This window comes from Cebidichthys violaceus, unplaced genomic scaffold (genome assembly GCF_023349555.1).
Source record: "Cebidichthys violaceus isolate CVI_PGR_0920_01 unplaced genomic scaffold, fCebVio1.0.p SCAF_1, whole genome shotgun sequence".
NCBI lineage: Eukaryota > Metazoa > Chordata > Actinopteri > Perciformes > Stichaeidae > Cebidichthys > Cebidichthys violaceus.
Genome location: NW_027176262.1, coordinates 14936663 through 15080841, shown reverse-complemented (window position 1 = coordinate 15080841; position 144179 = coordinate 14936663). Strand labels below are relative to the sequence as shown.

General features: G+C 40.9%; 3 protein-coding genes across 5 annotated transcripts in view; 2 read left to right on the top strand and 1 right to left on the bottom strand.

The window, feature by feature from the left end:
• tbx2b (T-box transcription factor 2b) overlaps positions 1–1057 on the top strand; it is a 9337-nt gene extending 8280 nt beyond the window's left edge. Inside the window, exon 7 of the mRNA XM_068712364.1 lies at positions 1–1057. This exon is cut by the window's left edge and continues 664 nt beyond it. The gene's annotated coding sequence lies outside the window, so the exon portion shown is untranslated.
• A 22297-nt stretch (positions 1058–23354) lies between these two features.
• tbx4 (T-box transcription factor 4) lies at positions 23355–45386 on the top strand. Its single transcript, XM_068723745.1, has 9 exons — positions 23355–23500; positions 27869–28014; positions 28364–28458; positions 36274–36393; positions 37304–37451; positions 42251–42403; positions 42749–42837; positions 43014–43249; positions 43356–45386. The coding sequence occupies exons 2-9, from the start codon at positions 27871–27873 to the stop codon at positions 44006–44008; spliced, it is 1638 nt and encodes a 545-aa protein (XP_068579846.1). The 5' UTR covers positions 23355–23500; positions 27869–27870; the 3' UTR covers positions 44009–45386.
• Positions 45387–48503: 3117 nt separating this feature from the next.
• Positions 48504–133210, bottom strand: brip1 (BRCA1 interacting helicase 1). Of its 3 annotated transcripts, none has more exons than XM_068712335.1 (26): positions 133023–133210; positions 132684–132823; positions 132085–132196; positions 131478–131693; positions 130505–130656; positions 127898–128029; positions 121919–122209; positions 119235–119453; positions 118879–119078; positions 118658–118790; positions 117451–117611; positions 117156–117333; positions 116770–116910; positions 115640–115801; positions 105576–105741; positions 105172–105293; positions 93540–93652; positions 93375–93457; positions 92916–93233; positions 89832–90593; positions 86946–87374; positions 86189–86247; positions 85383–85461; positions 85043–85255; positions 84441–84583; positions 48504–48586 (listed from the first exon to the last, which is right to left on the bottom strand). In XM_068712335.1, exons 2-26 carry the CDS (start codon positions 132774–132776, stop codon positions 48530–48532), a joined length of 4734 nt encoding a protein of 1577 aa, XP_068568436.1. In that variant the 5' UTR covers positions 132777–132823; positions 133023–133210; the 3' UTR covers positions 48504–48529. The 3 variants fall into 3 exon arrangements, with proteins under 3 accessions (XP_068568436.1, XP_068568453.1, XP_068568444.1); XM_068712352.1 differs by having other exon boundaries at positions 127898–128026; XM_068712343.1 differs by having other exon boundaries at positions 132684–132791.
• Positions 133211–144179: the final 10969 nt, after the last annotated feature.

Genomic DNA, 144179 nt, shown 5'->3' with positions numbered 1-144179 from the left:
AGAGAGGGTGAAAAGCCTGTCAGACAACATTTTGACTATCATCAGACACACACTTTCCCCTGAATCCCAGTATTTTTGGGTTAGCGGCTCTTGAAGGCAGGCTCACCCATATAGAAACTCTGGGGCACATTCCTGCATTAAAAATACTATTATACAAAACAATGAAATATATAAACAACACATTTTAGACAATTAAATACTAAAATAATGATAAAACTAAAATGAGCGTCAAGGACGTAACAATTCCACTACAAAAATGTAGGCAATGAGACGTTATCATATCCATTATATCAGAGGGTCAGGATCGGCCCCATCTATCGGTCTAACCTGCCTGAGAGCCTGCAGCTCCGCAGACTGAGCGGCGCACAGCGGAGAGCGACGTGTTGAGTTTGGTTAACTTGAAGCAATTGAGCGTCCGGACCTGGTTTCGACAGGCAGGTCTCAAGCTGCATCCAAAAACTTTTTTTCCAGGCCTGATTATTTCATGGAAGGCGAACGCTCTGCGAGAGGAAGAAAGAACCGCTTATCATTTCATGCCAGAAAAAAAATTCTGAACTATTTATGTAATTAAAGATAAAACAAATTCTGTAAATAAAGCTAAGATCCAAGAATATGCAATTGGTATTAATTTATTCAAGGCTGTATATTAGCGTGTATATATTTCGAATTTAACTTGTTACTTTTTTCTTCTCCTCCTCCTCCTCTCCCCCATTTTACATGAACGTATACTGTACATGAAAGCTATTTAGCGCTTGTTGGTTTGAAAAACTGTTTATGAAGCATCGCTGATTTTAGGTGACGTGTGTGCCATGTTTTAGTCTGCATCCACCGACAAAGACAGAGGAAAGAGCTCCACATGGATTCAAAAACACCTCAGGTTATTTCACTCCAGCCAGGAGACATTCAAAGCAATTCCTCCTACGGGCGCATCATTCATATCTATTCAAAAATATATTTAAAGAGGAAAGTATCTTGTTTATGCTGGTTGTCCGGGTTTTTTTTTTTTTTTTTTGATTGTCTCACAATTTCAATAAAAAATCGTTGTGCTGAAAGCTTGGAGGCGTATCCTTATTATTATTATTATTATTATTATTATTATTATTATTATTATTATTATTATTGTTTATTGTTAATTATATTAATATAATAACTTTTTATTATTGGTATCCTCTAATTAGAGCAGAACAGCTGTACATTTTAAAAAGCGTTTTTTAAAATAAGTCCATTGACACACACACAGTGCACACACATAAGCGCACGTGGGACAGGAGCGCCCCCTGTCGATCATATGTTTTACATAAAAAAGTGCATGTGTGTATTTTAATTTCATAAGAACATGTTATTGGGTTTAATCCATGTCATTAAAATACATTTGAATCAGATGATGAAATTAATTGATTACTTTTTGGGTGATATTTGTTGCTATATCCATTTTGCATAAAATCTACAGCTGTGAGTGTTAAATTAAATCTTACTGTACCGGCTTTAATTGACCAATAGAGTTAAAGAGACAACTTTTCTTCTTGATACTATTTGTTACTGGTATTTTATTAGTTGCTTAGCAGTATACAGTAGGGCAATAGGCCTATGTCTGTCATTTTGTATTTATTATATGTCTGTCTCCTGCATGCACTGCCGTTCAAGTATATTTAGAGCAGGTCTTCAGTCACCGTCAATCAGCATTTCCTTTAGTATTGTGTGGCCGTCTGTATTTTTAGAAAGAGTCGAGTAATGTAAGTATTTATAGGAAGAGCTTTCTCTGCTGCGTTCACACACATCCTCTGAAGCCTGAGAGCAACTTTAACCTTTCCCTCACTGAGCTGGAAGCTTATCAGGAAATATGGAGTTTTGGCCTGTACATTTTGGAAATACGTGTAATATTGTGGGGTTTTAATGGGCTACATATGCAATGGTTTCACGTGTTTTTTTTAATCTATTATCACTACTACTACTAAGACCGTGTGGTTTTTGTCATTTTTGTGTGTGTTGTTCCTTTTCAATCGTGGCGTTCAAAGCATTGGTCGTCAGTGTTTGGTACCAAAGTCAAATTGTGTGTGTGTGTGTGTGTGTGTGTGTGTGTGTGTGTGTGTGTGTGTGTGTGTGTGTGTGTGTGTGTGTGTGTGTAGCGAGAGAGAGAGAAAGCTGTGTGATGCAGCAGTACTGTGCGTGTGACTGCGTATATGTGTGTCTCGGTTTAAAGGGTTAAGCAGGGGGAGTTTAGGGCAGCAGACAGCCTTTTGTCCGGGACCCGGCGCCTGTCGCCTGCCTGCCGGCCACAGCTTCCACACCGCCCCGCTTCCTAATTAGAGCGCCCCCTCCTCCTCCTCGCCTCGTCGTCCTCCTCCCCTGCTTCTGCATTTTCTTTTCTTTCTGCAGCGATAATCACGAAACTCTCATTCTATTACGGGGTCCATTGTTGCCTCTCTGTTATCTTCAATTAACAGAGAGAGCGACTCGACCTCGCACTCTGAGAGAAAAAAAGTATTTGTCTAAATCAATCAGTCAATGAGTGATCAATAGGCTCCTGTGGAGACCCCGTGGGTCATAACTAATGACTGGTGACGGAGTGGGGTAAAAAGGCCAAGATTATTCACAACTTTTTTTAAATAATCAGTGTAGGCCTGCTGTTATTTAAGCCAACAGGAGCTTAAATAACAACTGTTTGTCTGTGTTCATTTCAACACAGACGACAGCACCTTTCCTGACTTTACTGTGTGAAAGCTAAACATCATCCCAAACGGCTGATCTTCAAATGATCTTGCTGGGATCTAATTAGTGCTGTGATATCTGCCTTCCATCTCAAAGTATCAAAATATATATTTATTATAAAACCAGATCCTATAGAGGCTTTAAAATTTCACAGTTTTCATAGGCAGAAATTTCACACAGACACCTTTTTTTAATAAGGTGTGTTTTAAGGTAATGTTGTCACTGTTCAGGTCATCAAAGAAAAGGGGGTGCAGGAAAGCACGTGTGCAAAGTCAGGTATTTATTCATATGAATTTGTAACAAAGTATGCAAAAATAAATTTGAATAGATTTCAAAAAGTTACAATACACTACACACTCCAAGCTACACTGTAGTATATGCTGTTACCACTTTTAAAGGCTTTGAACAGATTTTTTAAAATTAGTTTTAGTTTTAGAAACATATACTATAAGACACCAGAGAAATAGATATCTTATATATTTTTCCTATTTTTGGTCCTGCTCCTTTTGTAATAATGGCTGTCTAACCTCAACACTGTTATTTGCATCTCTTTTTTAGGACAAACTGGGCTATGAGACTATGTCACAATGTCACATGAATATCTAAATAATAATATCACCATGAATACAAATGAAAAACAAAAATGGAAATCTCAGATATGTGTGAAAGTAAAGTGAAAGTAAATTCACAAATATGTGTGCAATGTAATATAGTTTAAATTATTGAGAACGCAATTATGCACTGTGTCAAATTATTGAAGAGAGGGTAAGTTTCCAAGGATGAGGGAGGGCTGACATGAATGGGATTTGGAAGTGATACTAGGAACAAATAGAGATATGGTGGAGGAAACACAAAGAGAGGTAATAGACTTTTTTAATTAACAAAAAACAAGATTAATTAATAGAGTTTCTCCTTTTTCTTTTCTTTTTATTTATCATATAAAATTTTTACAGAATAAGGTACATTAGATCCTGTTCTATATACTACGGTATGATAGGTGGCAGTATGTCCCTAAATTGCAATCCGCCAAAAAAAGCAAAAGAGAAGATTTGACCCAAAGTATCCTGGGATACATCTTGCCCTCGGTAGGCTTCAGCTAAGGACTGCTGACAACAATAACCAATCATCGAAGAAGGGCCGTCATCGTCCAAAGAAATTGTTAGTTGACTATACAAATTTGTCAATGAATTGATGAGTTGATTTTCCAGGCAGATCTGTAAAAGTGACATTCTACATGAAAAAGCACAAAAAAGCATCATTTTAAATCTTGCTTTTTTACCAGAGATGTGTTTATAATTCTCTTGGAAAGAAGTCATTTAGCATGAAAAAAAGCATGAAAACAATGAACTGAAGAAATTTTGATAGACTAAGACCAAAACAACTGATTAGTCGACTTATCAACTAAAAGAAGGCAACCACACACAGAAGACATTGTTCTCATTGTTGGATAAAAAACACTTTTATTCTACTTATTATTACAAAGCTTCTGAAACAAACATGTAGCCCTCATTGGAAAGCTACAACGGTGATGGAGTAGAGGCAATGTGAGTTTCAGAGCAACATATCCTCATACAATTGATATCTTACAAGAAAGTCACTCCTCGTGTTTTGTGAGTTTTCCAGCAACACGTGTCGATTTCCGCTCTTTACATGCATACAATCTTTAATTAGGTGACAAATACAATACTTTGGTTGTACTATATTATCAATGTTGATTTCTCGTTTCACACGTTTCATGGTAACAGATCGTTTTTTTGTTAGACCCATCCACCGCATCTCCCAACTGCCCTGTGTGGGTGTAATAGGATTACATCCAATTACAATTCGTGGAATATGTGCAAATTACAGCATGTTAGTCTTCGTAGGTACGAATGCTGGATCCGATCCAAGATACGATCCACTACTCCAATCCATGATATGATCCACTACTCTGATCCGAGATATGATCCACTACTCCGATCCGAGATACGATCCACTACTCCGATCCAAGATACGATCCACTACTCCGATCCGAGATACGATCCTCTACTCCGATCCGAGATACGATCCACTACTCCGATCCGAGATACGATCCTCTACTCCGATCAACTACTCCGATCCGAGATACAATCCACTACTTCGATCCGAGATACGATCCACTACTCCGATCCACTACTCCAATCCGTGATACGATCCACTACTCCGATCCACTACTCCGATCCGAGATACAATCCACTACACCGATCCGAGATACGATCCACTACTCCGATCCGAGATACGATCCTCTACTCCGATTTACTACTCCGATCCGAGATACAATCCACTACTTCGATCTGAGATACGATCCACTACTCCGATCCACTACTCCAATCCGTGATACGATCCACTACTCCGATCCGAGATACGATCCACCACTCCGATCTACTACTCCGATCTACTACTCCGATCTACTACTCCGATCCGAGATACGATCCACCACTCCGATCTACTACTCCGATCCGAGATACGATCCACTACTCCGATCCACAACTCCAATCCGAGATACGATTCACTACTACGATCCGAGATTTGATCCACTACTCCAATCCACTACTCCGATCCGAGATACGATTCGAACCATGAGTTGTATTAGTATTAGTATGACATGAAAAAGTAATTATAAAAATGTAAAAGTATAGTATGTCAGAAAAAGATCATAGGATGCCTTAAAAACGTGGTATGTCTAAAAAAAATGTTAATGCAGAGCACGCCATAAAAAGTCATAGTAGAGTATGCCATAAAACAAGTGTAATACAAATGTCATTGTAGTATGCTATAAAAATGTCATAAGTCATTTTGGCTACCTTGGATACCATGTTATGACATTTTTATGGCATACTTAAAGGCATTTAATCACAAACTCATTACTGTTGTAACGGCGGTAGTTTTACTTGGACCCAAGGTACAGACACAAATGATGAGACAGAACATAGTTGAAGTTATTGTTCATGATTCCTTGATAAGGCAAGTGTTGCTGGGGTGAACCAGAATTCTTGGTTGCAGAGGGACTGAGGCAAACAGGGCTTTCCAATGAGTTGAGTGGATGGGTCAAACGGAGGATAAACAGGAGGCCGGATTCCAAAAAACTGGACTCGAGTCAAGAAACAGAGCAATAGGAAAAACATGATTCTCAAGAAAGGTATAGTAAAGTTGGCCCGAGAACAACACGAGAGGTGAACGGTGTGGCGATGAGTAGAAGACTGATCCAGGCTTTTATGCAGCAGAGTGGAGGTGCCTTGATTGCAGATGAGCAGCAGATGTGCAGACTTGAGTGGCAGCATCCGATCAGGAAACCACGCCCTGCTCCAGACAACACAAACAGGAACATACAAACACAAAGGGAGAGCATAATGGGGAACTACAGGGACGGGCATGGAAATTCAACTATTCAACAATCAAAAATAATATGTATTTATCTTTTTTTGTTCATGCAAAACTATGAATGAATCAGTAGCCTATAGCTATTTACATATACTATAGCTTTGAGCGGGCGCCGTCTCCGTGTGGTCCTAACGCGTGCATGTTCTCCTATTTTAGTTTTTGGACTGCAAAAAGAAGAAGTGAACTGCCTTCTGAAAAAGTAAATAACGTACTTATTGAAGTATACACCATAGTTGTTACTATATGACTGCTATAGTTAGTCTACACATTCATATTTTACTCAAAGCTAATTTTTTTTTAACAAGAGTAATTTGAGCTGACTGCATACTCTAAATTTGTGAATGAAAGGCCAGTGCTGGTGCAGTACTTTAGTGTGACGGTGCTGGGAAACAGCCCAGAAACCTCTATGGTGTCCACACAGTTTATTGTTATGCAGGCTTCTCTCCGCAGACGGCCCATTGGCTGCTGGCTCAGGTGCAGCCATCACACTGGCCCATAGTGGGGCAGGCAAGGTCCAATCACAGGCCACTATTCTCCTTAAGGACAAGTGGGAGGAGGAGGGAGAAAAAAATATCACACAGCAACACTTCCACAAGCCAGTACTGTACCTCACACACAAACACACAGACACACACCCACACGCATACATAAAGGTGTAAATACAAATGTTTGACTTCATGAAGTATTCAAAGTGAGATGTGCCAAAGGGAAACACACAGATTGCTTTGAGTTAACTCCAGTTGTCGGTGCAAAAGATCCATTAAAACACCTAGTAAACACACCTATAAAATGCACTTATAACAGAGTACAGGTCGATCACATGGGCCAAAAGAGCTGTTAATTAACAACGTGTGTATGAATGTACAGAATGAAAATGAGGAACAAGGTACTAATCATGCAGTTTACCACAAAATACTACATGCACAGAGTTTGTCTTGTTTTGTCTGGTATTGTGTGAATTATCTGGAAATTGTCATGGTAGTGTTTTCAAAGCAGGCGAAACGAGGCATACAAGTTGTGTGTGTGTGTGTGTGTGTGTGTGTGTGTGTGTGTGTGTGTGTGTGTGTGTGTGTGTGTGTGTGCGTGCATGTGTGTGTGTGCGTGTGTGTGTGTGTGTGTGTGTGTGTGTGTGTGTGTGTGTGCGTGTGTGTGTGTGCATGTGTGTGTGTGCGTGTGTGTGTGTGTGTGTGTGTGTGTGTGTGTGTGTGTGTGTGTGTGTGTGTGCGTGTGTGTCAGTGAGTCCTACTCTTTGGATAGTTCTGAACTACAGTACCACAGCATACAGGCCTATCGCCCCCTTCTGGACACTGAAGACGGAGAGAAGTGCCTTAAAGAGCGGAGTGTTCAGAGCTTTCTCTTTTATGAGACTTCATTCATAGTTCAGTCAGTTTGCCTGCTAATGTTGTGCTATTGCTGTGTTTTCCCCTCTTGCTGACCTGATAATGTCAACACTATCATGGTACTGACACCTATAGATTGATGCTGGGACAGAGACACAGCCAGTGGACTTCATATTTTTTATATTTGTGGTGCTGGCAGTCCTTAGTATTGCTAAATGTTTTTAGATATGATATTATAGCTGTCACTTTAGCAAGTATTTCTCCATGTATAGGTATTGTTTGGATTATCCACTTCACAGGACCTTATACTCATATCAGAGATATCACGTCTGTTTTTTCAAAGTATTGTGTTCCATTCCTCTCTTAACTGACATTACTTACTATCCAGTTTGTCCAGCACTCTCCACAGCAGTGGGTCACCTCCCAGCCAGTGCTGCTTCCAAAAGAAACAACCACTAGGTGGCACACTTACTTACTTACTTTACATCATTGCATCATCGAATACTGTATGTTGAATTGTATAGTTATAACATGTATAACGTAGAAAAAACTACAGCAAACACAATTTATGATCATAAAAGCAATCATCAGTGCAATGCAGGTAATATGAATTCATTAATCATTGTATTAGCACTGAATCATGTATACTCATGACAAGCTCAATGGTTGAGGAAACAAACAAACAGACAATTATCCACACTTCAAATTGTAAATACACAATATCTGTATCAGATTAAAAAAATCAGGGATGGACATTTATCATTTTTTTTCATTATTACATGTAAATAATTTAGACGAAAAATATATAATAATCAGACAAAATGGTGAAAGATTATTTATTAATATATTAATATTAATAACTATTGTTAGAAGAGCTTTAGTCTATTCAGTTTGTGGCTGTTTTGTCATGTGATAGGAAATACACAGAGAGAAGCATGGAAGACAAACAGCTGATCACACACCTTCAGTTAGTAACCAGGCAAGCTGCATCTTAATACACGAGGAGTCCGTTTCCAAAAAATAGATTGCACAAAGTTCTGTTTGCATCTGTATACAGTCTGCAACAGTGCTGAATTGTTATGAGAGCCACATAACAGGTTAATGCAACATTGCATGAAACAGATTGATGCAATTGTGCATGAAACCTGCAGTCAGACATGGTGGTGGAAACGTTCAGGAGTGGGGATGCTTTGCCTATTGTGGGTTGGTCATTTTCACAGCATTAACGCCACACTGACCAAAGCAAAGCACCAGGAGTGTCATCTCATGTAGCTCAGAGTTATGTGGAAGATGATGCATTTGATCCTAAACACACTCAGTGGTAAAAGAGGTATTCAGAACTTTTACTTCAGTAAAAGTACAATCACTGTGAAAACAACCCAAGTAAAAATCTTGCATTCAAAACATTTACATACTAAAAGTCTTAGTGTTATCAGCTAAATGAAATTCAGCTTCAAAAGTCAAAGTGTTAATGTGCAATAAAATGTTACCATTGTATATGATCATTAATTGATAAATACTACTTTACATGTTTCTAGCTCCTTTAGCTCCTGTTGGCTAGTTTAATCTACAGCAATGCATCTTATTCTATAAGATCATCATGTGTTTGTAGCGTCGCTGTCCTCTCAGAACCACGTATCTCTAAAAAGTCATGATCTCAACAAAAAACCCAGCTGATCTTAAAGAGTTTATTTAGCTTCAGTAGCAGGAGAATCTTCTCAACACATCAAAAAACATTTCATCTGTCACAAAAATTCCAATTCAACAAACACAAAATTTGGAGGTACATGGTTTTCACTGGTCAGGAAGGGGATGGAACAACTGTAATCTGAAACGTAAGTAGTAACTAGAGCTGTCCGACAAATGTAGAAGTAGAAAAGTACAATATTTAGTATGAAGTTGCATAAAATAGAAATACTCAAGTAAAATACCTCAAATTTGTACTAAATATACTTAGTTATATTTCAACACTGTTCATTAGAGCTCTGCCAGATCGGTTCAATTCCAAGAGCAGCATGGCTTTGCATTTCAGATCTCAACCCCAATTCATTCTTTATGAAGGGTTGAAAAGGTGAAACATACATTTTTCTAAAAGTGCTCTGGAGTTAAAAAAAAAAACAACAAAAAAAAAATAACTTAGTTATCCAAAAGATTATGAAATCCCGTTTGGGTAAAAAACATTTTTCCGGAAATATTTTTGCCTTTTCTTAAGTTGACATGCTAGATGGGTTCGGTTTTGAACCCTGCAGTAGAAGTGCCTATTTGCACGCACTCTTGGTTGTTCCCCAGCATACATTACAGCTTGATTTGGAATAAATATAACATGTAGGAGCTCTATGTCAAGTCTGTGTGCCATGGTACATCCTACTATGACCTGCTGTTCTGGAGACAAATTACAAACTGAAAGATGTCGAGCGGAAAAGTTGTAAATCAGAGTAAAGCCAAACACTGCGAGGCAGCTAATGAAGTGGCTAGAGAGGGCCATGCTGGGCGACCTCCATCTTGTCACTCATTACTGCTAAAGGGAACATCGAAGGCCTGCGTGGAAACGCACGCCTTTCACTGTCCTAGATCAAACAGCAGCAAGCCTGCACCGCAGCTCTTCCAGCCCAAATCACAAACACAGTACGAGCCTGCTGCACATCCAGGCCTTTGCAGAAGTGGGCTTTTGATCATGGCCAAGTCCTCGAGGACGTGTTTAAAAAAGACAGCAAGAGGAACTATGTGGGATCTGTGCGTCTGACCCCGGAGAAATCATTTGCTCTGATGGCACTGAGAGGCCTGGCCTTCACACACTGGGAAGATGAACACAGGAGATTAGCAAAGACTAACAGTCTCTGTCATGATGAACAGACGCCTGGGCCGAGTCAAGATGCTGAGACTAAACCAGCCAGCTCTTCTAAAAACATACAATCCCCCCAACACTTGTCCAAGCTTAGACGCATGTAAAATACACCCACGCCTGCTTAGATAAACTCTGAGCCGCTCCACAGACGTGCAGTATACTCAGACTGGAGTTTGACTGATGCGGCTTCTTCTTCAGAAACAAAGACGGTATACAGTATTTAGAAGTGTTGTTTATTACTGAATGACATGTTAGCCAGTTGTAAACATGCCGATTTAGGAATTACCTTGAGAGAGTTTAGTGTGTGATGTTAAGGAAAGTAAGGCAGAAGCCATGTTCTTACTCTGCGTTACCAGTCTGGTGGTATTCAGACCAGTCAGGTTTCTGAAAGCCAGTACAAATAATGTTGAACTGATGCTGCTGCATAGCCTGTATTTAGGGTTGAAAATGTCACAGAGGCTTTGATGTGTATTTTAAAAGCAGCCAAAGCAACATATACTGGAGACCATGAGACAGAGGGAATCTTCACTGAAACACAACACACTGATCTTCTGTAAGCGTTTATTATCTTAGCAGCTGCTTAAAGGAGTATGGTGCTGCACCACTTCAGCAGCACAGAGGAAAACATAGGTACAGAGAGATAGAAAAGGATGTTGGTCCAAACATTGCTCAATTCATGCAGCTCTAAGAATCAAATTTGACATTTATGTTTCGGAGGCTCTTTGAAACAAAATATATTTGACAATATTTACTATTTTCAACTTCAAAAGGATAATTCAGGCTTTTCTGTCTGAGCAGTGTGCCATATGTCAAACCATATGAAGGAAATCACCTGTGGAAATATAACATCCGAGCATTCCAAATAAATATAACAAAAACAAAATGAAAGCGCTGTACAGAGGAATCGATGGGGTCAACTTTGTCCCAGCCAAAGGTACAACAGTAAATGTGTTTCTGACAGAACAGCAGGACGGTTCAAACAATTCATCCACTAGAGACTCACCTTCCACTGTGACTCATCATCACTTACTGCACACAACTGACAATATCTGGTTTCATTGAAAATATGTTGTTCATCTATGGCTTAAACCCTGCAGCCCTATGTGTTATAAGCAGGTATGGCGTTTATGTAGAATGCTCTAATCCAGTGGTGTCCCAACCCCCAGGTTGAGAACCACAACTTTAACTAAATTAACAAAAATACATTAAAAGAGAAATGCTAAAAATGCCTGTAATATATCATGTAGAGGCTGGACTTTGAAAGCAGGATGCTTGAGACAGAGGTTAGGTGCAGACCAACCAGGTGTTTATTTCACCCGCAATGAACACATTCAATCAGCATGTGGTCCTGACTGCAGTAGCAGTACTTGATGGAAACTGGTGTCTGCCACCGACAACCCCCACCACATAGGGAACTCTGCCAATAAAATACACAAACCCTAACAAACACAATCAAATATGTTTCTACTACACTAATGTTAAAATATCTACATGGCCTCAATTTATGTAACACATTACTATAAAAGCCTGAAGAGGAGATTAAAGCTGCACTAATTACCACATGGTATCTCCCGGATCCTTAAATAGGTGCTCAGATACCCTGAGGACTCTTTAAGCCCCAACGCTTTGGAGAGGAGACACAACAGAGGTGAGTGACCTGAACACAAACGTTACACATTATATAACTGCACAGTCGAGCAACAGTAAACACCTTCAATCATCATCTGGGCAAAGGTTAACCTACTATGAGCCCGTTATGTTGAGATACCCAAACTAGCCAAACTAGTGTCCCAACGTGTCAAGTGAGGCAGCTTGGTCGCTGACACTGATGCACATTTAGCATGTGTATGCGCGACCCCACTCGCAGCATTACAGGCAGAGAAACTGATGTAGTTTGAAGAGCGAGATAGTCCACACAGGGCCGGATGGAGGGGAGCTGATGGAGGGAAACAAAAACAGGACTTTCTTCAAAGTCGTTCCAGATCGCTGCTAGTTTCCTGTGCGAAACTCAAAGTAAATGTTGACATTTTGTTACGCGTGTTGTTGCGTACGTAATCGAGTTAACGTCAACCACGCTTTTTTCCTAAACCTAAGTTGTTTTGTTGCCTAAACCTAACTTCCTGTGAAGACAGAAGTTTTTAAGAACATGCCGTCAATGGCACGTGCAAAACTAACGCTAGAGTGGTAGTTTGAAGTTTAGTGCCACTGACCGAGCTGCATTATTGACTCATGCAGTGATGAGCTGCAGAAGAAGCAAAAGAAGTGTCTGTGACATACCTGACAAAACTCTATTTCACTGACAAAAATGAACTACACTACTACCGGGCCTGGATCTAGGAGCCGTAAACAAGGTTGGAAAGGTAAAGTGTGTTGATTTGTGAAGTGAGCCTGAATAATTAGATTACTTCATGCTGGGGCAAGAAAGACTGTTAGAAAGTTGCTCACAGGAAAAGTGTGTGACTCTGAAAGCACTGATCATAATCACACAAAGCAAAGACCACTTCCTGTCTCTTAATAGAAATGACTCATTTGTGTGTCACAGCCAAACACTCACTATTAAAATGATGAGTTGACGCAATGACTGACGTTAGAGGGATATTCGTATAGACCAAAACCTCTGGTGGTGTGCCAGTTTACATAAAGACTGTAGAATCTAAAGAATATTCATGTAAATATGTGGGTTTCCCTTCTTGCTGTATTTTAACAGAGTGCTGTATTGGATATAAACAGACTAATAGGCCTACTTGCTTGCATCAATGATGACAGTGCTCTGAGGAGAAAAGCTTGAAAACCAAATAGAAAATTGTGTTTAAAAAAACACCTGTTGCATAGATGTAGGTTTACAATGGGTCTATAACATAACATCTTTGCAATTTAATTACGATGCTTCTTCCACTCATGCTTCATCCATAACTGAGTTTAATTAAAAATAGATTCATGAATTACTATTTACTAAATATTCTGCAATTCAATGAGTAAATAAATGCAGGCAAGGTTCATGAAACAGCAGTTTAGGCGAGAAGTTTTAGGTTAGAAACCAAAATACAGACAGGAAGTGATGCAATGCAAAATCCCTGCAACAATAACAGTGATTGTTATTTCTATGATGTTTTGAATGTTTAATTTAGTTTTGAAAATGTGTAAATTCAACTCTACAGTTATTCTTAGGTCCATATCAACGACCAACATAACCCCTATTTATTGGTACACCAGTGTGGGGTTTATATCTTATAACACAAATTGAAAATTCCGTAAATGCAAACAGATAATACATTTCTGTAGATATGACTGCACTTTAAGAATCTCATATTGACATCATCATCGTTTCTCTCCCCATCCAATTTTCACAGGGTTTCTTTCTCTTCTCCATGAGAACAAAGGCTGAGCTCAAGGAGAAAAAAGTGTTTTAAAACGCATTGTAGACGACTGCTGACAAGTCACTCACACCCAATAAAACCAGAGGTATAGTGAAGTGCAGCGAGACGAATGGCTGCCTGGCTTTTACCACCAGCAGCACAGCAAATTCTGGTAAAGTACAGCCGAGAGGACGGGACAAAAACTAGTCCCTAAATCCCTGAGTCCCACTTAACTTTAATGACCCGAACCAAACGATGAATTCAGATGAGCTTGTCCTTCTCACAAGTATCTGTATTTTATGAGTTTGTCACAGGCAAAGATACACTGCTGTTTTACATTTAGCTCAGAGACGTTACAGTGACAAAGGTCCATCGACAGGGGGAGTTTTAGGAACACCAAAACCTCTCAGAAAAGAAACCAGAAAGACAAAGCTGTGAAAGTTGCATTAAAGGACGTTAGATGTATTAGCAGTATTGGTTCAGGACTCACATGGCATGCTTACCAACACCTGGTAATCAAAAGTGATGAACACTTTAGAGTCTCAGCTTTATAAATTGAATTCACTTCCAACTGGTTCAGTTTCCTCCTGACTGATGTACTCTCAATAGGTGAGAGTCAAATAGGAGCCAGCCATCTCCTACATCTGCTATTAGAAAACCACATAAAAGGCAGCAGGAAAAGTCCAAATGTATTACTTCCACATTCTGTGCACATGGCTAAGCCATTTCTTCGTAGAGGCACAACTATAATAGAGTCTGTATTGATGATACGGGAAGGAGGAGGAAAAAGGCGACACAGGATTTTGAAGGTTCCTTCATGGGAGGTCTGAGCAACAACGTTCACTGTGCTGAGCTCAGGCCTGTGAAGTCAGCAGGATAACCAGGTCCCATGTCTGCCGTGTCACATGTTTGGGGATCAGAGGAACTGGAGGAGCTGGAGTGTGTATGTGGGTGTAAGTAAGACTATGGGTTTGACCAGATCTTGAACCGAGCAGCACATGATGCCTTACCGCCAGCTCGGCAGCTCCGAAAGTCCGACTGAAATCAGCAATTGACCCTGACACTAATATCATCAAGCTGCGCTCCGAATTAAATGGTCACAGTGCAAACATGGCGCCCACTTCAAAGAGTCCAGGGGCTTACCTCTGAAAAACAAAGGGCATGACACTGTTTAAATACAAGCACTGAGGAACTAGTGAGACGCCAGAGCTTATGAGGTGAAGCAGAGACAGAGGGGCCAGATAAACAGGAGCAGTTTTATAGAAGCTGTAACCCTGCTAGCCTGATTTTAGACAAGTTCAATGTAGTTTCACGCTATAGAATAATAGACATATAGATATTTTTATAATTTTAAGTTTTCACCCATTTCTATGAATTTTTAGCTATTAAATGGCACCACAAAATGCTTTGTAACAGGGTGCTGCATGCGATGATTGACCACTGCAGTAGTTTTAACTTAATACAAACTACTAGAGACACGACTACAACTGTTCACATTGCATCATCTATCAACATAATGTGTGGGATTATCAATGCTGGGAAGGTTTCTTTACAAATGTAATAAATAATGTAACTATTTAACTTCATGAAAGTAGTGTAACTCATTACATTTGATTAGTTTTTGATCGATTTTACTAACAATTGTTTTATATTGTGTAACAAAGCTTAATAGTCATAAACATAAACTTAACCGAGGTAATGTAAATATCTAAACAGTACTCTACACTGATTACTGTCAAACTTTCTTTATATTCCAGTGCAACCCCTTTGTAATCACCAACATTGTGATTAGTAATTTAACTATCCGCCAGGAGGATCATGTGATCACATGGTCATGTGTGAGCTTGCCTCCATGAGTGTGTCTCTGTGTCTGTCCAAAACTAATCTTGCATTCTACTGCTGAAAATATTGTTGTGATATTGTTATGGCTGCATGCTCAAGGACCTCTCATAATTGTATCGACTCCCACTTTCTCAACACACTTTTTATTGCATGTTTCATTCTGTCATCGTCACCCCCAGCTGCTGCTCTGCACACTGACAGTGTGGGAAAACAGTTCACTTTTAGTGTTTTAACGGTGTTTCTTGTTTTGGTCAGCTAACAGCTAACAATAAACAGAACTACCAGAACACACACTGCTGTACCTCACTCAACTGCTTCTATGCGGGCAGACAGCTTGGTGAGTTTAATTATGTTTTTGGCAAGATTTTATGAAATGTCTTACACAATGACGAGGCCGATAGCCTGCACACATCGTTTGAATAAAGTGTGTTTTACAACACATTGCAGCCCATTAGTATCTAGATGGGGTTTAGCCAATATTGGGTTGTATTCATTCAATCACAAAACAGCAGTGGTCGCCTGCCGGAGATCTGCGCTCTACTGACAGCACTTTTCTAGTTACAGATTTTACAATTTGTGTGTTATTTCATTACTTAACTCCGTTACATGTAACTAGTTGCTCCTAAACATTGGTGATTAATACACAGCCTATGCCTCCTATTTCAACATGACACTGAATTTTGGCAGTAAAACCAAGCAAGATAAGGGTAAGATAAGGTACGACTTACTTCTAATCGGTTACAAAATACATTACATTATGCAGTAGAACAATAACATTTTGAAGATGACATTTCACACTTTTAATAATCCAAGCCCCCCACAAACAGACGACACATCTTTGCCAAACATGTTGTGATTAGTCATAATTAGAAAACTCTATTTGATGTAATTACTGACCGACAGATCTGTAGATATCTGTACAGTAAGAATAACTTGCTAGGTATAATTGCAAGTAATATTTTGGTAATCAAAATTGCAGATATTGTATGTAGTAAAATAATTTGTACTATCTAGAAGTAGAAGTGTGTAGTGAGCTCTGCAGCAGTTCCATCAGTTCTCACATGCTAACAGAGTTTGTTGAAAGAAAGTTATGAGTTAGTTGTGTTTTCTCTGAGCTGTTGGTTAACTGCTCTGCGGTCGGTGCTCACATTCATTAATGTTGTGTATGAAAGCAGAGCTGAAGTGTGCCAACACTGACGATGAATAGCTATGGCTATTCTCCAAGATGGTTTCTGTAGAGTTACTGAAAGACATATCTTTGTGTTTCAGTAAAGTATGAAAATGTACAAACCATTTTAGAGAAAGCAACAGTGAATAGTTAATCATCTAAAAAATATGATTCTCACATAGCTGCCACATCAGGCATAGATGCTTATATTTAGAGAATTCCCCAAACTGTGAGAGAAAACACTCTTTCAACTGTGTCAAACCAATGTTTGTGACTAAATTTAAACGCTTTTCCATTAATTGGCCGCAGGGGATTTGGGGCTTCGTCTAATGTGACCGCACAGCTTAATTGCTATGCATAATGAGGATGTAGTCTGTAACATTCAAAACAACACTACAACACATCACATAAAGCTATGGTCGAAATAAATAATTCATAGCAGCCATCACTTTAAGGGGGATAATTATTTCCTAGAAGTAAAGTCCTGTGTCTTCAGAATATCCAGGGCTTTTGAGTTAGAACCCATGACCACATTTGACAAAACAATTCCAATCCAAGGTCCAGAGGCATAGATTTTTCTGGAGCTTCCAACTGGATCTTATTGTTAAAGCAAACATGGATGGGAAGTCCTACAAATGATAAACACAGGGACAGGCTGGCCATCGGGAGTTTGGGAAGACGGCCAATCCATTCCAGGCCAAACAGGCCGGTGGTCATAAAGTCATAAAGGACCAGGACCATACAGTTATTTCTGATTTCAGAAAAAACTGTATGGTCCTGGTCCATGGCGTGGGCCAGTCTGGCTTTCAGACTAAGCCAAATGGTAAAGGGGGATATAAGCGGCCCCTAGCAATTTGGACTGATCCTTGTTTTGGTTGAGATCTGACTGGCTCAGTCATTTTCATTGTGAGAATAAGGATTGGTGACTAGTGTTCCAGCTCACCAAGGCGTGGCTGGTCGGCCTTGTTTGGATTCAGTGCTGTTGTGACATGCTGATAAAAAAGAGACATCTTAAATTTCTGGAAGATCTTCAGCATCATCACATTCTCTATATACCACAAAAACTGTATTAGTGTTAGAATCATGCCATTTAATTCAGCCCATGTACATCTCTGGATATGGATGATATCATAACAGCCACTGTCCATGACAACTGGACAAATTTCATCTGATTATGAAGACTGTATGATACATATATTATATTCACCTCTGCTATAATTATTTTATTAGTCTGTTTTCTATTGTTCATCAGCTTTATGTGATGTGTTGTAGTGTTGTTTTGAATACGTTGCAGGCTATTCCGTAGCATGTTGTGCTATTATTGTCTCTCTCTCTCTCTCTCTCTCTCGCTCTCTCTCTCATTCTTTTTCTACCCGTTAAAGTTTTTTTTTTTATTGCCACTGGAGCGAGTGGTTGCTCACGAGGGAACGTTGGGTTTCGGTAAATATTAAGAGTACAGTCTAGACCTGCTCTATATGATAATGTCTTGAGATAATCTCTGTTATGATTTGAAACTAAAAAGAAAACACCTATTCAGTGGATCTTGAGTTGGAATTGTTTTTCAGATGTGCTCCGGGGTTGTAACTAATGGGAATAGTTCAAACAACTGCAAAATGTCAATAGATTTGTTTTGCCACTTGAGGCAGAATGACCAGCAAACACAACACTGACATATTATCACCTGATAAATTGTTATGACGAATGTAAGTTATATAATAATATTTTTTTTATAGGAAAGTAGTTTTCAAGGTATTCCAAAAGTAGGTACTTCCATCATAAATCGAACAAATATTCAATTAAATTGAATTTGAATAGAAGAATATCATAAATTTGCCTAAGAGGGCTTTACAGTCTGTACAGCATATAACAGCCTCTGTCCTTAGACTCTGTCCTTAGACCCTGGTATTGGATAAAGAAAAACTCCCCCAAACAAACCTTCAACAGGGGAATGAAGAGACCTCAGGGAGAGAAACTCTTCCAAGATGGGCTGAAGTGCAATAGATGTCATGTGTACAGAATGAACAACATCAAAAGAAATTACAACATAGTCAATATTGAATCAAAATACTCAATAAGACGTGATGTTCAGAGCAGCTCCATCCTAACATGTACTAAGGCGTGCTTGTTCTCTTAACACTGGAGGTCTGAGGAGCAGACACAGAAATCTCCACCTTGTCTGTGACGCACTGAGGCCAGTTAAGGCTCAACATTGGCCAGGAGGGAAAATGGCCAATCAGTGATTAGAAAAGAAAAGAAGCAGTGTGGAGAATGAGGAGGGGGAAGGGGGCTGACACTGTATCCAGCTAATAAGAAAAGGAGCCTCCGCCATTTTGACTAGAAGAAACAAGGAGTAAGAAATGTGGTGGCCTGCATTAGCCAGACCCCACCTCCTGCCAATTACTCAAGGAAATGTTTGCCAGGGAGAGAAAAGGTCAGACTCCTAGCACTGTAAATCTGACACCCCCTCACTCTCTCCACCACAATACCAACAGCAGCCATGAGTGACATTGAAACAGTTTACCCACCGCGCCACTTTGAAGAGGGGCCGAATTTTCAGCTCGACAATTTTGGATGTCCAGCCTAAAGGACTGATAATACACAACAGGAGGTGGAAGTGGAAGGAATATTCAGCAACCGACATTTCTAACCAGACAAAATCACTGAATTGGCAGTAGAACAAGAGAGCAGCAAAACCGTTCATGTATGAATGCATGAGTGTCTGAATTATTCGTCCACTTCAATGCAAAATGCAGATTCACTATTTGAAAAGAGTCAGATCCCAATGCCCTAAAGCAGGGAAATAACCTGGCTTTCAACTCTTGATGATATAATAACAACAGCACTTGAATATGATATTATACAATGGCAAAAGTTCATAAGCAGTTTATGCTGAGAATTGTCAGATGTATTCAAATTTAATACTTTGATATATTTTGCACTTGCATTAACGACCATAAAAAATACCTGATTTTACCAATGTAGGCCTAAATGTTTCAGCAACATCTAGTTGAAATTAAATGTGTGTTTTCTCCTAAATGTCGCCTAAAAATGCCACTTAATTAGAGAAGTGGACGACGTCACACTTTGAGAAACAGACAGGAAGTTGCTGATATTCTTACATGTCATTGTTGCTAAAACAATAGCCCTGGTTTGAGTTAAGTGACAATGCATTTTTGAGAAAAGCAAGTGAGTTTTTAATTGTTAATTTCACAAAAGTATTGAAGTATTGCAGTGGATTTTCTTCATAAAGGATGTAAGGGCAATTTATTTGAAAAAAAGATCTGAATCAACTAATTTGGAGATATTTGATTTTCAGCAACAATTTGCACTTTTTGGGTATATTTAAAATATTTCTATGAAAAGAGCAGACTGTTAGCCTGAAAATACAACAACACACTATAGTGTAATACTTGTAACACAATGGAACACAAGCAAGCCGTTGAACAATTTACAAACAGTGTAAATTGTATTTGATATGTAATGTATTGCAGTTAGATATTTGGTGGAGGATAATCATACAGAGTTCACTTTGACTGTGGTTCCATGAACAGTTTTTTTGGTCTTAAATCCCATCTGCTGGAAGCTTCCATGAAAAGTTATTTCATAATAATTCTGAGACAGGGTTGAGTCCTGTACCCACACCAATGGAAGTCATATTTCGCAGTCCAACACTGGTGTCAGAGTGACTGCAGCTGCAACCTCCTCCTGCTCCGACCACGTGACGGTGGGTGTGTGTCTAGGTTCAATTCCCCTCCAGAACTGCAGCTCAATTCTGCTGCTATAAAAAAAAAATGAAATGTTCTGATTGCAGCAGATACCCAGAGAGGTGCTGCATGGGTCTGGACTGACGTTCCCCCAGTGGAGACTAGGACACTGAAGGAGCACAGAGGTAAGAACAGACTTAATCTTTAACACTGATCCAAAACTAATCAGGACTTTTCTTTTTTTTTTTTACCCATAATTTTTCTATGTCTAAGTATAGTACATTTCTGCCAAGCTAAAGACAGTCAAAAACAAAAATATAAATTGTTAAATTAATCAAAATAATTTATTTTATTTAGTTAATGAAAATAAAAATACATTTAAAAAATGCATGAAAGAGCTTTTTTTGATCCACTATTTGTGGATATGGTCACATTTCTGCTCCATCAATTCACATACAGTAAGTCCACAGGCTTTGGCCTTGTGACCATGGGCCACATGTGTGCAACATGCATGTAAATATACATTTAAAAAAAAATATATATAGACAGTGTAGTCTTGTTTTCATCTCATAGTATTATTAGAGCTCTCCCTAATATATAAAAAGCTGAATGCACTTTGGCTCTGAATGACTTCAAGCTGTAGTGTAAACACATTCTGTGTAATTTGACTGATCTGTCTAATTGGCTCTGACAGAATGACGTCTACCGATGTAAAAGCTGCAACATCTTGTGGAAGACAACATGTGCGCTCACCTAAACACAGCCCAGGACTTGTTGTTGTTGGTGGTGGTGGTTTTTACCGCTAATATAGGTAAATCAACAAGCAAATTAAATGTAAAACTTGAAAGATATTAAAATAATAGAATAAGAATGACTGGAATGATTGATCGACTTAGGATGGGAGTTAATTGAAGCAGAATGTAATGTTTAGGGTTTCGCCTGAGCGCGGCGGGGTGAGAGCGTGTGTGTGGTTAATAGTGTGAGGTTGGAGAACACAGCTCCATCTCCACTTTTCAGCAGTTAGAGGGAGTCGGAGCTGAGCGGTCTGTCAGCAGCGCCATCGGGCAGCTCTGAAAGGCAGCGGAGCGGAGCCGCAAACACACAAACGACGGCCGCTCACTCGCTCATGTCACCAACAGATATATAAGTCACAGCGCCACCTGATTTATAGACGCGCCGCAGACTGTACGCTTCATTTAGCCTCCTGCAAAAACCACAAGCGCATATTTCACCTGCAAATACTGCGCGCGGCCTACGCGTCAGTCATCAACCACCGCGAGGCTGCTTGTCTGCAGGACGATGGCTGCACACGCACACAGACACAAACACACGCACGATTTTCTTTAATAATATTTGTACGTGCTTTTACATTGAAGAGAGAAGGATGATTTAAACGTATGAAGTGACAATGAGCCTTTCACTGCGTGAGTTAAACAAGCCTCAGTCTCAGTCATTTGCTCAGGCCTAAATCAAACCGTTCTTCAAGTTGTTATGATAGTCTACCTGCAGTTTGAAAAAAAAACAACTCAGCTATTATAACCAGAATAATTCAAATACCAACAACCGATCAAAATATAAACGTTAAATCGTAATGATCGTTAATATGAACGTCCTACATCTGCCTATCAGCACAATAAGAACAACAGAGAGCTGTGAAGAATGAGAAGGCTGAAAAAAAGTTCCAAACAAAACGGGCCCAATTTGTGACACGTGACAACGTATTTCAGTGTATTACTCTGAGACACAGTGATGGGCCTCCATTATCACATGAAATGCTTTTTACAGGGATGGAGGAAGCAGCGTTCTTGTTCAGTGCTCCTAAATAAGTCTCTGAAATCGGTATAGAAACTGTTATTGCATAATGAGAGTGCTTTTAATTATGTATGATAATGTGGTCACTCCTTTGTTGTGGGTGACGTTGTATTTGTCTCTTTGTGTTGTTTGTGTTTATGCTTCCATCTGGCCATGTTAATTGATAGATAATTTTACGAGACAATTTATTGGCTAGACAAATGTTTACAGATGTTTAGAATATATTGTTACTATAGGCTATTTAATATTAAACATAAACTGTTGTGTTTTATTGAAATATATTTCTGATCAAGTAATATCTACAAATTTGATGGGGTTTTTTTGGGGGGGGGGTCATTCATGGAAAAATAGTCAAATCCTGGTAGTGGAATATCTGTAATGGCCGCTCATCATTTCCTGAGGTATGAAGGCTGGAGTTATCTTTTTAAATGTCTCACTGAGGTCAACTGTTTATTCCGTTTTAATAATTGATGTAAGTGGGTTTGTGCGTTGTGGCCACGTGTTTGCCACTTTAATAAAGCAGCGTGTCAGCATCAACTCAGATGGATGAAGGTGTAGGCTTAGTCCACCCTGCTGATCTGAAGGAACGACGTGGAGGTGGCTCACCTCATCGCGGCTGAACGTGGACTGGTCCATGTTGGCAATTTCAGTAAAGATGACCAAAATAAGACAATGTGGAAAATGATTAAATCTGAAATAAAAAGTGCATGTTGGCTGAGTGAGACAGATGTAGATGGTGCAGGTGGAAGTGTTGCTGGATGTACCGAGGCTCAGAGGAGGCCCAGTCCGCCTGGAGGGCACTGCTCCCCCGCTGCAGAGTCAGGGCCAGCACGGTGAGAGAAACAGGGGGACACATCACTCTCCCCCCCACACACACGCTCACAATTCGTTGAGCAACTGTGTGTGTGTGTGTGTGTGTGTGTGTGTGTGTGTGTGTTTGTATGTGTGTGTGTGTGTGTGTGTGTGTGTGTGTGTGTGTGTGTGTGTGTGTGTGTGTGTAGCGATGTGTGTGTGTGTGTGTGTGTGATTCCTAAAAAAACCCACAGCGTGTCCCCCCCTTCAGAGCGCAGAGAATGCACTGCACAGGCGCAGAACGCAGCTCGGTACTGGTGAAGTTGAAAGGCACTAAGGCAGCCGAACCGAACGACGCGCTGACACTTCCCAGCGGACAGCCGCCGCTGCAGCCTCCAGACTCCCGCTAGAGAACAGGCGTTTTCTAAAGCACGTGCAAACCGCTGTGTGGGAAGAGGAACACCCCGCTGTTAGCAGGACAGGGCTGCGGTGCACAGGGATGGATTTAAGCAGATGATAGCTGACTGCATGAGGTACAGTAGAGACGCGCCTGGGCTTCTGATAGCTGCGCTGTAATTTCATTATCTGCTGATCATCTGCTGGCTTGTAAACATGGCGGGTGTGATAAAGAGACGGGCATCACTGGACAAGAGGGATACAAAATAGACTACCGTGTCAGCCGAGTGAAACAAGCGATGATTAGTCCACTGAACTCCCACGGCTCGACAATCTGATATGGAAGATTTTAATCTGACAGTTATGGGCAGAAAGCGGCGGAGGGGCCGAGCAGGAGTGTGAAATAGGCTGAAGTGGACCAGCAAATTATAATATGCTGTCTTTCTTTTTGTTTTCTGTACATTTCTTATTGCGTTTTGTTCTTTTTTGTTACACATTAGACCTGCATTCTTGTTGTTATGTAACATCATAATTAAATGTAAAAAATAGTGTTCTTATTTACGGATGAAACCTATTTACATTAATTTATGATAATAGGACTTTATCTTCACCACATTATTATTACTATTATTATTAGTAGTAGTAGTATGAGTAGTAGTAGTTGTTGTTAATGTATTGCTTAAATATTGGCAAGTATTAGCAGATGGAACTTTGAACTTAATCAAATAATACTAATATAAAAAAAAAATCGAAAGAAATTGTGTAGAGGATGTTGCTGAAAGGGTTCGTAATTATCCTAAAGTAGTCCTAGAAGACATTGGGTATTCGGCCTATTAATTGTTTCCATGGAGCAACATTGGAAAGCCATGCGTGAGGGGCACTGAAGTCACTGTGGGAGTTTCTGAGAGTGTCCATTCTTTGAAAAAAACATTTCAATGTTGTTATATGAAATGCCAGACCTCGGTTTTAATCTATGGCGCTTTTCCAAAAAAGTAATTTCTGTTCCAGCCTGTAGTGAATTTAAAGTGAATTGTAATTAAATACCGTCACACTGTGCAGTTGATACGATATGTTGGAACATGTGGTTTATTTAATGAGCTTTATTAATGTATTCATCATCTAATATTTTTTGTTGTCTAGACTGTGGAGCCTCTCCTGTTTATGCCCAGGCCTTTATGCGTCAGAGCTGCAGACACAAAATGGCGGCAGATTGAAATGTATTACAGCTGTCTCAGTTAACACGTCTCATACAAACACACACACACACGTTTATTTTTCAGCTTTTCGGGATTGTTTTGGTTGCATTTGTCATTGTAAGGTCAGCGCTCTGCTTTCCGCAGCCTCCTGGAGAGGACGTGAATAATGTGGTCAGTGCCGAGTGTGATGTATGTACAGACCACGTGACTTCCACCTATGTGTAAAATAACAGTGGAGCTTTACATAAAACATGCATTCAAATGTTCAGTCAGCATATTAAACAGCACTTTAGAACAGAACTTCAGTTTTCAACTATTTATTTTGACTTGTTGCGTTGTTAACAGGGAATAAAATGGCAGAGTGTGTGAAGGGATATGTTTTCAGACTGAGTGTCCAGAGAGACAGAAACAGAATCAGGGTTCTGGCTTGGGTTGCTTAGTTAAACAGCACCAGTGAAAGTCACAGTTTCACACTGTAAAAAAGGCTCTGTGGTCACTTCCCTGTCAGCCCTTATCTTTATTAGCGTTCACAAATGTCTCCATCGGTTTACAGTGGGCGCCGCCTCTCCACTTTCATGACTAAGAGAGTGGCCGCTCTGTGTTTACAGGCCCACATGCAGCCCTGAGCAGTGAACAGCTTTCAGGGGCAAGCAACAGGTACCATACATGAGGTGGACTTTGGGTATCATTGACTCAATTCTTCCTAAAGATTGGTAGTTAGTATAATTTAGAACACCATTGAGCTATAGGATAGTAATGAGAACTTATGGTCAGTGTGAAAGACAGTAACTGAAACATTAGAAAGACAAACTATAGTCGGAATATGAAGTATGTCCATGTGAAGTGGAGAAATTCTTATAATTCTTATAAATTCATGTCAGACAAGAGCATTTTTGTTGCAGTAAATGTTTGGGAAATGTAGTTCCAGCCTTATGCGTAGCACTCAGAAAACAGTGTGTTCAGTCTGGAGCCGGGTGACACCCTGGAGAGTCTGAGGCAGACGTGAAGCTTGGAGCAGCAGCAGCCAGATGAGACAGATGTGGGGTTATGAAGTCGTGTGGAAGACAATCTGCAGTGGTTCTGAAGGTGTGAGAGACAGGAGGACCTCTGGCTGTCAACATAATGACAAGGATAAATACATCCTCCATTTCTACTTGCACTAGTTTCACCAGATCTTTTCACTACTTAAAAAATCTCAACCATATAGTTTGGAGCTGTGTGTTTAATTCAAATGAAATTAAAACTACCCTAACCCTAACCCACATGACTTCTCACATGTAATTGTACTTTTAGTTAACACTGTTGTGTTTGCAGGAAGTGTGATTTACGGATGAGACTTTTTCAGACTTCGTGTTACCAATGTTAGATGTTAACTTGCTGACTACCCACCATGGTCATGGAGCTACATGAGAGAGGAGGTGCTGGGACTAGATACTGGATGAGACCGTACAGCTCAGTAAATTTATAGCAGGATTTTGTGACCTCTTCATGCCTAAGAGGAGCACATGAGTAAATGTGTGAAGTTTGCCCAATTGCATCATGGGATGCAATGAAGGGTGTCCACAATGAAACAGAGTTAACCTTTTGACCTCGATGCTGAAGGACTCATTATATTCATTATAATATTCTGCAGACCCTAAAACAGATGGAATCTAAATAGTGACTTTGTATTGCCTTTATTTATACTGATTATATCTAAAATAGTTGAAATCAGATTAGTGATTTTGTATTGTTCATATCTTAATCTGTGTGAATTTATTCTGTCCATATTGAATCTAACTATTGCAACATAAAGTGTAGTCAGGTGAGTGTAAGCAGCAATATTTCAAATATTAGAGGTCGCAATTTACAGACCATGTTGACAATAACCATGATATTTTAGATAAAATATTGATATCATGTTTATAATACACATATGATAATACATAATCCAATGCCTCTTAAATCATTTTATATAGACAGTTATAGTTACAGACTCCCTACATTCATGTTTTGAGTGTAATTTATTTTCTGAAAAAGAGATAAAATGCACAATACACAAAGTGAAAGATTAATTTGACTGAAAGCATTATTATCATCATTATTATCAAATTTTGTTTGTTTTGTTTAAAAATAAATATATTATTTGAATGCTATTGTCCTATTGTGAAAGTCTGATATTGTGACCGCCCTATTTCAAAACTTGGTCTTCAATCCAACATTCTACGTCCAATAATATAACTCCTTTAAATACTACTTGGCTCAAGTTAACAGAATCAACCGTCAAGCAACTTCGCCAGACTTTCTTACTAACAGCAGCAACTGGTGGCTGGACGTCCAATCCAAACAAATGACCTGTATTTGTATTGTACTTGTATTACAAACATACTGTATGCTGATGTAGCTGAGACCAGAGGACAATATTTTGCAGGATTTTATGTCCACATTTGACACTCAAGTATTTTTTTTATTCTTCAGTTCAGTTTATGAATGCAATTCAAGTAAAACATGTTTAGTCTAAACATATGTGACACAACAGTAAAATATTAGATATTTCAACTTACATTCAAAAACCTGTTGAAAATTTGTGAAAATGTCCAACATCTGCTGGGCTGCAACATCCACATTTGACATCTATATTATTTACATTTACATTAAGCAGAGGATGTAATACAACTATCTGTTGCTTTCATATACAAAATAAATAAATTATAAGATTAAAAAAATGTCTGTTAAAGAGGCAGAATTATGAGCTGGTACCTAGATTTACTATCACCGAGCAGGAGGGAAATATGTTAATGATCAAACATTTGAAGGATTGAAGGATTGAATGAATATATTTCTTTAGAAAAGAAAAGAAAAGAAATACAGAGAAATCATCGAAATACAATTTTTCACAGGCAAGTCAACATCACAATTCTTTTCAACCCTGCTGATACAATGCTTTTTATTACGTATTACATATCATTATTACATAGTTATATAATTTATAATTTTGCCTGTATAAAAGCTAATTTTCTGGTAAAATTAATGTAGATGAATGTAGTATTTGGTAGCTTCGAGTCTATTAGCTCATGCGTACTCTCCTGGCCCGAGGCCAACAGCCCCTCACACTCATTGAAAAAGGGCAGTGCAGCAACTACACACACATGTAGAAGTCTACAGGCTATACTGAATATGTGTGTTTGAGCTGAACTTGGCACTGACTAATGGTGCATTTCTACAGTTGCTATGATAGGAGGAGATTCATAGTCTACATCATATGTTCTCTCTGCTTTCACAGCTACTCACAGATAACTCTGACAGCTGAGTATTTTTCTGATCCTGCAGAGATGCTGCAGGAGAAGCTTTCGGCTGTGACGGATGAATGTATGAGCCGGGTCCAGTCTGGTGGGGAGACAGATCTCCTTCCAGACCAGTCACGACTGGGCCTCTCCACAGCTCCCACCAATCCCAGCTCCAGTGAGCCCGACCAGGTACACATGGAGATCCTTGGGTCCACTTGGCTGCAGCTTGTAGACTGTAATATGGAGGGTCGATACTCCAGATAGAACTTAATTTAAATCGAATGACAAGGGTAAATGGTGCATCATATCAATCAGCTCTTTGATGAATCCTTTTAAGGTGTCAAAACAAATTAAATACTTCAATAAGTTGCAGTAAAAAAGCTGGAGTGGATATTAAATTTGACATGTACTGCAGATGATTGTATATGTTACTCTGTAGTGTAATTATATACATTATTTGATACATTATTTCTATGAGGTTGTGGTGATGAGATTTGGTTTGTGTGTGAGTGTAACAGTGATTCCCACTCTCTTCCAGAACATTGAGAACATTAAGGTTGCTCTTCATGAGAGGGAGCTGTGGAAGAAGTTCCATGAGGCCGGCACAGAGATGATCATTACTAAAGCAGGCAGGTCAGTAAAGCAGCGAACACACCATCCATCAGTCACAGTGCAGTCCAGGCCCAAAGATGGGAAAATGATTAGTTAGTTCAAAAAGAAAAGAAAAACATGTTTCTAATGCACCACCAAAAAGTAAGATCACATAGAAATGTATATGTGCTTTTCTATTAATTCCATTATTATAAATGACTTTACCAATCAGAAGTATTCAGATCGTTCACGTTAGTAAAAACTGTAAAAATACTGTTACAAGTAAAATCCTGCATTTATAAGTAGCAATAGTAAAATTATTTGTTGTGCACAATTTGTTGAGTGTTCTTCCATTATATATTTCATATTTATTTAATTTTTAGGTTTTCATTGTTGCTATGTTAATTAGTACAATGGATAACTTTATAAGATGATCATATGTTTAGTATCGATCGTGTGCCCTGGTGCCATGCTTATTCACACTCACACACACACACACACACACACACACACACACACACATACACACACACACACACACACACACACACACACACACACCGATGGCACGGCCTTCGGTAGCAATTTGGGGTTCAGCGCCTTGCTCAAAGACACTTCGACATATGTTATTAGTCACATTATTGTATCAAAAGCTGCTCATATTCTTCATAAGTTTGTGGAAAATTAGAAAGAAAGTGATATTTAAGTGATTGATTTATTACACAAAAAAGAGTCTCTTGGCTTTCTGTGGTAACAGTAACATATAGCAGTTCTAACTTTTACTTACAGAAAGAGACAGAAAGTTCCTGCAGCAGTGACTACATAATTGAAAACACAAATGACTGCTCGGCTTGTTGGACTTAATGCGACCTGAGGATTAGATAGTGAGGCCTTTGGACATTAACCAGAGAATGAGTAAATTCTCCGCCTCTCATTCCTCATGGGATGGTTTTTTTTCCAGTAAAAAAATGTAAAAGGTCACCACACTTTTTCCTTAATGCTGCATAACCATAAGAGATGGGCTTTCCCTTGTCCAGCTGATAAAGTGGGCTCTGAATCCTTAAAGCCCTTTGAAGGGCTGTGCAGTGGTTCAGCTGTGCAGCTGTGCTGGGAAACCTGTCTGGGTTTACCTCCAGTACTGTTAGTCTGCAGCAGACATGGTCACACCAATATGGGCTCCGTCCTCCAGAAGCAGAAGCTCTGAAGATGAACTCGCACTAAATGATATCAACACCACACTGAATTATTCAAGTATGTTATGAGTAGTGCATTCAAGCTATGTTAGCATGGCAGAACGCACTTGGTCATGTTGAAATGTGAATGTTGTCGTCGCCCAGTGAAACACAGTAATGTTGCATTAAATCTGACATTTGAGCAGATCATTCTGTCAATCATAGCATATAAATATAATAATTAATTTCCAGTGATTCACCAAAAATGTTTCAAATATTAATCACAAAGCAGACAAGAAATGGTAACAAAATAAATAATCTAAACCAGGCTCCAATTATCTTAGAGTAAGTAATAACTTCTGAAAGTCTAATCTGTTTGATTCTGTCCAATCAGGGCAACAGTGACAGATTTGTCTAGTAATCAGAGTCAGATGTTAAATCATGAAACAGAAGCCAAATTATTTAAGAGATTTAATTATTTATTTGATAGCATCACAAACTAGCCCAGATAAAATAATGACAAAAATGTGTTCTGCTTGATAAGGAACAAAATATCTGGGGAGAAGCGAGCCATAGTCAGCCAAGCCTTCAAATCATAAATCAAACAAGGACCTACAGCCAGAAGCTGAACTGAGGCACAGCAGCGCTTCGAGGTAAATGCTACCACTAGTCAGTGCTGCCAATGACAATGTTAACATGCTGATGTATTGCAGGTATAATGTTTACCATCTCGAATAAGCATATTCAAACAAAGCAATGTCCGTTTAACCATAGGCTGGGTTTGTCTTTGTGCTGTACGTCGTTAGATGAGCTGATTTTTTTCCTTCTTCAATGGTTTCATTTGATTTTTGAAGCCCGTTAAAGTACACCTTTCTAGTATTTCACCAGAAAAAGCAAAGATCAAAATAAAATCAGAGGAGAGTATTGTATCTCTTTACATTAATAACATGGTAGCAGCATTCACAATGGGTATATCTGAGTGCTAGCAGACTGAAATGTATAAAACAGGGTAATAAGGGGACAAAAAAACTAAGCTTAATAATGGGGAAACATATTTAAAGATAGCCACAACTATTTAGAAATAATATAGTCATATTTCACTAACAATATGGTGACCTGCTAACAATAAAATGGTGATGTAAGTGCAATATTTGGGTAGATGTAATTAATGTGGTAATAAACTGATAATAATGAGGTAATATAGGTTGATGTTTTTGCCTGCATAATATTTTAAATATCACGTGAAAATTCTTGGAAGTCAAAATTGGTATCATATTATAATGCTGAAATCCATTCTTCCTACAGTACGTACCAAACATTCCCTTTTGTTTCAGGCTATACTGTACAAATGATATGATTACACTTATTACCCTGTTACATACATCTAATTCTAATACTACCCATATTTACCCATTGTAAATTCAAAGCTGTTACCTGGTTAAAACCTCGGTAATTACATAGTATTACTTAATTATTACCTCTTTATTATTAAATTATTACCCCACTTTTGTTATTACCGAGCTGCAATGGAAAGTGCTACAAAAATGATTTTGTGGCAGAAATGTATCCTCTTTTCTATCCTGTTAATCATTTTGGAGAGTTTACCATTTATTTGGTAACCTCTTCAGGGGTCCTGACCCCCACTTCGATGTTCAAAAACACAGGTTTAGATAACTGAAAAACGTTCTGATCTCGGGTCCAGTTGTCCTGTACATTCCACTGTGCAGCTGTGGCTAGCAACAATGACAACGTGTTACATTCAGTATCTTAGTAAAATTACAATAAGACCCAGATTGTAAAGACGGGTCAAGGGGAAAGGAGTCAGTGTGTTCTGTGGATCTGAAGGGTGTTAACTCTGATGTGAGCAGGACTGTGACAGTGAGGGTTGAAATTGACATTTCAATGCCACGTCAAAATGTTAAGTGTATCCTTTTAAACTTTGCGTAATAAATTGCCTGTCACATTAACCTGCTAACAGAAGGGATTACTTCTGTTTTAGATTTTCAGCAGTGTTTCGAAACATTCCTGTTCAGAATGGGTCGAATAATTTTACTTAAAGCAGCTTTCTGGAGAACCGCTCATAAAAACAACTTCACACTCAACGCTGCACTTCCTTTGATCCTCGGCAACACACCTGTCATGACACACAGTAGCTTCGTCACACACCCGAGTCACAGCTACTCGCAGTCAGAAGCACCAGTGAAATAAACTCCAGCGGCAGACTTTACTTTAGGCAAGGTGGACAACTGCCGGGGGCCCCCAAATAAAAGGGCCCCAAACAGCTATAGATTTATGTTTTAGATGTGTCACTATTCTAACTCATTGTACCCCAAAATAACTTACAATAGGCCCCAAAGCACTTACAAAATATGTAACTCAACTGTATACACCTTACTGTGTGCTTGTGCTTCAGAGGACAATATTGTACTAATCCCATTACCTGACAGGAAATGCTACTGGTTATGTTCCAGATTCAGATTTGACAAAGATATAACTTTTAAATTATGATGCATTGTTATTCATTAAAGTTTCCAGCATCATATTAGAATTGAAAGCTCCACCTTGAATTAGAATCAGAACCGTTTATTGCCATGTACGTTACACATACAAGGAATTTGACTTGGTGAATGGTGCATAACAATAAACAATGAACATAATAATAATCAAAACATAATTTAAAAATAGAAAATATTAAAATGTACAATAAAATATGGTGACAAACAAACAGTACTTTAAAATAAGTATATTGTAAAAGTGGCAAGTGTATTTAAATATAGAAAGGCTGTGCGAGGGAGTGTAACGGTACAGACATTGGGTAAATGCTTTTAATTTGACCATTATTGTGTGTTTTATGTTTTTTTAGTGTATAGCTTTTATATATGATGATTTTAATGTAAAGTGTCTTTGAGTACTATGAAAAGCGCTCGATAAATAAAATGTATTATTATTATTATTATTATTATTATTATTATTAAACATAAGTGCACAAGTCTTTACAGCACCACAATGTTATTGGATGGTACCAATCTAAAGGCAAACTGTTAGCTCACCACTGAGGGATGAAGTACTGTTTCAATTTCAGGGGATATTGTGTGGCTTTGGGTTCCTTGGCTCTAACACAGTGGTTTCCACAGTTGGTGCCAAGAGTTGTTCATTTCTATACGTCAATTGTACATTTTTTTAGTTTTCAGTGCATAAAAAACAAAGTGTTGACTACATTTTGGTATTTGTTTAAAAAAAACAAAAAACATCAGAAAAGGGATAAAACATAGAAATCTCGATATTAAAACTGCAGTTAAATATGTGGTTATGATGCAGCCAACATTGGTGGCCTATTAGTCCACGCTTACCAGGTTGCCATAATGACACATTACACACTTTTCGGTTGGTAAGCTCTTTTTCAGGTGCACAGTGGTCAGAAGTACAACATGTCAGAGCAAGCAATGGAAATATTTGTCACTGTATATAGAGCTCAAAGATATTCTCCTCAAATCTTGGTTTTGATCCAAAACCAAATAATACTGCAGTGTATGATCACAGATACCAATATTATTATACAATATATATTATAATATTGTAATATATATAAATGATAATTAGATTTAAAGGGACCCACAGTTGTGACATGTGAGGGGGGTCAGTTCAGAGGTGGCAGGGGAGGAGGTACAGATGCAGAGCAGCCAGGCCGTCATGCAGGGGATCCTACATTTCCCCGACACTCTGAGATGAAACCCGCTCAGTCCACTCCCATGCAGCACCTAGCCGAGACTAGTAGACTTGTTATTGTGAGTGTCATTGTCCAGGCGTAATCCTCCCTCTTCAAAGCACCCAGTGCAGCTCTTCCCTCACTCTCCCTCTTTGTACACAGCCCGTCAAGAGAGCAGCGGCGGGTTGATAAGAGGAATCCGGCGCCCACAATAGGCCGAGTCTACTAGGTTGTGGCGCTTCATCATCCCCCCCAACACTCCTTTTGATCTTGCCGTGGTACTGGAGATTCCCAGAGAGGGAATGGATCACTGGAGGGCCTAAACATGTGGGATTGTTAAGAGAAACAGCTGGCTGGGCACAGAAACACACACACACGCCCTGACACTGATATCATACACACACTCTCCGACTTCCATTTCTCATGCTCCTCTTAAACTCACTCACTTAGTCACACCACCGTATGTATACGCACGCCTTCATGTTGTCTGCCTTTGAAAATCACTTGACTAGAGTTGCAATACCTTTGATTTTTTTTATAGATGTAGCAGATATGCAAAACCGTTCTTCGTCACATGTATGAAACATTATAGACAGCTAAACGACAGGACTACGGTGAAAGTCATTTAGCCTGAGAACAGCTACATATAGACTACAGTAAGAGTGGTCAATACAGATACAATTGAAATGCATGTTATATCCCAATAACAACATATTATATTGTACTATTCAACTAAGAAATCATTTATCCTGCAATTCCAAATTGCAACATGTGGCCCAATATAACTAGAGATGTTAAAGAGAAGCTACACCAGTATCCACGGATTGGCAAAAAGTCAAATGGTTGACAAATTTCTATCATCTCTTTCAATATGCCATCATATTTCTGAACCCTGGACTACAACAGTTGTGCTACTGCAGGAACAAGACAAACACCCAATTACATTTCATTCTCCCACACAATTTTTTACTGCTGTGATTTTTTATTCAAGATTTTATTTTTGTTTTTGTTTTATTTTATTTTTAAAATGTGTATTAAGGCTGTGCACTGACATTGTAAAAAAAGAAACTTCATCTAAGTGAGGCAGTGGAGGTACAGCGAATGGATGAAACCACATTCATTCATTTTACAACAATTGTTTTTCGGTTTAGGATTTGCCTAAATCAGTTAGAGTGAATTACATGTTATGGATTTATTTTGGTAAAGAGTGACAGTTCTTGGGTTTTTAACCAAAAACTATAAAACACTTGTTCTTGTTCACCCACCTCTGAAGCAAAAACAATTAACAAGGCTTTTAACAGTAAAGGGTTAAGATCAGCGTCTGGTTGGTGGATTTAGGATTAGGGTATGTGGGCTGCATTCAAATCACTTAAGGGAAAAAGTGACAGTCCAACTATTTTTAAACCAAACCCCCCCCCCCACAGAAGCATACTAAGACCTTAAGAGCGTATTTGATTCTGGAACCAAGCTTAGTTAGTATTTCTATGTAAGACACATTTTGACTTGACAACATTCATTTGTGTGTACGATCGTGGGGCATCAGGTTTATCTGTCCGGCTGGACAGCTGAAGAGTGAGCAGCAGAGCCCCTCTCTAGATAGTTATGGCCATATTACACAAACCCGAGGGCCACATGTGTTGACACAGGCCTCCGTCTGCTCTAGGCTGCTCTAGTATGGTATGAGGGGAGCCAGAGAAGAGAAGAGGTCTGCTTTGAATGTTCCTCTAAGATTAACCTGTCTTTCAGTGAGGATGATACCGGGACTGATCTCTCCTACTGATTGGATTTGAAGCCTGGGAGAGAGATTTAAATTACCGGCCCTCAATCCCCCTCCTTTCTTTCTTACGTGAGAGAGTATTTACAGTAACATGATCAGATGGTGTCAGGCACTATGGTCCTTTTGAAGAAGAGCATTTGCACCAATCAGTAAGTATGTATATAGGGGTTTTGATGCTACACTATTCTCCCAGAAAGCATGTAAAGCCTTTCATGAGAGTCTTCCAATGTTTGAACTCGTTGCCATGTGCACCACTGACATAAACTGCTTTTTGACCGTAGCCTCTTGTGCAATGACGAGACGGCTATCTAAACTACTGTCCGATCTCTGGTACCATTAAAAACCACTTAGGACTTTATAAGGGGCGCTGAGCCCTTTGCAAAATTTCCTTTGGCGAAGATGGGGTAAAAAAGTTTTTGGTTCCCAGAAGAGGTCAGGAAAGGTAGCTCCCTTCATGTGTTTTATGGCTTTGAGTGCTGTATTAACATATTCTGTCTTGTAGTCTGGAGGCATTTAAAAGATGAAAGATAGAGCATGTTCACATATTTTTTATGGCCTCTCAGTATCAGAAGTATGAGAGGATTTCAGTCTCCTCCCAAATAAATACCTGCAAGGAAACAAATCATTACCAGGTTTTGATTTTGACAGTAAGGACAACATCAAGAAAATTATCTTCCAAGCTTTTTTTCCATCATGTGCTAGGTGGGGTTATTTTTTGAAGAAGTAGGTTTCATCCACTTTATCTTCCGGTCAAGGTGATTTTAGGTTTCAGAGAAGGCAGCTTTTTCCCTACTCTTCTCTCAGTCCCACGATATCTATGGATCCTTCCTCATCCCAATCGCTGAACAACTGAGCAAATCAGATCATCAGTGAGGATACTACACTCATCCTACACACAACTGCTTTTAACTTCCGACCCAATGCTTTCAACGATTGTTGCAGAGTGAAACGTATAGGTCCTTTGAGGAATGAAAAGTTTTATTAATCCCTGAAATTGGTTGCATATGAACAGAGATTCTTTTGAATTTTTGTTTATGGAAACTCACAATCATGTATACGCATTTTGATCAAATCCTTCTGAAAGGTTCCAATCACACAGATTTCTGTTTAGGAATAAGAACTTAAGTCAAAATCAAGTATTGCGTTCATACGAAAGCCAAATAAGAGCATTTCTGACACCTTTCCTTTACATTTTTCAACAGGAGGATGTTCCCCAGCTACAAGGTTAAAGTAACTGGGATGAACCCCAAAACCAAATACATCCTACTTATTGACATTGTCCCAGCTGATGACCATCGCTACAAGTTCTGTGATAACAAGTGGTAAGTTTCCAAATGCAAAGCCATGGATGATTATTGTTGAAGGTTGCCCCGTGGCCTACAACTACAGCCTTTCTCAGCAGCTTAGCTGATTGTAGCTACTTATATAACAAATGCTGAGGCCCGGCGGGTAGTCAACTTACACAGACAGAAACCTTGAGCTGCCATGTTACTTGCTAACCATTATCGCCAGACAAAAACGTTAACTGGATTACAATCAATTATAACGTTTTGTACGATTTTCTAAATTCTTGATATCTACAACATCTGAGCATGGCAACTACTGTATGGTTAACATTAGGGATAGATTATGATGATGATAAAAAAAACTATGGTCAAGGTATTGTCAGTATTGTGAGGCAATTGAAACACTAGTCAAAGAGAAAAAGCTGGTGGACCGAACACAGTATTTCTTAAATTGACCCTGTCTCTGGAGGCAATGACATTGCAGCCCTCCATTCATCAGTATGACATTAGAACTGGCACTCCCACTTTACAAAGGTGGACAAAAAGTTTTGCATGTAGAAGCTGAAATGAATGCAAAAGACTTTTGTTTCTGATCTTGTGGCATGGCCTGCAGAATGTGGGTTCTGGTGTTTCTCAGCGACACCTTGGAGAAGCATAATTAGTAATGATGTATTAGCAGAGGCCACCTCCTTCAAGTCTAAGGGATTAAATACTGTGAGGGTTGAGAGCAGTAGTGTTGTACGCCTCTTTATTGCCACGTTATGGTAAAGGAGACTTGATTCATGTTGCGACACGGACAAATATTTTTAGTGAGCCATGTTAGATTAACTGAGATGTCTTCTTTAAATGTTGAATAGCATTAGCTCTTGTAAACAGCTGAAAACAATATTACATTTGTTTATTTTTTCTTATCACAGCTTCTGCACATTTCTCCCTCTGTTTTTAGGATGGTGGCTGGCAAAGCTGAGCCAGCAATGCCAGGCAGACTCTATGTGCACCCTGATTCCCCTGCCACAGGAGCTCACTGGATGAGGCAACTGGTGTCCTTTCAGAAGCTCAAGCTAACAAACAATCACCTGGACCCTTTTGGGCATGTGAGTACCTGCAGAGTATATTAGTAATTTCTATAACTCAAGACCTATTTAAAGAAAGGGTTAATTATATTACAAAATCGACTGGATTATCCCAATAGTTTTAACATTTTACCCACCAATTTAATTATGAAGATCTGAGAATAAAGCAACAGTTGTTAACACAAGTATACAAATGGTAAAATGGTAAATGGTCTGTCTTCCGACCACTAAAAGTGATTTAACATTACATGTTATCATTCACCCATTCAGACCCATTGCAGGGCTACCATGCAAGGTGCCACCTGCCCATCAGGACTATCTAAGTTAAGTGTTAAGTGTCTTGCCCAAGGACACATCGACATGGACTAGCGGAGCCGGGGATCAAACTGCCGATCTTCTGATTGAAGGACGACCCTGCTGCGACCCTGCTGAGACCCTGCTGAGCCCCTACTGAGCCACAGTGTTGAAACACGGTGTTGCTGTGGCTTAGAGGTAGAGCGGGTCGTCGTCCAATCAGAGCGTCGACGGTTCGATCCTCAGGTCCATGGGCTTGCCAAATAGCTCCCGTAGGGTGTGTATGTGTGGGGTAAGAATCAGTTATGATCCTGCCATCAGAGTACAACTGGGTGAATGACATGTAGTGTTAAGCACTTTTAAGTGATCAGAAGACTAGCTATACAAGTACAAGTCCATTTACTATGAATTGCATTGTATTCCAACAGTTCTGATATTTATCTCTGAATCACTAAATTTGTTCTAATCCATCTTGTAGATGTAGAGATATTTCACCGTATAAGTGAAATGTTTAACCTGCTGGTAGTACTACAGGAAAAGTTATGGGTTCACCAAAGTCAGTAGGATTATTCCTCTGGGCAAGATGGATATCGGTACCAAATTGCAAGGGCAATCCATCCAATGGTTGTTGAGATCTTTCAGTCTGGACCAAAGTGGTGGACCGAGCTTAAGACCTACATTGCCATTCCTCGTGCTAGTGTGGCTAAAAGCAAGAAAAATACCAGAGCAAATCAAGTCCTATTCAAGTTGACGGTCTTTGCAAGAGTGCAAGTGATGAGTGAAGTGAAGACGATCTGCCCTGTAAAATACAGTTAAAAAAAAAAAGCCTACTAATCAAACAAATACAGTAAACAGGGTGAAACAGGTGTAACCTTTTTAGATTATAGAGCTATAGGCGTGAAGTCAAAGCAGTTGTGAAACACTTATTTATTTCTTAAATTCCTTGTGCTCCCAAGGCAATTTATTAATTTCAGCTTTACCTGTCTGGAATACACCTCCAAAACTCTAATATATTGCTGAAATTTCATGACTGGAGGGAACTCTGTTTCGCCAAAAATACCACCTAATGTGAGAAGAAATATACATATTTTTTATATGATACATGTGCAAACTGCAAAAAGGTGTAGTTTTTTTTCAGATTTCTGAAAGGAAGCATGAAAGAAACTGAGGAGGCAGAGGCTGCGTAGTGAGGTGAAGAGTACGACTGTGGCAGTGCTCCCCAGGGGAACTCTGGGATAGCTTGTCTGAAGCCATCCCATCAATGGGCGAGCTCATTAGGTTCATAACCTCTCAGAGTCGTGGCGGGGCCTGCTGTCAGATCGAGTTGAGTGCCTGGCCAGTGATAAGGGCGAGTAATGAGGACAGAGCGAGTTTGAGGCCAGGCAGAGCCCAGATGACGCCAAGATCGAGAGGTGTGTAGTAGGGCAGGGCTTCTCACTGTGGAGTGAAGGAACTCCCATTCAGTACTAATTATACACATTACTGAATGTGTAAGAAATGACTAATTCAACTGTAATTCACACTCTTCTTCTTCATGTTCTATGGTTATTCAGCCTAGTACCCCAAAGAATTTCGTCCATAATGGACAAAACCACCCTTCACAATTTATGTACATTGCCAACCGTCAGTACTAATGCAGGGAAGTATTATGACTTTAATGCGGGAATGTGCAAGCTAAGGTTGTGGAGGTTGGGGTGGTGGATGGATGTGTAGACTGGAAGTTGGATCCCATCACATAAAGTAGTCTGGCGATAAGGTTGGGTCATTACATGTTATGGTAATAAAATAATACTTATTGTGCTTCAAGAAGTCTTCACAAGCACATTTCCATATCATGGATATTAAGGAAGATGAAAGCAAATACCTTCTTTAGCTCTTCACTGATCTGAGGAAGGCTTCCCTGATCACTCCCTTTAGACAGTCACTCAGGAGTCTCCAGTATCACCCTCAAACAACAGCCAGACAGCAGAGCAGACAAAGGTCAACCGAGAGCCTCTTGTGAACCAGCCAATAGCTTATCTGTGTCTCCCCAGCCTGCCTCAGCAACAGGAGCATGTGAGCACAGGGCCAGTCGGTGTTCAACCTGAGCCTAGCACCCTGTGCCCTGTTCAACCTTTGCCTCTCTTTGAGAGACCCCTGGAGGACAGGGCTCCTTGGGAGAGTGTCTGGCAAATGAGGAGGGGAGCCGAAGTGTAGTGCTTGATGCTTATCAGCACTGACGGAGCTGGACTAGGGATGACCCTGCCTTACTGTTGCTAACGCTTCGCTGGGCACAGCAATCGGCTGCGGTGAGCGGACTGATGCGAGTGAGCCGACCTGCAGCCACCCAATCAACCTAAACACTATGCACGCTCAGCACATGCTACCTGCTATACTAACACACAACACATTTAGATTCCAGATTAAGTGTGATGGAGATGAAAAATGCATCGAACCAATTCCAATCTAACAACTTTGCACACGAAGGACTTGATCACAGTGGGGAATTTGGCAGGGAATGGATGGTGGTAACAGGCATACAATACAATGCTAACCATAATATCAAAGAAAGCCATAAACACACTCATTGCAAATAGTCTGATCTTATGGCATGGTTTAAGGTGTCAGACAAGTAGACAGGAATGTCCCTATTTCAACATAGTTCAAGTGCACTGGAAGTTGTTGAGCTGCCAATAAAATTCCCACAATGCAATGTAAAAAACACAAGGTGCAGTGTTCACCAGCTCACAGATTGTGTTACCAAAAGTGACATATATAGCTCCTTTAAGCACTTGCCAATGAGATTTAGAACATTAATACAGCAGCAAACAACTGTTGTAAGATAAAGTGTCCTGAGCATAGAATGAAGTCACACTCTCTGTGTGTTGTAATCTGAGCTTCTCTCATTTTTGGTAGTCAGGCCGGCTGTGTGTGCATGTGAGTACCTCCCTTTGAAACTGTTGGCCCTCCCCGCATTTAAAGAGACTAAAGGCCCAGACACAACAAACCAAAATCAAAGACCTAGCGGAGAAGAAGGCCCACTCTTCAGTCACTTCACCTGTGTCTTGGCTAGCAAGTTGAACTTGAACACACAGCAAAGACTTGGGACACAAATGGGGGGGGGGGGGGGGGGGGGGGGGGGGGGGGGGGGGGGGGCAACAACTAGTGGTTCTGTATATAGAGCCTTTAACGGCATCATGCATGCTTGTAAATCTGCAATTATGCAGTTTACTGAATTTTAGATTAATGACTGTGTGATTTTCACACTGAATAAACATCTATTGTGTTATGGTTCTATGATACACATGTAATGAGGGTAAAAAGTAGTGAGCATTTACTAAAATTGGCATACAATATGGTTACTTATGAGAGCTGATGTGAGGTACATTTTTACACATTTAATTATTGTTTGTTAAAATCGGTGAGAGTTTATACTAAGGGCAGACATTGGGGCAACATGCCATTTCCATGCTTCATACTAATAAAGTACAGTATAAACATTTTTAATCTTTATAGTTTATTTTACAAAGATGGAATCTTTGTGTACATTGTACTTACTTATGAAGTGACCTTTTTAGTGGCAGTCATTTTCAAATGTCATATCACGAAAAAGCTAAGGGTCAATTATTAACATTAATGATATCTGCATTTCATGTAAGTGTTCCAGTTCCAAGGCCTACAACAAAACTTATTTTTCGAGGGAAATGTATTTTCTATTTTGTTTCAATTGACATTGTTAATCACGTGTTTAAAACTGTGACCGTAATCCGATAGAATATCAGTTTCCCTCGAAACGTCATTGAGAATGCAGTTTAGTTGTATGGGAAGGTGATTTTGCTGGAGACAGAGTTGTGCTTGCTTACTCGGCAGGCTTACCGAGTCACTCAAACAGAATTGGGCAATCATCATTGTTACACCTGTGCTTAACCTGCTAAGACAAGTTAATACTGAACACTAATCACTAGGACTAGAGCAACTCATTTAAGTAATAATGGGATATTGTGCAGTTAATTTTTCATGACTTTTACACTATGTACATAGCCTCTAACCTCAAGGGAAATGTGTTGATGAATTGTCATCATTATCATGAGCTTTATAATTCTGTCCCAGGTTATTAACTCATATCGGAGTCTCAATGTTCATTGAATCAATGGTTATGATCTCATTCACTGTATAGTCATTCACTACCAAATGAATAAGGGGCCTATTGTAAATCACAGCCTATGTTGCTGTATGGAAACAATGTTGACTGGATATTCTGGAGAGAATGAGAACAATATAATGTGGAGTGTCCCAACCTGCCAAAGCATACCATAGTTGTTTAGCAGATCTTCTCTTGTTGTCATTACACTGTTAATACATCAGCGACTGTAAAACGTCAACTATGGAATTTAGTGTTTATTTACACTTTAAGCCAGTTAACATTGTCATTGTCTTTGCAAGCTAGTGGTGAAAAACAAATGTGTACTACACGATAGTGGCTGTTAATAGACCGTTGCTTTTAAAAGTTCAAAATGAAACGTGTTATCTTCTCTTCACCTTCCTAGATCATCCTGAACTCTATGCACAAGTACCAGCCTAGACTACACATAGTCAAAGCTGACGAAAACAACGCCTTTGGATCCAAGAACACTGCCTACTGTACTCATGCCTTTCACGAGACAGCCTTCATTTCTGTAACCTCTTATCAGAACCACAAGGTAAAGCAACTATAAAATAAAATGTATGCAATATCCCTAGTTTTACCAATACAAAAGTAACATTTGTTGGTGTCAGCTATTCCTTTTATTGATGAAAGGGGATTACACGCAATCATTTTTCTATTAGAAGGTGAATCACGTTTAACTAACTATAAGAATTTAAATGGTAGTACATGTTTCTAGGTGTAGATTTTTTAAATCTAACTGTTAAAGTGTGCGTAGGGGTGCATGGGTGATGTCAGCTTTCCCATTCATAACAGCAAAGAACCTTGCTGTAATTGCTTCACCTATGCTTTGGTTGATACCAAATAGAATGAAATCTTAAATTAAATATAATTTTCCTAGATCACTCAGCTAAAGATAGAAAACAATCCATTTGCCAAAGGATTCCGGGGTAGTGAAGAAGGAGATCTACGTGTTTCAAGACTACAGGGGTATGTTTACACAAAAAGGAACCAGGAAAATAAGACAGGTCCTGTAGGACCAGTTAGCACACAGGAAGTCTCTCATTAACATCAGTTCTTTAGGAGATTGTTTTTGGTTAAAACAAAAATGATACCTCCCCTGGCAGCCTGATTCCTTTTCTCTTCTGTTGCTGCTTATTGTACAGGAAAGAATACCCAGTGATTTCAAAGAACATGGTTCGCCAGAGGCTCATCTCCTCGCATAGCCACCTAGCAGGGAAGCTCGGAGCAGGAGTTCTCACAGGGCACCCTCAAGTCCTATCCTCTTATCAGTATGAGACTGGGGTTCCTTTGCCTAACTCAGACCCCCAAGATCCTATCTCGAACCACTTCCCTCAGAGCAGAGATCCCAGCCTTCTGTACCACTGCTTCAAACACAGAGGTATGTTCTTAGCTGCTGTTCTTTTAGCTATTGTACAGAATCAGATGTGCCCATTAAGTACTGCCTGGTTAAAATAAAATATGCTGTTAACTATATCCATTTGCAGATAATGCTCGACACCTAGAGCTTGGATGTAAGCGGCCATATTTGGAGACATCGTCTGTGGTCTCAGAGGAGCATTACTTTCGTTCAGCTACCTCTTATGAGTCACCCTTGATGTCTCATCCGTACTGCACCGAGGCAATCACCTCTAGAGAAGCTTGTATGTACGGTAGTATTGAGACAGAGTCTGGATCAGGGGTAGGGGACACAGATGACCTGACCAACTCCTCTTCAATAAATTGCAACATGTGGGCTACAATGCCCTACCCTCGCTATAGCGTGGAAGGTGTCCCGTACCAGCCCTTTACTGCTCACTTTACCAACGCTGCCACAGTCACGCCGGTTGTACCGCACCCCACATCATCCATGGCATCTCGACCACAGGCTGAGTTGGGTGTCTACAACTCAGCTACGGTTCAGCGAGGTCTGCCCGTTATACCTCCTTCATCCTCCTCTTCATCTTGCTCTCCAGCCGTTTCAGGATCCAGAGAAAGGTCAGGCCATCCAACTCTGTACCACAAGAAACCAGGGTCTCCACTCCGGCCTCACAGAGATTTCTCAGCCTATCCAACACAAGGCACTCTATCTCTCCGGGATCCATCCTATCAGTACCAAGTGGGGCTGAGTAGCGCTGGGACTCACTGGACTGATAGCTAACATGGACCACTAGAGGAACCAGTTTTGTCCAATGTACAAGTCTCAAATTAATCAAGGTTCAACACCCCACTGTGGGCTGCTGATGCCAAGCAATGATAATGAACCACAGCCATGATCATTGCCAAAGCCATTTATATCCACGAATTCTCACTGAAGCACTATTACATACAATACTGTGTGGTGAACAGCGGCCGACCCTTTACTTATGCATATTGTAGCAAGTGTACAGATAGGGTGGTTTTTCAACACTCAAATGCAAAGTGCAGGTTTGAGCAACATTTCAAAGTCTATCAGAGGGAGCTGTAAGCTACGCAGCGCTTGGTACTTCAACTGTGGGGGATGAGATCAGAGCCTCAACGACAAATACACAAATGTCAACCCTTGATGACCTAGTCTGTGTGAGTGGACTGACTAGAATATACATTTGATGAGCTGGTTAGTATATCTGGCAGTAGGGTTGACTCAAAACAAATTACAGTGGCCGTGTTTGTCCTGATAAAGAAACACGTAAACCTGTACATCGGTGTTGCTTATTGATATGGAAGATCAATACATTGGTAGTTTGGGTATTTTCATGGCATTTGTTGACAATAAGAAAAATATACAACACCACCAGCCTTGTGAAGTAGGCGGAGCTAAAAAAGTTAACTAACTAAAAAGTTATCACAGCTTTGAGTCCTAATTAGTCATATGTGCCAAAATGAGATTTGCTACTCCTTGATGTATAGGGTAGATGTGTATTGAGTCCAAGTGATCATGTCAGAATATAACGGACTGAAAAGTGCATAGACTAAGAATCTAATACACAAAGTTAAATTACAGTCTTTTACCATATACAGAGTAATTCAATCAAGGTAAAGATGCACCAAAAAAACATCCATTGTGAGAGTTGTTAGTGCAAAAGTCTTATTCAAATACCTTGTACAGGCCTATGCTAGTTGCGTGATATTTGCTTAAGACAAAGCTATACTACTTGTGGTTGTTTGTCAATGGTCCAAACTCATGACTCCGAACTATATTTTAGTGAAACGGGACAGCAACCAGATGCGGGCTTAAAGAACCACTGTTAAGCCATGGTGAGTACTGGAAAAGAGAGCTGCACACAAATCCCACTCCCAAATGACTTACTTGGGGAAAAATGTAAGACTGCAAGTAGAAAACAGCCTGAGCAGGCAGGAAAGCTGAAAGAAAAGGCTCTTGGTAGCATTACATTAAGTAGAGTTTGAACTTGCATTGACAAGGAAAGATAACCTGTAGGATATGATGGTGATCCCTGATGCATTTGTGCATTGTCCCTTTATTTCATGTTTCATTCTAATATTTTTGAATATATTGACATTTTTGCACACCTGATAAATAAACATTTTCTTACCTCTAATTGTTTGCTATATTTAATTCAAGACCACCATTGTACTACATTACATAACACTCACTTTAAAACGAGATTATAATAAAATCCATTCTTAAATTGTTTTGTTAATGTCGCAAAGTGTAAACGGTTCATAATCGATATTTGTTGTTTGTTTTATGGATATATGAGAAAATGTCACGGGAAACTGCAAGCTAAGATTAGCAAGGTTTTTTCTTGCACACTTTCAAACATACAGTACATACACACACATTCAAACATACAGTACATACACACACATTCAAACATACAGTACATACACACACACATTCAAACATGCAGGACATACACACACATTCAAACATACAGTACATACACACACATTCAAACTTACAGTACATACAAACACATTCAAACATGCAGGACATACACACACATTCAAACATACAGTACATACACACACATTCAAACATGCAGTACATACACACACATTTGAAGTATTTGTTTGCCTGCAGTCATGGAAACAGTAACATGCCAAAGCTGAACATTTCAATTCAACCTTCTCTCCTAATTAAATAATAAATAAACCTATAATGCTAAAAATACTCTACGGTGACATCGTTGCCACTTAATTTTTTCTTCAAAAACATTTCTGTTTTTCAGACGTCATGGTCCAGAAGTATTTTGGTCAAGGAATTCTTACTGCAACCGTGTCCCCACAAAAAAAAAAGTTGGCATTGTATATGTTTGACTGTGGTCAGTGTGAGAGCGAGTCAATCAGAGGATCGACGGTTCAATCCCCGGCTCCGCTAGTTCATGTCAACTTGTCCTAGGGCAAGACACTTAGCCCCAAAGTGCTCCCGTAGGTTGTCCGATATCCATCTTGCCCAGAGGATTAATCCTACTGACTTTGGTGAACCCATAACTTTTCCTGTAGTAAGATGGATTAGAACAAATTTAGTGGTTCAGAGATAAATATCGGAAATGTTGGAATACAATGCAATTCATAGTAAATGGACTTGTACTTGTATAGCTAGTCTTCTGATCACTTAAAAGTGCTTAACACTACATGTCATTCACCCAGTTGTACTCTGATGGCAGGATCATAACTGATTCTTACCCCACACATACACACCCTACGGGAGCTATTTGGCAAGCCCATGGACCTGAGGATCGAACCGTCGACGCTCTGATTGGACGACGACCCGCTCTATCTCTGAGCCACGGCAACAGTCTGGGGCGACTGTGACTCAGTGGGGGCTCAGCAGGGTCGTCCTTCAATCAGAGGATCGGCGGTTCGATTCCCGGCTCTGCTAGTCCATGTCGATGTGTCCTTGGGAAAGACACTTAACCCCAAATTACACCCGTAGCTGTTCCTACGGTGTGTGAATGTGTTATGAATTTTAGATAGTCCTGATGGGCAGGTGGCACCTTGCATGGTAGCCCCTGTCATCAGTGTATGAATGGGTGTGCATGGGTGAATGATGACATGTAGTGTTAAAGCACTTTGAGTGGTCGGAAGACTAGAAAAGAGATATACAAGTACAGTCCATTTAATATTGCAGTACCAAACAATTATATAAAAACCACTACTTGGCCATTACATGGTGCTGTCCAATAGAAGAAGAAGCACTTACAGTATACTATCCACTTGAGTTACAATCAGTAAATGCTGAACAGGTCTGCAAACAAAAAAGGTAAAGCAAATTTGTTGAAAGTAATGTAGAGACAGCAGGGCGAGTACATCAGCATACAGGGCATTGCTTTCTCTCACACAGAGCTCTTATTAGATCATGAGTTATGCTGATGGCTAGGTCCTGGTTCATGTCAGCACCTCTTTCTCTATCTTCTCTCAGCCGTTGATGTATTTCACATGAAGGGAGGCTCTTCCCAGAGAGCGTCACTCAAATCAACAAATCACCAGCCGGTTATCTTGAAAACCTGAGCCATATTTAGTTGTCAAAGTAGTTTCGGTCACGAGTGTTCTTGAAAGTGATTTGCTTAAAGGGCCATACCAGTAATTTTGGCAATTGTATATGTACCGTCTTCCTTTTTGCTGACCCTTTTCAAATGAATGCTGTGAGGTTTTTAATGTTTAGATTGGCTTTCATTGATTTCACTATGGCATTAAAATCAATGGGCTGAGTCTTGACACTAGTTTGAGTTGGGTGAATCCTCACAGGGAACATGAAGTCTACATTACTATTTGTGAAGGTTGATTTTTTTGTCTTTGTTAAATTTCAAGAGGATAGACAAAGTACAGAAACAAATGGAGACCAATGGCTGCCTGGAATGATGACTACATCTAAAAATCTAAAACACATCAGTGTGTTTTGCAAAAGGGTTAGCTTAAATATAAAGTATGTGATTTGCAGTAAGTAGGATAAAACATAAAAGTAGGATAAAACAACCACTGGTATGGAAACCCTGTGTCCTAGCGATTATGCTCATATACTACTTATGTTTGAGGGAAATATAATTGCTGCCTGGATTATGTTCACTCGCAATGTTTTTTCCAGTGAAGGAAGTGCTACGCTCTCATACAGGGAAATGGTCAGTGTGGAGGGTGCATGTACAACGTGCAGGACTTTGACAGCTGAGGTCAGAAAGGGAAGGGTTAGGCAACACAATCAAAATGCTTTGATTAAGGAAGGATTGTGGTTTGCTTAAATGTAAATAAAAAATAAACATCATGTGCTTAAAAAATAATAATAAAAGTTTTGGGGGGCATTACATTTCTCTCCAAATGTATTTACTGTTGCTTTGTAGAATTTAAATATAATTTCCAAGACACAGGGTTGGTAGGGTTGTTTAAATCAAGCATTCTGTATTAACCAAATTGACAATGTTTGCAATATGTGAAAATATAACGCTAATGACTCTGTGTGGTTTGCAAAATTGCCAAAAAGTTAAAAGGTCCCAAAACATTTTTTCTTGAGAAGCCATTTATTTGAACACTGACAACAGAAGAACGCAGTGCACACATTTACACATAGGTCATATTCTAAATGTGGCTGTTACAAAATAATGCCACAAAAAAAAAAAAAAAAAAATATATATATATATATATATATATATATATATATATATATATATATATATATATATATATACACATATATACACAAATCTATGACAATTTGTGATCTCTTCACTCTGTTGTCGTGTAAGCTTCAGCTTTTCATAGTGATGAAAGAGCAGGACTGAACAGCTGCTGGGTCCAACCATATCTGTAAAGACCACAGACAAAGTTTGAACGAGTTTTTCAGTTTGGAAACGCTGTACCCAAAAAAAACACAAGAATAAAGATAACACAAATATCTGTAACTATTATCTTTGACAACTTTAACGGCAACCAAAATCTACAAATCTAAAAAAATCTAAAATTCTTTCATATTTAAATATGTGACAAGACAAAACAACGGTAAAAGTTCAAAGTGAGGTACTCTTGACATTAAAAGGAAAAGTAAAAGTTTTCACCAAAGATCCCAGACTTCAGTTTAATAGTTCAAGTTATTTTGGTCGAAGCCTTAAAATGCATTAAAGGGCCCGGCAGGCATATTGAAATTTATGTTTTCTAACTTTCCACATAAAACCCCAGCCAATCTCATTATAAAGAAGCAAAGTTTAAGTCCCTTATGGAGCACAAGTTAACCAAGCTGAGTATGTATCTCCAGTGAGAGAAGCTGGGACTGCGGTCCATCTGGAAGTCATTGAATGGAGATCTGGCCATTCCCCTCTCCCCTGCGTCGCACTGCCCTTCCCTACTGTCGTCCCATAATCCCATCTAACAGCCGCCTGGGCTTGGCTGGCCCATTCCGACACACTGACGGGCTTAACTCGGCCGTCTTGTAAAAAAGGAAAAGCCTGTTTTTTTCGGCAAGGCACTCCAAAAAGACACTTTAAATATCTGAAGGGGATTTAATATCAAGTCCATTAGGGATTTTCTCGAGCCCTGTAAATTGTCAATTAGCGGATAATTCTGATTTGATCCACATGCAGAGAGATCTGAAATGGAAAGGACGAGGAGAGGCTGGAGTTTTACATCAGATTACCATCCATGTGCCACAAACACAGCGTGACATTGTGCATTAACAGAAGTAAAGGACAGTGAACATGTTGAGGTGTTTCAAGTATTCTTTCTTTTTCTCCTTCATAAAAATGATTAATTGTGTACAGGAAAACCAGATGAACACAACACTCACAGATGGATTACCAACAGTGGGCACTGCTCAGAAGAGTGGGAGGCTCTGGGGCTGGGCCAAAAGGGCACGCTGTGGGTTCAAAGCTCTGGTGGAAGGACATTAAATTGTGTTTGTGTCCCTTGATCAAACATACAGCTGGTTGGCAGCAGTATAAACCAAAGCTAAATCTGCTGTATAAAACAGGATCCCTACATTTCAAAATGGCTTTGGATAAAAGCATCTGTAAAAACTAAAAATCATTACAAGAGAGGAAAGGGGCACAGATTATTTACTTTTAGTTGGACAAAAACATTTTATATTGGAAAAACTCACATTCTTTGGAAGTGAGGTACAATGTCAGCAGAGCACAGACGAACATGCAGTACACAACGTTGTCTTTGGACTTTGAAGCAATTTTCAAATGAAACAATACAAAGATAAATTAAACCCAAACTAGTATCACAAGCAACACCAAAGTAAAGCATGCAGATACGCCACACTATTGTGGAGAAATACAGTGAAATATTACAGATGGCATGCTCTGCCTCCTCTAAGCAGGTTATAAATTATCAGGAGTTTTGGAGGAAAAATGTTCGGAAAGGTTTCATGAAATGCTTGTGAAACCAAAACTAAGGAACATTTCATTTTGTGAGTGTGAGTGTTAACCCCTACCTGCAATAGCATTTTAGGATATGATAATTTTTCTAGTGTCGTCTGAGTAAGAAAATTGAGGATTTGTGTTAAGACATCAACATGAAGCAATCTGAAGAGATTGAGAGCTGATTGACCACAACAACCTTTATGCCAAAATGTGGTTTATTACTAGGCCCATACACAGTTGTATGTGAATGAATGTATGATATTTTTAAAAATAGCAAACGTATATTTTCTTTAAGTCAAAGTAGCCCTAAAGGATGGATTGTTGTTTTTTTCACCCAAACTTTACCAGGACATTTTTGGTGATGATCTAGCTGCTATTACAGACAGGGCCACACACTAGTATGTTCCTCTCTATGTGCAGTCTGTGGCTATAACTTGGATGAATTAGAAATGATGACAAACTGATCATAGAGCACTGCAAACACACCTGCAGATGTACAGCACTTCACTTTATTGTGAAGCTACGGCCTCAAAAGTTCAACATTTCATGTCATGTTATGGTCCATGCAACCGTAACAATGCAGGATTGGGTTTGAAGAGACAATGCTGGAAAAGTAAAAAGTACTGTCAGCCAGTATTTAGCCAGTGATTTGAGCTCCCATTCATTATCACACTGTGTGTCTCTTAAGACACATTTGAAACCATTGCTACTAGCCAGAGTTGAATCACAAATCTTTAACCTTCACAGGCAAAACAAGCTAACAAGCGCGTCAACTTAAGCAACTGAACCAAACTTGTTAACCAAGTTATTATTAAACTGTTTGAAACAGGGAAGGAAGCAACGTTATGTTGAGTCATCCAAACTGAATGTGCTACCATGTGACTCGACATTGGGGTGTGTTCACAGCGTTTCCAAAACATAACTGAGAGCAGGCTATGTGAAATATTTTGTCCATAAACTACCATTTGAATGTTATATGAAATATGATCTGAACATAGTTTACTCCATACAGCCTATTTAAAATTTAAAATGTAACTTTCTTTATTTTTTAACCGGTCCAGGTTGTGCAGTAGAGGCTTGCAGTGATAGGGGGTCCAGGGACAAGCTCCTCGTATATGGTACAATTTTAAGCTTTCTTGCTTTATCCACAGCTAAGGCACCAAGCGATGCATGAACAGCATGAAATAAAATGTCACCTTTAAAAAGTACACTATTTCTGTGCTTGTTTAAATTTTCCAACCATATTTTAGACTAAATATAACACAAATATCTGTAATTGACAAATTTAAAGGCAACCAGAATCTACAAATCAAAAAAATCTAAAATGCTTGTGACTTTCATATTTAATCATGTGACAAGACAATGTCTCTAATTGATGGACAATTTTACTAGTACGGAAGTATTAAGGTTTGCTAAACGATTTGCATTATGAAAATAAGGAAAATTTCAAATCATTCAGTATAATGATGTACTAACATAGAAAAAAGCAACAAGTCACAACAGGCTGTAAAACTGAAAAGCGTCTCTTATGCTGTGAAATTGAAAATGATAAGTAAATAGAATGATAAAAAAACACTTGGGTGATGCCGTCGATCCGAATGCGTGTTAGCATGTTCGATGTGTTACCATTTACATACCCTACAATATGACAGACACACCGTCTGTCAACTCTCTGTTTTTCTTGTAGCTGACCTGAAATCAGCAGAGGCTCTTCCAGCTCGGCCGGTTTATTTGCCCTCACCATGTTTTAACTGATTGCTCGCCAATCCACTGACGTACGGCTAAAAGTTTCTGGGTGGAATTCGGGTTTGTGAACTTTGGTTCCGCTCTAGCCGTAAACATTGTTTTCGCGTTAGCGCTAAAAAAATAAACAGACTGACTGAACAAATAATTCCTTTTGAAGGATATCCATTCTATAAGGAAAGACACAGCCTGCCAGTAGACCTCCACTGCAACCTGCATGTCAGAGCAGGAAAAGCTAAACAAGATGACGAACAACCAAAACAGCCTGGAACTCAATTGATAGACATTTATACCTTTAGGAAGATGTTTCTCAGATATGAAGTCTATTCTGGCTGTACGTTGAACTAGAAGTAGGGCTGCCCCCTCTTAGACTAAGATCTCTTGGGGACTCAAGTCTGTGACTTGGACTCGAGTCCAGGCGGCAACATCTGGTTCTGACAAGTAAAGCCAAAGCAGAAGTGCCTTAAACTTGCATTCTCTTTAATGTCCATGAGGAGGCGACTCCTCTGGTTGTATAGAAGTCTATGAGAAAATGACTCTACTTCTCTCTTGATTTATTCCCTCAGTAAACATTGTAAACATGAGTTTATGGTCTCAATCTCTAGTTTCAAGTCTTCTTCAATACAGCATGATGTTCATTTATTAAACTATGGTCTATTTAGAGTCAAATAGACCATAAAGAGGAGTAAGCTTTATGGTGGGCTACCTTGTGATTGACAGGTCTCTACCTGAGTGGTATATGGCATCTCTACGTCACTTCCCTTTTGGTGACGGACAAAATCCAAGATGGCGATGACCAAAATGCCAAACTCAAGGCTTCAAATATACAGTCTATGCTGGAGTGGCACTTAAGTTACACACACAGTGACTTGAGACTTGACTTGAGTCCTTGAAATTTGGGACTCGTGAACAATCATTCATCAACACATCAGTACATCATTCTTCGCACTCAAGACACACTGGAACCAGCTGTGCTTTCTCACTCTCTCTCTCTTATCTCTGACAGCCAGCTGACACCGGACTGCACACATCGCTGCTGTACCCACATAGCCCTGCGCCTCTCACTCACTGTGCTGTCTTCACGTCACTCGTCTTGTTTGCTCCAGTTGTATATAATAATTTGCCGGTCGTTGTTGTTACATTATAGAGTTCAGTGTTTCCCATTAATTACCAAGACAGTCTAGGCCCGGGATGAGGTTACCATGCTTTGTGGGTGAGACTTTTTTTCAGTGACATCACCATTCATATCTATACAACCACTGTGTTTGTGATTAAATCTTTACAAAAGCACCAAATTGGTTACAAGAGCACAAAGTTCTTCACAGATAGACCTCTTCAGTTTGCTGTCAAAGTGCACCAGATTAAACAGGCCTTGTTATAATTATCTGTGAATAAAAATAAAAATGTTATGCCCCCAATTTCTTCTATGTCTTGGACATATTTGATACTAATATTGACATCAGAGCTAGGTCTTTTTTTGGATAGAGTCTGTCTTTTTTATGCATGTCAGGTTGGAGTAGGTTTTCCTTTTGGATCAGGTCCAGGCCTCTACTTTCACATCTGTCTGCTGTGCATTGTTTGCAATTTATCAGCCTTGTTGTACTTTGCAGGAACTGTTCTTTGGCTCTGAATGTTCATGTAGGAAGCAGAAAGAAACTGCTAGCCTAGCCTAACAAAGAGGAGAAAAGGGAGATTTTTTAAGAAACACAGGACTCAAAGATTTGATCTCATAGTCGGGGCAACACAAGGAAGATACAATTATTTCCCCAGAAAAGTACCCCATAAGAAAGTTAATTTGTATTAATTTAGTAACTATCACAATGTGATTAAATTGTCCATCATACTTTGCTTCATTATCTAACCACTATCTGACTTTCATTAAACGAATAGTTTGGCATTTTTGGGAAGAACAAGTATGCTCTTTCTTAGCAATAATTAGATGAGAAGGTAAAAAAGGTTAAAAGATTGTATTTAAGTTTTGATGGCAGATTGCAATTTAACAACACAGACAAGTTATCAGTGTGACATGTTAACATGAAAATACAAGTGTTCAAATACTGGTAAACAATAGTGTCTCAGGCTGATGAGTCAGAATTAATTGCAGTGCCTCCACTGATATTGTTATAGAAACTGAACCTTTGACCCTGACCTAGCTACTGACCCATGTTCTGAAAAAATGCTGTTTTTGCACCAAATCAGGAACACATTCAAACAGTAGACTTGTGCACTGGACACCTCTCATCCTCAACAGTCGCCATCTTTGCTACGTAGCAGAAGGAGAGGGACCACCAACCTATTTCTGAGTTGTGAAAATGGCGGGTGAGGAAGCTGCAGCAAGTTGCGATTGAAACGGGGAAAAACCGGACAATACAAATTATACATTATCAAGTTATACATGAGTTCCACTATACTGTGGTGAGATAGAAGCCACCATTAGGTTATTTATCAGAGTTGAATTACTGCAGATACTGCGTGATGTCCGTGGCTGACTAGCACCGGCTCATCAACCGAGCTTCAGGTAAGTGTGCGATTTGAGACATTTTTATGGCTGCACTATTCAATCATATACACGTGTATATATGTTATGACATATTTGGGATCTTTGGAAACTGGAATTCCCAATAGATTATAGTTCTGAGGGTTTTGAACAAGTTTTGGCTGGTTTGTAATTGCTGATCCACTAGCATGTTAACTGGTTTTGGTAACCTGTAAGTTGAACTCAAGTTAAACAGCTTTTTGCCTGCTGACTTTCCTATCTTGTTATTTACTGTTTGGCTTTTACTTGTATACTGTTAACAACATCACATTTGGAGGTGAAAGAGTAATAAAAGGGTAAATGTCAATGTCAAGTAGTATTATTAATAATAATACTTGACATTGACATTTATTTAATAAGAAAGGTAGATTAGGAGTGAATGCTATTGCTTTTAAACATAAAAGCAAAAGTACACTTGGCTAAACAAATTGGTTTATTTCCTTTAATGTATTGGGTAAATAAGAGTCCCTTTTTGACACACATAGAGTATAGTACATGTAGTGCAAGCTCCAAAGTGAATGCATTAGCAGAAACATTGTATTTGTTGTCAGTAAGACTTAAATGACTTACATTACCACTGGATTCTGACCTTCTGCCCTTGAGTCAAATGTTGGTGACGCATAGTTGACTAGCTTCATGCTAATGATGGAAAACTTGTAAAAAAAACAAAAATAGTCTCTCAATAACATGCCTGCCTTGGCATCAACCACATGAGCTCTGAGATGCACCAGTAGGAACCCTAATTATTTCTTTTAACCCGCTCAGCCCTCTTTCACCTCTAGCTGGAGTCTATTTGATGTCTGGCTTTCTAGGCAAGCACACACAAAGACTAACCCCCCCCCACCCCCACAACAACCACATTCATTGAGGTTAAGTGGGTCCTTTCAAAGTACATGCCCCTATTTACCAAAGTCCACAAGGTAAAGGAAAGTTCCTCAGATTTATTAACCTGAAGGGTATTACAATAGTTGGTTCACCCACTGGTAGTAGACCAATCTCTCACTTGCGACGCTTAATTATTTCAACAGTTGGTGACAAACAGACTGATATTTCACACAGACTGGTGCACAGAGGGTGACAGTGACTCCTGCTGTTCTCCCAAGAAGGTGGTATGACATCATGCGCACCACACACACACACACACACACACACACACACACACACACACACACACACACACACACACACACACACACACACACACACACAGACAGTGTACAAATAGGTCGAGGAGACGTGGAACTGCATGGTAATGGTATGTACTGAGAGAATGGGGCTTGGGAGAAGGAGGATCTCCTCTTGGAGTACCTCTACCCTCTACTGGCTGAAATGTGTTAAATCAAAGAAGGTTGAATTTCAATCTCTGAGGTAGAGGGTCTGCATTTGTTCTGATGGATGACAAGATGTCACAGTATCTATATTTATTAAGCAATTTCTGAATATTAAGCTATCGATTTAATTAGATGAGATACTGACACCAACCCAAAGAGCTTTATGAAACCTTCTTCACTTTTTTAAGTGGTATCTTTAAAATTAAATATATTTTGCAAAACAGATTTTCCAAGGCAGGGCATAATACACAGAATGCTGTAATTAAATACTTGACCTACTTGTAGCTTTGTTAATTGATGTTGTGAATGTTTGAACTACTCAGAGGTCATGAATAAGTCCCTATGGGGTTTTCCAATGATAAACTGCATGACCTAATATAAACACCAATATCACTGTATTTTGAGAAGAAGACAGAACATCTGAAGAAGAGCCAGTTAAGCAACGATCCAGCCGGGTCAAGAAAAGGTGGGATTTAACAGTGCAGAGCAGTCACAAATATCCTGCTAAGATGTTTGTCCTCTATTAAGTCTGAAATCACAATGCTCTGAGCCGGCGCCTTAGAGCCTCATCTTTAGCTGCCGGCCTGGTCCGGATCAAGTATTTAGTTTGATAAGTACGGTTTACCGGGGATCACACGCTGCTGACGGGCAGGAGGAACTATCCTGCTAAAGGTGATTTAGTACCTAAAGAAAGGCTGGGTGAGAGGCGTAAGACAACTTAGTTCGTCATTTTGCACGCTCTACACAGGTAGGCTCATGATGGGATCAAACAGAACAAGATCCTGATGAGTGCAACCTGGTTCCTCTGCTCTCACTGTGCACATGCCTAACAATGTTACATACAGTGTAGTAAAATAACACGTGAATATGTTCCCAGTGAGGCTGAATTCATGTGCCATCCATTTGCTATCTGTAGTTGTCTCCTGAAGAAAACAGCTTGTGCCTCATTATCATGACAGTGAAAGCCAACAGCCAGTGTTGTAATAAACTAGATTCACTGGCTAGACCAAAGCTCCTCCGTTCTTCCACCTCTTATACACATTTCAGGCTTCTCAACTGTCACACCTTCAAAGTTTTTGTTTAATAAGTATCAAATTACCAAAATACTTATTTTATCAACCGTGTTTTGCAAATATGGGTACTTTATTTGTTTTATCTCTATCATTGTGATCAGTGGTTGGTAGATTTGGACTCAGAGACTGTAGCGTGTTCTGAACCACCTACACACTGGCAGCGAGGTGCACATTACATTACATTACAGTCATTTAGCAGACGCTTTTATCCAAAGCGACTTACAATAAGTGCATCAACATTGGTAATCAAAAGAACTACTAGTCACCAGAAGTCATAAGTACATTTCCTTTTCCAAACAAGCATCTAAGAGCATGAAGCAGAGCATAACTCAGAGCCAAAGTACAGTGCAGAAACAAGAAAAACAGTTAGTGCTATAAGTAATACGAATACAATAAGTGCAACAAGCTAGTATGAAAACAATAAGTGCTAAGTGGAGGGCTCAGGGTAGCACTTCCTGCAGAGGTGGGTTTTCAGCCTGCGCCGAAAGATGGGCAGTGACTCCGCTGTCCTGACGTCAGTGGGAAGTTCATTCCACCACTATGGGGCCAGGACAGAAAACAGCCGTGACCGGGTTGATCGGCCGCCAGGACCTCTGAGCGACGGGGCAACCAATCGCCCCAAGGCAGCAGAGTGAAGTGGTCGGGCGAGGGTGTAAGGCTTGACCATGGCCTGGAGATAGGAAGGAGCTGTTCCTTTCACTGCCCTGTAGGCTAGCACCAGAGTCTTAAACTGGATGCGAGCTCTTACAGGTAGCCAGTGTAGAGAACGGAGAAAGGACCCGATAGAAGACGTCGTGAGGTGGGTGAGGAACACTTATTTAGGTGTAATCGAGACCTGTAGTAATCAGTAATACATTGGGAGGGTCTGTGTTTGGTTCTGGCCTCAGACGCCCTTTCAATTGTGCACAAGACGACAAACTTTCTTTTATGTTAATAAGTCTCAAATGTTCATGTTCATTCTATGTCTACCTTCCTTATTGGTGAGGCACTTTGTGCAGCATTTCTTTTATGAAAGGTGCTACACAAATAAAGTTAAGTTCAATTAAATTACTATTATCTTTGTAGTTATTATGACTGCTATTCAGAGGCCCTACAGTTTGACTAGGTGAACAGTTCCTATTGCTTCAGGTCAATGTGAAAGGTCAGGCCACAAGGGGAAAACTACAAATTCAAAAGGCAGTGTTACTATGCTTCATGAATTAATTTGTTCTAATTCTACAACACAAAATATAAATATTAGCGTAGGGAAAGAATCCTCACAGTACTGGCAATTGGAGGGGAGTATGTATAGTCAAAGCTCACCGACAGCAGCATTTATATTTCCAGTCACAGCATTTTGTAAATACACTTCCTAGAGAAAATAAGTAAGATACAAAGGTTTGATGGATTTACAGTATACTGTACCATTTAGTGAAATGCAATTCAAACCTTGAATGACTTCACAGTTTCCTAGTGAAGCTTCACATCGCAATCACAGACTCCAATTCAATATACAGCTATTTGAGTTGAGGATGAGATTTTTGAGTCAATTTAAAAAAATGGCTGGCTTAAAAAGGTCAGGCCATTTACAAAATATGTGTTATGAAAAGGGAAAGGAAACTTTCTAGTTTTAGTGCTACTCAAAAATAAAATGTTAAAGAGGAAGTGTAAAAAATTCAGAGACTAGATGGCCCTTTCAAAAATATCTTCGATCTTTGTTACATTGACACCAGAAAAACTTTCCATCCTTGAACCTCAAATTAGGTCTTTAACAGCACATCAATCATGAAGAGCACCAAGGGGCCAATAACTTTAAGTGAAGCCATGTCATTTAAGCCTGTAGATAATGCTTACTTATGCTACATCTTGATTTGCATTCATCACCTAATGAATACAACAAAACCTCAGCTCTACAGCTAAGCAACTAAGGTGTAAAAAAACAGGCCTTGCCCTTGCAATGCCATCTCAGTAAATCTGGACACCAGGTGTCCTTACAGCAGGTGTTGGATTGGATTACCAGTTGGCCTTTTCAGGACACAGGTCTGTGTGAGTGTGCAGTAAGAGGACTAAGAACAGGTAAGAAAGGTAAACTTGGGGATTTGGGTCCTCAGCTCTGTCTCTAAAGAGTCTTAGCAGGTGATTTGTGGCTCATCCCCTTGAGGCTTAGGCTGTGACGATCTGACAAAGCTTGACCATCAAATCAGGTGTCTACTTAACGCAGTGCAGCCAGGTTGATCGGGGAGATGGCTAAGAAACGGGTCGCACATCCTTTTAGTGTAGCTGTTTGAAAGGGTATTTAAAGGGTGATCCCATTATGTTGGATTGAAAACTCCATGATGTGTTCCAAAACAGGTCCAGGAAGGATTCTGACAGCAGCTTTTGGCAGGAAACATTTACAGAACACATGCTAACATGTCTCAAGGGTGTTTACACCATGGAGGAGGGAGTAAACTGTAGTTGTGTTGGCCTGAGAGAATGATCAACAGATGTTTGCAGACTACAGGACTTTTCAAAATGTCTGAATTTTTGTGCTGCTCACACTTCAAGACGTTTTTTGTTCCAATCTGTCATCGTGTTGACTTTGGGGCGCCCAAACGCTCTACTTAAGCATGACTATCGGATTATTTGCTTAGTAAAGTTACAAAAATTATTGGAAGCAGCCCCTTCACCCAGTCTTCATTCCAGTATCAAAAATGGGGTTTCACGCTCACGATGAAATCATGGGCAAGTCTTGTAGTCTGCATTGGACTGAGAGGACATGTTCCCGACACTAAACCAAGTGGTTGGCATCTTCACTGCAGATTAACAGGATCATTTGAGTGTTACGTGATTGCCACAAAAGAAAGAATGTTGGGTCACGCAGCAGGAGCAACAAGTTTCAGTGTCTGCAGAGTAAAAGCCTTTTTAGAGCATGGCTGGCCTCACTTGTGCAAACCAGCCGTCTGTCCTTTATCATCTAAAGTGTTTGTTTAGAGACTTGTCATGTAGCCCTTGGCTTCTATCATGAGGTAGCGAAGGCAAAACAAGGTGAGTGATTATCATCACCAGGGCCAGGAAGGGCGGGCAACCGCAGTGGATCTTATCACATTCATCTTCCAGTCCCTTTTCGTTGTGACCTAAACTCATTTGCACCTTCTCTCCTTCTGGCCCCAGAGCCTCATGTCTGATGTGAGAGGATGACACCTCCCCTTCCGTTGCCTTCTTCCTACAGGCCCCACTCCTAATTAAATGAACTCTAAACAAGGGCAATTACAGTTAGTGGGCTGGATAGGATCTATGTCCTCTTTCCGCCATGGAAAAACATCCACTCACCCTGCAAACGCACTTTCTCCTGATGTTTCTGCATCGTGGATGCAAGGATGTGTCTGATTATAACTGCTTAAAATGTACGCCTTTCCTGACACCACATGTCTCAGTCATTTTGAACAAGGAGTTGAATGAAAGGGTTTGTTCTGTAAAGACGTCAGAGTGTAGGAACTGCTATCTCAGATGACTTAGATAGCAAAAGCATGGAGCCAAGGTTTGCTATCACTGGCACTCATCTCACATAAACACACACAGCCCAAAGAATAACAAGCAACATTTCTGATAGCACAAACAACATCCTGATATAATTACACAATCAGGAAATTAACAAGACAGTGTGTCTGCTGCAGCAGGAGCATGCACCTTACACTGTATGTGAGAGAGGATGTGTGGGTTAGAGAAGGAGGGGTTAAACACCACTTTGAGTGCAGGTTCCCCTGAGGTGCATCCACACAGATAACCAATGGCTGGGTCTGGAGATGACAACAGGGACAGCCACTAGTGGGGGAAGAAATATTCAGATCCATTACATACCTACTGTAAGTCAAAATAGGAATGGTTTTATAGGTTTGTATTATTATTACTGCTGCATTAAAAGTGAAAGGTTCACATGAAAGACACTGGATGAATTTTAGTAACATGAACTTTCAATTATGCATATCTGTGATTTTTGTATACATTTAGAAGGAAATTTGATCAAAAGTCTCAATCCTCTGCCATTCTATTACAAAAAATTCTAACTTTAATGCTCCTTGATTCTATGGATTGATTAACTATCTTGTATCACTATTGATGTGCCAACAGCACAGCCTGTAGCATTGAAAGTTGGTCTGTTAGTCCAAAATTCAAACCAAATCAGGATAACCCCGAACTACTTGCTACATTTCTGGGTGCTCATTGTCCCAGGAGGATGTTTCTTAATGACTTTGGTGACCTTTTCTTTAGCTTTACAATCAGACTGAAATTTCTCCACAAAAGTCATGGCACAAAAAAAAAAGAAAAAATAATAAAGATAAATTAGCTGATATCTGGCCTCACAGTGGTGTAGTAATTAGCACGCCACCTCCGGATTCCTCCCACAGCTCAGAGACATGCAGCTTAGCTTAACTGATAACTCTAAATTGCCCGTAGGTGTGGATGTGAGCGTGAATGGTTGATGTCAGTCTCTATGTGTCAGCCCTGCGATAGCCTGGCGACCTGACCAATGTCAGCCCCCCCCAGGACACTGAATTCAATAAGCAATTACAGATAATGGACGGATGGATAGATGGACATTATTTTTTTGACTCATTAACCCATTTCAATTCCAGGTTGTAGTACAAGAAAATAGGAAAAAAAACGCCAAGGAGGGTGAATAGTTTTGCAAGGCACTGAAACAAACTGTTTCTTTAAGCTAGGGTTGTAATCTTAACTAACTAGCAAGAGTAAACTAGATAAAAAAAATTCAAACTGAAAAACGCAGCCAACAGTTGCCAACACTTTTCCAATGAAAGCAGCACGAGCTCCAAAAGTCACTAAATCTAGTGAGAAAGTCGTCAAGCCCGACAGCCCGTCCCTTTAGGCCAAGGGTGTCAAACTCATTTTCACTCTGGGCCGCATCATGGTTGCCCTCAAAGGGCCGGTTGTAACTGTAAGACTGTATAACTGTAACTACTCCCTAACATATTGTTAAATAACTGTCTCTGCATTTGATTATTGTTTATTCAAGTGTAAAAAGATTGTACATGCAGTTATAGAAATGTAAAATTATACTTAAGCACATTTCTGTTATTATAACATAAATCATTTTAATTTAGGGTTAAGAAACCCACATTACTCTATCAAAGATCAAACTTTTAATAACAAAGACAAATATCATCAAGCACAAGTTATTACATTAACTTTGTTCAAAGCTATTTTTGTAAATTTTTTGTCTAAATTTAGCTCCGTGTTTGGTGTCAAAATGCCAACGTAAATTGTATTCCTTCATCACCGACACTGCCTCATAACACAGACCGCTTTTTCTCCTTGAAGCACAAACATGTATTCTCTTTCCCATCTTTCTTTAAATTGTCTTCCCTCTGCATCAATTTTTCTCTTTGTGGACATTTTAGGATTATTTGTCGATCATTTTCAACTCAATCACTTGTTGGAAAACCGCTTTACGGGCTGTTGCCTCTCCTGTCCACCTGTTTAATGTCGGCACACAGACAACATGCTATCTCCTAATTTCGACTTTCTATCTCATAATTTCGACCATGGGGCTATTTTTATTTTCAATTCTAACTTTTAATTGTTTTTTTTAAATAAAAAAAAATTTAAAATAATAATTATAATTTTTTGCTGGCGGATCTGCGGGCCACATAAAATGACGTGGTGGGCCGGGTTAGGGTTTGAGTTTGACATGTCTGCTTTAGGCTTTCCTCCAAAGCCACTTCCCCAAAATGTTTGTTTATGTTCACAATAGGAACATCAAGATATCAATGGACGTGAACAACGAATATGGCTATTGTTAGTACTCACGACTGAGGAGGACTCTAGCGATGTGCAATGAGTACAAGGGCAGAGTGTGGGCAGGCAGGTAACCATCCAATCACTTCATGTGAGCCATTGAAAAGATTGGGCGGACTTACAGTCCTGCAACAATACCAGATTTTTCTTCTTTTTTTTGTCAGAGAATTTGATTCATTGATTGCTGTTCAGATGTAATGTGAATTTCAACAAATATAACAAAAGATATTTTTGTAGAAAATGAACAAACCTAGCTTGAACTACATCAAAACATCTCTGGCATAATATCGTATATGACATTGCACTTAATTGACTGAACAAACTTTAAGGTTTTTGGTTCTGCATAATCTGTCATTTATTGTTGATGTATGTATCATCGGGGTGGATGGATGCATCAAATGAAACAAACACATTAACACGTGTTTGTTTTTTGTTTCCCACTGTTCATTATTGCACGTGTGTCCCTAAACTAAGTCATGCCTGAAGCTAACCAAAACGTAACCATAGCACATCATAAAACAGATGTATCTTTTCTTGTCAGAACCTGCAGTATATCACATGACATATGCACCAGGGCAGACAATGCCACTACAGGCTGAAGTGAAACAATAGAAAAGCAGATGTCATCAGCAGTTTTAATTTAAGATGAATGATACCTGAAAATGATCAAACTCTCCTGTGATTAAAAATTAGTGTCTTGTTTAAGTATTGATAAAATAACCTTTGTGACATTTATTTGGGTGGAGGAAAACGTATTAGGACAGTGATCTATGACAGTCCATTTCTCAAAGTCAGTGAAACAATGGCCTGACTGCAAATTGATGACTTCACTCAGATTTACTTTCCTTACAAAGCTTATTTTTCCATTAGCACTCAGTTCTGCTGAAAGGCCATAACCGAATAAGGCTTTAGTTGAGAGACACCTGTCAAGCAGGCTAAGAAAGCAAACATTACACCTTTATCCATACCTATGTGCAAACATACACACACAGACAGGCAAGCAAACACATGTGTGCGCAAGCACAATTCAAAAGGTGAGAGGTAGAGCTCTCCCTGACACCCACAGGCCCTGCTGCCTGAGAATGTGTTTAAGCTCCACTCCCTTGTTTGCTCTGCAGCTTATTCTTGTCTCTTCTGCATGTGTTGTTTTTTGTCTCGCTGCTGTTTGTGCTGTAAGTGTGTGCCTATTAGGTGAGAGTGTGTGGGGATGTTTTTGTTCCAATGACATGAGGGTTTATTTTGGGGAATCCCCGTGTTTGGTTTGTACACTTCAGGGGTTGACACCCATAGTGACATTACTTATATATTTTTTAATCAGTCACAAGCAGCGAGTTCATCAAAACAGAAATGTGTGTTGCTGGCAGAGTTTATGCCTAATAAGTAGAATATGAATAGGTTTATTTTTTATTAGTATACCAAAAAATGACATTCAGTAGCAATACAGTATGTTAATGTATGTATAATCAAACCTGACTTCAGAAGAAATATTTATACCAGTAGTGAGAGAATACAAGAATAAACAAAGCTACAAAATATTGCACTGGTCTAAAGGGAACAACTTACTTCAAATGTATTGCGCAACATGTCCATGCCACAGCGTCTAAAGGCCATGTCTAAAGTGTCTTTACCGGTTCCCAAATGGCCAGACTTGCATGTCTATGTAATCTTGATCTAATCAATCCATTATGCCCCACAAATGGAGATAATGGAGCACACTTTTGGACAGTATCCTCAAAGGGATTCATGGTGCTGCAATCACGTATACACACAAAAGACGAATGAAAAAAGGAAGTTTGGGAGAGAAGTTCAAACCCTGCTTTACTTTAACACCTACGCACATCTGGCCAGTTGACCCTTGAACACAGACTGGCAAATCATAGCGTAGCATCAGCCAGCTCAGACCAGAGCCCGCCAACCATTTAACTCTCAACTCTGGTTGATAGACTATCGCGCAATCATTTCAGATGTCCTTCATTTTCAAGGTTTGTTTTGTAGATTTCAAGCTCATCATGGTTTAACGTTGTGCAGGAACACGTGATATTTGAATTAATATAATTAAAAACTAACAAAAACATTGCCTGCAAAGTCCACCTTCCAACTTCTCTTACCCTCCTTTCTCTCTCTCTGGCACACAGCGAACAGCGCTGTGGTCGGCCGTCTCTAAAATTGTCTCAAAACGTCCTAAAAAAATTCTTTTCAGAGGTGATAATGACAAATGATTCACTGATAAAAGCACTAATAACTTTTACAAAGACGTTCAACACTAGAACAGAACAGTGACCAATCTTTTCCTGCTAACTGGTGTTGTTAATGGTTCGTCTCCAGGGACACCAGTGTTGGTTTAGGCTCGGCCCTGCTTTGCTTGTGTCATTATAAATGGTGTCTCCATCCCCTGGCCGTCTCATTAACTTCTTTCAACATTCTTTCATGTGCTTAATTTCAGCAACAGTAAATCTGTTTGGACAGATTGGTAAAACAAAAGTGACAAGATGAACTGAACAATGGCAGTGTCTTGTTCTCTCTGGGCAAGCCACTCACGTTAGTGAGCTTTGTTGACAGCAAATGAGCAGAATTAGCTTAAGAAACAGATGTCTCTTTATTGCTGCAGACACAATAAGCAAAACCTAGCAACAAAGCCCATTGGTGAACTCTTGAAGGCTAGAATACTACTCACCACTTAATCACAGGAGTCTCTTCATGCAAAGTAGGGAAACAGTGCCCCACTCTGTCCACAATGAGTAAGACAAACGGGATGACTTAGTTCTCTGCAGGGCAATAAGGCTTCAAAACTCAAGCAGGAGTTGGGTAAAGGCAAAGACAGCATGTCTGCAACACCTTTGCGTCACAGAAAAATAATTGTTAAGTTGTCTATGATCAGTATACACAGATGCATGCACACACAAATAGACTGCCCTATTAATTGGAGACATACTGTAGCTATTGTGAGCACAACAGGGGTGCAAGGGGCTTTGTCCCCCCAAAACTGGGTCATGATTGAAAACCACAAGAAGAGAGAATAGAGGACACTGCATACAAATTGGTTGTGGGGGTAGGTCCTCATGTTCAGCGACACAGTCACCTGCCCACCCTCTTTGTACATGGCTGTGTTTGGATGAAATTTCACACAGCGTGGATGAGACTACCTTAAACCTCCTTTTGTGTTTCTGTCAATAATCATGTTTGCACTCTCATGATCCTATGGCTTTAGCTCTGGTAATTTATTTGCTGCTGCACCTCTATCACCTACATGAATGACTGGTGTCTGAATTTTCTGGCACACAGGGATCAACACAGCAGTTACCGACATGTTTTCTTTTCTTTGCTGCCTTTCATCTTTTTATTGTGCCTCCCAGTTTTACAGCATTTAAGCAAACAAAGTATGAATGAAAAAAGAAGAAGAAATACTTGGAAGTTCATACAAGGACACACATCAACAACATAAGCGCCTTCATATTATAATCACACTTGGGAGTGACTGCCTTTATAATACAGAGTGATGCAGACTAGTTGTACCAATGAGTTTTAGCGCAGCAGCATTAATATTCTGATCATTTAATCAAATCAGATTTTGATGTGGGCAAATTCAAATAATTGTTAAAAAAACAACATTCTGATTATGTTAGGAATACAATCTTCCAAAAACGTGAGGGATATAACGTTCCAAAAATGTAAGGACAGCAATGTTCAGAGGATGACACTAAAAACATAGAACTAAGAACTAAGAACATTTGGAAAATAACTTTGCAAGAACATTTCGAAAACAATGTTTTACGAACGTTATAGCAGCATTCAAGAAAGTTAGGAATATATAATTCTGAGAACGTTGAGTAAAGAACATTCCAGGAACTTTAAGAATATAACTTTCTGTAAAAGTAAAAAAAAAAACGTTCAGAGAACATTAGGAATAAAATGTTCCTAGAATGTTAGGATTATACTGCTCCGAGAACATTTCGAACACAATAATTGCAAATGTTAGGAAAACAACGTTTAGACAATGTTAGGAACGTAACGTTCTGAGAACTTTAGGAATATAACGTTCTAAGAACATTAGGATAATAACGTTTTGGAATATAACGTTCTAAGAACATTAGGATAATAACGTTTTGGAATATAACGTTCTAAGAACATTAGAATTATAACGTTTAGGAATATAACGTTCTTCTGACAACATTAAGAATACAACGTTCAGAGAACTTTAGGAATATAACATTCTAAGAACATTAGGATAATAACGTTTTGGAATATAACGTTCTAAGAACATTAGGATTATAACGTTTAGGAATATAACGTTCTTCTGACAACGTTAAGAATACAACATTCAGAGAACTTTAGGAATATGTTTTGAGAACGTTAGGAATATAACTTTCTCAGAACGTTAGAAAGATGTAGTCTTCCATGGACTTCTAGGCCGTTTTGTGTGCCGAGCTCACCAGTGTATTTTTTTCTTCTTAGAATGTATCAAACTGTAGATTTGGCCACTTGTACTGGCCATATTTTATTTCTTACAGCATAAATTTGGCCTGTTTCATTTGTATTGTGAGCTCCTTTGACCAGAATGTGTGGGTTCCCTACAACAGCTTCCAGATGCAAATGCCAAACTTGGAATAAAATCCAGACCTATTATCTGCTTAATTGATTACGAAATAACGAAGGAATAGCAAAAACCTGTCCATGAAACAGCATTGAGTCAATTGTTCAATTACTTTTTGTCCCTTGAAGAGCTGTAATTCCTTCACCCCTCCTCCACTTTGTAAGTGAATAACCTCAAATTAAACCTGAGTCTGCACTTTGCACCCATATTCATTATATAACCAAACACCATCCAAATATATATGGACCGAACTCTACGTTTATTGCACATGAAAATTTGCTGAAAATATTGTCATTATGGGGTGCTTTTTTTGGTTTTATGCTTGATAGCTAATCTTTCTTCTTTCTCAAGACAGGAAGGAATGGGAAATGGTTGTCTCTGTTAAATAAAGCTGTTTTGTCCTGACTAGGATGGGAATGTCAGTCAAAGTTGAGTTTCTTTACTAAAAATACATACCAATTTATTAAAACTAACAACAACATTGAGATAAAATTAATTAAAAAGCAAAAAAAGTGACATGATGATGTTGCAAGGCAAAATGTGCAATGGCGGAAACCAATGTGGCCACCCAAATTATAATCATTTGTCAATGCCATAAATGTTGCCAGAACATAAAGTGAGTTGTCAAGCCACAGTTTTTCCATGTGATCAACTTGTTTGTAGTATTGTAGAGATCATTTCTACAAACAAAGCTTCTCCAAGGCTTACACAAACGGATGGAAAAAAATGAAACAAGAAACTAACAATCATGTTATTCAAAACAACCAATGGGAAAACATGTCTAAAATAACAGGAATAGAATTACTAATAAGAGGTGCAAAAAACAGGGAAATGAAACTGAATAGGAAATGGAAAAGAAATATTGGTCTACCCTATTTAAGCCCAGGTGATTATTTATCACTATCCACCCCAACCTTTGTCAAGCCATGATAAGGTCACTTCACTTCCTCCTTTACTCCCACCAGAGTCAAAAAATTCTTGTCAACGTTTAAACTGGCATTGCTTGCATTGTTGTCTCAACCGTCTTTTTTGATTCTAACACTACGAATGCCCAAGTCAAACATTTTTAAGACCTAAAGATAGATGTGTTAATAGATGTTTAATTTAGTTGAAAATAGAATCTGGCAGCACATGTTTTCTTGTATTTGTCTTATATGGACCCTGAGTCTGAAATAAATTTTGATTGATTGATTACCTTGTCTTTTAGAGTTTGTTTCAGCTGCATTTTCCAATTGTCCATCTCTTGCGTCAGAAGTACACTTCAAAAGTACACTTTTAAACAATACAGCTGTCTACACTGGCCATGTAAAAGCTTATGGTGCGACCCAAGTCGCTTCAAATCTATTTGTAACGGGTGGTGTATGGACCCAATTGCAGTACAAAGGACTCAGAAGACAGAGGTAGAAAGTTCAACGTTTTACTTAGACTCCGGCAGACAGGCAAACGATTTGGAAACCGGCAAACAGGAATCAGGAGAGGAGAGGCAAAGTTCTTGGTCAGGGACGGAAGGCTAGGTCGAATAACCAGGAGGCAGATGAAGCAGGGAATCAGGGACAGGCGAGGTCGGTACCGGGAAGACAGGCAGGAGAACGCTGGAAAGACTCGCATGGCAAAGAACAATCTGGCAAAGGAGTGAGTGTGGAGCTGGTGACTATATGCTGGGCTGATTGCATGTGATGAGAGGCAGCTGTGTGCACAGGTGAGTGGAGTGAACTGACGAGGTGGGCGTGGCTGACAGGTTGAGTGGGGCAGAGGCAGGATCAATGGAAAATTACTGATGGCTGGATGACTGAACTGTGACAGAACCCCCCCTTCAAGGGACGGCCCCTGACGTCCCCAAAACAAGCCCAAGGAACCAGGGTGGGAGGAGGGGGAATTGGAAGGCGGGCTAAAACTCGGGAGAACCCGAGAACTCTCCATCCTCAGGCTGTGAGGAAGGCGAGTTCGCCGGCGGGTCCACTGCCTCCTCCTCAGACAGGGAGTCCTCCCACTGGTCCGGGGCAGTGGAAGGCCCAGCAGCAGGTGTCCTATGGCGACGGCCCCTGCCGATGTTGCTGAGGGAGGGCTGGTCCGGATGTTGCTGGTGAAAGTCTCGGATGAGACCCCGGTCCACAATGTGTTGAGCAGGAACCCAGGATCTTTCCTCCGGACCGTAGCCCTCCCAGTCGACGAGGTACTGGCAGCCCCTTCCACGTCGGCGAGAGCGGATGATGCGGCGCACTGCATAGATGAGTCCCCCTTCAATGAGGCGAGGGGGGGGGGGGGGGGGGTGGAGCAGCAGGCACCAGCGGGCTCTCGCTGACCGGCTTGACCTTGGACACATGGAATGTCGGGTGCACTCGCATGGACCGAGGGAGCTTGAGCCGGACTGCCACCGGGCTGATGACCTTCTCGATGGCGAAGGGCCCGACAAACTTGGGAGCCAGCTTGTTGGATTCCACACGCAAGGGAAGGTCACGGGTGGAGAGCCAAACCTTCTGGCCCACCTGGTACTCTGGAGCTTGAGAGCGACGACGGTTGGCTGCTGAGGAGTACCGGTCTGCCGCCTTCAGGAGGGAGGCCCTAGCACGGCCCCAGGTCCGACGACAGCGACGGATGAAGGCTTGAACTGAAGGGCAAGAGGCTTCCCCTTCCAGGGCTGGGAAGAGAGGAGGCTGGTAACCGTAGGCACACTGGAAAGGAGACAAACCGGTGGCGGAGCTGGTCAGGGTGTTGTGGGCATATTCCACCCACAACAGATGCTGGGACCAAGACGATGGGTTCTGTGAAACCATACACCGGAGGGCCGTCTCCATCTCCTGGTTCATCCTCTCAGTCTGGCCATTAGATTGAGGGTGGTACCCGGATGACAGACTGGCGGTGGCTCCCAAGAGGCTGCAGAACTCCCGCCAGAACACTGATGAAAACTGGGGCCCTCTGTCCGAGACCACGTCAACAGGAATCCCATGAAGGCGAAAGACATGGTTGAGGAGCAGCTGGGCTGTCTCTTTAGCTGACGGGAGCTTAGGCAAGGACACAAAGTGGGCCATCTTAGAGAAGCGGTCCACAATGGTAAGGATGGCCGTCTTCCCATCCGATGGTGGCAGGCCTGTCACAAAGTCCACTGAAATGTGGGACCAGGGGCGATGTGGCACCGGGAGAGGCTGCAGAAGGCCGGATGGGGCTTGGCGCGATGGTTTGTTCTGGTTGCAGGTCTGGCAGGCTCTGACATACTCCCGGGTGTCCTCCTGTAACGTGGGCCACCAGAAACGTTGTAGAAGGACGTCCCGGGTTCTCTGGATCCCAGGATGGCAGGTCAACCTTGAACCATGGGCCCACTGGAGTACATCCGACCTCAGAGCTGCAGGCACGAACAAGCAACCAGTAGGGCATGCACTCGGACCAGGCTGACCCTCTGTGGCAGCTCTCACTCTCTCCTCAATTTCCCAAGTCAGGGATGCCACAACACACGGGGACGGAAGGATGGTGTCAGGAGCATTGGCGCCATCATCCTCCCTCTGGAACTGACGCGACAGAGCGTCAGGTTTGACGTTGCGGGAGCCGGGTCTGTAGGAGAGGGTGAAATTAAACCTGGTGAAGAAGAGGGCCCATCGTGCCTGTCGAGAGTTGAGTCTCTTCGTGGTTCGGATGTACTCCAGGTTCTTGTGGTCCGTCCAAACCAGGAAGGGCTCCTTGGTTCCCTCTAGCCAGTGCCGCCACTCCTCCAGGGCCAGTTTAACAGCTAGGAGCTCCCGATTACCAATGTCATAATTTCTCTAGGCTGGGGAAAGACGCCGAGAGAAAAAGGCACATGGGTGGAGCTTCTGGTCACTGGCTGCTCGCTGGGACAGCACAGCCCCTACACCCATGTCAGATGCATCCACCTCCACGACGAACTGCCGTTCGGCGTCGGGGACTTGGAGGATCGGCGCAGAACTGAAGCGGTCCCTCAGGGTCTGAAAGGCCGTATCTGCAGGATGAGACCATCGGAAGGAAGTCTTGGAGGATGTCAGGGCTGTGAGAGGGGCAGCGATGGAGCTATAGTTGCGAATGAAGCGCCTGTAAAAATTGGCAAAGCCCAGGAACTGCTGCAGCTTCTTACGGGTTTCAGGGACTGGCCAACACCTAACTGCGTCCACCTTGGCAGGATCCATCTCCAGGTGACCCGGGGTCACAATGTAACCCAAGAATGACACCGACTGTGTGTGAAACTCACACTTTTCGGCCTTCACGAAAAGGGAGTTCTCCAGCAGGCGTTGGAGGACCGTCTGGACATGGTGGATATGCTCTTCGCGGGACTTGGAGAAAATGAGGATGTCGTCTAAATAGACGAAAACATACTTGTTGATCATGTCTCTGAGGATGTCGTTGACCAAGGCCTGGAAGACTGCCGGGGCATTGGTGAGGCCGAATGGCATCACCAAATATTCATAATGTCCGGTGGGCGTGTTAAAAGCAGTCTTCCATTCATCCCCCTCTCGGATGCGGACAAGGTGGTAGGCATTACGGAGGTCAGGAATGAACCGCAGAGTTCAGGATTTCCATCATATCGCTCAGGGGTTCCCACTCGGGGCTCGGAGATCATCCTGGGCTGTGGCAGAGCTGGAGCAGGAGGTTCCGGTGTGGGGACTGGAACTGCAGGAGGGCGAGTGGACATCTGCTGTTGCAACTGGGCGGAGAGGGCTGCAAAGGCGTTGGCGTTGGCCTCTGCAGCTCGTCTGGCGTATGCATCAGCCTCCTCCATTTTCTGCTGATGTTGCATGAGCGCGTTCTCAATCCTCTCAAACCGATTCTGTGGTGAGGGTGGTCCTGCTGGGTCCATGTCTGGCCAGATTGTACTGTAACGGGTGGTGTATGGACCCAATTGCAGTACAAAGGACTCAGAAGACAGAGGTAGAAAGTTCAACGTTTTACTTAGACTCCGGCAGACAGGCAAACGATTTGGAAACCGGCAAACAGGAATCAGGAGAGGAGAGGCAAAGTTCTTGGTCAGGGACGGAAGGCTAGGTCGAATAACCAGGAGGCAGATGAAGCAGGGAATCAGGGACAGGCGAGGTCGGTACCGGGAAGACAGGCAGGAGAACGCTGGAAAGACTCGCATGGCAAAGAACAATCTGGCAAAGGAGTGAGTGTGGAGCTGGTGACTATATGCTGGGCTGATTGCATGTGATGAGAGGCAGCTGTGTGCACAGGTGAGTGGAGTGAACTGACGAGGTGGGCGTGGCTGACAGGTTGAGTGGGGCAGAGGCAGGATCAATGGAAAATTACTGATGGCTGGATGACTGAACTGTGACACTATTATCTTCAGACTTATGCCTACACTGATTGCATGCAAAGAAATAATGACTGCTTGTATGTTGAAACATCAAATGTTAACATTCAGTGCTAAGGCATACAATAAGTGACATGGTAAAAAGAGTTGCCAGACTTAACAGATTTTTTGTATTTAGGTATGAGGAATATGGCAACCATACTATTTGAGGCTGTTGTGACGTGCAATAAATGGAGACCTCTGTTGCATGTCACTCACTTTCTCTCTACCCTAATTTCGAGTAAATTCTGTACTTTCTAACGCATAAAAAGGTCAACAATGTAAAAAAAAAAAAAATCTTACTGTGTTTTCAACAGCAACTTATGCTCCTGCTCATGTTTCAGTATTAATGTTGGAATTCTATTGACAGGATTTATTGAATTTGTATACATAGATGTGAGGTAAACTGATGACCAGTCATCTCATACTTACCACCTCAACTGTCCAGTAAATGTTTCCAACAATATGAAATACAGTACATATAACTATTGTGCAACTTCCGAAAGTCTAAATAAAATGGCTTCATGGATGGAAGCAGATTAAGGCTGCACCCGGATTATACAACAGGTCCTGAGGACCGTTACAGAGATCTAATGAAGGCACACGAACAATAGCGCGCCATTTGACCCAGGACTCCAAGCTCAGGTCAAAGGTGGCAGCGAAGGCTCAAGTGATGGGTTAGGGGGATAAACCCCCACATCGATTTAAGCATGTGTGTTCTCCAACTAGCTTATTTCCACAATACAAATAGCTAGTAAATAATACCTGTCAATATCGGTTATTCATTATCACCTGGATGAGCACCAAAAGGACAAGAGGCTTTGCAAGGAAACACTAATACTGTAAGCTTAACATGGTTACTAATAACTGAACTTTGGTTGAACTTCTGTGAAATCAGTTTTTACAAAAATCGCTCATCTATTCTGCACTCAACCATTACTTTCTCTCTCTGTGCTTGTACATCTAAACTAAACTGTGAAGTAAGCCTGATGCTGGAGCTTTAACAGGATCTGTTGTCAAAAATGGCCACTTACACTCATTACTGACACTATGACTAAAACCACATTAACACTAAACAACTTTTTAAGTTGTAGGTCACTACACAACTTGCTGTCTTGTAATTGGTAGTCTTGAAGTCGTTGTGGTTCACTTTTCACACTACATGACTGATCACACATGAGATCCTTCACCTGGAATCCCAGATGAGGTCTCCAAACTACGTTTTGTTACGAAAACACACGCAAGAAGAGACACAAGCGTAGCGTAGTCTTGCTTGATGATGTTGTCGCATAAAATGCTACAGGCTACAGGCAAGACGATTTTCCTCTGATCATGGGCTTTTGTGCATAAGCTACAAGGACTCTGGTGGTGGAGGAAACAAAGCTAGTGAGCGCAGCGAGACAGAACAATGCGGCCCGGAAAACATAAACAATGAGCTGAAAGACATTTCAAATTCGGAGCTGAGGGAAATGGCAGAGACGAGTGAAAATTCTCTATGGTTTTATCACTACAAGCAAACCTTCATCAGTGTATGGAGTTTGCTCAGGTGTGATGGGATAGTGATCAGTTGGATGTGGTTCAAGGCTCTGGATAAAGCTAGTACTAGAAGTGGATCTTGACTTAAGATGTTTTGTCAAACTACTATTTCCCAGGTCAGGAATGAGCTTTTATGCTCAACATTGAAAATGATTTCAACCACATCTAATGAATATCTGTCTCATCCACATCACAATCGCAAAACAGGGCAGATATAAAGCAGTGTCATGTGTCCTTTCATAAATGTAGCATCACAAAGTGCACACACTAATGCACACTTGCTAAGCCATGCGTTTATTGCACCACACAAAATAAAAGACTGTAGGTTCATTGAGTACATGTAGAGAAAGTTACCCACAAAGTCAGCTAGGAGGGCAAATATGAAAAGAGATGGGCTTTTGGAATTGAAGAAACAAAGCAACTTCAAGTGGCACCTGTTATGGGAGGAGGATTGTAAGGGACAAAGGCTGAGCATTATGCTGGTGTTATAAAGAGCGGGCTAGCTTGTTTGCTTTAGAGGTGTTGTCTGGTTGCCCCAGCGGCTATGTATTGCAGGGCTGGCCGCTGCCTTTGTTTTCTGACACGAACAGGGAGTGTTGAGAGCCGGGGACACTGATGCGTGACTGACATCCTATTACACTGGTAGCCCTGAGAGTCTCTAAAGGACACCTGCAACATCAGCTCTATCCCTTGTGGAATAAATACGTGTGATTGAGTTAGACTGAAAATGCTTTACCACACTTAAATGTTTGTTGTGATGTTCTCAACAACAAGAAAAACATGAAGAGTCAGACAGGTTTGAACGAATCCCCAGGCTAGCCAAATATATTTGCAAGACAAAACAAGGGCAAGGGAAAAACTCCATTACAGTTTATAGACTAGCTTAATGGTGCATCTTTCACCTTGATTTTTCTGCTGGATAAACAACTTACTTTTCTGTTAATCTTTTTAATATATAATTCATAACAAAATGCATGTTACATGTGAGTTAGAGCAAGAGGTATTCATTTGTTTCAGCTTTCCTCTCTATATTCTCACCATTATCAGATACAATCACATGTTTGCGCCACAATTTGGCCACAAAGTTAACAAATTGAAATGGATCTTATCAATCCAAATCTGTGTTGACAGTGCTAAATTGAGGGTGAGCAGCACGCCACCCAAATACACATGTGGGATAGAGGGGGACATTCATAGAGCACAGCAGCAAGTTGTACTGATGCCTATCTGTCCACACCTCTATGTGATGCTGCCAGCTCGTCAACAATAAAAAAGGATTAAGTCAGACTTCAAACGAAGGGGTAGGCACATTCGTGTGCACACTTAGGACTTGTATTCAACACTTATGAACCCTTTTTGAAGTTTGAGCTGGTGCATTCAGCCAGCTCTCCATTATACATCAGAAAAGCAGCTGAGCCCAGAGAAAGTGGAATCAACTTGTTCAAACAGAGATGGGTTGAGAAGTGTCATTCCCACGGCGAGGTGTGCCAGCGAGCTTTGAAAGAATGATGAGTCAGGGCAAGCTCTCTGTGTGTTGCCACAGAATTAAACACTGAATGTGTCCTGTTTGAATTTAGGAGCTCCTGTTCTTAAATAGTCTTGTCTGTCAGCACTAACATATTCCACTAAGAGGCCAGAACAAAGAACTTTTTCGTCATTACTCCGTTGGGATTTTCCTCAATGCTTTGAATGACTGTGTGTGATGAGAATAGGTGTGAGATAATTGGAACGGGGAGGATATGTAAAAACATTTTGAGAAAAACAACCGTAGAGGGCCAATGGTTTGTCGAGGGCATCTATTTAGTTCTAGTGACATTTTTGAAGGGTTTTACATTCATTAGAAAACCTCTTGAGGCTGTGGCGCATTTTGAACACTTAGGATATTTACACAGGCCTGGACCACCAACAGCACGGTACTTTCACTCTTCCCATTTCTCAACACTTTAACTTGCATATCTGCATGTCCTCAACTCCAACTTAACTTTCTGAGATGTAGCTTTCTGACAGCTTTTAATGCCTCACCTTTCACCCTCAGTTTGCAAAAAGAAAGGCAATCCATCATTTCTAAAAGAGAAAAGCAGAGCATTTAGTGGGAGATGAGTGAGAAGTAACATGTTTGATCTGCTGAAATATTTACAGAAGGATTCCCAAATGTAGGAGTGCTAAAGCGGTTCTGAGGGAGTTTCCCCACATCTGCTCAGTGTGTCAACCAAAACTCCTGGGATCATAACTGTACTCTGAACATTTTTTTTTTTTGTCTTCATCAAAATCCAATGCAACCTTAGTGCCAGCATTATTTTCAATGACATTGTGTAACGTTCAATGTCACTGTTGAATTTTTTTATTTCTGCATGGCAAGTACGGTATTGGTTAGGAAGTTAGATCATGCTTATTGCAAATAATGTGTGAATAATACACACTTAAAACAAAGCCTATCGTTGGTCTGCAACAGAATGCAAACTCTGGTCTGGTGCATTAAAGTCAGATATACTATCCAACAACCCGACCACCACGCCCATACTATACGCCTCTCTACAGGCCACAGTGCGCCCTGCATTGGCACCGAATGCTGGTGTTGGACGTGTTTCTTGACCTGCAGAATCCTCCGATATGAATGAAATTCCTAAGATAAAGTGCTGTCTTAGGCAATGAGACTTACTGACACAACATAATACTCTCAGACCTCTTATCGCAGAAGATTCACTATTTTTTGCCAAACAATTTTGAGATTATCTATATTTTTGCTGCAACGCCATGTCATCCAGCAACGTTGACCACTGAGGTGTGAAAACTTTTAATAGCTGTAAAATCCTGTTTGTGTATTACAAACCATTATGCATTTTTTTTTTTGCCACTGATAAACCTTTAAACGCAAAATTGTGTCCAACTTGACTTCCTGGATCGTTGTTAGTCGTCTCACTGGTATCTTAAACTACTCGGCTCCACCTACCTGTAAGCCTGGGCTCGGCTGAAAGCTTCAGTGTACATCAGAACCAGAATCGGTTTATTGCCAAGTACGTTTGCACATACAAGGAATTTGACATCAGAGACAAAAGACATAATTTCAAAATAAAAATGTGAACATTTACAATAGAATAAACAAATTAAGAGTAAGTTTAAATAAGTCTGTCATTAAAGTATCACGTGTATGTCTAAAGTGAAGAGCTGTGCAGGGATATGTAAATGTCTCCTGCCATTGTGTCTGTTAGGACTGTTGCCATCTTCACAATTTACCATCTAATGGCCAGTGGAAGAAGCCTGTGAAGGGTTTTCAGTGATCTCCACTGTGTCGGTCCTCACCATGAGACAGGTCTGCGACTCAGGAAGATACAGAGCCTTTGTGCTGATAAATCATTAAGTCTTAGGGAGAGACTGTTCACTTTCTTTTTAACAGCATACCAGGCTAATGGAGCGCTGCCTAAGCTCAAGAGGTCATCTCCACAGAGCAAAACCTCGACTGGAACCCAAGTGCCATTCCCAAATGAGAAGCAAATGTTTCCAAGGAGAGATTTATGAGACACCGTCGCTTCAAGTAACACATACTACAGTATGGAGCTCAGGAAAACCTATGGTGACTAAGAGCAGGTAGGCAATGAAAGGAAGGCTTGCTGCAATAGCATACTAATCCAGCTGTCACGTTGTAGACCTGTTGATTATCTGGTTGACATACAATAAACACTTCATCTTCAAAACAAATGCTTATCTCATCTTCAAGATCTTTCTGTACTCACATGTCCCAACCTGAGGAACCCTTTAATCTGAGGGCAGCCCATCTTCATCTATTGTGAGCACGGTCTCCTGTAGACACTTTTCGCAAAACACAAAACTGTTTTTCGGTACAGTGGTGCTTTGAGCTAAATACTAACATCGACCTGCAAACATACTCTCAACATGTTAACGTGCTGATGATAGGCAGGTATAATGTGTATCATGGCCAGCGTTACATTTGATCTATTAGTGTGCAAACATTATTAGCACAAAACACTAAGCTCAGGCTTATAGGAATCTCATTACGTATTACTTATGCTGGCACTGTCAAAAAAAAGGGACAGAAATAGACAAAAATGTTGACCTGATGGTGGCATGTAAGACATTGGATGGCAATCTATCCAATATTTCATTGAAAGCCAAAAATATCAACCTGCTGGTGGCACTAGCGGAAAAGTCAGGGGACAACCAAAGTCAGCAGGATTCATCCTCTGAGCAGAGATGGGCAAAAATACATCAAAATGTATTTTGATACAAAATACAAAATACCCCTCAAATAAATGTATTAAAATAAAATACAAAATACTGGTGCCAGAAAATGTAACAAAATACAATACATGTATTTTGTATTCAAAATATAGGAAATACTTTTTGTTTCTGGATTTCCAGTTTTCTCACAATTTTGTATAGCAGAGCATTCAGGTTCGGGCTATATAATGTACACAAAGCTCTGGTGAACCCCACAAACAGGAAGAGCAGTCACAGAATGTCAGTGTAACTAATCAAAGCTATTAAAAGACAACAACTTGATTGATTATATATATTAATATTTTATTAATGGGACTTAACAGCCCATTTGGCTTTGTATCAACAAGAAAATATTCATCACATATGAATAGCATCACACATTAGGCCTATGTATACTATAAAAGCAAAATATAGAATTAAAACCAGTTGTACACAGATAAAGAGCCTAAATAAATTACTGTACTGAGACATGTTGTCCACCTGGCCAACTGTATAATGTATGAAATAATAAAACTAAGAATACTTTCATAATATGCCTTTTAAATAAAATAAATTGGATATTTAATGTTTTTTAGTATTTATCTACTGTCATAGCCTGGCTAACTGTGAACTATATTATCTGCCAGTAATTGATATGGCATTATGGCATTCACATTGAGAAGATACAGCATAACTTGTAATACAGTGCAAGATTAGATGGTCAGACGTCTCTTGATAAGGTTATCATGAACATACAAGCTCCCAATCTCCCTCTTCCTACAGCTAGCTACTCGACTGATAAGCTAACTTGCTAAACACTGGCTATGCACTAGCTTAGACAGCATGTTAGCATCGATCGCTAGCTTGATATTATAACCATCACCATTTATATTCAATAGGCTATGTAGCCAGACCCAGACATAAATTATACATCAAGCTAGTTGACATCTGTCACACTCAGATAAAATATTTACCTTGACAGACAATCCGTTGAACTTGAAGATCTGAAGACTGAACTCGTGAACTGATTTTTGATTCATGGAGAAAGTATTTTGAGTATTATAAATACAAAATGACTCCACTCTAAAGTATTTTGTTACAAATTACGTTAGATTTTTTTTGACACTGACGTTGCCATGGCTAAAAAGGAAGAGCACGCACAAGAAAAGTGTTGAATTTTAATAGGGTCTAAATTAATGCTCTTAGCCTTATGTTAACTCTTACTTCTGTCTGGAGCAGATCAATCAATGCTATCGACTCTAGCAGAGTGACACATCTTGGTACATCCCCAATAAAGCAACCCAATGATTGAAAAAAGGATAATGACTCAAAAATCAATGAGGCGAGAAACAAAATGGAGCTGGATAATTACTTCCAACTATTTTATGCTTATGCAATGCAAATTAAAACAACACAAGAGTGTTGAAACCAATCGGTGACCAATACATGAAAACACGGTTTCTAAAACAAACACCAACAAATTAACGTGTAACATTATGTACAACTAGACACTAGCGACTGAAAACTTCAACATAATACTACACAAAGAAGTTAAGTAGTTTAATGGATCAGAGATTCTTATCTATGTCGGTGTTCTATCATAAACAGGGTTAGGTTGCATACATGGATAATTGCCAGTACTTAATGCTCTCCTGCTGAGACCTTACTACAATATGCACGATTAAAAAGGCATCAGGCTTTCAACTGACAAATGGTTGCCACAATCACACTTATAGCATTAACCAGCTTATGGTGTAAGCACAGTAAGATGAGCCCAAACAACGGATGTCTATATCAAGATTAGTCAATTTATAAAACCACAAAGGCAGATTAGGTGTCTAATTCCACTGCCCCTTAGAAACAAATCTGGGTTTATTATCCAAGGAGCTCCAAACCTATGACTCAAGCCAAGTTCTAACAGCTGCTCCAGTAGACAGATTGCTAAAGACCCTCTACTGCCAGATGATCCGGTCAAGCAATCCTTATTAGGCTACATACGCTTAAAGAAATCAATTTCATTAGCTATTCAACTAATGCACCACAGTGGCCAAAGATATTTACTTCCAGTTAAAATAATGTGTGATTAAAGAAAATTCTCTCATAAAACACAAAGGTTAAGTATCGCTTTTCTATTGGGACGCAAACAATGTAAACAGTTGTAATTACAAATCTCTGTAAAACAACCACTTGTTGTTTCAGTACATGTAATGGGACATACAACAGACATGCTGTGCCTTTATACGGAAATAAGTAACTTATCATAATAATCCAAAAAATACAAACTTCAATTTCGCATCACAGGACGAATTATCTTGCGTTCAAATGGAACTACTGAACAGAATTAATTTTGTGCTACAAATAAATCACTCAGATGGAAATAATCACCTTTAATAACCACTGGGGCATGACAGTTATTAAAGGTCACTATATCAGAGCTTGCAGGCCTCATCGCTGCTATAACAAAGCCCATTAAAGCCACATGGTGTCTGCATGTCCTCCTATTATCTACCTATTATTATGAACAGTTATTAAAAAAAAGTGTCTCCAGCAGTAACTACGGTACGTCAGCTATAAAGATGTTAGAGGAGCGGGGAGTGACATGTTTTGGCACAGATGACGAAGCAATAAATGATGGGGGTGGGGGGTGGGGACTCATGACAACAATGGTAAATTGAGATTAACAAGTCAAAATAATAGTGGTCGATGATGTCAGTAGAGTTGTTGTGATCGTGTCATGCCCCAAGCCAAGAGTGTTGGAGGCTGTTAAGTTGCTCCACGCAGACTGGAGTTTGGGTGTCTGGCATTGCACCCAGACAGACTCCAAAGCTTTACGAGCAATATGGTGTCTGTCAAATTCACAGCTGAACAGCAGGAAGTTGAAACGCATCATACAAGCGTCCAAAAAACTGTGAAGGGTGGAACAAAGTGTGTCCCAAACCCCATGCGGCAGAGAGGGAGATGTGTGTTCAGCCAGTGGGTTTAGATTCACACTGTGATCCAGATGGCCACAATGTTGAGGCAATTGTATCATCTAAATGTGGTGTCAGACAGGAGTATCTACTGAAAGCTAGAATGCAACTCAAAACAAAGCACAACAGGATTGAACAGAATATTCCTCTTTGTTTAACAAGATCTGGATTTTGCACATTTATTGTCACAGAAAGAAAGATATGTGTGCATTAAGAACAATATGAGCAGAGCAAGGACATATTTACTGATGTGTATGAGATACATGGCCTGACATACTACGTGTCTAATGATTTAGACAGGGAGCATCACTTTCATGGCCTACAAATTATATTTTTCTCTTTTTCTTGAATAATCACTTCAAGTCTGAATTGGGAATATGTTTGGTGCTTTAGTGAAGGATGCTTTCCCCTGATAGAGGCGAGATAGTTTGACATATATGACAGTATACACTGTATCATTTGTCAATTCTTCCCTCCCTGTCAAAGCTTACTGTTTTAAAGCATCAAATTACTCTTAATTGAACGCCGTTTAAACTGTCCAAGAAGAAATTACTGCTTTTAGATACTGAAACATGTTTGTATTTGAATGACACCACATCCCACTTAACAACAAAATTCAATCAGTAGAGGGCCACTTGGTTAAAAAAGAAAATATAATTAATACACAATCTTACAGTAATTAGCGTGAAATCCTCATCATCTTGTTTTAGCAACTTGGCAAATGTATCTTCATTTAGGCAATTTGATAATAACAAATTTCACGTTGGTTTATAAAATCCATGAAGAAATGTGTTTTGTTTGTTTGTTTGTAAAACATTTTTTTTAAATGATTGGACCAAGATGACGCGATTACTCCGGTTTGAAAGTACCACAGTTTGGAAAGTTACAGTTTAACCTGAATCTACCGGTCAATCAGGGTAAATCTATTTAATCTGACAGGTCACAGTGATAATCTTAACAGTGTTTGACATTTAAACCTCCACTCGACCAAAAGGACCACACTGTTACTACCGGATACTCCTGGCAACAGCTTCGATTGGTGCAGACATTACATTTTAGTGATACAAGAGTAGTGACAGCTAAACAGAAAAATCAACACTTCAACTAAAGCAACGTTTTTGTTTATTTTCTGTCTATAGCTCTACACACAGATTCACTCACTGTTTTAAAAACGGAATAACATGACTGATAAACTCAGTCAAAACTTTCATAAATACTGAACTACATGACTTTAATGGATTCAATGTCCGTATGATCCTCTGTCTGTAAAGCAAATGATAAAAAATCAGCTTAAGGATTACCAATCAATGAGGCCATAAAACCCGGCTGATGCATTCCTAGAAGCTGTGGCACTTTGTTCTGTGCCTCTGTGCTGTTACCACTGTTAATCGGATTATGGGGGGGCGGGGTTATTGATTGAAATATGCCTCCTGAAACAGCATGTGTCCAATTTGTACAAGTTAGAGGTACAAGTGTGACAAACAACACCTGCAGCATATATCTGTAGAGTGCACAGTAACTAGCTAAACTACGGTCATTTCTTCATTCTTTTCACATCGATCATAGAGGACGTTACCCTTCCCGCACTGTTAGATGTCTGTGTAAATCAGAAAGCCACCTCCAGCTGTCAGATTAGCATTCTCAAAACTTTCTTGAATACTGCGCAAACTACAACTGCAACTCTCTACTCGCCGGAGCCCCGGCGTCGGCCATCAGACCTCTGGAGCTTGTCCAGAAAGCCGCAGCTCCCCTGGTGTTCAATCGCCCAAGTTCTCCCACACAACTTCTTTTCTCCGTTCTCTACACTGGCTACCTGTAAGAGCTCGCATCCAGTTTAAGACTCTGGTGCTAGCCTACAGGGCAGTGAAAGGAACAGCTCCTTCGTATCTCCAGGCCATGGTCAAGCCCTACACCCCCGCCCGACCACTTCACTCTGCTGCCTTGGGGCGATTGGTTGCCCCGTCGCTCAGAGGTCCTGGCGGCCGATCGACCCGGTCACGGCTGTTTTCTGTCCTGGCCCCACAGTGGTGGAATGAACTTCCCACTGACGTCAGGACAGCGGAGTCGCTGCCCATCTTTCGGCGCAGGCTGAAAACCCACCTCTTCAGGAAGTGCTACCCTGAGCCTTCCACTTAGCACTTATTGTATTCATATTAGCTTGTTGCACTTATTGTATTTGTATTACTTATAGCACTAACTGTTTTTCTTGTTTCTGCACTGTACTTTGGCTCTGAGTTATGCTCTGCTTCATGCTCTTAGATGCTTGTTTGGAAAAGGAAATGTACTTATGAGTTCTGGTGACTAGTAGTTCTCTTGAATACCTATGTTGAATGCACTTATTGTAAGTCGCTTTGGATACAAATTGAATTATCCACCCTCACTGGCACACTTTCTCTTGTTTTAAAGGGGATTTTTTTTCTTATTGTAAACAAATTCTGAAAAGACCAAAACCGACAATGAATGTATCCTCCTAACATGTATTGTGTGTGTAACCAAAGCCAAATACATCTCATTTCTCTGTGCCACAGCTCCATTGCTGAAGAAGTTATACTATTGTAATTTCATGCCCTGCCACCAGGGTCTTACCAACAGAAGAGGGCATAGACTGTACAGAGGGAGTGTGACCATCCTCCATCAGTCATGTACTGCCTGGGGAAGCTTAACAAATCCCATGGCAAACTTGAGCATATGTCCCACAAACTAGAAACTGCAATATTGCATTTTCCCCATGGACAACCAGTTTGTAATACTGCAGATGTATAAATATTGCAATACTTTCATCAATAATCATTGTGGTACCTCCTTCAGCGATAGATAGTGACATAACAGACATTTATTTGAAGGAAAATCTTCCACATTGCCACTTTAAAATACAATGAACTAATGTGTGGCTGTTGTAAACACAGTTAAGTGAAGAATGTGATTTTCACTTTTAAGATAGAAACCTTTAATAACCATAAACAGAAATGTACTCACAGACTCAGCCATTCTCTGAATGTACCATTCCTAACAGCTTCATGTTAGACTGTGAAACTAAACCCAGCCGCATGCATGTGTGTGTGTGTGTTAATATATATATATATATATATATATATATATATATATATATATATATATATATATATATATATATATATATATATATATATATATATATATGTTAATCATTTGATTGTGGTTCCTGCCAAATGACACTGTGTTCTGTAAATGTGGACATGTATTCAGGTTCATAAAGTTTACCTGATCTTGAGCCATGTCTCGAGGCCACTGGATCTCTGCTGCAATTAATGCTGCAGGCAGAAAGGGGCTTTGAGACAAACAGCCTTTGCACTGCAGAAATCTGGTAACAGAGCCCTCCTCGGGATTCCAGATGGCATTATATGCTGCATGAATGAAAAGCAGTGGGAAAGCATGTAACTTCACCGACTTCAGAGGGAGAAGATGTGTCATAAAAGGATCAAAGGTTAACATGTTCATATGAATGTTAAAGTCGGTTTTAAACAACAGGGATGGGAAAAGCTCTAGTGTATTCATCTTTCCAAATTAATTTCTAATCACTTACAGTTATCATAATTTAGTAATTTCTTCTAAAAATGTAATTACATTTTGTTTGTATAGCCCAATATCACTAATCACAAATTTGCCTCAGAGGGCTTTACAATCTGTACAGCATACGACGTCCCCTGTCCTCTAACTAGTATTCATTTTGAATGCTCAGTTGTGGGTGCGATGGCATTTCTCTTTCTTGATGGAAAAACATGTCACACAAATGAGTCATTTTTCTTGTATTACAAATGTGTCACTGTCACTTCTTTAATACTGTTCTAGTCTAATCAACCCACCAGTTAAACTGCTATCACAGTAGGGTTGCAGAGCAGTCCTCAGGGCGTTCATTGCTGTGAGACTTCGGACTACCAGTAGAGAGCCTGACTCGTCTGAAAGTGATGGCGGATGTGGTGCACACTGGCAGCGGCGGGTCGTTGTTGCAGAACTAAATCTGTCTTTTCTCAGAAAAGCTAGATGTTCAAATTCACAAACAGTACTTCTCAGTGCATCTGAAAAAGGAAGTCATGACAGTGACAATGAAATCTATGTCAAAATGAAATGCATTCACTTTGAGTAATGGTTTGACTCATATTATTTAGTCGTAAATGGAAACACAACAGATTTCTCAGAAATTACCATGTGCCACAGGAAGTAGTTCCTTCTCACACAGAGAACAGTAGAGGCCCAAAGAGCATGGCTTGTGCTCTTTGACTATCTGTAGAAGTAGAACAAACCTTTTTTGAAATGTTGATGACAAAAGGCCAACATGTGGCCTGCAACAGACAGGGTAAGGCTTGATTTTCTTCTAGCTGGCTGCTGTAAAGGCCTTTTGCTACTAAAGCGGTTATTGATCACTTGTGAGGAGTCAGCAGTCAACAACGACATAAAACAGAATAAGAGACCACAGTCATCAAAAAGCTGATGGGTCAGGTAGTATGTGAGATTAGCCGTGGACAGACGGACAGATCACATGATCTCCCCACAAGAAATAACACCTGGCGGAGATAACAATCTTCCCTCCGGGTTCAGGTAGATTCATGAGTGGAAAATTGTTTCTAAATGGTAATATTGTCTAAATGCTTAACTTTCTTTCTATTTCAGAGCTACTCTTTGGTCATAACGTATAGCGTATTGCTTTTATTGGGTATGTTGACATTTGAAAGCTTTTTGTCTGTCACACCCTTTGATTTGCACACTGGTGATATGACTCATTACCATGCACTGTTTTCTTTATGTGCTTCTGTGTGCAACACGTAGTGAAAACAGACAAAGTGCAAAATCCATTACCGCATGTGTACGGCAGCACTGATCAGTGTCAACATATGTTGCCACTATGTCATTTAATAAAATCAGAAATATTGCAATACAAATAAATAATGACATAGAAAAGCACAGTACATTGTAACACTGATAAAGAGAAACAGTTAAAATGTGACACTTACTTTTCTTTTTGGAGAGGTCTTGTTAAATCTCCTGCTTTTCTGTCGGCAAGATCTCCGCACTTTAACGGGTTGGTTGGAAAAAAATGTAAGTTGAATTTTACATAAATAAAGTGTCTACCTAGAAACAACACCATTGCAGCATGATATAAAAAATATATAGTCAAAAACATTGGACAGCATTTAAGGGAATATTTCAATATGTTACAGTGTGAACCTAAGCAGAGACTTCCCTTGTGAATTAAATGTCATGGGTTAACCTATAATTAAAAAAACATTATTAATCCATACATACAAAACTAATAATTGAATTTGTTAATCATTAAAAAAAAATACATTATTTTATGACGCGATATATCAGAGTCCAGAAAAGGTCCCCAACTCTCTTTAGGGCAGCAGTCATTGTGAACCTGTATTCTTTATGGTTCCACATCAGTTTCACTGCTGAATATTAACAAATACAGAGGAGGCTACAACAGGTGCACACTCCACTGGGAGTTCAGGTTCCTTTGGTCTCCTGATTTTGTTCCTGGTTTAATTTGCTCACAGCTGTGTTCTGGTAGAGCTGTCACGTACTGCGTGTGGATATAAAGTAAAAGCTATTGAAATAAAGATAGTGAAATGAAATGTATTTTTGTAATGTCATGTAAACTATGCGTGTTCAACCTTCTCCAGTGTGCTGACCAACATTGGCATGTACATGCATTGACTGTTAAGACTGTACAACCTATGATTTTACAATCTATATAGATTCTTTTACCTTTTGGTGTGGTGTGTTGACTTCCTGGACCATCCACTGCTGGACTCGTAGGACTACATTGTGCTACTCCAGCTTCTTGCAGACCCCCTATGCTGTCTTGTTTTGGAGTCACATCGTCAGTCTCAGTCCTCATGGAACTAGCAGGTGTTTTAAGAGCTTTGTGTTCCCTCACACCCACAGGGCACCTTCCTGACTCGGTCTCTCTGTCATTCACACTTGGTTTGAAGAAATGTGACTGATAAACATTCTCTTGAACTATGTCTTTTTTTGAGCTGTATTCTCTTATGATTCTGGCTCTGGATGGTCTGCTATTCAAACCCACCATCACCACCTTTAACTCATGATCTGGCCTGGTCCTCCTCTGGCTGCTGCTGGTCTCAATCTGCAGAAGACTGACTTTCCCTGCACTCTTGGCTCTGCAGCCTCCACCTGTCAATTGACATGAAGTAACATTTTTAGCAAATAGATACATCTGGCAGTCATGTTTCCCTGAGCTGAAATCAACAGGGATGTTGTTCCAAAAGTGTTTTTTCTTTGAACCTGCTTTAGGCAGGCTATTTGCTGCTATATTAATGCTCTGAATGTCATATTACTGCTTTGTTTACTGTTTAATGTAGTTTATTCAAATGTATAATGTGAGCTACCAGAATGTAACTGTTATCTTCTCGTATCAGCTATGATACAATATGTCATTTATAAACAAATTATTTCATATTACACAAAGAAATGATAAAATACCTTGTAAATTATGGCATTACTAATAAGTAAACATTACTAATTATTTCATTGTTTGTGAACAGTAAAATAACTATTAACAGAAGTTTAATTAACTATCAATTTACCATTTATTATTGTTTTTTATGACAAAAGTGTTACTCCCCTCCCACTGCTGTCCACATAGGGTTGGGAATTACCATCCTAGTTAACTAATGAGGTCGCCGTTCAATCACACGAGTAGTGAGTCCACCTTGTTCAAACAAGCACTTTCCTGAAAAGGGGAAGATTTGCATTTCCCTTTACATTTTTGATTAGTCACTTTGTGTAGACAGAGCGTTGACCATTCAGAGTTCTCTATGGATGGAGCGCTATTTCTGTTGCATTTTATGATTTGTCCTGTTTTGTTTTTTTGGACTCAAAATGTTGTCTTAGTGTAGCTTTAATGATTTGGGGTTGAGGGCAGAAGCTGAATTAGAGTAATGGGGAAAACAGAGTAATGAGAGTCATTACTGAGGCTTTCAGTAATGTGGGCTCCCTATTAAGTGCTTTTAACAACAGTCGCTGGCCTCTCCACGCTGTGTGTTTTGATGATGCTAACGAGTGGCCATGCACGATTACATATACAAGGGTCTTGGGGAGGCAGTTGATGAGCAAAGAAAGGCTTTAATGGAACACTTGTCTACTCTGCTTGGCTGCGCAAATCACACATTGGTGAAGTTTGTGCTGTAATGAGACAAATCACATCAGTGTAATCATGTTTAATCTTATTTCTTGTCTCCCTTCCACATAGCCCGTTTGATGATTCTACATTTAGCATTGGCTCAATTAAAGGAACTCCGCTCCTCAGATTCAAACAATCAAATATGGCCATTAAATTGTTGATTACACTGTTTTCCTTCACGAATAAAATACAAAAGAAGTTAAGATCTAAATGTCAGTGAATTATGCAGGACTACAAATATGGAAACTACACTGGAAATTAATATCACTGGCTTAGTTTTATGTGTTTGGATTCATTATATACACTTCATTTCATTGGTGAACATATTTTAACGTATGCAGGAAGTCGTTTTTTTATGTGAAGCTCTACACTCTTGCTTGTTGCTGGTGTATTAAGTCGTCCTAGCTAAAACTAATACAAACGATAGCTTCATTCAGGTCTTAATGTTTAGCTTTTGTTCAGTCAGGGGTTGGTTCAACTTCATGCTCATTTTGAATTGTGTTGTCTATACTGAAGTGTTTCTAGTATTCTACCCTCATTGATATTAATAATGGACAAAATGATAAAATAGAACATCATAGTTTGTGGTTACTGTGTAGCAAAGTCTAATTGGGAGGTGGTCAAATTAGTTAATATTCAGATCAAGATATTACATATAAAACAAATCGTCACTTTATAAAATATGTTGCTAGATTTAACTCTTAAAGATCTCAACCACCAGTTACAGTAAACTACTGTTAATGTTCATGCATCAGGTATAATTATATATCAGAATGAAAAGGAAAAAGGATGAGGAATGAAACACTGACATTTAATTTTATTGTGAATGAACAGAATGTTAATTAGAATGCTTATTGAATGTAAAACAAATGTGTATCCACACCATTTGAGCTTACGGCACATAATTTATACATAAAGGTCTCTTCTTTTGCTTTAATCAGGTGTGTCTAAAGCACGTTGGTCATCCATTGTCTACAAACGCATCATTAAAACAGAAAGAAATGATTACCTACTTCATAGAAAAACAAATTACTTTGTGGTTTTGTATTTTAATGATTTGTTAAAAGGCACATTCAATCAGCGCTGCAATTTCAACGCTGTTGGTTAGTTCTGTGTTTTTTAACTGAGAACCCACCTTCATGGCCTTAATAAGATGTGTTGTCACACTCCATTAGAAGCTGATCTGAGAGGGCTGAATGAAGCTTCATCATCTACTGTGTACATGGTTAGTGTGTGGGCTAGTAGCCTCAGGCAGCTGTAACATGCAGATACTCTACAAGGTAGTGTTCAGGACATTCTGTGAAACTCGTGCAGCAATGGTTGAACTGAATATGGTACACTGCACTGTAATCTGTTTAATATCAATCTACTGATATGTTATATGCACTTTATTTGCATATAAAACATTATATACAGACAATCTTTCTTATGTCCAGGTTGTTAGTTACCTGTTGGAGTAGAGGAAGCTTGCTTTCTGGACCTGGACAACCTGCGAAGCCTACTGCCTGTCTGCCTGCTCTGGTTATCCCTCTGCTCTCCCTCCTCACCCTGCTTCTGTATTATGACTTCTTCTTGCTGTTTCTGTGACAGCTCTGTGCTCTCCTCTCTGACTGAAATCGCACTCTGTCCATCAGAAGCAGAGGATGGCCCTGGCCCTCGGGCCTGCTCAGAGCCAAAAGGTCCTTCTGACAGCAGAGTAGGGCTCTCTGAACCTGAAAGCAGCCTGGGAGGTGACTTGGTCTTTGTGTCTTTCTGTGGGCTGCCTTCGTCGTCTTCTCCCTCAAAAAGTTCTGGAGTAAAGAAGACAGTTTGGTCCTCCTCGTCCTCCTCACCCTCCTCGTCCTCCTCTTCGTCTTTGTCAGGATTGTCTTTTGACGGCAGTTCACTCTCACAGCTGGGAGGGGTTGTTTCTGGAGAAGGCTCCAGAGCCAGCCTGTGTGGTACCACTTTGATTTCAACGGACCGGTCTCCGGCCCCTTGTTGAAAACAAGTTGCTTCAGTCTTTGTTAGTGGAGCGGAGATCTGCTGTTTATCCTGGTGCTCCGAGTGATTAGATGTTTCCAAGTGCTGGCTGGAATTACTGGCTGCTTTTTCTTTAAAGATTGGCTTCTTGAAGCAGGTGCTGATGGGGCTGGAGGTGAAAATGCTGTACAGAGGCTTAGCTGTTCTTTTTTGATGCGAAGGGGAACCGGGCTTCGTATTCAACCATTCTGCATCAAAACAAAACGTTCAAAATCAGTTTACGGTGGATATTTATCAAACTATTACTGAACTCTGACGGAGACAACAGAGCAGACACTTTAAGACTGACAAAGAAGCTTGAAGTCTCACCATAAAATGAGACCGGTATGCAGAGCACCATGGCTGCCAAGGCTATCTTATAAAGAAAGACATAAACGCAGGCTTACGCTCAATATAATTCAAACAAAGGTCAAGGGGATTTAATTAAAAGCAACAGTCCAACATCTGCTCATCAGCTCGCTCCAGCGCCACTCAGGCACGCAAAAGACCTTACAGTAATGAGGCGAGCCACTCAACGGATCCCATGGCCCCCACCCCCAACTACGAGGGAGGGGGGGCGGGGGTCTGCTACTGCTCTGCTACCACCCCTATCACACACACACACACACACACACACACACACACACACACACACACACACACACAACTCCACTGGGCAAACAGCTCAACCTTGTCATGACCCCAAAGACAATGGGTGCTAGCCAAGGAAATGTGCAAACACGTCACCTACAAATATTGTCTAGTGGTGATGTCATGCACATACATCCCTGAGCACGAAAATTAACGCTGTCTTTGAAAATGAATACTTTAAATGTCATGATCCACGAAGAAAGAAGAGAAAACAAGGTCTCAGACAGTGGGAAATATGGTTCTATTCATCATGCATTTAGCCACAATAGCGAAACAATAGATCTCATTGCATCCCCATCATCAATTAGCACACACTAAAATGTACACAATAATGCAATATTGATTTACTATAAGAATCCACTCCTACATTAATGATATTAATGTAGGAGTTGATATCCAAAAACTATTCAAAACATTAATGACCCACACTGTTCTCTGGCATGATCTTTTTACGCACGCGCGTAAAAAGACGCACGCACAAAGAAGCATGTGTGTGCGCGCGCGCGCGCGCGCGCACGCACGCACGCACACACACACACACACACACACACACACACACACACACACACACACACACACACACACACACACACACACACACACACACACACACACACACACACACACACACACTTTATTTTGACTATCCTATCCTGCTGCAGGACACACTCACTGGAGCAGCCAATGTGTTTCAGTCCTCAGCTGAAAATAGTCCCCATCAAATGCACTCTTTCTCCTGTTTGAGTAATGTTTTCTGATAGTGGGGCTCCCACTCTTTTCTAGAGATCACTTTCCAGGATATTGATCTAGCTGGTAGGACATAACGGGATCGTAGCATACACTATCATGTTCCTTTCTGTCAAAGTCTGACTCAAAAGCTGTGCATTCGATAACTTACCTATTAAATCATCCCTTACATGCATACAAATTATGAAAGCATTATCATAAAATAACGCAAAAATACCTGCAGATGTAGGCCAAACAAGCTAGCAAGCTTGTCAGCTTAGGCAACTGAACCAAAAATGTTGACCAATTAAACAATGTTAAACCCATTAAAACTATTTGGGGGAAAAGCTAAGTTACGTATTGTCACCCAACCTGCTTTTGCTACCATGCTATGAGACTTGGAGGTGTGTTAGCAGCGTTTCCACAACATTACATCCTATTCAAAATACTCTCATCCATAAACTACCATTTGAACGTTAAGCCATTTCATATGGTAATGGAGTTTATTCTTAGCTAAAGAGACAATGTTTAAATCATTTTCCATTATAAAAGACCATTTTCAAGGTCATTTTACTTTTTCTCTCATTTTTTTTAATGTGTTTATGGGTCAACTGTTCTCCAGGACATGTGGGAATCCTGTACAGTGACCTGTTGTTTTAGAACCATTGAGCCTTTGTTAAAAATTGACCAAGTCATCAAGATTTACATCTTCAATAGAACCCACGGACAGGAAGTCAAAGAATTAAGAGCCGGCGTAACATCTCGTATTGTTGTTGTTTTATGGGATTTGTTTTGAGTGCATTTCATTTAGGTTATTTAAGCTATTATTTTGGTATTGATGGAGGCACCCAGGTACAAAGAGGCCTGCCATGGTTTTAGTCTTTTCATGTGGTTTGTTGAGAAAAAGGAAAATACAGAATGATGCCAGCCTGATCTTTCACCTTATTTGTCTGAGACATAAAACATGTAGAACCTTGCAGATTCAAAACTCTCATCATCAATTCAACAGTGACGTTACTAGACAGACCCAAATAAAAAGGTAGAGACACGTATATATTGAAATGCTACATTTTTGGGGGGGGGGGCTTGGATTATGTATTAGATATTAACCTTGCAGCACCAAAACTCTACTTTCAGCTTTCAATTTAGCTCACCTGCTTTTTCTTTTTGCTCCGCTTTAAACTGTGTATGAGAAAAGAAATGGATGGAGGAGGGGCTTGTGTCCTGCTGGGGTTCAGGCGGTTTGACACATGACCGGGGTGTCTGAGGGTCTGGGGCATTGGGCAGACCCTGTCCCTCTACATTTCCTGACAAGTGACTGTTTGGAGATGAGACAATAGAGCTGAGGGCCTGACTGTCTGCAGGAGGCCCCTCCACCTTCTGCTGCATCTGAGAGAAGGCTGCCAGAGACTGCATGGCATTGCTGAAGGTGCCGTGATGCTGGACGAGCTGGCGGACCCATTTAGACAGACCTGAGATCACACAAACACACACATCAGAGACAAGAAACCTTACAGTGGATAACCATTGCCATCTAGTGTTCAGCACGAGAGGCCGTGCAGCTATTAAATGAAGTCGGCCAGTGTTCACACACTGTACACATTATGGAGTACCTGTGATGTACTTATTGGGATTATTCCTGTAACGGTCATCCACGAGAATTAGGGCACCCCAGTCATTCCTGTGGCGGATACACCTGTGAAATGAAGTTTGAGGGTTTAAGCATAAAAGTGAGGGCAAAAACGTAAAAACAGTGCAGCTGTAGAGGTCAGGTTTACCTTCCCAGGGCCTGGTTTAGAGCTCTGTAGGCCTGAATCTCGTACCAACGATGGCCTGGGAGAAGACCTCTGGATTTGCAGTGTTGGTCATTATACTTCATCTTCAGTTCCACCTGAAACCACAGAGCAGTATTTAAAAAATAGCAATTGTCATCTCAATGTCATATTGGACAGTATTTGGATTCAAGTCCATCAATATTAAACACGTTGCGCAACTGCTTTTCATTTTCTCAGTGCGGTGTCTGGTACCTTTAGTTGATCCAATAGTGATGAGATAGGTACACGTAACAACATTATCATCACCTTTTGAGAATAGAGGAGACTACAAAGTGATTTCACAAACTGAAACCATTCAGAGATTAAAGCCGATATAATAAATTGAAGAAGAGTTATGCCACGAGTTATAAGTTTGAGGGACTTGCTTGAATGAACAGTGGTCTGCGCTCCACTGACTGTTTTCTCAAAGTCAGAAATTAAGTATTTGTAAGACACATGGAAGGAGAGAACAACCTGGAAAAGACGGATAGTAAAGGTTTCTATCAAAGACTAAGAAAATGAATATTAAGCATTACTCAAACTGCAATACCATTTTAGTAACTATAAATGTGAACCGTTTATTTTTTGTGACAACATTATTGAACATTTTTCTGGAACCATCTAATCAACAGAAATATTCAGGTGATTGATCTGGTTCTGTCCATTTCAGAAACTTACTCCACATTGTTGTTCAGGGGGTCGTCTCAAGAAAACAGATCAACGGGGCATGAGGTTTGTGCTATCAGCATTAATCTCAGGGCCTTGTGCTTTAGACGTGGATCATATAACCACATCTTTGGCTACATTTCAGCCGGCACTTCACCTTCTCTCCTTCTCCCCAGTTTGTGTCTCTATTGTATGCTATTGTAAAAAAAAACACAAAAAAAACGGCGAAATGCCTTACTGGTTACCAAATGAATACTGAACACAACTAAAAACCTGTTCTCCAAAACAACAGCCATAACTGTGGCAGCACCTGGCAAAGAGGGTCTTTGCTTTGATCTTGGATTTGAAAGGGAAACCAAGTGGACGATGATCTAGGGCAAACTAAACACCAAACAAATAGGTCTCAGGACCTGAAGGGATATTACTTGCCCACACAGACAGATGTGTTCTGAAAGGGGAACAGAGGGGCTAAAGAGAGGCCATGACGAAGTAGGGTGGAGGTAGGAGGGGGACAAACAAGGTGGCCTAGGTGACATGAAGCATCCCTGCACAGAAATGCCAGGAGAGCATCCATCCATTTGCATCTGTCGCTGCTGATTTTAGCGCTAACCTTTCAGAATTGACAAGTGAAAAGTTCAGTTGGCGTCTGACGGGATGCCATGCAGGGCAGGCTGCTGAACGGGGCTTTAACTGCTTTTGACAGGTACCGTGTGTTCGCCTTGAGCCACCAAACACGAGGCCGTGGCAGGTACAGCCTGTTCCCTCACGCAATGCCACTGTGGCCTGTCTGGGCTTGTGTACATAAACAAACAGAGTCACAGGAATTGCTAAATGTCGCCCTAAAGTTGGACTATGACTAATAACACCTCACCTAGGAAGCATGTAAACAACTGAGCAACACCACAGACAACCTACCAGCACACTGGAAAACTTTTAGCGTTGTATGATGCAGCTCTAGGCTTTACAGGAGATTTAAAAGTCACAGGTTTTATCTGCGACGATACGATAGCAGTGGGAGGCAACTCATATAGCCGTGTCACAAGAAGCCTTGTTAACGCTGCTGGCTTCATGGTGAGATTACTTTGTCTGAATGTATGAGACACCAGAGCAGTTAAAGAATCCACTTCTAAACCCACAGCTTGAACAGAAAGGCCATTAGCCTCAAGCCAGCGGTGTCATCTAAATCCAATCACAGTCCATTTCAGCGTTGGAGCCATCGCATCCCTGGTCCGTACCATGTCATCGTCCAATCTAACATGACAGGTTGCATATGTGAAAAAGCCAATTCTGGCTGCTAGCAAATGTGCAAGAAACCTCAAGCTAGAAGGGATTAGTTAAAATGTCAAAAGATCACTCGCTTGCTTTGGCCTCGTCCTCTACAGCAACCTGTTCATCCCTGAAAACATATATTTGACCACTAGGCATGATTCGCAGCTGAGCGCATCTGTTTGAGCTACATTTTGGGCCGGGTGTGTGTACGTGCGCGTCAGTGTCAGTGCGCACGCCTCTAGCAGTCCGGGACATCTTGTGCTTGTCACTGAGATTGCTGAGCGCCTCGTCTGCCACATAAGGCTGAGCTGACAGCTGAGTGGCTCATCTTGAAGACAGTGTCCGTGTGTGTGTGTGTGTGTGTGTGTGTGTGTGTGTGTGTGTGTGTGTGTGTGTGTGTGTGTGTGTGTGTGTGTGTGTGTGTGTGTGTGTGTGTGTGTGTGTGTGTGTGTGTGTCACACTGCTCATGGATCAGCTCACAGCAAGGCTACACACAGAATCCTACTTATTATTTTATAGTTGCTTTCTTATGTTCCACTAAAAAGTTCACTTTGGTAGATATTACCTCTCAATGAAGGTTGAGGCTGATTGGAAGCTCTTAACGGTGTGAGAGGATATGGACCGGTATGGAACAGGGCTGCAGTGCTCTCTCCGCCTTAACAAAAGGTTTCCATCATCTCAGACATGTTTCAGTCTTGTTGGTGTTTGGACACCAAGTTGTCACGTCTCATGGGGTTTTTGACTCAACTTTGTCATATCAATATTAAGGTTAACATTAAGTTTATTTATGACAACACATCAAAATTGTGTTCTCCAATGGAATTTTAATAGAATTCAATCCATTGACAACATTTAAAAAAAAAAAAAACTTTAAAAAATGTTTTTCTCCCCAATCAGGACATTTGTAATTATAAATGAGAGTACGAAACAAGATGGCCACCATACTTATGAAAACACCAACATCAGAGTTGAAATCATTACCCGAGCAACCTTCCATCAATCTTGCTCATCAGCAATAAACTTAAATTCTGCAAAGAAGGCAGAATAGCCAATCAGAGGCACAGCAGGTCGGTTCTTTGCAGATGAGGGGTAAAAAATTAAAATCTATCAAATTACGATAAATAACAGGCCGCAAGAGGTGATTTGGCATTGGAGGTGGCACTTCAACATTTACAAAAAATGTGTCTTGCGTACTTATTGCTAGTACGCCATTGGTTACGCTACATTGGTATGCGTGCCTAAGGTTGCCTACTCATGTTTAGACTCAAGTCTTTATTCTGACTTGACCCACATTTTGAGTCCCATCTTGACCTCAAAACGTTAGTGCCAATTTAATCCAAATTTGGCAAATGTTTGTGTGTATGGCTGCTTGTGCTTCTTTTGTAAATGAAAAAAGGGGGTTTGTATCTCTCAAACTAAGGAATCGTAATAAAGCGTTGTTTTGGAAGATAGTAGTCATCCTTAGCAATGAATTGTGGGAAAATGTTGGGTTGCAGGGTTTAATGTCCATTAACAAAAAAGAATGTTGACTAAGAAGTCCTTCTAAAGCCAGCCTGTGATGCTGACATGGACAGTACAAGTGGTGATCATGTATTATATAGCCTCCCTTCAGTGGCTGATGATAAAGCCATATGTACAGTCTTGAGTGTGCCTGGAGCATCTATCATTCTCTCTTCTTGATCATTTCCACGAACTCTTCAACATTCCTCCAAAATCCCCCTTATCCATCCGTTTTACATGCTTGCAAGCCTTAGAATTAAAATGCTCTCGTGGTTGTCTTTAATAAAGGGCAGCAGCAAGAGGTTGACTGAGCCCTTCATTAAACCAAGAGCGATGCCTTATCTGTTGTAAGTGTCTTTTTATTGCTTGTTAAAGCCACTTATTGTTTGACTCACTCACGCAGGACGTGACTGTTCACTGTAAAACATGCCATTTGGAAAAACTCAACATCAATGTAATACCACCTTTGGCAGGCCTTTCTCTGCAGAGGACTTTTCAAGTTCAACCTTTGATCTTTGTCACAATAACACAACAGGCCAGTAAAATGCCATGCTATGTGCTTAGGCTGTAGCTTCTAAGAGTTATGCCTGTCTGGGAATGCAGGCCATGCAGGCATCTAAAGTGCTGGAGGAGTTTAAATGGAGAGAAGCTGGGCTTACACCTCTTATCCTAGCAACGGGGTGCTGCCGTGTGACTGTGGCATAGAATGAATGAATTAATAAGTCTGGGTCCAGGTGTGCTCTTGAGAGAACGTGCACATGTTGGCACTGGTGCATGGAAGTGACAACGTAAGAACACGTCACGCATGTGTGTACTGTATGTGTGTTTCAGAGCGAGACATATGGTGTAAATATGATACAGTGCTAATACGAAGCATTCATGCCAGTGTAAATGTGTTTAAAGAAAACACAATAGTAAAAGCAGAGGTGCCACATCACACGAGCCATTTGTCAGTTGTTTAGACCATCATGTAGTCGCAGATAGGCCTGTCACAATTATAATGAATGATCACAATTATTAAAGCTGACCCTGAACATTTTGCATAATAGTTGGATTCTTCAACTAGAATCATCTTTACAGCCGATGTTACAAATAAGGCTACAAATAAAAAGTGAATGAGGTCATTAGCTGGCTAAATATAGTGTCTACCTGAGCACACGGTTTCAGTGTCAGGAAGAAGCGTGGCTGTCTAGATCTCACTGCTGTCAGACCGCTTCTTCTGTTTCAGCTCATATGAGACCGAGCCAGAGAGAGAGAGTGGCGGTGGATGTGCTCCGAGCACACAGGTGTTGGCGATCGAAGCAGAGAGGAAATTAGCAGCGAGGTAGTAAATGTAGTGTAACCACCAAGTGAGCATCAACTTTGACCCTGGAGGCAAAACAAAGTCTCCCCTGTGGTTCCTAACCACGGTCTGGAAGCTGAAGCAGTGAACACTGGCCTTGGGTTCCCCTGTTGCATATTAAATATTGGAAATAAAAATCAAACATCATTCTGCATCTTGAACAAATCGAGAGGTGGAACATTGTTTCAGCAAACTATTAAATGATTAAATATTAAAATGACAATCCTTCGCAAACGATCACATCATTTCGATGAGCAGCCACTGAAGTCAACAACATGGGTTAGATCTACTGTAAAGCCAAATAGCATCATTGTGTGGTATGAAATGAAGAGAAATAGACAATTAAAAATCAACTAAAATTCATAGAATCGATCAACGAAGGAGATGCATTGGAAGAACTTCTCTGATTAACTTCAGCAGGTGACAAAGATTGATCAGTGACAATGTATATTTGCTTTGCAGTAATTAATCAGAGCATCATAAGACGATGCTAGTAACAAAGAAAACCTAAGATTTTACAATGTAGGTAATCAGTGTGCGAGCAAAAAGTCACTGCACAAGTATCATCACAACCAATCGGAACGAATCAGAAGAAATAGTGGTCGACGCATATTGGTTAAAGAATAAAAAAATGTATCAAAAAATGTTTTGGGTTTTGTTTTAAGTTTTATTGCACTTAACTGTATTTGGGGCTGATTAAATCAAGACAGGCCACTCGCCCGCAAAACTAATGATCTTCCTTTGGTACGGCGAGTCGGCCGTGTGCTCCTCTAGGTTTTTAGACTCAATTTTCAGCTCCAGGTGCATCAAGTCAGCTGATAGCAGCATCTCCTTATTTCTATCATAAATAAAAAACGAATAAACAATGTTAGTTTAGCGGCCTTCCCTGGTGTTTGCTAACTTCGTTCCACAGCAGCCAAACTGAGAACGCTGCCTGCAGGCGCGTGTTCCTTTTAATTGGCCTAATGATTGCAGGCATCTTCTGATGCCGATTATCTCAAAATGGCATTAATCGGCCTAATCAGCTAGCCAACTGATCAATCGGTCTACGTTTTCTGTCCTTGAAACGCTAGGCTTGCTTTCCTGTGTTATAACTTGCAGCTAAACTGACGAGCATAAACGTCATAAATAAACAAACAAGCAGTTTCAACAGTGATGTGACCGCGTAGGTCAGCAGGTCAAATGAGCAGAGCTGCAATATGTTAGAAAAGGTTGCTTTGCTGCTGCTGCTGCTGCTTCAGCAATACTTGTTAGGAACCACCTCAGTGTAGATGACTGCATGTAAACATAGAGCCACGTAGAACCCTGTATCATTACTCAGAGTACATTGACTCCTGAATGCCTCTTCTAGTGGAATAGACCATTCCATGTAATAGTATTGACTATCCAATAGTGACTCGCCATTACATGCACCAGTGCCTATGCATGTGTGTGTATGTGTGTCTGTGGCCCCTTAAAGAACCGCTCCTCTCCGACAGAGTGCTGCATCAGTGTACAGTATGTGCTCCTTTAACAGGCTAGCTGCATAGCTTTGTGTCATTAGTGTCAGTGTCTCCATCCTCTCAGCAGTGTAATGGGGTTAGCTCAAAGACCTTTACAGCCCCCAAGGGTTTCTCTGGGGGCCACACCGCCTCAGCCACTGAAAGAGGAGATAACTGGGGGAGGAAGAGAGAACTAGAGAGGAGAAGAAAGAGGAGCAAGCAAAGCTGAGGATTAAGATGCAAAGAAGAGACAGAGACAAATGTGAAATAAAGGCAAGATGAGGCAAATCCAATCACAAGTTTTATAGACTTAAGGACTGATATTGTTACAGGAGTCAACATCAACGTCAGACGTAGACAACAGTCGTCAATTCTGCTCATAAGATGCACAGACCCATATAGATGCAGGAAGAAATCTCAGCAACACTGCATAATTAAAATGGAAGCCTTTTGCTCTTTGGCTATGCTTTTCAATGCATCAGATCGTCTCTCAGCTGTGTCTACATACGTGTGTCCACACTTAACCCTTGCCCTGGGATTTTTGATGCTCACTCCTCCTCCCTGCACTATTAGTAGACTTTTTGTTGTATTGAAGAAAAGGCATAGAGAAAGGGATTGTTTCTAGAAGAGGGGGCCATTTTGATCGGGTTGTATTGAAATGAGAGGCTTTTTTGATACACCCCCTAAAGAATGAGGCAGTTATATGCTCTTCCCACAATGTGTAGAATTTGATTGGAGACCCCCCCCCCATGATTGAACACACCTGTGTCCTATCCCTATTTAGGTCCTATGGAGCTATTTCTGTCCCTCTTTACCCTGAAGAAGACTGCAATGTCGAAACGTTGGTAAAACCAGTGCCCTGGTTGGGAGGATGGTTGGTAAACCACAGTGTACATTGACCCATTCAGATGGATGTGGCATCATTACCTTATCGATTCATTTATTTAAATTATGCAATGTTAATGGTGATAATGGATGGAGCTTAACAAAACCTAAATTTAAGGTTTTGGGACTTTAAAAGGCAGTATAAAGTGCCAGCAGTCACCACCATCAGACTTGCCTACCTGATCCTACAGAAGCCACAATCATGACAAGATGAGGCACTCTCTGCACATGTAGCAAATAAACAAAGGCTGCTCATGTGGAGGACAGAATATGTCATTAGAAATGCATCGTCTTTTCACGCTTGGTCAGCTCCTCTTTAGCCCTAACAAGCTTTGGCTTCTTCAATCCTCCTCCTGGTGTTCTGCTCCATCCATGTATGTCCCATTTTATTCTACAATCACATTATTGTACAAGCTTGAATCAGCTGAATTACACAGAAACATCAGTTTTATGATACTGAATATTGACTTTTGAATATTGATTTTTTTTTTTACTAAAAAGGAGCAGGGCTATTTGTCATACGAGTATTTGCCTTATTTTTGTGTTTTTTCTGTAATTTTGTCTACCGGATAAATAAAATATCATACATACAATTTAATATCTAAGACTTTAAACTGCTGCATCAACATGACATTAGTCTTATTGATCATAAGAGTTATTTTTGGAAATGTCTCGATACTAAAAGGGTAAGATTCCTGTGTGCTGATGCCAATATGAAAACAATGCTATAAACCTATAAAAATAATGTCTTAGTAAGTCTACTCAACCATATAAGCTCAGTCATTTCCTAAAACAGCTGGTATCTGTAGTTTATAGCAAACATTACTCAAGCAGGAGTAAACAGTGCATTTGTTGGGAACTATTTTATATATTATGCACATTTAGTGCTCTACAAAGTATTTGGGCCAACAGGATTGTGTGTGGGTTTTGTGCGTGTACAGTGTACATTGTGTTTCTTTTTTTCATATTGGAATCGTCAATCTGCCAAATGTGTTGGAAAATATCGGCATACGAGATATCGGCATGAATCCAATATCATTAATCTCGACATTGTGTTAATTACAACAATGAAAACTACGACTAAATATGTTTCTTTTTTTCCATACATCAACATGCAATATTGTTAACGAAAGAAGATGAGACTAAAATGTACTTCACTACTACATAATCAGGAGTAGTAGTAGCTTTGAAGCATGATGTACTGTGTGTATGTTATGAAAATGATAAGCAGTAACCATAGACTGTATATAAGAAGTCCACGTAGTCATCGTGATGGCACTCATTGGTTTGTCGACTGTCGTTTTGAAGCCTCGAGTTTGGCCATTAGGCCGTCGCCATCTTGGATTACGACTGTCGCCATCTTAGTTTTTTGCAACCAGTTAACGGAAATTACCATATTTGGAGTTGCGGAGGAGTGATGCAGAGATGATGCATTCGGCTCTGGTAGCGACAGCAACCTGTCAATCACAGTAAGCCCGCCCTAAAGCATACTCCGGTTTATGGTCATTTTAATCTAAATGGACCATCACTTACGAAATGAACATCATGCTGTATTGAAGAAGACTTGAAACTAGCAAATAAGACCATAAACTCATGTTACAATGTTTACTGAGGGAATAAATCAAGTGAGAAGTAGAGCCATTTTCTCATTTACAACCAGATTTCTTTTGGCAACCAGAGGAGTCGCCTCCTGATCTCCATTAGAAAGAGGGTTAAGGGTTTAAGACATTGACATTGGCTTTACTAACGTATTTTATCCTCACATACGTATGAGAATAAGTTGACCAGTCGGATGAAAATAAAAGTCCCCCCTTCCTCTCTAACACTGAGGGGCACCTTTACCACCACAGCTGTTTGCATGTAATCTGCTGCTATATTAATGAGTAAAGTCAATGCAAAGATGCGAATAGACGCAAAATTTGCACAAGTTGAAATTGTTCAACTCCGCTTTTTGTCCATTTATTGCAATTCAATCAGAGCAAAGCCTGTTTATTTTGTGTTCATACAGCTGTAGTAAACAGCCGACGTGTGGCTTGCTAAACACAGTAAATACAGCTCGATGAAATCCACGGAGCTCCTCTGGACTATGTTATGAACCCAGACAAGAAGGTATTTAGTTTCCCGGGTATCCGGGACTTCCACAACAACTAAGCAGAAGTAGAGGCTATTTCTTCCATGGTTGATGGCGGAAATAATTAGTTAGAAATTAGTTGATAATTGCTTCCATGGAAACAAGTCACTCCTCTCCGGCACGTCTAGCACGAATGAAGTGAATAAACACAAATGATCCTGCGAGTAACGCAACGCCAGAACTCGTGTTTGGTGTGAACGCAGCATAAGACAAAATCAAAAATAACTAACAAAATGAACACTAATTCATGGTAATGAAAGGTCACCAAGATCAACAGTGCTGCTCATTGATGTGTTTTAAAAGTGTTTGGACATTAATTGAGCTCTATAGCACAGAAGAAGATATATTAGTGATACAAACTAAATACTTGTTAGTAGATACACTCAGTGTTACTTTTGGTCTTTTCATGGGACTAGTTGATATTAAGAAAAATATTAAACATCCCCAGACTTATTCTTAAAATAAGTTGATGTCTGATTAAAGACACTTTGTGTTAAGTCACATTTAGGTCAATACCATACAAACATTGAGATTTGAAACTTAGCCGTAATCGTCTGTTTTTATGGCTTGGCTGCAAAACCTACAATGCACAGCCAATTATATTTAGTCATTAGAATCATTGTCTTCATTTCAAGGTTAGATATTTCTATCGTCACCCATTGGATTCTATTAAAATCACAATTGTTATGTGGACTGTATATTGTGGTATATATTTTGGTTGTGGGAGGGTTGAAACATTAAAAAAGCTTAATGTTTCAGACAAAAACTAAAAAATCCAAGTGTACATACATTATAGATTTGGAGTTTTTGACTAGATACTGGGTATTAGTGAGGAGCTTAAGCGCTCCATGGTAGCGTAAATCCCTGTAAGTGTAAAAATAGTCTTTCATCTAGTGCCACCATGGCTTAATAACAAAAACACAATATATATATCAGTGTTTCATATTTCAGTCCGTTTTTCTTTTATGTCTTCATTACTCACATTTCCACATGTGTTTAATCTGTAAACACAAGGTAAAAACTCTAATATGACCTTCTCAGGGGGATGCTTTGGACCATGAACATGAACATGAACCAAGACACCAGCGCAAACACAATATCGCTAATCAAAAAACTGAATCTGATCAAAAAGAACAAGCAATGGCCTGAGAGCTGACAGCTTTGGCTCAGGTGAAAGGGTCTGGGAAGCTTCAATCACCCACACGTCGTGCCACACTGACAGAACAGGTTAGTGAAAGCTCCGTCGTGCTCTGACAGGGGGGCTGTGAGGAGTAAAGAGGAGGAGAGAGTTAAACTTAAAGGTCAACTTTATCTGCTAAGGACGGGGCGCGAGCACACACACACACACACACACACACACACACACACACACACACACACACACACACACACACACACACACACACACACACACACACACACACACACACACACACACACACACACACACACACACACACACCATCGCTTTGGGATTTTTTATTTCACGGATCACCAAAAGGAGATGCTCTTATTTGGGGTGTGTGTGTGGTATATTTTTGTGTTCATGGTATTCAAAATGTTGAACAATAAATATTGTTGCAATGTTATGGAAATTATTTTATTCATTTGATTTGATGGGGAAGGCCATAGGAAGCAATTTACACATTATGAGATTCGGACATTTGCTGGGAGGAAATTCTAGTAACTGGACCTCTTTGAAATGGAATTGAATACCTTGAGAGTGTGTGTAACATTTGGTCATGTCAGGCACAACTTTGCTACATCAAGTGTTACAGAATAGTCACATTTATGACACTAAAGGTTGCCCAATACCATATTTAGTCCTGTTTTTTTAAGCCAGGAAGAACTTCTTTTTTCCGCTGGGAGAGTGACGTATTTCTACCTTTGGTTAGAGCAAGGCTCCCAGTCTCACCCGTTTCTCCCCCGTGCAGAATATCTGCAAACTGGCTGGACAACTAATCAAACTATACTTTCAATTACGATTTCGGCTTCCAACAATCATGCTTCGTGAGTGCGGCTTTTTTGCTGTGTCATCACAACTCTTATCAATACAACCAATGCGTTTCAGATTTAAATGCTCAGCCTTGTAGAGCACACATTCTTTACAATAGCACAAGCTTCATAGATCTAGCCTGTAAACTTTGTTCTCAAAGTGCACCAGATTGATGCATTTAACTTTAAAATGCACAAAAAAGGCTATATGCATGTTTCCAAAAGCAGTGAATAAACGTGTTGAATAATCATGATCTCAATATTGATCAAGAAATCGTGATTAACATTTTTGCCATAATCGAGCAGGCCTATTTTAAGTCTACTTACTTGGAGGTCTTTGATGTTTGGGAAAGGAATTCCAATGGTGACCACTGCCCTGGCGTTGTCATCAGTGAAGTCTAGTCCTTCACTCACTTTACCCCTACAGACAGCGATCAGCAGTGCACCATCTATAGCAAACAAATCACATACACTGTAAATATGTCATATAAAGTGGGACTCTGAACAAGTACTAGAACTATTCCATTGTAAATTATGATGACGTCAGCGGCGGTGCAGCTGTACAAATGACAATGCAAGTTCAGATGAAGTAGTACCACTTGCTGTTCTCATTGTGTGACTAGACTTGGCCAAATGAATGTAATTCTGCAAAAAACAGAATAGACAGCCGCTATACAGAGTGATATAGCATCAGCTGGTCCAAAGGTCATAGTGACAGTAACAAGTCTCACCTCTTTCTTCCTCACAGTACTTGATGGCATCGTAGTACTTCTGAAGCAGTTCGTCAAAATCCCCCTTGCCGCCACCCCCGCGGGGCTCTGGGATCACGGCTTTGTGTCGTTCTAGCTTCTTCCAGAGACCAGTGTTGGTCCATCGGTCTCGCAGCTTGTCCAGCATCTGATCAAATCACAGGGGTATCGTGTATAGAAAATTGCTTACTCAAGTTTTGTTGAAATAGTGGAAATTGATCACATTGAATCAGAATCATGAGACTGAATCAAGAGAGCAGCATCTCTTTTAGATGATGCTATAGTTAAGGAGTTGTCTTGTGGTTTAGAGTGAACAACACACTCCCTACATCTTCAAAAACATCAGTTTTTTGACAAATAATAGATAACCTACAACTATGTCTGTCTATAATATAGTAAATGAGCTGGTAAATATGGCAAATGACCACTGTATATCTTCATTTTGCTTTGACACTAACCAGAATAAACCTAGGTGCCAATGTCAGTCCGTCAGTTAGTCCATCACTTTGGTCTAGACTGTATCCCAAGAATGGATGGATGCACACACATTCTCGGTCCCCCGGAGGATGAATTCTACAATCTTTGGTGATCCCATGGCTTTTCATCCAGGTCAACGTTTACATTTATCCAATAGAACATCTTTAAATAACTTTGGTGATCCCTCAATACAGATGCAGCCACCTAGAATGTCCCCACCTTTGTTTAGGCCAGTGGTTCTCAAACTTTTGGAGGAAGAGAAATGTTCATGCCCCACCACCACAACAAAATTGTAACAAAATGGTCCATGTTGAATTTTTATTGAAATAACATTTTGTGACTCCTCCATCTGTGCTTTTTCAAATAATAGAATAAAGAAAATTGCAATCACTTTCAAGTAAACTAGATTGCTCCATCAGACAAAAACAAATAAAATGTCCAATTTTGTTAGAACAATGCACTTAATGCAGCACTTTAATGCCTCTGTGAAACTAAAGAACATAAATGTACACATCAAAGAGCTCACAAAGAAATGAATGATAAAAAGGCGTTAGTATTATTAGACAGCAAACCACAGCCGTTTTAATGCTTTGACTTATTAATCAGGGAAAATTCCTTTACTGACATGCATATGTGTTGATTTTTATTAATAGGCAATATATGGCCTTATACAGATCAATTATAAGATTGCTTGATGGATATATTAGTAGATTTGCTTTTGAAATCAAATAAAATGTAAAAATTTCCTTCACTTTGAGGAACGCTCATTAGGACAGATAAATCAGCTGCTTAGATGAGCGCCACGCACGCAGTTATTTTTCACTTAATCTTGTATTATTGCTACGGTATTGTTTTCATTGTCATGTAGGCTAATTCTGTTAAATAATGCATCTCTCAGAGCTTTCATGGACAGAAGAGACGGTATAACCAGTATCAAGAGGAGTGTCTCCTTCAGCGGTCAAACCATTTGATGCATAAAATCAACTATATGCATCAGTGTTATAAAATAAAAAGCTCCAGCATATTGTCATGAGCTGATCATCATCATATGATCGTGATAAGATAAAAATTATGATCTATGTGGGAAGCATAGTCCCTTTTACACTTCAGATATTATAAGAACAACTGATTTAAGCCCACAGTTTCGATAATCACTGCTCCATCTGGTGGAACCATTGTAACTGCTTTCCAACAATGGAGCAATAGGGGTGTTACGAGTCGGCCACGTGTGCACTGTGTCATCGCGTAGGATCTCCTTTCAGCCAAGGACCCGACAAGGTCCCAGCGGGGACCGGTCACACACCGGCCCGGGGGCCCATGACGCAGATAAGGGGAAATGCTAGGTGGCTGCACCTGTAGTTACGAGCGGGACAATAGACTTTGAAGTGTAGAAGTACGCTGTAACATGGCCTATGTAGACAACTGGGTTGGATATCCGTTCCGTTAGATGCTTGTAACACATCATGACACTTTCCATGTCTGAAACGTTAGCTTGAAACAAAGAACAGGAAGCATTTAGCTACCCATGTTTGCTCCTGTGTCCTCGCACAGCTTGGAGTTCTTTTCTTCAATTGTACTCGCTGTAAATCTGACGTGTTTGGATCCCCTTTGTAATAAAATCACTGTTTTTGTACTATTGTCAGTGCTCTTAGCAGAGGCACATTGATCTAAAAACCCTCATCTTACGGCCCTACTCATATCTGTGCTGTGTGGATTATATCCTTGAATAAGCATGGCTTCACAATCAAAGAGCAGCTCCACTGGCTTGGAAATGTGTTATACGGGTCAAGATGAAGTTCTTCTTGTAGTGAGCAGAAAACTTCAACAGGCTAATGGTGTAAAGCAGTAAAGCCGGATGCAGAAGGGACCACCAGATGGGAGGAAGGTGGGGAGCATTCTATGACGTCTTGTCCCCAACAGTACATCTATTCTATTTACCTGCATGAACAAACAACTCAAGTGTTCCTCAAAAACACCGTACAGAAAGCAAAAATTACCACAACACAAGAGTGTTGATAATGCCTTGCATGCCAGTGGGATTGCCTCATAGTGGTGAAATGAAGCATGGGGAAGATTTCATCAGGTTGGTGCCTCCTAAAGCAAGTGCAGCCAGGACATTGGCATCAATAAAACATTGCACATTCACTAAATATGCAGTGTTACATCGACAAGGACCCCCCTTACGTGCGTCTTCAACTCAGCAAACTGTTTGTTCTCCAATAGCTTTCCAGTGCAATCTTGAGTGGGAGATGAATAATGCAAGTTATGTACTTTAGGCAGATCTACTACTAAACAAAACAGCCATTATCTGCCAGGCTGCACTTGGAAAGGAGCTGATTCCACAACGTTAAGTGTACCAAGGAAAAATGCTCTCACTGATAAAAAAACATGCAACAGGGTAGCCAACATAATCATATCAGCAGAACTAGATTTAACAGGGCAACAAAGATCATGCTTTCATTAGTTTTTATTTTGTTTAGTTTCTATCAATGGCAGAAAAGTCTTTTACCATTAAATAGCAGAAAAGACCTTTTAAAACTTTACAATTTGTTTTCTGTTCAGGACTGGACCAGTACAATAAATGCAGCCATGGACAAAAGACCAAACGATAATTGTGAATATTATTATGATGCGATAGATGTGACTATCATTTTAAAGAAATGTATGATGACTAAAAGCTCATCCCTTTGGGGAGGGAAGTCTGATGTCAATGTCAATCTCTACTATCAACTATCTGCCTGGGTTGCAGGAAAGGTTCCACCAGAGAACTGAGCAGGAAAACTTGCGGACGGGGGACTCTCTCTACCTAAGACATGCTGCCGCACACCTACAGTATTGTTCTTTGTCTTATGGTGCTTTGGGACCAAGTGGATGTTATGGACAGTCGCTGGCTAGCACATATAGCAAAGCATCACTTGGGTTGAGATCAGGCTGGCCCCTGCACCCCATCACCCTGTGAAGATTCTTTGTCATGGCCTAGATACGCCTTGAAGTCCGGCAGCAGAATATGGAGTCCTTGGGGGATCCAGAGATTCCACACTGGTGATGCACTGGCACAAACAATTCTAAACTTTCTCCCTGTGACACGCCGTAGCAAAGGCAAGTAGGAGCTCCACTATGAGCTCCTCCTCAAACTCCTGCATACCACTTCTCACTAGGCAACTCTAAGAGAGGAGAGTCCAAGGGGCCACTGCCATGTGTGGAGTGGAAATGCATACCGACTTGAATAGCTAGATCGGTGGCAATAGGCCGATATGGTTTTGGATGCCATTATTTTGATAAAAAGCAATTCAGTACATTTATATCTATATATGTATTTGTAGCATTTAGTTTCACAAAGTTAAGAAAGCAATGTTTAAGTCAAGCCTGATGTTGCCTTACACATAAGAATGACCCCAGTCTCTTCCTCACAGCGAGGCACACAGCGTATTAAACACTGGTGATGGATCGGTACTCTGTATCGGCCGATACCAAGGTGTCTATATCGTAATCAGGAATGAAAAGTTGAATCGGTGCATCCCTAATGTAGAAGCAACCTCAGCTAGGCTATATGTAGTTAGTAAAACCACTAACTCGAGCACCCTTCCCACACAAGAGGTGACCATCTACAACCCAAGAGTCAGTCTTCACTATGGAAAAGCCCATATCATTGGAAACACAGCAGACCCCTTCATGTAATCTTGCTGGTGGTGGGCCCGCAAGACCACAGCCCCATGCTACTTCTTGAGGCCCCAATGAGTTGTGGTCAGGCCAGTTGATCAGCAAGCCCCCCCTCACAAGATGGGATCCCAATTCCCCCATACAGGCAAGGTTGCTTCTTATTATAGATGAGTTGTAAAGTGGTCTTTGAATGACTCTTTGTCTGATCCCTCCCCAGTTTGCTTCAGGAGGCCATAGCAAGAGCTGTTGTCCCCAACACTACAATTTGATGGATCAGGTGCACAAAAACTCGTAAGGGAGATTCTCAAAAGGGACAAAAAGAAGTCTTTATTCACCAGACCGAGCCACTGCCTCCCAGTCGTCCACAGTAAAGTTTTGATGCATGAGACGCAGCTTCTCATTTGTCGATGGAAACATTGGCACTCGACACGTCTTTGGCCGTTGTAGCCCACTCAAGACAAAGTACAATAAAAGTGGTACATCCGAGTTCAATTACAGTGTGTTCTTTTGGTGATGGTTGTTAGCATGATTATCGCCTCTCTTCTGTGACCATGTGTTGTCAATGAGGATAATGAATCACAACATGTTTTTTTTAAGTATTGATAAGACCTTGAAATTATTTTTTGTCAAAAGGCCCACAATTGTTCAGGACACCAATTATCAAATGTTTCAAATTACTACACACCAGCTTTGCTGAATCTAATCCTCACATCAAATCAACACTCATGCAGGAAATGTGCTGATAAATGTTGGTTCAAACTGTTTGACCCAGTCATCCATTTGTATAAGACTATGTTCAAGTTCAACCAAGGTGTCGCTGCCTCAGTCAGCCATGTACGTCACAAGACAATAAATCCACCTGCACGGATGTAGGTGTGAAGCAGAGAATCTCGCTGTGCAGTCAAACGGATCTTCAGCACCTTCAGCAAAGGCTTTCAGCCACGTGAGTGTGAGACACTCAACACAGAAATTACAGACACAAAAATTACAGACATGAATAATTCAGAGCCAACATCTGACAGAGACCTGGTGTTTAGTTGGCTCACTGGGCTGAGCTATAAAATGTCTATCTACATGCTCAACTACACACCTCTTTGTATTCTTCAAGAAAAATGTGAAAACCGAGGGTAGCAGATATGCAAGTCCTTCCAATTTAACATTCTGAGAACCACCACACAAACAAGTATGCCAACTTTTTGTATATGCCAGATAGGTACAGCACTATAAATTACATTCCACTGTGTTTTTGAAATGAAAGCATGAGAATGTATACTCAGAAAGTATCAGTTATGTACATATATACAGGCTTTCAGTTGTTATTTTTTTTTAACCAAAGCAGAATTACCTTTACTCACCAAGATCACACTAAAGCTCTCTCAGCTTTATAGGGTAGCAGACATAAGTTATTGTTGTACTCGTCTTCAAAACAGATTCAAGTGAGATTAAATCAATAAAGTCAATTAAAAGTGAATACATTTGTTGGACACCAGTTCTTAAGAGGAGCACAGTTACGATGCCCAGGCAACATAAATGGGAATGAGCAGTATTTAGCACATAAGAGGGCACAACAAAGTGTGAATTATTTATTGCCTTTTCCAGACCTAGTAGGTGCTATGCTCAGCCGCTGCCAGTGACACAGTAAAGTGGGCCAGATCTTCCTGCCAATTGGGACAATGTGGTGAAACAACTAGATAGAAGCAGTGAACTGTAGTCTTTCTCGCACTTTTACACCCCCCCCCCCCCCCCCCTACTATCTCCCCATCTTTCACCTCCTTTGCATCCGGCCTCTCTCTATCTCCCCGGTGTCAGTGAGCTGTGTGGCGACACATCGCAGCTCTTCTAGTGCCTGCTGAATTATGAAACGGGTTTGGAGGCGACAGCATTAATGAAACATGCAGCCAGGAGCCACATTTCGCAGTGGCGAGGGGAGACGTGTTGTTGCGGCGTAAATTATTCAGGCCCAAAATATCACAGTAACCATCACGCCAAGACTGGTGGCAAGAAGCCACCTGCCACCTCTGGCCTCCCACTCCTCCCTCGTCGTCTCTCTACACGTCCGAGCCACACCGGTGGTGACAACAGAACGCTGCACACACAGCCTGCTGCCTGAAGAAGACGGCACTCAGCGATCCCATTAGTATTACACAGCTGTATATAAAGTGTTTATTTTGAGAAACTAATGTGTCATACCTGACAAAATTAACATATATTATATATTTTAAGTCTTTTCATAGGATTTGAAATGACATGAAAAAATATGAAGACCCTTCTTTCTTTCTTATATCATCTCTAAAGTTTCCACATTATGTTTAATTAGATTTCAAGCGTATTGACAGCCAGAATTTGCTCCTGTGGTTGAAGGAGATATCAGAACAAGGAGACGACTGAGGCTACATTTGACCTGTTAAGCCTGAAACTCTAAGCCTCCCAAAAAGGCTCCAGCTTAGTCACACAGCAGTAATACTGAAGTTTCCACTGTAAAAACTCATATAAAACATCAACTCGGCTCTAAAAAAATCAGGAGGGATATGCTACACTGGGCAAATTGACCCATGAATCCAAAGTGCTTCCAAACACAGACAGAAACAGTCTCACCCTGAGACACCGGTGCTTGTGGAGCTGTGTGATTGAGCTGCTGAGGACAACGTGTGCTGGCGGGTGTTCAGCCAACAGTCCGGTTTGACTTTGAGTTGACACACGCTCAGCAGAGCCCAGGCGCCGGCGCTGGGTGCGTCTTCACACAGACAGCGAGGCGACATCACCTAATGGCCCTTATCTCCATCTCCCTTAAAAGCATCTTATATTCCTGGCCATCTTTTCACCTCTGCAAAATCCCGCTTTTTTTAATAAACCATCAGTCCCTTTCTGCACCGGAGCGCTGGTCCCTTCCTCTGTGGTTCTAATGGGCATTAACTGGAGGGCTGTTGAGGCTCATGTGCTACAAAACCACAGCACTGGTGCAGGTTATCGGGGAAAGAGTGTGTGTGAGACCATGATTACAGGGATGCTTTGTGTGTGTATCTTAAAAAAGAAAGGTATTGAGCTGTGTGCTAATGCACAACATTCTCTTGAGTTTTCTTTGAACTCATTTTACTGCACAGCACCAAAGCCAAATGACAGAAATACAGTTGGTTTCTCAATGTTGACCCAATATGATGGGTCAACGAAGTCCAATTAGGAGTGATTGTATTACCAATTTGTCAATATTCCTGCTATAAGAAGACAATAAAATTGAACTGTGTGTGTGTTCGTGAAGCAGAGAACGAGCCTTGAGGTACATCTCCTTGACCCTACAGACCTTTTCACTGAGCCAGCTGTGTACGAGGGGCTGATAGCCATCACCTAGACACACTGAACAGGGATGTCTGAAGATGACCTATCCTCTCCGTGTTGCACACACACACACACACAGATCACAGGGAAGACGGGACTCAGCGGCACCAACGAGGCCTCCACGGGCTCCAATTAATACCCCAGCCCTTCATATCCCCTCATCTCCTCATCTTTAAGAGCTGACTGCAGATTAAATATTTATGCATCAGCACAGAGAGGGAGACAGAAGACTCCTACATGGCTATCAATAATAAAAAAATAATAAAAAAACATCCCACAGCTCATAGTGGCTCCTCAGCTGGCATCACAGGCTGACAAAAAGGAAGGTAAAAAGAGAAAACAACAAGACTCAGAGTCTTTGCTTTCCCTCACAGTTTGGATGGTGGTGTCATCAACTGTTTGAAAATGCAACCTGATAGCAAGCAAACAAGGACTGCAGAGGAATCAAACAAATGATCACTGCATGTGACAGGTGGAGATACAAGCTGAACACGATCTATGCAAGTATGCAAAAGGAAAAAGCTAAATTTGCCAAGGGCAAAACTAACAACTGTCAAGGTCCAGGAGAATGATGTGTCCTCTTAACATGATGTTAACTCATCACAAAAAAACAGTAGGTCAGTGTTGCCTGGCTTCCATGACACAGTCTACTTACTGCTAAAACATAACAAGAAGTTCAAAATGAGCTAAAAAAAACTAATACAATACCAAGACACAAAAAGCATGCAAGGATTTTCACTGCTGTAACTTTAATCAAATAAGTAAAATTCAAGTTTTAAATGTCATTTAGCTGTAATAGAAACACTGAATGATGTATGGACATCCCTAAGACTAAGGTCTTATCAGAATGAACCTAAGCTGCATGTCTTTGGACCGTGGGAGGAAGCCGGAACAGGAACCAGGCCCCTCTTGCTGTGAGGCGACAGTGCTGACCACCACACCACTGTGCAGCCCTTGGAAATTATCAGACAACGTTACATCTAAAATCTATTCAAATGAAAATGGGGTCACTCTCACACTACATTCTGCTGCTTCCCCCATCCACATCAGTACAGTGCTTTGCTGCCGTAACTCCTGTCTGTTACTACTGGGCAAAATAACTGACTAGATAAGAAGCTTATACAACAACACTTAAAAAAAACATCTCTGTAAGAGGTCGAAAGCCAAAAATGTTGGGAACAACTGCATTAAAATACAGTAGAAAGAATTATAGTGGGGTTTTTTCATAGTGACTTGAAACTCAAACATATTAGGTTTCCCACATTTAGTAACATTATTGACCAAAGTCACACGCATAGTGACCAAAGTCACACGTAACATGTGCAATGTGGACAAACACACAATGATACATGAAATCCACTTGGCCCTAAGTAAGCTAATGTGACAACTGAGCTACAGCGCACATTAATTATTCATGAACAAAAACGCATAACAAACAAAGGGGGACAAAGTGTCTGAGTGCCCTCTAAGAAGCGCCCTCATTAACTGAAAGAGGATACAGCTCCATGAGGATGACGCTTTTAACAAGTCCTTGACAATACCTGTATTGATTGGTTGTGATCTATTGTAACATATGACACGAGCAAGAGCGGCTTCTTAGCAGTGGGATCTGTTGGAATCCAGCTTAGGCTTTGAAAACTTAATAAAATCCCTTCAAACAACCAGAACTCTGGACCTGACTCCAATTTATGGTCTCTAGCTCCTCCCAGTGGTAGAATGTGGAAACATATGTTCTAACTGTTAATCATCTTAACACTGTAACAATGTAGTTTTGAGTAAATTTAGATAAATGAATAAAGTTATAATTGCCCCATCTAGAGCACATGTAGATAAGACCATAACTATATTTTTGTAATCTGTTAAATTAATCTGTTGCTTAGATGTTTTCTCATAGAACAGAAGATACTTTATTCATCCCGTTGTAGAAATTGTGGTGTGTGTGAAAATATTTGAGCCTTATTCTTTCACCTGAAACCCTGTTGGTGTGAAACATGCTTGTGAACAAACAAGAAATAGATTTAAAACAGAATTCAAAGTGTTAGGCAGGCTTTCTTTCGTAGCTCATGACCCACAGCATACGTAAAAATAACTCAAGGCAATGCATCGAGTCTGCGGGACTGTGAGGCTCGACTGTGAAACGTCACACTGCAACACGTGGTTCTATTATATTACATATAAGTGTAATGTATGGTACTGTTAGATTGCTGCTACACCGGCCCGTTAATACAGGTGTGTGTTGCATGCAGCAGAACATTTTTTTTTTTTTACCTTAGTGAAAATGTTTAGTTGGAAGCACAAGAGTCGGAAACAATAAGCAGCCACTGTAATGGAAGTCTACTATAATACTAAGGACCTCAAATTTGTGTTTGCTAATCTTCATCAAACTTGAATGTCAACGTTATGAATGAAGTGTCTCTCTTATTCTGTTGATCTGATCATCATATACCTTCTGATTTGGTTCTCCTTTTGGTTTTGCATTCACAACAACACCCATATAATCAACGCTGCAACCACCACTAATTTACAGACTCAGATTCATTCATTGTTTGAGTGGAGCATGTCTTGGTGGTTTTTACCTTGTAAGAAGGCAGAAAGCAGAGCACACCCTTGGCTACGACCTGGCAGACATGGAGCAGCAGCAGCCCCACCTCGTCCTGGAAGGCGTACGTTTCAGTGTGTTGGAAGGTGGCACAGAGCTTTCTGCCCTGGGGTCCGTCACCAACAGTGCCCACCCAAACCTGAGGAGAGGGCATTAGAAATGTTGAGGTCATATCACCAACATACTTCATATATCTAAATATATCTGGCTATTATTATGTTGGCCCAAAAATAGTTTTCAAAGGCCCAAACACAGTATCATTATCAGCTTTTTTTCGAAAACATTCTCATGTGCAATGCCAAATTAGCGGTGGCACTGAGTCGTAAGTCCAAGTTACAACATTATTGCAATCTAATGATCAGACTGTGACATCTGCTGGACAAAAGTGGTATACATGTGGAGACAGGGTCAAAGTTTCCAATGGCGTGATACACCTTAAAACCTGACAGACTGATGGATACCATCATATCTCTCTTTCTGACACGATGCTTTCAGGAAGCTTAGGGATTCCAATGAGTCCTGAGGGAGGGAGGTTTTAAGTCGTATAATCAAATGAAACATCCAGGAATCGAGCAGCTAAATATCCTTTTATACAGCATATTCTTTGTCAAAGAAGTCATTGTTTCCAGAAGCTGAGTGACATGGGTTTACCATGTCAGGTGCAACGGATCACATTTGTGAGACACAGATTAGATCAGCAGAAAAAAAGAGGGCAAATATACCGATCGTTAATAAGCCATATCCACTGATACAAACCGTTTTTTGTCGTTGTTTTGTTATTACAGCAGGTATACAAGGCTCCAGCTATTTTTCACCACTGTCCCGAAAAATAATTTCAACTGTCCTGAAGTCAGTGTAAAATGTTATTTTACAAAAAAAAGTTGTAAGTGTTATCCTTTTACTTTGTTATAGTCATCTATAATGGTTATTTGCATAAAAACACACAATTCAAATGATTAGGAAATTAAAGATTGTATATTTATTGACAAAAAATATCTTGGCATTAGTAGATTTCATTTTGTATTATAAGCTGCTGAGACCTAGAGTTAGATCCATATGGATCGAGGACCAACTAAGGTCCGTTGCACCACAAATAACCCTACTGACCTGGGACTTGTTGATGACATGGTTGGCCTCCAGCTGGATGGAGAACTTCACTCCAAGTTCAGAGGAGAAGGAGCCCATGGGGGACAGGGTTCCTGATGTCAGCACGATGCTGTGCACTGACCTGCTGAAGTCAGAGAAAGCCTGGGAGACAGAGACACAATCAACCTCCAAGCAGTGTTTCAGCTGGAATTTATGCCATAAGCATATCATATTTAGGCTGGCACGGTGGAGATAGAAGAACACATTATAATATGTTTGTGACATATTTTACCAGCACTTGGCAGGTAACTTTCATTACAGACTTATTAAGTCATCAGACTTATTAAGCAATCAGTAATAAATCAGTTTGGCCTACATGGCATGATGTGCCATCTCTAACCTCTCACCACGGCGGGGTTGAGGCACCAGAAGCTGAGTGTCAGTACTTCTGTCTTGACTCGGGCGCTCTGGCGTTTCCTGTGGTATGGCCGAACAATAAAGCCCTGGGCATCAGGGGTGTCGGGTGGGACTTGGTTTGTCCAAGTGTAGGTCTTCTGCAGAGCGATCCGGTAGTCTTCAGCAACCCTACAGACACACAGAGACCTAAGCCATCGTTCAATCCTAAACCCCTTTATATTAGTTCATCTGAGGCACTGGCATGGCACAGGACTTTGATCTAGCTTTCTTTGGTTGGTCTCTGACCTGCAGTTGTCCTCAGAGGAGTACATGAAGCCCAGCACCATGAAGAGATTTTTGAGGACAATGGAGGTTGCTGAGCTGATGGTTGGGACCTGAACCATATCCTCTTTACCATTGATCAAACCAACACGCTCCTCTTTCTCCAACACTGCTGCCAGGTTTTTCTGTCACAGTGGAAGACGTGTGAGAAAAAAAACAACAGTGCTGTTGATTATTACAGGACATCTAAAACCAAATAAGAACATGCAGAACACACAAGGTCGTCATTTTCTGGGTGTCAAACTTCAAATACAAGCACATCACAATAAGAATGCCTTGAATGGCGTGATAAACATGACAATGGAACACCTGTAAATACTAAGCATGAACAGGATTTTGTTTGGTTTTCTCCTCGACGTTGGGAAGTGTCAGGACTGTAAACCACCTTAAAATAAACCGGCAGATGTGGCAGTAAATGTGACGTACACATTTAAAAAAACGTAAGTATCTGTATAAAGCAAACTATTGGTGATGGAGTATTAGAAACATCTGATATAGGTGTTACTGAAATACAGTGAAGCTTGATTTAGCTACTGCTCCTGTCAATCGTATACAGACGCCTATTGTGATCAATACTTTAGAAAGAGATTTAACATTTCAAGAAAAGTTCCTGAAGCAACAACCACTGAAAGCCCAACATGTAATACATTGTCTAAAGACGGTGGAGGAAAGGTTCATGATTGCCCCTTTCTATTGTCCTCATAGACTTTGATGCATGATCCCGCCAAGTCACTGAATGAAACAAGAACATTCTAGAAGCTAGAGGATTTTCTTCCTGTAAGAATAAACCCACATGTCACAATATGTACTTTGCTTATGATGCATGATGGTAATTTCAAAATATGTTGATTTGGTCCAACTGTGCTATTTTGCTTATTATCACATAGCAAACAACAAATACTCCCAATTAATGTATCTATTTATGGACATTTTCAGGCATTACTGTGGCGAGTAAACATGATTGCTGTCCCATTACACATACAGTGAGCCCCAACACCCTTCTGCACTGAGGCCCTTACACTGACCACACAGTTGATGTCCATCAAAATCAGTGAGGGTTCGGTACTGAAGGCTTAAGAGTGAACATTTGAAGTGGACTGACTAATACTGGCAGTGTACAGGTACGGTAAACCTCAAACATGTAGAAGTAAAGCTTAGATATCTGATGTACCTTCAGAATGCTGAAGGTGTCAGCAGTGATGCCCATGTTGTGAAAGATGCCCAGTACATCCTTTCCATTCCAGACTTTAGAGGCGCTCTCATATCCCCGTTCAGACATCAGGCTTTGGCTCTCCTGGATCCAGCTACACCATGGACAAAAATACATTCTTAGTTAATATTACTCAAATTACGAGCACCACAGATGAGCAATTAATTCACTGAATCACAAACTTGGTCAGGCTATAGCAGAAGTCCCTGAGTGGCTCGTGTTTGGAGGGTCTGATTTTGTTTTTGACCATGCTGTCAAGCTCATCCCTGGACAGCAGCAGACTGTGGTGGTCTAAAGTGTAGCTGGCACTCTCCCTTGCACAGTCCTCAATGTTGTGGGCTTCGTCTAGCACCACGATCTGGCCTGCCAGGTTGATCTCCATCTGGTGAAAATGTAGACGGAAAGCAAGAGAGGAAGAAGAGGGATTGGTTAATCCCTGAACTCTCCACATGATCTGGTCCTTTGTTAAGAAGTAATCTTGTTGCTCCCTTCAGATTGTTCTAGAATGCCTGCACTCTCTCTTCCATACTCTACTCACACTCTCTCTGATCATTGGGTCCAGCAGGTAGTTGTATGGACAGAAGATGATGGCGGCGTCCTGCATAAGTTCACGGGCAGCATAGTAGGAGCATGACCGGAGCCGTTTGCCCAGAGAGACAAGGTCCTCAACGTCCCAGGCGTCATGGAGTCCGTAGGCGCGTAGTGTGCGCTGGTCCCGCATCCTCTGGACACCATGGTAGTAGCTGCATGACCTGCCCTGTAATACACACATTTTTCATTCAAAGTCAGCCGCATTCAACGGATCATGGAAGACGCAGTTTGACTGATCACACAGAGTCCCTTTTCATTGCAGGAACCTAACACTGTACGGATCTCCACACACTGTAGGGGAGAGGTTCCTGAACTAAATTTGGGCTCAGCTCAAAAACCCTCACTCTAAAGCAGCTTGTAATGTGTAATTAAAACTATTAATGCCAGATCGTTTTAAATATACAATCAGTTGAATGTGTTTTTATGCAAATAACCACTATGGGAGACAACAACAAAGTAAACAAAAACAACAAAAAAAAACATTGAAAATGTTCACCCCAATTGACTTTGGGGAGGTTAAAATTATTGTTGCTGACGGTTCTGGGACGGTGTTGAAAAAAGTAAGTCTGGAGCTTTGCTGTCAATTATAGTTCTTAGAAAGAAATAAGAATCTGCAAAAAAACAGGATACACAGGTCTGTTTTTATTCTTATTTTGTTTAATTGGAAATCAGCAGAGAAAATTGCCATTGGTGTATCTCTATCCAAAACCCAACATATCAGAGAAGATTAGAAAAAGAAAATGTGAGAATCAAAATGATTAACTGATGATCAAAATTGCAGTTTCTGTCAATTGGCAACTCCAATCAGTTGTTGCAGCTGTATATAGAGGGGAAACACTAAAAGCCTACAATATCAGCTACATGTTATGTATTCCTTTGTATTTGTCACTACTAATCCAGACAGTTTAAAATGTGTTACATTAGAAGTTCTTATATATCTGAGATAACGTTTGATTTATTTTCTTCTCTCTAGTGTCACATGGAACCAGAGGTGACGTACAGTATTTCAGAGGCTTCCTATGATCAGGTCGTCCAGGTATTGTTGTGGGTTACATGTCCTGACACTCATACAGTGAATGTAGAAGTGTAAAGAAGCAGCATCTCATGTACCAAACCCCAATTACACTGTCAACAGAGGTGTCTGCTTCAGATGTCCCACCCTGTTCTTTAGGATTTCACAGCTTGAGGTGACTGTCAAACACAAACTCTGTACACCGGTGGACTCAGTAACCTCCAGACACAATAATGATCTGTGGATGGAATGGTCTACCTTTTACAGTCATGTGCTAAGCTTGGACACTTAGCTGAAACTGAACACGGTGGGCTCAGTGAAAGGGGAGTTGGGGAGATTAATAGACATGCAGCCACATTTGGGAAAGTCAAGACAGGTTACAGTGCAGTTAAAACACTCGGTAGGTGTTTTGACTTAAGACGATGGGTGTTACTGTGTATGAATCACTGTGCGTCTACACAGCATGGTCACCTGACACTGACTAGACTACACCCTGAGGTGATGAGACAGAGAGCATCAGTAACATCCTCTCCAGTGAGGGGTAATGACTGGGCCAGCTATTTAATAGAATAAAGTGAGAGAATTGCCATGGGAGGCAAACACCTCCACTGACAGCGTAATTGTCCTTGTTGCATTAGGAACCTCAACTTTAAAGCAGTGAGGGGATTTACAAGTGTCTGAAAGAGCCGGTTGGACCAATTGTGGATATTGTAGCAGCATAATTGCTGCTGAGGCTACATTGTTGAAGGAGTTTTGTCTGGTTAGTGATAGTTACCTGTGGGTTTGTGTTACAGGGTACATGATGGTTTGAGGTCAGGTGAGTATTTAGTATTATAAAGTTGTCATAAAATGTTAGGTCGGTTATATGTTGTCTTTCATCAGCTTCTGTAACCAGTAGATAACGGTTTGATTCCATGGAGAAAGTGTGTCATGTGGTGTTGGATTTCACAGCTAGAAGGGGGTCAAAGGAGTCCAATTCAGGTCCAGAAGAGTTCTTATTGAGACAAGAGAATGCAAACAAATAGGGGGGTTGACCTAGTAAACAACTATAGCACACATACAGGTTGTGCCTTTAGTGGGATGAAAGTCACATGTCACATGTATGGCCTGTCTGGGTTTTTAAAGTAGATACCGGAGGTAATATTCATTTAAGTTAACATACAACAAAAGACAAACAATTTAGATGAGAATCCTTTAAATTTGGTTCCTTGAAGGATTGTGACCAAGTTATGAAGTGAGCGGGACAATTAACAGTGGAGAAATGCTCACTGGTCCAACTAATGTTGTGGTGACAATGTTTCCAATCGATCTCAAACATATAAAATGTCTTAAGAATTTCTGTATCGACGGGTCTTATAACTTATTGGGTGACATATATATTTTAAGGTTGGGCAATATTGAAATTCCTCTACTGACGATAATGCTTTAGGCAAATTGATTTACTAGTAATTGTCCAAAAAAAGAAACGTCATCTTCACGAGGTGTTCATGTTCTCTATGAGAGAGGAAACATCCTCCTGCTTACAGGGAGTGACGTTTCAGCTTGAGTCTTACTTTAAAGCTGAAGTTGAAAATGGGTTTAATGTGAATGTATGCGTGTATGTAAGTGTTCGTCCTCACATCTTTGGCATCCAGTAGGTCCTTGCAGCGTTCATTGCGGTTGAAGTGAGGCGCCACTCCTTGGTTGACACATGTGTGAGCTCTACTGGATAAGATGGTCATGGGCACACTGGAGTAAACGGTGCGCTTCAGCTCGTGGGTGATCTGAGTTATCTGTTTATGTGTGCGAGTACCAAAGAAGATCTTAGGAATCTTCTTTTTGCCATCACTGTCTTTGTCCTTCTCACTGTCTTTGTCCTTCACACCGTCTCTGGCTGAAGCACACAGGCACAGGGAGCAGGGTTCAGGGGACTGGAAAGAGAAACAGACACAAACACGGAGGTTATGCGCTAGATTTCAACCGCTCAGTACAGCAGTCGAGTCACATCTTGTTCGGTTAAATAAAAACACTGGCAACTGTCATTTTTATGCAAATAAAACAGTCCTTTACAGCGCTGACTATAAAACACACTTCGTTATTATTTTTAAATTCCCATCATGAATCTTGTCTTTTTATATCAACGCTGGATTTCCATCAGTATACATGTTTCCATTCACATATTTTTATGCCCATCGTATCGTCCTAGAAAGGAAACTTCAAAACTAGATACAATTTCTAAATTTTTTTTACGTTTACTTGAGGTGGTTTTTGCCTTTGTTGAAAAAGAGTTGAGCTCAATGGATTATGGAAAACCCTCGTCAAGTAGTGAACATTTACACTCTCACAAAGGTTCGCTTAACAACTGAATGGAAACATGAATGATGTTTTTTCAAATAGAGCTGGGCAATGAATTGATTTCATCAATACATTTGAATTCATGGTATGGTTGAATTCAACATTAGCGGAATCATTATCTCAGAGTAAGTAAATTGAAAGCAACCTGTTCCTGCGTTGCTCCACCATTGAATGGAAACACACTGCAAGAATGCTAAAGCACATTTGCTGTAAGTCTGTAGGACTGGACCTGAATATTCAACTATTTAAATATTAATTTGTAACATAAGTATATAGAGCTTTTCTTTTGGGGGATTTGGGTATTCAAGGCTTTTTGTCTGTTATTTTAACCCTTAGGGATCGCAAAACGTGCATAAAACACACCAACATTTCTGGAAAATGCTTTTCAATCAATAACAAACAATAATACAATACTTAAAAATGACTGCCTTTAATTAAGTGGCGCTGTGCCGTCCATCTCAGCTGAGAACAGAGAGTCTGGCTGAGTCCTTCCTGAGTCATGTCATGACAATGAGCCACGCCAGAGCCCCAGCTGCCATTGCTTGTGTTGGAGCGTCACCCATGCAGGGCTCAGGCTGAAAGGGCTGAGCAGAAGCTTCTGCAGGCTGCATTATGCACAGGATGCAGCCGGGCACCGCCGGAGAGGCAGCAATGCCCACAAAAAGCAAACGTTTAAAGAGAGAGGGGCGGCAAACACTCCCTCTGCACACAAAGTGGGGTGAGGAGAGGAGACGCTGAGTGCAGACAGAGGTGTGTGTACCATCCACACAAGTAAACGTAAAGATCTCATGTACACACATCCAATGTCATCATTTGAGGTATTAAACACCGAAAATGTTCTCCATTGTCGTACTACATTTAGCTTTCGGGCGTGTTATGATACACAAGGCTCCTCACGAGTCATCACTATTATCCACTCTGACAGACTGCCTTGTATCCTCTCTTGGTTAACTCATGGAGAAGCAGAAAGAATGTGCATCATACATAAGGTGTCCTGTCCCTCTCCACCAGATGACCTTTGGAGTCTGTAAGATGATAGGCCACCATTGTGGTGACTGACAAAATCTAGCTGCTCCAAAACAGGCCGCCTGGTGACGTGGCGGATGCCCGCCCACCCCACCCCTTTACAGCTGAAGTGTAGCCGGCAACATTTATGAAAGTGATCCTGCTTATGTGTTGAGCTCTTTTAAGTGGTCTACTCACATACACCATCCAATCAAATGCAGTATTAGAACTTTAAGATTCTGTGGTCTAAAATATATCATCAATAGTAGTCATTTCAAAGCTATGCGGCACTAAAATAAAAAAGTAAATTGCAAAAACAAATATAATAATACAATTAGGGTTCATTGAATTTCCATATTTACTTGTGTCTGTTAAAAAAACAAGTGGAAAACAAATCTTTAACAAAACAATCCTTGTTTCAGTTGTTTACTTGTCGACTAAATGAGTTGGGATAAAATAATGATTCACTTTTTCCTAGGAAGAGCAGTCAAAAGTGAGGCTGAAAGCTTTGTCTTTGCCTGGCTAATATCTTTGTGTTGGAAGACAGGCTACAACCCCAAAGAGCAGAAAGTTTAAAGAACTCATTAGAAGTGTTCAGATTTGACGTTATTCGGATGTTTCAAATTTGATAATCAAACACTTAACACCAAGTTAGCTCTACAGTACAGTAGTTTGATTCTTTTTTCCTTGAATTAACAAAACTTGCAAGCTTGGCAAACAAGTTTATCCCTAAATCCTCAAAAAATGACCTGAATAATTCCACGTAAAAATGAATGGTATGTGTCGTCAGGCATCGCAACTTATCATAGAGATCAGAAGGTAGCACTTCTGATGATAGACGAGTAGCTCGAGTTACCGGGCGGCTCAGATTTTCCAAGCATGTTTGCCCATCAAATATTACAATGTGCGATGGAGTGTAGGCCAGAGAGAGCCCTCTCTCAGAGTTAAGAGGGATAACGAGCCCTGAGCCCATGTGAAAAACAAACAGAGGTGCTGCAGGGCCCCAACACCAGTTCAGGTTACCTTTCTCCTCTGGAACAGTTGCGCTCCACAGCCTGGGCCCTGAGCCCGATCACCTTACCTGCTGCTGCCACATTAAATAGAGCCATCCAAATATCCTGCCCCAAGATGGCTAATAATTACTTATTCATTGGCAGGTGGGGGGAGGATGGGTGTAGAAGGGCTTGCTGATGAATAGAGGCCCTTGTCAAAAGCTGCAGCAGGAAACAGCTGACACAAGAGTATCCTTTTACGCGCCTGCCTCCTGAGATGCCAGGACAACAAGGTATCAAGCCTGGCCCCACAGCCCAGAGCAGACACCCCCTCGGAAGGAATGCAGATAACTGGCAAAAGGGGCAAAAGGGGCAAAAGAGGCGCCAGCTTTGCTAGCAACAAGAACATAACAGGGCCATTGGTGTAGCTCTTTGGGTGCCGCTAGCTATGAGAACGCTAGCTTTGTCTTTCAAACAATATGTAATGAGAGTAAACTTTTTTTCTCATTAGACAGCATTTACAGGTACACTGTATAGGACAGGTGTACTACGTGTCTTTAGTTGGTCTGCGTGTCTTCAGGTCTATTACCAGGTAAACGTAATTCCCTTGGTACACCTACACCTCCAGGTGTAAGTGTATGCAACAGCTAAAGCTTTCTGGAATTGACGGAACAGAGGTCAGTGGTGTTACTGAACACCTCAGAATATTCACAGGTAGGCTTCTGTTGCTCGACTCCCTGCCAACACCTGAGAGATGGAAATCTCACACTCCAGGGGGCCAGTCCGAGGGCACTGAGGGGCCGCAGGCAGTGGATCACTTAGGTATCACTGGCGCCTCTCACTGGACGCCAATTTGCTCCTCATTCCACAGCTTTCGAGGGCTTGGAATTCACTCCAATAAGGGTAGGCTTCAATAGCCGATACTTTGGAAGACATGACACCGAACACCCCCTCCTCCCAACATGACCACACTGTGCAGGTAGGGGGCCCTGGCAAATACCTGCCCTCCAAAGCACCTGTTTATCCCTCGGGCGCAGTAACCAGTGGGTGAACCCCATTCAATATTTATCCCCGTGGCTTTCACAGATCAGCGGTCCAGGCGAGGCAAACCCTCTTAATTAAAACTGGAGCTTGCTTCAAAGGGCCCCATTCAGGCCGTCAGTCAGCGCTCGCGGGACAAAAGAGCCAGGGTCATGTAGCTGCAGGGAAACCAGAGACGGACGCACTTTTTCGACTTCACTTTCCCTCCACCTTTTTTTCCACCTCCGACCATCCACGGCTCCAAATCCAAGCCACACACCTGTGGCATGCTAAGACCCAGTTGTGAGAGTTCAACCATTCCTGTGAGCCGCATTCTGTGACTGTGCACATTGAGTGATTATGGCTAACCTGTTGGTCTTTGGGACCTGGAGAGATCTCATGAACATAGATTATTCACCAGAAACAGCATCGCAGATAACTTTAGGAAACATATTACTTGATGACTCAGGAAATGCAGCTTCAAAATACTCTCAGTTGTCAGTTTATTAGCTCCACCTAACTAAAACCAATGTAGTCTAATAACCAGGTCTATAATAAATGTAGAGCTGAAACAACTAGTCAATTCATTGAGGATCCACAGAAAATAAATCTGCATTTTATAGACTTAATATATTTTAACCTCAACCATCACAACTAAATGCCTGAGCCCAACCCTTACACTAACCTAAACCAAATACTAACCTGTCTGAAATCTTAAACAGCCCCTTAAAGAAGTGAGAGCCTGCCAAAATGTCCTTGTTCTGAAGGTCTCAATGGCCTGTTTTGTATGGTGTTATACTTTAGCATACTTTGTATCAACCTTGCATTTAAATATAATTACTTTCCTGTTAACTCAAATGTATCCGTTTGTGAAAACATGAATACCTGCAAAGTTGAAAATTGTTCCGTTTTTAAGCCCATACATGTTTGAAACTTTAATCACAGCCTCAGTGGATTTGGTGGAGTATACCGCCACCCAGTGGTGTTAGTGAATGGTAATACTGAACCCATTGCTGACAGTGAAACCTTTAAATAAACGGTCCAAAAGGAGCTATACTTTAATCTACTCTACCAGCAACATGAGAGGATTAACCACTCTGTGTTTCTATGGATCATTTATGACACAGATTTTCGCCAAAAGGGATTAATAAAGTAGTTCTTCTTATTCTATCACAACAGACATTTTAACATCTCATAAAAAGACAAATTAAATGTCTTGGTAAACTGCACCACATGCATAATGGACCTTTTTCACAGCAGATACATCGATACGCTGTTACAAGAAAAGCACAGGTGTAAATGCTGACATTAATGATTGAGGCGTCCGCTTTACTGAGCCTTAATGTTGTGCATGCTGGCTCACAGGAACGGCTTTACGGAGACATTTAAAGAACCGAGTCATCATTAACTAAACAAGTTACACCTGTGTCTACAGTGAAAGGTCCATCATTCAATATGCCCACATATTTTGGTATTCCACATGTAGTCAGCCGTTTTGGTAGAGAATGGGACATTTAATGTAAAAAAATACTAGGCATGGTACTGATGTTTTCATTTCTCTCTCTCAATATCATGGAGCCTGAACTGTACAAGGGTTATTGACCACCGTTCAAAAACTGTTACCAAATCCTGGCTTCAGAGAAACCCTCCCACTATGGATCGTTTTGTAGTTACTGAATCAACTATTTATGTTTCATGGAAAAGATAACTTTTACCCTCAGCTTACAAAACAACATGGATGAGAAATACTGGATCCTGTGGGGTTATCGCTCATTGGAAACCAACTCCTTTTCGTCTCTATACAGTAACAATCGTTAAATCCCTGTGTAATGAACTGTGCTTGATTGTTGACCCTAACTGCACTACAACTAACTGATACAAAGCACAACAAAACACATGTATAGACGAGATGGTTGAAGTCGACCCCACTGACTTTGAGAGCCTCCCCAATACAAACAGTGTAGCACTCCTACCTTTTCTAACTTAAGGCCCACTTCTGTTCGTTCAGACATGTCAGAGGACCACCTTCCCAAACAAATAACATGACAAGTAAAGGAGAACAAATGAAGCTGTCTTTTCATTTAAAAAACAGCCCATTTTTGTCAGTCAGTCAGTCAGTCAGTCAGTCAGTCATGTCAAAATCTCTTCTGAAACATGCCTATCAAATGTATGGACAACATTTGCCTCATGTATCAGTAAAGCAATATTATTGGTGTCACTCAGCTTCTATGTCTGGAGTGTACTCACGCAGCACGATGAGGACAGACCAGCTGCTTGGGGGTTTGGCTCTGTGGTCCAGGTCTGAGCACCTGAAGGCTCATTTTCCAGCTCATCATCTATGAACACCACTCCTTGCTCCAGACGCTTCCTCTTACGCTGCTGACGAACAAACAGAGACTTTACTCCACTGAGCTGCACATCACTCAACATTCCCATCACTCAACCAGCAAAAACAAAACAAAATACTTCACAAGACGGCCTTCTTATTATCAATGCACATTATTTTGAAGAATGCTAATGGGGGGGGGGTTGTACATTAATACATGCAGACATTTTGTTAGACACGTAGCGATATCAATACTTACCCAATATGGAAACTAAACTAACCCTTACAACTGAACCCTGGCATATCGTACAAAGCAACGTTTTACTGGGGGATTTTCCAGATACATTTGTGATTTGGGTTTGGTGAGTTCTGATGGCGCCGAGTTTGTGAGGTCTGGATGAGCTGTCTACATGCACACAATATTCAGAGATAACCAATACAAGTTACATCTAAAAAGAACATGATAAATTGCCACAACATAAAATACTGCAAAATTGCTGACATTGCAGCAATTTGGCAAAAACAGGAACTGAAAGAGATTTTAAAAATATCACAACCGTTCCTGGTCTCTAGTGGAAATGATGGTGTTGATTTAGCCATGGCAACCCTTAATGACATTGTGAAAACCTCTGAAAAAGGACACAGACGAGGATATTTATTTAATACGTAAACGTAAATCGATTAATCGCAGAAAATCATGAGATTACAAATTTTAATCGTTGCCCAGCAGTAACATTTATTCATTAAAACTAACATCATAAAGTTGTTTTTTGACTTTGAACAATGATGGAACTATACCCGAGTGACCAACTCACAGTATAGTACTGTCAATAGTGTGTTGCCTATCATATAGGGGTAGCGAATTACAAAACTCATGGAACCTTTGGATCCTATCATGGTTTTGAGTCAACTTTTAGAGATGCCCTAATCACATTATTTTTCCGCTGATACACATAGCAGATGGTCGATTAGCCGATACAGATCTTTTGTTGTCGTTTTGTCTTGTTATAGCAGCTGATATACAAGGCTCCCTAAAAATAGTTTAGTTTAACTGTTTGAAAGAAATATAAACTGAGCAACATTTAGAGGAGCAGCTCCTCCTTAAGGGAGCTGGAGCAGCTGAAGCTGTTGCTAACTTCACTTTCATCATCAGCTGCTTGACAAGCAAGACACTTAACTTGGGTCTCCTCACAGGTTTTGAGGAGTTGAAGAATTTACTCATTAACATTACTGCTACCTTTATACTCACCGTCACACATGCGCTCTTCCTCTCTCGACCGGACACTCTCTAACGTGATGCCAGGCTTACTCTTACTCTCTCACAACGTCATGTTGCCGTTGTGGTATCAGTGTAGTTCTGCAGGTAGGAGTACATGAAAACAGTATCGGGCCCTAATCCCTAATTAGGAAATACAAGATTGTATTTGGGGCGACTGTGGCTCAGAGGTAGAGCAGGGTCCAGACCATTTACCATTTATTTCTATTGATACAAAAATCGTAGTTTTAATTATATAGTATAAGCTGCTACTGTTCATAATTTCCTCTCTAATATCTGCCACCGTTACTAGCTCTCCTTCTCCTGATTTGTTGTTCATAATGTAGCATTATCAGGGATCGTAGATTCTCACTGAATATTCTCCACAAATGATTGGCAGTAACTAGGGGTGTAACGATACACGTATTCGTATTGAACCGTTTGGTACGAGGCTCACGGTTCGGTGTGCATTACGAACCGAACAATTTGTTTGAATAATACTAGTGCATTTGGAAAATGCAGAAGCTTAAATTGTGGGAAATATAATGTTCTTTCGGTGGAGCCAACCTGGCAACCCACCAGCTACCTGACTGTAACGGCACATTACCTCACCACTGAATGGGAGATGAAAATCCACGTTCTGCAGACACGCCCCCTCGAGAGTCACACTAGCGAAGATTTGGCTGAAGAGATGACAGAAGCAGTGGAAGCGTGGAAGTTGGAGCGGGTTAATGTAACTATTTCTGTGACTACTGACAATGCCAGGAATATAGTTAATGCTGTTAGAGCTGCTGTGGCAATGGCAGTGCAGCAGATCTCTGGCCTCCGAGCAAAGATCAGAAAGATTGTGACCTAGATTGTTTACACTAACTTTGAGATGGTTGAAACTATTTTTAGGGAGCCTTGTATATCAGTTGCTATAAGAAGACAAAACAGCAAAAAAGATCTGTATCGGCTAATCGACCAGCCGTTATGTGTATCAGCGGCAAAATAACGTGATTAGGGCATCTCTAAAAGTTGACTCAAAACCATGATAGGATCCAAAGGTTCCATGAGTTTTGTAATTCGCTACCCCTATATGATAGGCAACACACTATTGACAGTGCTATACTGTGAGTTACCATCAAATCTAGTACTTACAATACAGCAACCTCATCAAACCACTGCAGATATTGGTATTCCTTTGTTGTGAAAGATATATTCACCCTTTACATTTTATACACAGTAAATTCAGTATAAATGTACAACAGTATATACAAAGCATCTGCAATACCTTGTGTTCAGCAGTGCGAATGCGCTTCCTATCTGGCTGAAAGTCGTCGTCGTCGTTGTCGTCCCTCCCACGGTCAGAGCTCAGGCTGGACAGGAACTTCTCAGACAGACGAGAGGCTATGGACGGTTTTTTTTTTTCCTCAGGTGATGTCACTGAAACACAGCAACTGCAACATTAGATTATACAGGAACAGAAATGAAGTGTGGAAATGGCTTAGTTCAGGCAAGTCTTTGGTTCAATCTTATCTGTGAAGGACAATGTCTACGTTTAGCTCTGTGGACAGGCAACAGATCAATTAGAATACTGTACAAACAACTGTTACATCAACTACTTTCATTTGTCTGGTATTTAATTCACTGGACTGCACAAAACAGTCACTCTGACTTCTGTTCCAGAAAATGTGCTCCAACAAAAGTCAGGAACCACTGCAATACTGGATACTACTTCAACGGAGCTGGGTTCCCAGTCAAGGAAATTGTTTGTTCAGTGCGCATACAGTACTGAAGCGTTTGAAATGTTCAGTAGATCACCAAAGTAACCAGCAGGAGAAATGTTTCCTCAGTCCACAGCGAGAGGATATTGTTGGTCTTTTACACTTGCACATCTCTCTGTTCCCGAGGGTATGAACCAAATCACGACTTCTTTGTATTGTTACACCCCTAATTGCAGTGGACGTAATAAGAATCATATTTTAACCCTGATGACAAGCAAGATGTCAAAGCATGAAGAAATCATCACAAATTGATCAAACTTAACTAGAAATATGAAACGTAAAAATGTCACAGCTACCAAGTGTTCACATGACAATTTTGTGTGCGTCAAGTAAAAAAAAAATATTAAAAACACTCTCTCTCTCTCTCTCTCTCTCTCTCTCTATTTGAAAATACCATTGTGATGCAGGGGAGGTAAGAAGAACAGTTATGATTGTCTCAAATGCCACAACAAATAAAACTAAGGACTGAAAAACACGTACTTTGTTCAGGTGCTGGAAGCTGAATCAATTCTTTGCAGGGTGACACAGTGAGGTCCACAACATCAGGTTGGGCTGCTGTTGTAGCTGTGGTACTGCTGACTTTGCTGTGGCACACACACTGACAGGACGTTGTGACATCCGACTTCTTAGAGATGCCACAGCTTTTATCCGACTGGCTCTTGTCCTCCAAAAGGCTTCCTCCCTCTTTAAGTTTATCTATCATCACACAACGTAACACAGAGATATCAAAAACAATTTACAAACAAGAAAGTAGTGAGAAAGAGACATATTTGCAATGTGGATTTGGTTAACAAACAGTTAACACAAATCATAACATACCATTACAACAACACAAAGTCAAGTCTTGTACAGCCTCATATCAATATATAAATATTGTAAAAAAATATATCATCTGGCTTAAGTGAATGAAAAAATAAAAACATGCCAACATGAAAACATCCAACAGACACTTGGTGAGATCTAGTTACAAGTAAGTACTTCTGCTCCAGTTAGACTGTACTCCACAGGTTAAACATTTAGTTTGAAGATAGGCCTTCTTGCCGATACAATAGTTTTGGTTCTTTGATCTCAGTCAGAGCAGACATACCCAACTGAGCCCGCTGCCAGCCCAGAGCCGAGCAGAGCAGAGCCAAGCTCTTTCCACTTCCCGTGGGACTCTCCAGCAAACAGTGCTGCCCATAGTTCAGTCCTCGTACGATCTGCAGGCAAGGTACAGACACGATCCCTTAATGCCAAATCTATATGTAGAATTGCACCATTTCAAGTAGAACTGTTTTTTTCCCCAGGATATTTGTACTTTTTCCGTACATAATTTGAGGGGAAACAGCACCTCGTACCCACTGAAAGCTGCCGGTATAAATAATGGAAGGAAGGATGAAAGGATAAGTATTCACTGGTTTGTTTATGGTTAGAATAATAACCAATGACCCTCTAAACAAATACACTGTGTAAGGCGGCTTAAACATCACCTAAGCTGATACAAAAGGCCCTTTTCACAGATGCCACTTTCAAATATCATAGCAGGGTAAACACAGGTGTAAATGACTTCCTTACGCTGTAATATCTCATTATAATTTATTATTGTTATTATTATTATGCGACAACCCAGAACTTCCTTATAAATTGTAGTAGGCACACATGCAGGTCCTCGTGGTTAGTTTATCACGTGGTAATGGTGTTACTCACTGAATTCATCATAGCCAGCTGGGAAGGGTACGCCTTGCAGGGGAAGTGGATCTTCACCCCTCCAATGGTGTACTCTACCGGGGAAGTAGCCATGTTCCTCTGGTCCTGCTTCACAGAGATATCTGAACACGTCTGATAAACTAAACATCAGCCAACGTTACATATTATATGGACCCATGCTCCGTGTAATGAGAGTGAAGCCAGTTGTCAGTTACAGCAACTAATTCACTCACACGCTAAGGCACTTTAGCACACAACTAGCACACCGTTAAGCATTTGCCAAAAGTTTAACACACGTTACTTTTCACTGCTGTCATGTCTGTGTAAGTTGTCACCTACCTGAGATTTCAGAGAAAGTCACTTGTTAGCTAGCGTTACGGTATCGCTAATGCTACGTTTTCCACCGTTACTTTGATTCACTACTGTCATCCTTGTGCCACGGTTAACCTGCTAACCGGTACTCTGACAGGAGGCTATCAGAAACCACTTTGGCGAACAGCTACTGTTAGGGTTCAATCCACTCTCCCCACCATCATTCCCGCTCTGAAAATGTTGTCCTCTTCTTCGTTGGTGTTATACGGAAGCTGACATCCGTCCTGTTGCATTTCTGCCATCTTCTGGACAAATACTGCGCCATCTTCATACTAGATCAATTTAATTTAGGCAGTGTCTCTCTGTCATTTTCCATACTTTCCTCCATACTTACTACTATGTCTGTTAAGCCCATTATCCTCATTTCAGTTAACACCACTTCCCTTCATGACCATACATGCTGCTGCACTCTCATTGTCTCTTCTGGCACTGCTTGCATGACCCTGTTGGATGCTTCTCCATGATTTACTGTATACTGTGTCCTGTTCAGATATGTGTGTCCCGCCTTCATTCTGGTCAACTTTACCTGCTCCTCCCTCTGTTTCCTGCACTGCCCACTCTGCTTTGTCGGGAATAAAGGGGTCACAAGTTGTCTGTCTGACTGTAACAAAATCACCAAAATGACGAGACTGCTGCCTGTGAAGTTTTAAACTAGCATTTCAGAATATCAGCGAGGGATAAGAGAGATAAGGTGGCAACTTTATTCTAAAATATCTTCAGAAATTTCAAAGAAACCCCATACTGCCATTCTCCCCTTATTTGTTCTGAAACCTCAAGTCATTTTCATGGCTGATAGGCATCTTCATCTCCCCAAAGCTAGACTCGCATCAGTTCACAATCTCTGTAGTCTCATTTCTGTTGCAGAGAAATCACCTCTTTTATATTCAGGCAAGACAGCACTTCAATCAAACCACACTGCGGGAACAACGCGGTCTACTTTACAAGTGATACGCTTTTATTGCACAAGTGTTGTTTGGAAAGTGGGACCTCACTCGATGTGCTAGCACCTCCTTGTTTTCCAAGAGTTTGTTGACCCAAGGGTATTTTTCCATTTAGTTAGAGCCAAGCAATTCAATTAAGAATTACATGTGGATCATTTGAATATTTGCACAAATATAGATTTGACCTGCCAACGCTAATAAGTTGAAGAGTGGATTTCCAGTCTGTGAAACGCGGCTCCTTTATAGTGTCAGACGTTAGAGAGATGTGCAGCCGGGCATTAGGAGCTGGTAAGCACATCTTTTGTAAGTAACCCGATTCATGTTTGGCAATCAATCTGTTGCCTTTGTTACATGCGTGTGCCTGTTTCTTACATTTGTTATGTATTTCCTGTTTTAAGACAAAACGCTTTTATTCTGAAGGCGGCTCTCCGAGTTAAAACAGAAGTAGAATTGTGCGCGCGAAAAGAGAGAGTAAAGTACGGAGAATATGATGGTTTTGAACGTATTAACGGTTACGGTATTAGTATCCCCCGAAGAGGCACAAGGTTGGTTCATGTTTTAATAACTGTAACAACTAACAACTGTAATAGCTGTGTGTGTGTGTGTGTTTTTAAGTAGCATAAGTAACTAGTATAAGTAACGGCTCTATGTGTGTAGGCTACAGTAATGCTAACGTAAAGGAAATGCTAACACATAATTGTTGTTTTGTGCTTTGTACACAGCTCTTACGTTGTTTGTGGGATTTAGAAATAAATTGTACAATCATCAGTCAAGTGTCGACCATCTTTCGGAGGGATATGCTACAGTAAGAGCTTCATCTTCACCTGCTACATCCTGCTGCTTGTGGAACAACGACGGCACAGCCACAGAGCAGTGAGTTGCAGCACCTAGCGTGACGGTCAGCGGAGGCGGTAAGGAAAACTACGTTCAAAATGGATGCCATAAGCAGGGTTATTCAATTAACATTCCAAAAGGTCAAGATTGAGAAAATCTCCTCGGGCAAAGGTCCGGAACATTACTTGCGCCATTTAATACTATATATATATATATATATATATATATATATATATATATATATATATATATATATATATATATTCAAGATGCATAGTTGTAGTAACAACGTCTCTGTGTAGCCAACAACTTTCAAATGAAGAAAGTACACATCAATTATATTTTAACAATTATTATTCTCAATTTTCAAATTTAACTGGATGGATTATAAGTAATACATAGAAATACATAAATAAATGTTCTTCTAATTTCAAGTAAAATTAAAGCTGCGAGCAGCGATGAACAGGGCCCTCACATCCTTCCGCACATCGGGGGTGCCGGCGGGGACTCCGGCCGACACGGCCATGAACGTCCGCGACCGTCGGACAGCGCGTCTGCGAGTCGGAATTTTTTTTCACGCATAGAAAATTTCCTAAAAGGAGTTTGCAAAACGCAAAGAGATATCAAAAAGCTTTTGATAACTTTTGATGATGTAGATCCAATAATGATTCAGAGCACATTTGGTATCAATCAAAATCAGCGTGTAGGAGAAGTTTGCAAAAATGTGTTTTTCTCAAAATTGCGGAAAATCTAAGAAGGCGGAGTTTAAGGATCTGAGAGGCTTCTTTGTAGATCTAGAGGAGGTGGACGTGTGTTGAATTTCAAGTAAATCGGACATACTGGCTGAGGGGCTTCGCTGGCCCAAATTCTGGGGGGCGCTAGAAAGCCATTTATTTAGGCAAGGCAAGGCAAGTTTATTTGTATAGCACATTTACACACAAATATGCAACCTATATCAGATGGCTATATTCACCAGGCCTGACAAGTGTGCAACATTTTGTGAGTTTTCAAGTATGGCAAGTCTCCCAAATATGCGCCCGATGTACTATGTGTATTTGAATTTCAATAGGGCCTTCGCGGCGTGACGTTGTCGGTTGTTTGGGGCCTAAAAATGATTTTGTGGAGTTGTTCTTGCTCACTCGAGAGTTGTGTCAAATCAGCATTTTTATTTAAATTGTTTATGTTTAAATATCTGTTATTGTCACTGTAAAGACACCTGTAAGCCTTGGAAGAAGGTCTCTCTTGTGTTCATCTTCCCAAGAAATACTTTGATGACACTTTGTAATTTTTCACGACCAGATGTGTATTTTAAGCACAGATTTTCCACTTTTATTTGAGTGAACCGTGTTCAATACTGCCTATGGTTCACATTGAACTATGTATACTGCTGAGATATAGCGAGTGTGATGAGTGCAGGACTAAATGCGTCATTATGCACATTACACAAATGCAGGCAGTTACATACAGATTAATGACCAACCAATTTCCTCTCCTTTCCCTCAAAAAGCAAATACCACATGACCAAACGAAGACCTTTTCAATGTTATGAAACATGTCAATACAAGCGAGTGTAATGAGGAGGCACTGGTTGTAACAGTCAGACTACTTATTCACAATCTTAAACTCATAACATTATTTTAGTGCCATTGTATATAGTGCCAGTATCTATTTTTAGCAAAGCTTCAACAATAAAATATATATATATATATTTTATTTACGCACTGTATTTTTTACAATAGACATATATATATATATATATATATATATGTATATATATATGTATACATATATGTATGATTATTATATGTATGATTGACTATTGTACATTGTACATATATACATATTTATACATATATTTATATACATATATATATTTACATACAGTGTATATATATATATATATATATATATATATATATATATATATATATATACACACATATATACATGTATTTGATTATTATATGCATGATTGACTATTGTATCTAAAGTTTTGTGTGTGTGTGTGTGTGTGTGTGTGTGTGTGTGTGTGTGTGTGTGTGTGTGTGTGTGTGTGTGTGTTCTAATTTATGCGAGGAGTCCTGTCACTCAAGATGTCAGTGACATCACTCTAGATTCTAGAGTGATGTCACTGACATCTTGAATGACAGGACTACTTCTACCAGAAGGTATTCTCTACATATTGGACAAACCACTTGGCATTCACACAGTGGAGCTGATCGGATTAGAGATACTACTTACAGTTTTTTCTCATTATGCCTAACTTTCTGATACCAGTGGATCATCAAGAAACATCTGGAAATGTCCATCATTTGTGGAAGGAGAAGACAACGCCACTTTTCACGTTATGACTGGCGTTTAATGACTTTCATGAATAGCTTTTGTTGGTTAGTTCAGCTGTAAATATTAGTTCAAGTCTTGCAGCAGGTATACGTGGTCTCTCTCTCTCCTCTCGCACAGGTGCACACACCTATTGGGGTAAGTTTTTCCTCTTTGATTTTCTTTTATTGTTATTTTGTTATATTCAGTGCTTGAAGTGGAAAAAAGTGACAGTTCTCCCTATTCAAATGTTGGTGTGTGTACTGGCCGGTTTCAGCTATCTTTTACTATCTCTCTACTTCATTTATTCTTTCTTTAAGCATGTTTTAGCCTTCTGCCTCATTCATAATTATGTTGAGATTTTATTGTTATATTAATATACTTGGGCCATGCATCTTCTAAAGCAGCCCTGTAACACTCCAATAATAACTGTAACATTGGAGGGTTCAGGTGGTACCTTTGTAAATTGACCCATAGTGTTAATACTTGAAGTGATTTCCTGTGATATTTGTAGCCTGTAGTGTTGCTTTTAGATATATTATAGGATGTCTATACAAATCAACACTAGCAGTCAGACAGGCAGGTTTGCATAAAGAGCTGAGGTGTGTGAACTATACATTCTGGTTTTATGAGCAGTCTCTCAGTCAGGATGCTCAATTATATCATGCAGCTGGATAAAGGGTGGATAAAGGAGCTGGATAAAGGATTTCTTTGTGTGATTAAAAGGTACTCAGAGATCTTGGGTTTGGGGGTCGTCCTTTAAAAAAAATTTAAAGTTTTGACTAAAAACTATGGAATCTTACATAATTATGGGCCATCATTATTATAATGGATGAAGCCCAAACACTTAAAGACAAAATGTTCTACAGTTGAAAAATGATTACACTAATTAAGAAAATGTTTGCCCTGTACAATTATATTTAGTAAATCATCAGAGCAGATTCAGAAAACCTTGAAACAAAGTTTCATTGTTTATATTTGTTCACAAATACAAAAAAGTTAAAAAGAAGAGTTCACTAATAATTTGACAAAAAGGATGTGAACAGTACATTGATAAATTACAGTTCCCTCGTTCTTGTCCACTGGAGACTGTCTAACCAAAAGAATATTTGGGAGTATTTTGTTGCCCACTAGAGAGTGGTGATATAGTGAATGTAATATAGTGAATTTTATGTTGTGTTTTTAGACGAGGAAATCTGTTATTGTCACTGTCTAGACACATGTAAGCCTTGAAAAAAGGTCTCTCTTGTCTTCATCTTCCCAAGAAATACTTTGTAACAAAAATGATTTTGCGGAGTTGTTCTTGCTCACGAGAGTTGTGTCATATCAGCAATTTTATTTTCATGTGTTTTGTTTAAACACATGCAGAGAATCCTCTCTGCACCTTCTCTTTGTCGCTCTGCCGAGTAGAGTTTTTTTTTTCGATTTCAGACACAGAGCTATATCTCAATAACCCATTGGTTGATTTCAGTGATTGACACCTCTTTCAAAGTGTTAAAGCCAATAGAATTGAGCTATACTCACGTGGAGAAGACTGACAGCACTGTTAGCCAATACAAAAGATACATTTTTACGCTGAGACTTGTGTTGTTGTACAACATGCACTAACTCAGGACATGGTTTGAAATTAGTTAAGGAAAAAGTTTAAAAGATAAATTAAAAAATAGCCATGTTAAAAAAAAAACAGGCGGGTATGGAAGACTAGTTCGCCTATGACGGGTAAGATCCCCCCTGTTAAACCTGGGGACAACCTAAGACAGGCACAGCCACGAATACTTGACCTCAACGCCACTGTGAGCAGGCACAGTGTGCGAGAACGCTGAGACTTGTGTTGTTTTACAACATGCAGAAACTCAGGACATGGTTTGAAATTAGTTAAGGAAACAGTTTAAAACCTCTTGAACACTAACCCTATTTCTTAGGCGTCTGCTCGAAAATTGCATACCCATCCTAAAAAGAGTATATCTCTGCAACCACAAGGTGTATTTGAATAATTTTGGTGTTATAATCAAAGGAACGCTTGTGAGATTTGTTCAGATGTGTAAATATTGTATGTATGTTACTGGTTAAGAGTAAATGAAGATGGCACACAACACAAATTGAAAAGTTTCAGGTTCGCTTGAAAGAAAAGCACTTTCAGGATGATTATCTCTTTTGAATGATGCAACTGCAAGTCTAAGCCTCTCCCAAATCATAGCCCACTATGTGAACAGTTTCTCTGCAAAGTTTGACTTTCATAAAGTGAAGCAGAACAAAAATAGAGAGGTTTTAGTACAGACATTTCAGGCGAGATCTTCAAAATGGTCATTTTGGCACAATGTGTGCCATTTGAATTTTCTCATGTACCAAACTATATCACTAATGGTGTTCAATACATCCAAATACAGCAGTTTTGCTTTGTTTTGAAGGCCAGAATCCTCTCTGCACCTTGTCTTTGTCGCTCTGCCTGGTAGAGTTTTTTTCGATTTCAGACGCAGGGCTATATCTCAGCAACCCATTGGTCGATTTCAGTGATTGACGCCTCTTTCGACTCGTTAAAGCCAATAGAATTGAGCTATACTCACGTGGAGAAGACTGAGAGCACTGTTAGCCAATACAAAAGATACATTTTTACGCTGAGACTTGTGTTGTTGTACAACATGCACTAACTCAGGACATGGTTTGAAATTAGTCAAGGAAATAGTTTAAAAGACTTATTTTAAAAAAACCATGTTCCAAAAAACAGGCGAGTATGGAAGACTGGTTCGCCTATGACGGGTAAGATCCCCCCTGTTAAACCTGGGGACAACCTAAGACAGGCACAGCCACGAATACTTGACCTCATTGCCACTGTGAGCAGGCACAGTGTGCGAGAACGCTGAGACTTGTGTTGTTGTACAACATGCAAAAACTCAGGACATGGTTTGAAATTAGTCAAGGAAATAGTTTAAAAGACTTATTTTAAAAAACCATGTTCCAAAAAACAGGCGAGTATGGAAGACTGGTTCGCCTATGACGGGTAAGATCCCCCCTGTTAAACCTGGGGACAACCTAAGACAGGCACAGCCACGAATACTTGACCTCAACGCCACTGTGAGCAGGCACAGTGTGCGGGAACGCTGAGGCAGTTTCCGTGGCCGAAGGCAATTTGGGGAGGGGAATGAAACGCACCGCCTTGGAACAACAGTCCACAATGGTTAATATGGTGGTGTTCTCTTCAGACGGGGGTAGGCCAGTGACAAAATCCACTGCTATATGGGACTAGGGATGGTGGGGAATGGGCAAAGGCCGCAACTGACCAGCCCGGGGTTGATGGGATGCCTTGCTGCGAGCACAGACTGACCAGGCTGACACAAAAGCACGAGTGTCTCGGGAAATGGATGGACACCAAAACCGTTGCCTGATGAAGTCGAGAGTGCGGTGGAACCCAGGATGGCAGGTAAGCTTAGAAGAGTGTTCCCATTGTAACACTTATGATCTGACAGTGTCTCGCACAAACAGACAGTTGGGAGGACCGTCACCTGGATCCGGATGGGAGCGCTGGCCCTCCTGGACGAGAGACTCAATTCCCCATGTGACCGCGGCCACCACGCAGGACGGGGGAAGAATAGGTTCAGGCTCGAAGGGGGGTCTTTCCTTGGTGGACTGCCGAGAGAGAGCATCGGGTTTGGTGTTGCGTCAGCCAGGGCGGTAGGTGAGTGTGAAGTTGAATCTTCCCAAGAACAACGCCCACCGAGCCTGTCGGGAGTTTAATCTCTTGGCAGAGCGGAGGTAAGAGAGATTTTTATCTGTCCAAACTATTAATGATTGTTCAGCTCCCTCCAACCAGTGCCTCCACTCCTCGAGTGCTAGAACCACAGCCCATAGTTTGCAGTTGCCCACATCATAGTTGCGCTCTGCGGATGAAAGGCGCCGGGAGAAAAAGTGCAGGGGTGCATCTTTTGATCTTGGGGAGACCGCTGAGAGAGGATGGCCTCGACACCAGAATCAGAGGCATCCACCTCCACAACAAACTGCAGAGAGGGATCAGGATGAGTTAATACAGGAGCAGTGGTGAACAGCCACTTAAGGGAAGCAAAAGCAGCGTCAGTCTTTGGAGTCCACGTAAAGGGGACGGCAGTGGAGGTGAGTTGAGTGAGGGGGGTTGCCACTTTGCTGTAATCGCGAATGAAACCCCAGGATCCGCTGCACTTGTTTCTGAGTGGTGGGTGTAGGCCACTCTGCCACTGCCTGAACCTTTGCTGAATCCGCCTTCACCTGCCCCGGCTGAATGATGAACCCGAGGAAACTCACTGTGGTGACATGAAATTCACACTTCTCTGCCTTTACAAAAAGCTTGTTCTCCAGCAGCCGCTGTTACACTAGCCTGACATGTTTGATGTGTTCTTCCATGTTCCGGGAGAAGAAGAGTATGTCATCCAAATAAACAAAAATGAAGCGATTGAGCATGTCACAGAGGACATTGTTGACCATGGCTTGGAAAACTGCAGGGGCGTTGGTGAGGCCAAAAGGCATGACCCGATACTCAAAATGGCCCAGTGGGGTGTTAAAGGCTGTTTCCCATTCATCTCCTTCCCGAATTCGAATGAGGTGGTAGGCATTGCGGAGGTCCAGTTTGGAGAAAACCATGGCTTTGAGAAGGGGTCAATGAGAGGGAGCAGATACTTGTTCTTGATGGTGATATCATTAAGACCACGGTAATCAATGCAGGGGCGAAGGGTGTGGTCTTTCTTGTCCACAAAGAAGAAACCGGCCCCCACAGGAGATGAAGAGGGTCGGATTAAGCCAGCTGCTAGGGAGTCGTGGATATATTTCTCCATAGCCTCTCTTTCAGGACGGGAAATCTTAAAAAGGCGGCTAGTGGGTAGTGGGGCGCCGGGAAGCAGATTGATGGCACAGTCATAGGGTCTATGTGGGGGCAGTGCTTGGGCCCGCTGTTTGTTGAATACCTCACCTAGGTCATGGTAAGTGGGTGGCACTAACGTGAGGTCTGGGGACTCAGTGGGAGTTGCAGTCAATTTAGTGGGAGCTGGGGCTGACTGGAGACAGTGAGAGTGACAAAATGTGCTCCAACTAACTACAGCCCGTGTAGACCAATCTATGTGGGGGTTGTGATGTTTCAGCCAAGGTTGTCCTAAGACCACTGGAGCATGTGGTGAGGAAATCATAAGCAGCTCGACTGACTCGTGGTGATTACCGGACAGGTGAAGACTCAGGGGAGCTGTGTGGTGAGTGATGCGGGCCTGGAGTTTTCCATCCAGAGCGTAGACATCCTTTGGGACAGGCAGGGCTTTGATGGAAATCCCAGCTTGAGCAACGAGAGCGGAGTCCACAAAGTTCTTGTCTGCACCAGAGTCTGCCAAGACATGAAGTCAAATGGATCTCCCTTTCCACACGAGGGATGCTTTCATCGGCATACAAGATTGAGGGGCTGAAGTGGAGGTGGACATATGGCTCATCAGGACCCCTCCAGTTACTGATGAGCCTAGTCTTTTGGCAGGAGGGGACATAAGGCGAGGGAGTGACCAGCCTGGCCGCAATAGGCGCATAAGCCAGCCTTAAACCGCCGTTGGCGCTCCGAAGGAGTGAGACGGGCTTGTCCCAGCTGCATCGGCTCCTCGGTGGAGAGCGGTGGTGGAGCGCTAAGGGGCGGGCTGGAGGCAGTCTGACTGTCCGCGCTAACACGGGGAGCTAACCTAGGCTGGATACGAGAGGTGGAGGCTTGTTGGAAACTAGTGCGCTCTCTATGGCGCTCACAAAGGCGGTTATCTATGCGAATGGACAGGGAAATGAGTGTCATGAGTCAAAACTGCCTGTCGTCTCCCTCGCCGCTAACTCATCCTTTATATTCTCTGATAACCCATAGACAGAGATGGCCCTCCTTGCGGTGACAGAGTCGCTTCACGCTGCGAGAGCTAACTCTCTCTCCTCTGTCCTGATTCTTCTGGACTTGTCTGCGGCGTTTGACACTGTGAACCATCAAATCCTCCTCTCATCCCTCGAGGGGATGGGCGTCTCAGGCTCTGCACTCTCCCTGTTTGCATCCTACCTGACGGGTCAATCCTACCAGGTGACCTGAAGGGGGGCCGTGTCGGAACCACGCATGCTGACTACGGGGGTTCCGCAAGGGTCAGTCCTGGGCCCCCTTCTCTTCTCGCTCTACACAACATCTCTGGGTTCTGTTATTCGCTCGCATGACTTCTCCTACCATTGTTATGCCGATGACACCCAGCTGGTCTTGTCATTTCCCCCCGGTGACACCCAAGTGGAGACGCGCATCGCTGCGTGTTTGGCTGACATCTCAAAGTGGATGACGATACACCACCTCAAGCTCAACCTAGACAAAACTGAGCTACTGTTCCTCCCGGGGAAGGGTTGCCCGCACCGGGACCTGTCCATCACCATTGATGATACCGTGGTGACGCCAACTCGGACTGCGAGAAACCTGGGTGTGACCCTGGATGACCAACTGTCATTCTCGGCAAACATTTCATCCGTTACACGCTCCTGCAGATTCCTGCTCTACAACATCAGGAGGATTCGTCCCTTCCTGCCTGACGAGACGGCGCAGGTTCTCATCCAGGCTCTTGTCATCTCCCGCCTGGACTACTGCAACTCTCTACTCGCCGGAGCCCCGGCGTCGGCCATCAGACCTCTGGAGCTTGTCCAGAAAGCCGCAGCTCCCCTGGTGTTCAATCGCCCCAAGTTCTCCCACACAACTTCCTTTCTCCGTTCTCTACACTGGCTACCTGTAAGAGCTCGCATCCAGTTTAAGACTCTGGTGCTAGCCTACAGGGCAGTGAAAGGAACAGCTCCTTCGTATCTCCAGGCCATGGTCAAGCCTTACACCCCCGCCCGACCACTTCGCTCTGCTGCCTCGGGGCGATTGGTTGCCCCGTCGCTCAGAGGTCCCGGCGGCCGATCGACCCGGTCACGGCTGTTTTCTGTCCTGGCCCCACAGTGGTGGAATGAACTTCCCACTGACGTCAGGACAGCGGAGTCACTGCCCATCTTTTGGCGCAGGCTGAAAACCCACCTCTTCAGGAAGTGC

What these genes read in the sequence shown, in the direction of transcription:
- tbx4 (XM_068723745.1), top strand. Translation starts at nt 27,871, where the DNA reads ATGCTGCAGGAGAAGCTTTCGGCTGTGACGGATGAATGTATGAGCCGG. An exon ending in AAGTTCTGTGATAACAAGTG is followed by an intron (nt 36,394 to 37,303) that starts GTAAGTTTCCAA and finishes CTCTGTTTTTAG; the next exon opens with GATGGTGGCTGGCAAAGCTG. An exon ending in ACCTGGACCCTTTTGGGCAT is followed by an intron (nt 37,452 to 42,250) that starts GTGAGTACCTGC and finishes TCACCTTCCTAG; the next exon opens with ATCATCCTGAACTCTATGCA.
- brip1 (XM_068712335.1), bottom strand. Translation starts at nt 132,776, where the DNA reads ATGGCTACTTCCCCGGTAGAGTACACCATTGGAGGGGTGAAGATCCAC. An exon ending in CTGGCAGCGGGCTCAGTTGG is followed by an intron (nt 131,694 to 132,084) that starts GTATGTCTGCTC and finishes GTGTGATGATAG; the next exon opens with ATAAACTTAAAGAGGGAGGA. An exon ending in TCAACACACCACACCAAAAG is followed by an intron (nt 86,248 to 86,945) that starts GTAAAAGAATCT and finishes AACCCGTTAAAG; the next exon opens with TGCGGAGATCTTGCCGACAG.